Raw genomic sequence first — 121,896 nt, forward strand, 5'->3', positions numbered from 1 at the left:
TATGTTCTTCAACAGAAGAATTATCTACTTATGCACTATTGTGAAAAGACAAACTGGATATAAAAGCTGTTTCTCAACATCAGTAATATTTATCTAAATAGAAAAATTCCCCAAGTTCAAAATGGCACTAATAATTATATGCTTCTGTAAAGGAATTTCACACCAGATTAACATTTAAAATACATCAAGCTTTTAAATTCTGGACATGTTACTCAGTGAGAATTTGCAGATGAACTGAAAAAAAACCCCACCATGTTAAACACATTCTTGATTATTCATTATACTGTCTTAGTGCTCTTAATAAATATGATGGCCTAGTTTGATTCAATTTTTTCACAGGCCTCATATCTAATCTCCCTTTATTTATGAGCAGTTTTTCCTCTGAAGTTTTTCAGGAAATTAAATGCTGGGATTGGAGATCTCCAGAAGTGGATAGAAAAAAAAAAAAAAAAAAAAAAAAAAAAAAAAAAAAAAAGTGCTACAAAACATACCAGTTTTGTGTGCCTCTATGCCGAATCATTACATTGACTCCTCAGTCAAGATACATCTAATGGACTTGCAGGCCTGAGGATGGCTCTTTGTTGAAATTTAATTCCACCTTACATATGGGTTTTAAGAAGAAAAAGTGCAATCAAGGTAATTAATCAAGCCTCTGTGATGTAGTGTGTAAGGAAAATAGGCCAGTACCAGAACTGTATTTCACATGAAACTGGCCTGGTGTAAATGCTACCAGTATAATTACAGAGAGGCCAGAAGAACACCGAGGCAGTTCATCACTCAAAACTCACCATATCTGAATTCTGCAAGAAGATATTTTCTTGCTATACAGGGCAAGAATCTGTTTTCTCATTTTCTTGGTTTCGGAATATTTCAGACAAAACCCAAGAACCTCAAAGAGAACAAAATGAAACAAACAAACAACCTTCATCCCCTACAAATATAGCTCTAGAGGAGTGGAAATTCTTACTTTAAGATGCTGATCTTTTTCATTTAAGAAAATCTTACTTTTCACTGTAATTACATTTCAGAAGGAAAATATTTCTGAAATGAAAAAGCAGAGCACTTCTTTTTGAAGATACTGGAACAAGATATTAAACAAATGTCAAATTTTTTTGACTTGGAATAAAATACTGAAAGCAATTCTTTGTCATAAAAAAGTATGGTTTTGACAAATTGGCATTTTCAAACTAAAAAAAAAATATCTTTCTTGTAAATCATATTCAGCTCTACACACCTTCAGGATGCATTGCAATGTGCTGATTCTTGTGTGATTGTGTACATGCATTAGGAACAAAATCAGCCATGGGCTGACAACCAGATGGCCTCCTATGATTTTAGACTTCTAAATGTAAAAAATAAACAAAATGAAGACCATCAAAAAGATATCTCACACTGTAATATCCCCGTCAGGGAGTTTTGAAAATATTTTTCTTCTTGATTTTTTTTGGAATGCTACAAGATGACTACCAGAATATGTTCCATGTTAAACAGATTAATTTCCTGTGCTATCCCCATTACTTTTTTGATATATATTCAATTACACATCTATTACTAGGTCTATTTCAATTACGGAGGATGATACCACAATTTGAAGAATTATGAACCGAGAGCTTAATCAACCAACGAAGTACCTGTGAATACAATTTGTAAGTATAATGAGTTAATTTTTTCTCCATACTTACAGCTTCATGCCCTCAATAATTGCAGTGCTCAAGTGGAAATGGGAGCTGCACGTGGCCCTGTATCCCAACAGTAGCCAGCAGGTCACAGCAGATTGCACTAGTGCCTGGGTCGCTTATCTCAGAGGGAGTTGGCCCCTGCATCCTCGTGCTCCTTGGTAAAACATCGAACATCTGAGCCAAGTAGCAGCTGGATTTTTCTTGTAAAGGAAACGTGGGGCAAAAATTCTGCCAATTTTCTACCCTCCTGACCTCGGAACTCCAGGAAAGAGGTCAAAATATCCCAAACAAATTTTTTAAGGCAGTCCAAATGTAGTGTTGATGAGGTGGTTTCACAATGACTACTGGACTCTGGTGCACCCCAAGGCAGAATCTTGGTTTTGGCAGGGATGGAAAGGAGCTGACATAAGGCAAGCTGTGCCCAGGACACCCCGTCCTCCTTTGAGCCACAGAGTACTTGGCTCTTTGCCATTCTTTTTCTATACATGCAGTTTACAGAATCCAACTGCACAGTAAAGTTGGATGTCAATAGCCATTGTACTCCTTATTTTCCTCTTTCTGCTGATGGAAATTTCTTATCAGTCTGATGCACAAAATGGCAGGCAGGGCAGCAAGCTATCAGAGCTGGCAGGCTGGAGGAGTTGAGGATGTCTTGTCATATGTCACTTTGGACAAGGGAGAAATGGCACACACCAGCATGGTTAAAAGGCAATTTCGACATAGAGAACTCAGGAAAGGAAACCTGGCTGACAACAAATGGATTGGAGGTAGGAGGGAACACCAGTTAGTCACCACAGACACATATTATCTTCCATAGGAATACAGCTGAAGAGGAGGAGGGGATGGAGAATGAGAGTTTGCTGAGAGCAGAGAAGATGGCTCAGGCAGTGAGAGGGCAATGCCACCCTGTCATCAACAGGACGATTTGCAACATAATTGTAGACTATGTCTTCACATTTACTGGTCCCAGTTGTGATAAGAATAAACCTTCTTTATAATTGATGCTTTGTTGTCATTTATCTATTTGCTTATACAGCACAGCTGACATGGCTCCATAAACAATGTGCTGTGGCTAGTGATGAAGCTGAAAATATGTGCCAAAGCAAGAGGTGAATGACATCTTTAAAGCCACTAAATCTTTTCTGTTGAGTTTTAAATTGGAACAGATTTCTTGTCATTATCATTGTTATTATTACTTTATGTTGTACATTGTTATTGTATTTTCATGACTGTGAAGTATAGAGTTTGCCACAGAATAAAAGCTGTCCCTTTCCCCACAGAAGGTCACTATTTAAATTTAAGACAAAGATTATGAATAACATCAGAGAGATGAAGAGGCTCCTTCAAGGAAACAAGTTCTAATTGGCAAGATGGGAGGGAATTTCACATTACCAAAAAAAGAGAAGCTTTTCCACAGCTTTTTACAGATATTAGGTAAAGGAAAATTAGAAGAAGTGTTCTGAATGACAGCAAGATAAAGTAGATGTTTATGGCATTATCTCCACAGCATGGGAGAGAATGGAAGAAAGTTATCAGAAATGTGTTCGGAATTTAGCAAACAGGATATTGAAAACAGTAGAGCAATCAAAGATAGCAGTGGTCTTCAAAGAGCTGAATGACAAGTGACAGGCAGAGTAGGGCCTGGCCATGACAGGCTTTGATAATAGACACGTCACTTAAATTTAGTGAGATAAGAGAAACAAGATGCAAAGACATGGGAAATAATAGGTAAGTGGGAGCACTCTGAGCAGGTAACGGGAAAAATGTGTTTATCAATGCTGGAGGAAAAATATGTTGCAACGAGTAAGATAAGCTGATAATGAGAACTGTAAAAGAGATTTAGCCATGTGGATGGAGACTGCAAGCATGAAATTGATGCAATTGCTGCTCAGGGTGAAGTTCAGGATGCCAGGAGATGCAGAGAAGCTACAGATGAAGTGGATGATCAAGCCAGGGACCTAGAAATGGGTACTACCTGAAGGAATTAATAATAAAAGAAGGCAGTGAAAAATCACTCTGGTAAGCACAGGTGAAAGCTGCACATCCATGGGGAGGTGTCAGAGAAAGAGGTTGAGATCTTAGTGTGTACCAATAGAAAGCTAGTTAGAGACATGGGCTGCCTTGTTGGGGACTGAAGGAAGATCCAAGGGAAGACAGTCATTGCAACCGGAGGGTGACAGTGCTTTTTGAAGGAATAAGTCACGAAAAAAGATGACAACAAGTCAGGAAAGATACTCCTGTAGCATAAATGCCCGGCTCCTCTGTCAGGAGTAGCTGAGTAAGAGCTTAAGGAAATGGTGTAAAAGATGGAAACCATCTCCACAAAAAGATACAATCAAAATTTAGGAGTAAGGTTCTTTCCAGAAGGCAGGGCAAAGGGCAATAGTCATAGGAGGCAAGCAAATTTGAAAGAAATGTTTTAGGATGAATGAGATGGAAAGTTTTCTGCATGTTGAGGAAAGATGTCCAGGGAAGTGTGAGAAGAAAGAGTAAGTGTAAATGAAGGGATAAGAAAAGTTCTGGGGTCACCAGTAAGGACTTGCCAGGAGAAGTGAATTTTAGCATTGTCTTAGGTACTCTATTCTGCCTTAGTGACTTATTACTCATGGGTTTGCAAGCTGCTTAACTTGACTACTATCCAGTTTTCCCCCTGCAGAGCAGAAAGAATCATAAAAGTTTTTTAAAAAGTGAATGGAGGGTGTTGCTAAATCTCATTCTGATTCAAAATCAAAGGGCAGTCCAAGGAAAAAGATTGTAGAGGATGGTAGAACCAGTTTATTAGATTGCTTGTCACAATTTAAAGGTCAGTCATGATGCTGGATTGTCAGAAGATTAGATCCTATACAGGACAAACTGAAATGATAAAATGACATTTTAAACTCCACCCAATGGAAATAGTGTCTTCTGTGAGCTGAGTGCCATCATTTCATTGTTGGCTTCACAAAAATTTCTTTCTTGGAGAAAGAAGTTAGGAGGGCTTGGATCAATGACTATGGCTCGAAAATCATATAAAGGCATAGCTGGTTTGCCCTTGAAGACCCAGTGGTGCAATGATAAAGTCAGTGGGTGGTATACTACTGATTTCCAAAAAAAAATTATCCTCTATGGTCTAAGGCAATGTCTGCATTTTACCAGATGATCTTGTAGATAGAGAGATCCAAACAATACCGATTAATCTCTTTCAAGTTGGGGTGAGTTTCCACTCCATGCTGACCCCTGTATCACCTTGGTCCTTGACCATACGGAAGGCTGATGAAGCAGTACCTCACATCTTTTTAACTCCTTTGAAACCAGGAGAGAAACAGGAAGTTTCAACGGGAATTGGAAGAGAAAATACTAGATAAAGTCAAACTCTGAGATGTTTGAACTAAAGCATTTGTATCATACATTTTGGGTGTGAATCCCTTACCTAAACATGAGATGCCTTAAGTACAACCCTGTCACTTAGCTGTTGGTAGTGAGGGCATGGGCTTCCCTTAGGTATGGTGCCACATTTGCCAGTCCTGATAGAGGTTTCTGATGTTCTGTGAAACCTCAAAAGTCTCCAGGGCGTATGTGTGGACAACTGAGCAGAGCCCCTTAGGTCTGCAAAAGGAGGGGAATATGGATCTTTCAGTCTGGGGAAAAAAAAAGAAAACTAAAATGAAACTGCTTTTTGAAATCAGAATTATTTTTCTCTATTTATTTTCTCTGTCTTTTTCCAGAAAGAAATTGGAGATTTTTTCTTTCGGAGACAGCACAGTTTTACTCTGAAATAAAATGGTCATCAGGATTCAGAGTTAACAGCTAAACCAGAACATTTGTTTGTAATTTCAATGCATTTTTATTCTCAAATTTTAGACACCTAGCTGGCACTTCTGGAATGTGAGTTATCCTCACACTGGCTCATTCACTAGGTACCTCTCTAGTAGTGCCTTTTCCTATTGTTTGATCATAAGACATGTACATGGGTGTAGACACCCATCTTATGGATGATTATTTTGGAGCAGAAGAGTTAAATCTGTGGGTTGGATTCCTTTTTTCTCCAACCATAAATATCTAAGGCAGAGCTATTTACTTCTGAATTAGTTACATTAGACTCCATTTGTGCTCCCTGGGGAGAAATAAGGACACAATTCATTTGACCTATTTTGTTCTAATGTCATTTGAGTGAGATAAATTTTGTCCTAGGTGTGCCTATTAAGGGAGGGTATGGTGATAAGAGCAGATATAAATGTCCCTGCTCTGGATACCTTAAAGTGTCACACTTTCAATGTGTTAATAGGTCTGCCTGTAGCCAGATTTCAGAGAATCATCAGGTCATTGGTAAGACGTGATTAACTGATAGTCTGGATGGTCTAAAGGGCAAGGTGATCACACATCAGCACTCACCATGGGCTGGCATTGGGCACAGTTAACTTCTATCTTCCCTTTGTGCCTCCCTGTGGCACGTCTGGCTTGGCAGAGGGAACAAAGGTGGGCAGAGGGCAGTGTCCACAGCAATGGACAGCTGCTGGAGGAAGGTAAACCTGCAGGTGACTGTGTCCCTGATCACAAAGGGTTTGATTAACATGGGAAGGATTCTCACCATTCACTCTCCCAGTTCCTACTAGCCAAACGGGAAGTGCTGTCCCCTCATGGTTGGCAACGATGTGCCTGGGACAGTGAAGTAATGGAAGGCCTCTGGCTTGTGAGAGAGGAGAAAGGAAGCAGGCATTCCTAATGTAGATCTGATGGCTGTGAAAAACCCACTCCAGAAGACTCTTTAGTCTGTCCCCAGTTCCTTCCCCTTTCAGTAGCTGTGCTGGAGATACCTTTTCAGCTCTCCTGACTCTGCTGTTTGTGTAACTGCTGAAGATCAGAAACCTCCAACAGGGCAGCAGAAGTAATCATCCTTCACTGTTTTTTCCTTAATCAATTGCCATTTGTGCCTACAAGACTAAATTAACAACTCCAGCTGCCGGTGGATGCAAGCTGGAGAAAGTGCTGAGCACACGCAACTTTTTAGACCTAAGCTGGAAACAGAGAATTTTGCCAGACATAGAAGATCTCTGCCTCACATAGGATACAGATAGTATTGATTTGGGTCTCCTTTCTATGTCTTTGCTATATTTTTATTTGTGGGCCTTCTCACAAACAGAGCTCAAGAGAAAACTTTTATGAAAGTACTGGTCTGGAGCTTAAGGAAACACTTAGGGAAAAAATGAGGTTTTAGAGACCAGAATGGTAACACTTGTCATGGAATTGCCCAGGGAACAGCTCAATAAATGAAGTAAATTGACGTAAAGTGTACAGTCTCAGTGGTGTATCTGTATAGATACAGTAAGTGACCAGTACTTAATTACTTTGTGTGTTTAAAAGGGAGTCTCTAACTATGAGAAAACTCCCCCTTAATCAAAACTCTTTTCCACTTTGAGATAAGCCAGGCCAACAGAGAAAGGCTTTTGGTGTTTATCAGCATTCCTATATAATATTTTTGCACTCCATTACCTATATCTAGCAATCAGAGATTTCAGATTGATTTCCTCAAACTCAGAAGAGAGCCTGCTTTGTTTCCAGCTGGATCAGCCCCTTCCCCTCGGTCACTGTTGCTGCACAGGAGCAGGGCAAGAACAAGAGCTGGTTTTCTGCTGAGAAGGGGAGACATTTTCTTTTTGGCAATGTCTAATTGGCAGGGTTAATTAAACTGTTAATTTAGGGTAGGCTGCTCTCCCCGGCCCCTGCCATGATTTTTTAAGTATGCGTCCCTGAAACTGCTCACTGCACTATGATTGGCAGGAGTACCAGTTCTGGTGTGTGGGAATTGATTGGAACAGGGAGCAAAGGGAGAGCATGGCAAATGTGTGGACATTAGCCCAGAGCCATAGAATTACTTTGGCTGGAAAGGACCCTTAAGATCATTGAGTCCAGCCATTAAACATGGTGTTTGCATTGCTTTCAAAGAAATATTATTAGAGATCTAAAAAATCTGAAATTCCAAATGCAGTTAGTGTTGCCATTCCTTTTTATAATTTTCCATTTCTCTCATTATTTTAAAAATAATGGCCCATGTATTAACACAGTAAGCTGCCAAGCCTTTCATTGACTCCTAGTCCTGTTCCACTAATCTCTCTTTCTCTCCCAAATTGCTCAGTGTGTAAGCAGAAAAATGTGCACACGTTACTGTGAATGTTTCCTAGGCCACCCTGGGGGTTTACATGTACAGGGGGTTCTTGTGGGCTGCAGACCATCATGCTGTACTAGAGTTGGAAATTAAAATAAATTTACTTATAAAATATTAGAAATTGTATAGGTTAAAGTTTGATTGTAACTTGCTTCCATCTTAGCATGAGTGGGCCCTGATCAAAACCTAGCACAAATGAACTTTAAATGAATTCTCTTTGTTAGGAGGAACAGCTGAGCAGGAGCGCAAACACAGAAAGAAGGATATCTCCAGATAAGAGTTGAGACACTGGGGGGCCTCAAGGCTGGCCCAAGCTGGAAGATAAGAACAGTAAGTGGCCTGCCCATGTGGACATGAGAAAGAATCCACTGAGACCCCAGACCATAAATCTTCACTGGGCCAAGAGGCACATGCAGGGCATGAAAAGAGCATGTGAAGATTGGGAGAACAGACATTATAAAGGCCCAGAAGTTTCTTTGTTTGGGGTCCCTCTCCAAAGACAAACACCCTGAGCTGAATTGAACCAACTCACAGAACCTAGGGGCTGAACTCTTCCTTAACAAGCCAAGTATCCCTGAGTGGGAAGATGATTGGGGGTAAAATCAGAGAAAATTTTGGAAGTTATATTCATATTCTAGCAGAAGCTTTAAAAGTACAGAAATTATAGAATGAAATGCAGTTCCTACACCATGGCTGGAATGCATTTGGCATGCTCAAAACCTCTTCCACAATGACAGGCCCCCCACACACACATAGTCTGCAACCTTAAGCATATGTTAAGAAGGATGAAATGGGTGTGGAGTTGAATGGACTGGAGACACAGCTGCCAGGCTCTGTTGAAAATGTTGCAGGGATGGGAACTTGATGGTACCAAGCAGCTGATAAACCACATAGCAGCTGTCAGATAATAGAGATAGGAGATGCCTTGCTGCTGAACCAGCAGCTCTGGTGAAATCACTCTCCTTGGATGAACTTGGCTCATTATAAAATAATTGAAACACTAACATACAGCTCCATCCCAAAGTCACTCACCTTCAAGGTACGACCACCCCTCACTGGGCATGCACTCCATTATTTTATTGACTATATATTTAAGAGCAAAGTAAGAGAATTTTACACCAAGCAGCAACAAAGGCATGTGTGACTAGAGTCACTCAAGCTCCACCCAAATGTAAAGAAATAGTATAAAAGTAGGTTAAGAATAGGAAGAAGTTAGGAAAGACTCCACTGTAACTTCTGGGATCAGTCTAATGGACTGAACCTATGTCTCCCTCCATAGGGATGACTCTTGGGTGAGAACCCTATTCTGTGTGTGCTGAATGGTTATCTCGAGTTATTTTTTGTTGGTGATTAGAGCTTGTCTGTGTATTGCCTTGAATGTGTTTTTGCAGTCAGTTACTATCAATGGCAACCTTTGACCCTTAACCTGTCCCAGTTTCGGTGTGTACATTAATTAACAGTGTTACTCTGGAAACTATCAGGGTGAGTCCTTAAAGGGCGCTGCCAGTCACTGGCAGTGGATAAGGTACTCAGCTAAAAGTGTGGAGACCCAGGAGGGGGTTTGTCTTATGTTGTTGGTGTGTCCCAACCCTCCTCTCATGTGATGCCTCACTGACCTGGGTTAGTTAGCTCAGGTACTGTGCACTGCAGAGGACAAACTGCTCTCACTGGCCACATAACATCCACATTGTTGGAGTCTGCTGCTAAAAGTTCTATTTAATGGTACTAACTTTTATTAATCCTTCAAAGAGTTTTTTGGGAGTGAGGGGGAGGAAGGTTGCAGGAAGGGTCTGTAGGTACAGCTGGAAAAACTTTTGGAGATTGCCTGGAAGGAAAGGCTTGGTGGATTTTGCAACTGGCTCTCCTGAGCTCTTGGTTCATTGCATCAGAAGTAAACTCAGATAGAAAAGGGCTTTTCCAGTTCAATGGCTGCTGTGGAGAAGGCAAACATAACTTTTGGCTCTCGTTTTAGTTCCCAAAGAACACAAAAGAGAGAAAGAAGAGCCTAAGGATTACCATGGGAAGAGATGACAAGTGACTCCCCCGTCACCAGGGCAAGTACAAGGCCAAAGGAAAGAAAACTCAAAACAACCCACATAAATTATCCCTATACACTTGTCCCTCAGCAATACCATACCATTTTGGCAGATTTTTTTTGAAGCTTTCAATACCCATTAAATTTAGGATTCAAGTGGATCTTTTATAAAGAAGCTTATCTGAAAGCTGATTTGGTGCACAAGCAGTTGGTTGGGATTCTGGGAGCATGTAGGAAACCTAACAGGAAATCTCTGTGCTAGAGAAATTAATGACAATGAGAGTACTGCCCAAGCAGGTATACACAAGTCTTTTTGCTTTCTCTGATTCATAAGGAGCATTTCCCCTCTCCCTGGTGGAAAAATATTTGCCAGCATTTCAATAAAATGTTCTTGTAGGCTGCTTTCATTAGTGGAGATGTAAGCAAACAAGGCAGTGGGTACTTTTAGCACACTGCTGGTGTATTTCCTTGAGGCACAGAGTGCTTGGCTAAAGTTACAGTGTGGTCCAAGACCTTCCAGCATACCCCTGTCTTTGAAATGACTGTATCCCAATGTGCATTCATTGCAAATCTTACCACTCCTACACTGATACTGAATTACTGCACTATATAAGCCAAAAGGTTCTTGAGTCTGTATACCTGAATGGAAAAAAAGAGTTTGATTACTTAGATTATCTTTGCCATGTCTGGTCCTGAAGGAAAATTGCCAGAAAAACAGATTGTCATCACAGTTTTTTTAAGGGTTTATAATATCTGTTTCACTTAACCATTTGGGATTTAGTAAAGTCATCTAAAGAAGAAAGATTCCACACTGTAGCACTGCACCAGATGGCACACAGGGTATTGGTAAGTGACACCATAAGAATGGTGTAACTGCTCATTTATTAAGCTCCACCCATATTTTGGAGGGGGGTCTTCAAGAGAGGCAGAACCTGATTAATTCAGATTGTCATTGATTGCCAGTGATTTAGGTTATTTATGTGCATTTACATTTAAAAAATAAAGAGATTGCAACAGGGTAACCATACAGCTTCCAAATTCAAGTTGAAAGGGTTTTATGGAGAGGCAATGTCATATATTGCACCAGCTTCTTCTGGGAAGAACAGTCTCACAGGTGTATGGGCTTTTATTCAAGCAAACTGCAAAACTCATACCCAAAAGCCTTTCTGGGTGTCACAACTGGTGTTGATGGGTCTGAGATATTATCACACCTTACCAACCAAGGAACAAAAGAACAGGCAGCTTTTCTGGAAGGCATGCAGGTGTACAAGTACTTACAGTCTTTTCCTTCAGGAGCAAATCTGATAATTTGGCCACTAAAACATAACCTTCAAATAGTCCCGTTAAAAAACTTTCTTATCAAGGTGAGAAGGTTAATATAAGTGCCAGGGAGAGGGCTTGAGAGCACTAGAAATACTCTTGAGGAGATAGAGCTCATCTTTGCCTCCACCTTGCCCTTAAAAGCTTTCAGCTTTGATGGATAATCAACATCCCACAAGATCCCAAGATACACAGTGCTTTGTGGCAGCTGCAGGACAAACCAAGTTTATTTTTTCTCATTCAAGCTGGAAGAGTATGACTTCCTCTTGTAAGAACAAGAAGCTTACAGAGGGGATGGCAGCAAAAGTCAATGGGAAATGGGGAAGTTAAGGAAAGGCCAAAACTCAGGAGAGTCACAGGAAGTTCAATGTAGAGCTCTGCTGATGAAAAGAACAGTACAAATAACTGGATATTTGGAAAGTTTCAGACAAAACAAGCATTGTTTTCAACAAAATTAGACTGTTTTTCAACTTGATAATTTTTATGAGCAGGTAGTCATTTTCTCCCTTTGAAACTCAGCAAACTCAAAAAAATAAAACTCTGGGACAACAAATTCAGTACAACTGTGTTATATATAATATTCCTAATCACCCACAATCCTCTGGAAATATTGCTATCATGGACTGCCAAAGACTATGTTAAGAGCATTTGATGATGAGGCATGGAAGCATTGGGATGCAAATTTAGCAAGCCCAAGGCTGCTTAACACTAGAGGATCAGCCAACAGGCCTGGTCCTGTCCGAACAAAACCTTACATTTTGTGGGGGTCGCTGTACTATACATAGGGAAGTGGATGGGGAAACTGATGTGGATTTCTCCTCCCATGGGAGAAGGCAAACCCATTCATAGGATTGTCTTTGCTCGAGCAAAGTTGTGGGTGTACTCGGTGGGTAATGTGGAAGGCTGGGGAGACCCAGTGTATACCTCAAGGAGATTTAAACTTGGGGGAAAAATAACTTGTGGTGCTAAGTTGCAAAAGAGTGTGACAGTGACCTGGGCTGGGCTGGTGTCGGTGCCCAATGAGCAAGTGTGCTGCTCCTCCTGTCCTGGGTACCCATCCTGATGGAATGGGCCCCAAGTCATGGCCTGTTTCTGAACATCTGAAGGGGTGGAGGAAGCCCATGAAATGGGAGAATAATATCTATCCATGGAAGGATGGGGGATAGTAGTTAATGAATATGTATTAATATGCATATTGGGTATAAAGATAGTTTAAGAATGTAGTTTTAATTCTGTCTGGGTAAAAAGGGATTTCAGTAATGAGAAAATAAAAACAATGGAATATTTAGAAAAGACATAAAACTCTATGGGGTCTGAGTATGATGCAAATGGTAAGGGTGAAGTTTGTGTCGGGTCTGGCTGAGATGGAGTTTATTTTCCCTTAGCAGCCCTTGTGGTGCTGTGCTTTGCTTTGGTAGCTGGAAGGGTGTTGATAACACACCAGTGCTTTGGCTGCTGCTGAACAGGGCTGGCACAGCATCAGCACTGTGACCCCAACATCCCCTCAGCATTAGACTGGGGGTGGGCAAGATCCTGGGAGGGGACACATCTGGGCCAACTGACCCAAATTAACCGAAAGAATATTCCATACTATATGACGTCAGATCAGATATAAAAGCTAAGAAAAGGAGGAGGAAGCAAGTGAAGGCATTTGTCATTTACAATGTTTATATTCCAGAACAACCATCACACATGCTTCATGGGAAGTAGCCAGATATTGCTTGCTGATGGGAAGCTGAGAATAAAATTACTGGCTTTTTCTTTGCTGGTGCATGTGTAAACTTTCACTTTTGCTTTAATAAACTGCCTTATTTCAACCTACAAATTGTTTTCCATCTTATTTTCTCTCCCCCGTCCAGCTGGGAAGGGGGAGTGATAGAGAGGCTTTGTGGGTACCTGGCAGCCAGCCAAGGTCAACCCACCACACTTGCTGATGAATGTGTAAACAAAATGATAAGACCATGAAAAAAAAGAAGCACAAACTTTAAATTTGTTCCTTCATAATTTTCTTGTCTTTGGAGAAAGCAGCAACTTTTAAAGAATACTGGAAGAGAAAGACATGGATGATGAACTCCTACGGTATGTTAATCTCTCCTGACTCCCCAGCAGGTACAGTGATTTAAGTACAGATCTAGTCATTGTGATCACTGAAACTGTGGGTGGGAAAAGGGACAGCTATAAACTGACAGAAATGTTGTTCTTATCCTTGAAGTTATGGCTTTAGTAGGTTTGCTCAACGAGGAAGCCATCGCACAATGGTCTTTTGCAGTGTTCATTCAAAGCCGCACAGGTACTGCTGCAGCTGCAGAGCACCGGCCTCCTCGCCTTGCACGGCTGCTTTCCTACACGCCCACCTCTGCTCCCTGGGCTTATACATGCCCTGCTCATTTCTGTTAACACTGTTGAAGCACCATTTGCTTCCTGTCACGCCTGGACCACTTTGCTGCTTCTGGATTGTCTGCAAGCACATGACATGGCACCCTAATAGCACCTGGTTCGCTCCCTGCTGCTCCTTGTCCCTGTCCAGAGATACATGCACCTCATCCCCCTGAGGTCTGTCAATATGAAGTTCCAAAAGTTAAAGCTTTCTAGCAGCTCGCAACACTCACCCTCACCACTGTCACTGTCAGCATTGGGTGTGTGTGGTTCCTACTCACATGACGTATTTCCGGTCTGGAGACTGAGCAAAATAAAGAGCAGGCCCCTACTCCTCTGCAGATGAAGGGCAGATAGGTAAAGAAAGGAAGAAGCTGAGGGAAGTGAGATAAGGCCTGTGCAGCTAGAGCAAAATACACAGTCCTGTGAGCGGTAGAACAAATTAAAACTGAGCTCGTTGAGGATTTACATTTTGAGGAAAGTATTCCTATGCGAATGCTCTGGTTTCTAATCAGAGCTGAACTAACCCACCAGTCCTTTTTTTTCCTGAAATACCTAAAAGTACTTCTTCACTTAGGTGCCTATTTTCATGAGATATGGGGGAAATAAATATCCTTAGGAATTTCACTTCTCTTTCCCACGTGGCTGAAATCAGCCAATTCCTTCAAAACGTTACCAGGAAAAGGTAGAAATATATTGAGAACATCATTATGTACACCACATTTTCCATGGAAATTGGGCTAAAAAAAAGTGGATCTTTGCTGCATTTGGATATTTTTCTGTACGGAATCTGGCCCATGATATTTCAGAGTTCTCCTCTTGCCCAAAGACAAGGCTGTGCAAAGGAATGTGTAATTTTTCAAAGGCTTAATAAAACAGCATTGGAGGGTGTGGTGTGGGGGGTGTCCTACAGAGTAAGTGCTCACAGAGGGACCACACCACCTATCCGAGCTTCTTTTCCACCTCACAGATCTGTGCCACTACTCACATCTACCCTCTTTTTATTGCCCATGGAGAACACACGCTTATCCTGCAGTTGTGAAACCTGAACACTCACCTTCCTCCCACATAACTGTGGTTAGTACAGCTCATCTGGTATTTACCTGCATGGTTTTATGCTCCCATGGCCCATCTCACTAGGATAGTGATGCAGAAATGGAAGAACTGGCATATGCTTACTTTACAGAAACATAAATCACAGAATCGGTTAGGTTGGAAAAGACCCCTGAGATCATCGAGTCCAACCTGTGACTGACTGTAGGTACAAAAATGCTGTTAGTGAGGATTTTCTTGTTATTTTCTAAGTCCGTGAGAGACTTTTCTCTCTCACAGAAGAGGTAGCAGGGAATGTAAACAACCAGGCCACCTGCAACCTTGAAAAGTCTTCTTTATGGTATAGTAGAAAATATTTTGACAATGGATGTTTTAGGATTTTAGCCAATCACCCCCAAGGGGTGGCTGGTCCTTTGTCCAATTAGACTATGAAGAAAAAAGTCTATAAAAGAGTTTGTAAAATAATTAAATAAATCAATCTTGCTGCACAATTCCTGCCTGCTGGATCTTCTCTCCTCCTCCTCCCTATGGCTGCGGGACATGGTGATATACCGTAGGAACCAGGCCTGCAGTAATAACCGACCACCTTGTCAACAAGACCATGGCACTGAGTGCCACGTCCAGTCTTTCCTTAAACACCTCCAGGGATGTTGTCTCCACCACCTCCCTGGGCAGCCCATTCTAATGTTTAGTCATTCTTTCTGAGAAGAAATTCTATCTAATGTCCAAGGTAAACCTCCCCTGGCACAGACTGAGGCTTTGTCCTCTTGTCCTGTCACCAGTGGCATAGGAGAAGGGACCAACCTCGACCTGGCTCCACCCTCCCTTCAGGGAGTTGCAGAGAGCAATAAGGTCCCCCTGAGCCTTCTCTTTGGCAGGCTAAACTATCCCAGCTCCCTCAGCTTCTCCCCATAGGACTTGTGCTCCAAACCCTTCCCCAGCTCTGTAACCCTTCTCTGGACATGCTCCAGCACCTCAGTGCCTCTGAAGTGAGGGGCCTGGAACTGAACACAGCACTCGAGATGTGGCCTCACCAGTGCTGAGTGCAGGGGGACAATCACTTTCCTAGTCCTGCTATCTACAGTTTTTCTGATACTTTTAAGCACTGGTAGCAACTCTTTCTGTGTGGAACAATTCTCATAGTAAAAAGCCCGACAGCATGCTGGAGCATACTTAGTTTCATGAATTCTGGGGACCCAAGATATGATTGGGGTAATTTGAGAAATTCTTTCTTCTAAGGACTGGCTGAAAACTTATTCCAAGAATAAAGGCTCCCAAGATTTTATTCCAGGAATAAACTTCTCAGTCATATCCAGTAACAGGAAGCTGACTCCTCTTAGAAACTTACATTACACTATTGGGCAGAGAAAGCCAGTAAGGCTTTTGTGTCCACCCTAAAGTCCTCTCTGGGGTTAAGCAACAGTATTTTGGTTTCTGACAAGTCACATCTTTTGGGACGTTTCCTTTGTTGTTGAAGTCACAAATTAGAGTTTCCAAAAAACTTCAAGGAATACCTGGAGCAAAGTTGAAATCTGCTTTATAATGTTTCAGTGAGGATGCCATTCCCTACTAGTAATGTGAATCATACTCTGTGTGCAGTTGTGTGCATAGCCTGGACTGTGATCTTGCTGGTATGTGCCAACCTCAGAGTTACTGGCAAGAGACAAAATTATTGGGAGAGGGAGAATACGTGGGCAGCGAGTGGTGGGAAAAGGGAGTGAGAAAGATCTTTGAGCATGTTTCCCTTCATTCTTCATGTGGGAAATATGCCGTTTCCACATCCCATCTGCTTTTGCCAGGAATACATAAACTGTGTTTGATAGCAACAAGTACCTAGTTGTGTTTTCATTTCACGCCCACATAAATGCCCATCAATAATAGGCATTTCTAAACATTTCACTGTACAGAGCTGGCATTGCAGAAAATGGTTACTAACATCAGTCAAGCATGTTTACATTCATTCACATGTCATAGGAAATCACAGTGGATGTGTCTGCACTGCAGGCAACTGCTCTGGAGCATGGAGGTACTACAGCTCAAGTCAAGTCCAGCTGAGACAGCAGTCCAGTGCCACTGCAAAGAGCTCAGTGCAAACAAGAAGTCATTAATAACACAGCTTGTCACTCTGAAGGGTGAACTGAGCTCAAAGTAGTGAAATAGAGTCACTGTGGTCTCTCCACAAGGCATTGCAGTGGAATCAATATGGGTTCTTGACAGATAGAAACCACAGGGCTTGACACATTGGCCACTCCCGAAGTGGAGGCAGGGGAATTTTAGGGTTGGCTTTGCCTTGTTTAACCTTGAATCATTAACAGTGCAGTGTTTAGGCTCAGGTAATCGTCTGAGGCATGATTCACTTGCCTACATATAGTCATAAATGCTATGTTAAAAATCCTAAGGTATCCTCCTGCAGCCACTTTTAGGGAGTGTGAATCATTTGAGCAGATATGGTGCATCCCTCCAGTCAGTGAAGGCAGAAAGACATCTCTGATGTGGGAGTAATCCCTTGGTCGAATGGGTGTCTGAGGCACAAGTCAGGGATGTGAACACAGACATCCAGTGCTACCTGAGATGCTCCAAAGTAAACCTGAATTCTCACATAATTACGTGCTCTAGGAAATCTCCAGTTTCCTAGAGAATTGAATTGTGTCCAGAGAGGAATGGGAGGAGTTTCTGCTTGCAGGTGCCTATTCTCTCACCAGCTGGAAAGGGAGACTAAACAACTGGTTTAGATGGGTTTTGGCCATCTGAAGTGGGTTGAGGTGAACCCCCAAGCATACGATAATGCAGAGTTCGAGAGCAGAGTAGTGTGAGTGCCAGAAACTGCATACTGTGTGTGCCACCATGGCAAACCACATCCTCAGCTCCACAGCTTCCTTTAGCCTTTTATCCCTTTGTTTAGCACCAGATACAGATGGCCAAAGAAGGCTCCTCACCCAGTGACTTCAATATCAGGGACAGCACTCTTGCCTTCAGTTACACACAAACACAAGGACAACTCGCCAAGATCAAAGTATAAAGAAAGGGAGAACTGTGTTGGAAAAAATCCAGACATTTCACTAACGAGGCTATTCCTCCATTAATTGCATTAAGTTCTCTCAGGATTCATCTGTCAGGAGCAGAATTGGAGCTGAAGGACTGTGTGTGACACAGAAGTTGCCAGCAAGTGAAATTACAGTTGGACCCATCCAGGCTCTGAAACTCTTCCCCATCAAACCATGCCATCAGCTGACCCATGGGGGACAACTTCACACCCAAGTAGGAGAGAGTAATGAGTCCTATAGCTCCTCTGCTACAGTTCTCAGGAGTACATGCACAATAGTTACTCATTTTTTATAATAATTCTGTTTATTTTATTGCTACCATACTAACACCTAACCGTTTGCCTGATGTCTACAATATACTCCTTCCTCCTGAAATCAGGTTATTAGTGCAGACCTGAGTGAAGTCTAAGGGTGAGATCCCAGCACTGTGCAACACAAAACTCCTTTTTTGTTGCCCTGTCAATGAATTTGGGACACATTTGATGGTGGAGGGACCAGTATCTGGTCTGATGGAAGAAAATACCAACGGCTCAGATTTCCCATGTTACCAGGAGAGTCAAGAGGAAAGGAAATAAAGGAGAAGAAAGGAAGCTTGGCAATAACAAAATGTATATTTCTCTATGAACTTGGATTGGACTGATTGTCATGTTGAATATCAGGAAAACACTGATGGTAGTGTCAAAACATAGTGATAATGGTAGTTTTGTTCAAGTGAAATAAGAAGGTCCCATCCTGAGTGTTTTGTGTCATTTCTACTCTTTGGAGGCTGTCTGCCAAAAGTTCCAATGCCCTACGGTAAATTTTTATCACAGCAATGACATCTTGCCCAGTGTAAAGTAGATACAGTATTTGCATAAATTCCTAGCCTAAGCATCTTTTTTGTATTTCAGTGTACCACTCACCACCATAGCATTCCTCATTCAGAAATAGGGAAGACCCCTGCCTTTGTCTCTCCATGCCTAGAGCACATTAAAGCTCCTTTGGGATAAAGATCCTGCTGAAAGTCACTATGTTTTCACTATTTCATTATATATTCATCATGCCTAGTTATCCACAGTGCTTTGATGTATGTCAGGAGGCTGCATGGTATGTCCCTGTGATGGTACCTGTCAGAAACATCCGTTTCACAGCTGTCATATGGTATATGCCATCTGCTTAGACAGCTGGGCACTGAGCTTAACAAGGGCAAAGAAAAGGACCAGAAAAAGTCAGCAAGTTTTGGAGGAGAGACTGAGCTTAAAAGAATTTTCCCTTCTACACATAAGCATGATACAGGAATACAAAAATACAATTTTAGTCTCTCCACAAAAACTGCAGGTTATTCTTTCCTGCCTTAAAACATTCAATGTGTGCTTGTATCCACATCTCTTCAGTACATTGAAGATTACTGCAAGCAGTTAATCTACTCTTTATAAGTAGATCCAGTCAAGGAACTACTTCAATTTGCTGTTCAGTGGTAGGACTAAAGCAGTGGCACCAAAAAACACCTTAGAGAAAAGATATTGGTTGAAAGCGAGTAAATTCTGGGAAGAGCTAAGCATAAAATGCCAATTTCTTATGTCTCGGGTTACATAATGGCCCTTGGAAGGGGCTCAGCAAGTGTCAGGCGTATATGGAAATGACAGGGCAGAGCACTCAGGCTGCTTTCCATGACAACCAACAACAGCAGACTCCACTAGGATCAGCAGCAGGGCAGCAACGAGGCAGTTCAGGATCCACACAGAGTGTTGCATGTTGTTCATCCAAAATGCTTCTCACTTGTTGTACACGCTTAAGGGAAGGGCACTTGAGGAGGTTTTTAAATTAAGATTTTATTTTAGAAGCAGCATTGGGTTGGAAGTGTTTTCTCCCTTCTGCTAGAAATCAATTAAAATGAAGTCAACATAAAGAAAAAGAGCCCTGACAAAAATTTGAGAGTTCAAGACATAAATTTTAATTTTTAAGTTGGCTTAATTATTTTTACTTATACCATAGTGCAATTTGTTGAACTTCTGACAAAAAAAGTCTTTGTGATTTTTTTTTTTAATGCCAGAAATGTGACATTGGAACTACAGAAAATCTTCCTGAACAATGAGGCTTTTGCCAAATCTGAATTTTCTGAAACAAAAAGAAAATTTTTTAACTAGCTTTACAAGGATCTTTTAAAGAAATACCAGCTCCTTATAGAAAAGAGGCCTCCAGTTTAGCCAGATCATAAATGACATCTGGCAGAGAGAACTGTCAAAATGTAGTTCACCTTAGGGGAAAACTGTCCAGATGCAGCGATATGTTTAATGACATCTGTTGTGCAAACCAGGATTACGAACTTAGATCTGTATCTGTTAATGGGTAAGACAAAAATTAAACTGAACTAAATGATAAGGAACAACTTAAGATTACAAGTTTAATTAAACAGGAGATAAATGGTTTTCTTCCTGAACAGTTGATTGAAAAGTGGGATCTGATCAGAACAAAAAAGAAATGTAAGCACATCAATATAAAGTATTTAGGAAAAATGTGCATTTGCAGCCCAAAAGCCATCTGTGTCTTGGGCTGCATCAAATGCAGTGTGGCCAGCAGGGCAAGGGAGGGGATTTTGCCCCTCTGCTCTGTCTTTGTGAGACCCCACCTGCAGAGCTGCATCCAGTTCTGGAGTCCCCAGCAGAGGAAGGACATGGACCTGATGGAGTGAATCCAGAGGACAGTAACAAATATGGTCAGAGGGCTCGAACACTTCTCCTACAAAAACAGGCTGAGAGAGTTGGGGTTGCTCAGCCCGGAGAAGAGAAGGCTCCAGGGAGACCTTAGAGCACTTTCTAGTACCTAAAGGGGGCTACAGAAGAGGCTTAAATTGAAAGAGGCTAGATTTATATTAGATATTAATAAGAAATTCTTCACTGTGAGAGTGGTGAGGCATCGGAACTGGTTGCCCAGAGAAGCTGTGGATGCCCCATCCCTGGAAGCATTCAAGGCCAGGTCAGATGGGGCTTTGAGCAACCTGGTCTATTAGAAAGTGGGGGGTTGGAATAAGATGATTAAGGTCCTTTCCAACAAAAACCGTTCTATAATCCTGTGATCCTATGATTCTGTGAAACATTAAGTGACTCGAGAGAAAGGCATTACTGGTGCATTGTAAGGTGGATCAGTATGGATGTACCCTGATAGACCTCATTGGCACTATGATATTTGCCTAAAGCTTTGTGGACTGGCTCATACAAATGAAGGCCATAAGCACTACATGAAATTTTTGCCAGAGGCTGAGATAAATAACTACATTTTTTATGGTTTTAAGTTAAAAATCTTAGCAATAAAAATCTGCTAGATCAGTCTATGAAAAAAGGAAAACACTGAAGCTGAGAGGACCCACATAGAAAGTGCAAAATTGAGAAAGAAGACAACTAGGCTTATTTATATGGCTTATTTACCCTTGTCTTTAATAATGGGTCAGATGAGAAGATGCATCATAGGAATGAATATTCAAAAAGAAAAATTCCAACAGACAAGGATTAAAAAAAGCATTGAAGTTCAGTGTCTGAAACTTTTGGAGCAGATTAATCGTCAGCCATGAAGTATTAGATTGTGAAATTACAAGTCCTGCAGCAAAGCTTTTCTAAATGATCCTATTCATCTCTGGCTAGTGCATTAGCATTAGAAATTAGAAAATACAGAACTTGTATTTTGAAAAGAGAAGAAGTACCCATGAAGTTACAGGACTATTAGCCATGTTTCCTATGTATGCAAGGTATTGGAACAAATTTCAAAAGAAAGACCACCTAATAAATTGGAGATAAGCAGAAAATGTGATACAATACAATCTGAATTGACAGCAATAGATTTTGGCAGATAAACTTGGTATCTTTCTGTGATATATTGGACTATGTTCAAATGAAGGAATGTGATAAATACAACCCAGCTGACCTTCTGCTAAGGCTCACACACATTCCAAGGACGAATTACTAATGCTTAAGGCAAAGACATGGGAAATTATTACATTTAGTTTTAGAAAAACATCTGGCTCCAGGATAGGTAAAAACAACTAACACTGAAGGAAGATGAAGCCAGCAAAATACAATGTGATCATGATCAGCCATTATGTCAATTGTTCACAATAACAGGGCACAAAAATAAATAATAATAATAATAATAATTAATGACACAAATCTGGGAGATGATGTTAACAGAGACGAAGGTTAGAATACCATATAGGAGAGACCTGATAATCTTGAGCAATGAAGCAATAAAAATCAGATTAAATTTAACATCCCGAGGTGCTAGGTCAGGCACACAGACACTAATAAAAGGATTTGCTGTAAGCTGGAGGCTGAACTGTGCCAGTGTGAGGAAAGGAGAAAGCCCAGACTGGAAATAATCATTCACAGTATGGCCATGAGTCATCAACATGATTCAGCCACACAAAGGTTGATGCAATTGTGTGACATATCAGGAATGATGTTTCCAGTACAGAGACAGATGAGAACAGTAAATCAATAAGGATTATACCTGGAGCATGACACAAACCCAGCCACTTACACTCTATATGGTCAGCCACCATAAATATCGATGGGGTAAGAGGATCTAAACAGACCTTGTTAGCCAAAGAAGAAAGAGGCAAAAAGGAGACCTGGAAATGCAGGCTGGAAATGAGTAATGCTCAAAGACGGTAAGGTACTGAAGAGACTTTCAAAAATCTGTCTGCTGCCCTTGGCAAAAAGGCTGTAAGGCACTGCCTGCAAGGGAAACTCCTAGAGGCAGAGTGCCAGGTAACAAACACAGGCAGAGTAAGATGTGCTTATTTTTGTTTAAAAGTGGATAGGATCTAGATTTTGAAGCTCTAATTCTCATCTCAGACACTTTTCTATGAGCTTCCTCAGGGAGGGATCATTAGCCAGTCATTCAGTCTTTTCAACTCCACTAGAAGTGAGTGGTTCAAGGATCATAGCTCAAAGTGGCTTTATGACATATGAGGGAGTTTGAAAGTTTTCCATTCTTACTCCAGGAAAGCCAAGTATCTCCCTTCTTGTTTATGCTTTGAGGATTAAACACTTCTCTTCTATGACCTGGCTCAATCTAACCAAATAATCTTGCTTCAGCCAGAGGCAGGGACAAACTGGACTTTGGAGCACTTGGAGTAGATTTTCCCTAGCTTGAGGAAGGTTTTTGCTTGCAAAGTTTTCCTACAGATGCCATGCCCCTCCTCCTAGCTTCTCAGCAGAAAGTTTGACACGAAGTTGCCATTAAATTGCCAATAATTAATTTTATGTTGTGTTCCCTGGAATCATTTTTACTGATTTTGCTTTGCAAGGAGTACATTCTGAGGCTCATGAGTGACAATTCTTGTCACAAGGAGCAGATTTTTGATTAATTCTTTCTGCTCTAGATTAATTTGCGTGACAATCATTTGTGACAAAGATTAATCTTTCAAACAATTACTGTGACAATTTTCTACACAGAGACAAGCCATCACACTTCTGCTGCTTTACTCTGACCTTGTTTTGTGACTTTGGGAAAGTTATTGTTCTCTTAAGATTCATTTTATCTATCTAGACATCTATATAAGTCATCTGCAGAGTGTTTACTACTTGTCTCAGGACATGGGAACTTAATAAACTGTGAAATGATCGAATGGAAAAAGATGATTGGAAAACAATCTGGAATCTTCAATAAAAAAGGTAATAGCTGTAACTTCACAAATATTATCAGGAAAAGCAAAACAAAACATAAAAGAAAAAAAATTGACTGTATTTTTTCTGGAAGTTTTTTATTTGTTTGTTTCTAAGAACTGAGAGTGTTTTCAGCAATTTTACAAATTTTAATGAAATCCACATTCAAAATTTCATAAAAAGAGTTAGTGAAGTGATCAAAGCTCTGCCTCTAGCAAATAAACAGTATTAATTACACTGAGCAAAGTTAATCTGCTTTTTTTTTTTGGCAAAACTGCAATGCTGACTATGTAAACAACATTTTGAAAAAAATTTTCATTTAATTTTTTTTAACATCTCATAACCATTGGTCCGCATAGTCACTTTCGAAGCCTGCAGATTCTCTTCTTTACATAAAAAACCCCAAAATAACCCCACTATGTAGAGAGACGGGGTTATTCTTAGAAAGACACAGAAAGGGTGTGAGCAGCACGATGGAGAAGGCAATGTTTTCTGTTAACAGACTCTTGCTCTGTCCTCTGTTGATCATATTTGAATAAAAACCTGCTGTGCAGTTACCTTTCCTGTTCACATGCTGGTGGCCAGAGGGGCATCCAATTGCCTGCAACAGACACTGGCTCCACAGTACATTTCACAGAACAGCAAAGTGTTTGGGATTCTTCTCTAAAAACTACATCCACAGTGTTAAGGACTCTCCAGTGAGGACTGTCTCTTGCAGGCAAGGAACTTCCCACAGATTGTCTACATCTGAGTTTGTGAAGTATTTTCTAAGAGGCAGATTTCATTAAACTGCAGGGTAGAGACTGAAGCTCAGACTAAAACAAGTTGAGAAGAACCTGAAGCAATCTTGCCCAACCCCAAGCCTCTCTTTAGGATGATCTTTGCCTCTCTCACTGAAGAGTTGCATCCAAAGGCTTGAAGGGGTGATGCCACGCCCTGGCTTTCAGGATGCCCCCACTGGTGTGTGCATCCTGAGCATGCAGGGATAAGCCACATTTTCTTCAGGGAATAAACTCCCATGCAAGAGCCTCATGATCAGGTTGTTTTTACCCCTAGGGAGGACCCAGATCCAGACATCCTGCATGAGCAGGTAGGGCTGATGACACCTCGACTGCAGACTACTGCTGGAAGGCTTGAACTGCAGGTCCCGTCCTAAGGAGTTCAGGGCTTCCAGTCTGGATAGGGAGAGAAGGGTCCTAAATCAAACCAGGATCCATCCAACTGGTAGAGAGGCACCTGAATGCAGATGTTGAACTCGCCTCTCTGTGAATCTCAGTAGCTTCAGAGCTTACCTGAAATCTTTTATGGGGATGAGAGTCTTCTCTGGGAAGCCAGAGTTAGGGATAAATGTTCCATCCTCACAGGGACTTGTTAGCACTGCTTTCCTGCAGATTTTTACTGGAATAAGGCTATTACTCTCAGTAGTACAGTGTCACAAAGCTGGACAGGTACACCAGTGGACCACACTCTGAACAGCTCCAAAATATATGGTCAGTTTTGTGTTACCTGGTTGCACAGTCTCTTCCTGGCTTAAATATGCTCCTGCAGCTAATGGGACTGTGAGGAAGTCAGAAAAATCATGCCCAGTTACAAAACATGCAAATTTGGTAATAATAACAGAAAATATTGTGATTTGTGTGATAGATCTGACACAAAAAAAGCCCACATTTTCAACAAATCAGAGGTTACAAGCTGAAGGAAGCTATTTCTGTATCTCTACTGAAAGTTAATGAGGCTCATGCAAAGTGTGAGCAAAGAAATGTGGTGGGAAATTAAAATCTTTCAAGAATCATTGTGTAGACATCTGGGTTTTCCAAAGTTCATTTACACTAAAGCTAATTTTCCAATGTAAAACCTTGGCAACTTTAAGCAGTAAAACATTTGATGCTGCTGATGTAACCAAGGCACTTAAAATTAAAGCTTTTCCTGTGAAATATTGTCTTAGTCCTTAATTCAGTTTAAAAAAACCAAGCAATGTATCTCACACATTTGAAATTCTGTAAAGCATTGTAAACTGCAGTTAAGCAGGAGACTGCAGATTAAATTATGGTTTGACAGGAAGCAGGTATGTGGGACATGATGGGAAGGAAGGAGGAATTTACTTCATGGAGAAATTTTGATGGGATGGGGTTACTGATGGAGTTCAAAAACCAGCCAGAAATAGCAGTGATCAGGGCACTGTGTCCATGGTGACTTTCAGACTCTTTGTGAGGCAGTCAGTGAAAGACAACTTCAAAGCTAAGCTGGATTGAAGTGAAATGATACCAGAAAAGGAGAGAGGATTATCACTTCCACACTTTTAAGTAACAGTGACACACCTCTCGAATCTTGTATATGATCAGAACTTACATGCTTAAGACAACCAAAGCAGAACAGATAATGGAAATAGTCCGCTTAAAAGCTTTTCAGGGAAGCTGCTAGAGGTTACTTCACAATTAAAACATTTGTATGACCATGTCCTCACACATGCAGTGTTTATATGAGCAGTAGTTCATGTAGGATGGGTGCTGAATTAAGACTTTGGTCACACTGTACTACTTAACATAGACTCAGTGCCCTCACCTGCAGAAGAGACTGGTCGGTCATGCCATGGCTGACATCACTACTTGGGTTCTTGGGCTGCTTCCCAGGAGGTGCTGTTCTCAATTGCCAAGGAGTGTTAGAGTTTATATATGAAGCTGAGCTACATACACCCTGTATTGTCACAGTGAGGATACAAAGCCTGGGGCAAGGAACGCACTTTGCCTTAGCTGTACTTCGAGCAGTATTGCTAAAGTCTGGCAGGTTTAGTTTTTCAAAACAAAGGCTATTTTCCTTTATAAAGGAGAATACTTAAAATATAAAGAGAAAGCTGAGATTGGCCAGACGTTTTAGCCTACTAATAAATCTTAGAGGATCTTCAGAGACCAGAAAAGAGAAATTTGACTTAACTGTCATCTAGAATATAGGCAGAGCAAAAGTCACGCCTTTGTCATGCCACGCAGTCCTTCTTGCAGCTTGTCTGCTTTCACTTTGCAGTTGTTAAAATATCCTTGTGTAGTTGTCAGCAATTGTACAGAGAAATAACTCCAGTCCCGTTCCAGTCCCTCAACACTAGACTATGACTTAGAAAACCAATTACTTCAAGGAAAAAGCTGTGGCTGTCCTAAGAGACACAAAACAAAGACCATGCTATGTCAGCCAGGCAGAATTTGCACAGCCCTGGTTTTCCTTGTTCAGCTGCTGGATGGGCAGTTTCTTAGGCTGCCCTTTGATTCCTTGACATTCTGAGGCTTTGAAAAGATATATGCCGAATTCAGAAGGAATTCATGAGAATAAGTCAAGATCACTGTCTATTAGGCCAGGTAATATCCCTGTGAAGAAGACCACTGTGGGAGACAGTACCCCCAGTGGATTTGTCCCATGGCAAATGCAGTTCCATTTTGGCAGGACTTAGGACACGTTTAAGGTTGCCCCTAAGGCAGTGCCTAACCATTTGCTCTCCAAAGTGGCTCAGCTGTGCTTGATTTCTGCTTGCAGGGCTTGGAGCTAATATGTGCTTGGTAGATCCTGGGCAGCAAATCCACCAGCATCAGGCCCCATATTAGCTGTTCCTGGCCCTCTGACCTTTCCTTTCTTTTCTCTAGCATTCATAAATAAATAAAGACAAGCCCAAGGGAAAAGAGAACCAAGACAGAAACTGCTGAGCAGAATGACTCTACTTCAAGGGTAGTAAGGGAAAGCAGAATAGTCCTTTGTGACCTTAAAAGACACCATCATTCCTTCTCACGCTTCTCTTTCCTGTCTCCTCCATTGTCCATACTGATTCTCTGAGGATCCAAATGCTCTAGATCAAACCAAGGCAATATTCTGGCAAATAGAGAGATTAAAATAGAAGAAATCCGGTGGTTTTATTGTTGGTAGTGGTTTTTAGGCTTTTTGTGATTTGGCTCATTCTGTTGATCCAGTCTGTGGCACAGCCTCCATACAATGCTACTGTGAAGAGGTTGGGGTTGATCTATATCCAATAAATTTGCCAGCAGGCAAATATTCATGCAACTGTACCTTAAAGTTGTCTAAGCAATTAACATAATTAAGATAAATTCAGACCAGTACTTCCTTACCTGCAAAAAGTTAGACTTAATTTTTCCTTTTGGAATCCTAGAACAGAAACACGCTGAAGAAAATCTTCTAGATTTTTTTCCCCAGTTACATTATTTAGTCTAAAAAAACCCAAAAAAACCAAAAAAAAACCACAAAAAAACCTACAAAACCATCCCAGGAATCCTCATATTCAGAACATCTTAATGCTCATTTCAGACCTTTGTACTCATATTACTCTGTGGCCTTTGTAAGAAACGACTGTAACTAAATTCTGTAAGAGATCTTATGAAAATAAAAGTGATTTTGCAAAACTAAAATCCCTAGGTAAGTTACTTTTACCCATTCCTTCTCAATCTCTCATAGGTTTCATTCACACACTTTCCTCTGTACTCATGAGTACCAAGACACCTGTGGCCAAGCAGTTTTGGACCATTTGTATGCAACAGGGAGGACAAAGATCATCAACAACTGTGGCCTCAACATGTATCTTGGGCTTTTGAATTGTCTTTTCTATCTTCTAGGAGTGGATGCTGTTTTGGATTTCTTGCCTTGTGATTTTGACTCACCCTTTGTAAATGTTAGGCAAAAATTCCTGAATTTCACAACTTTTATTTTCTTAGCTTGATAAGCTGTAGTCCTGTTCTTTATCCACTTGTCAGCTTTAACTTTAGTTCAGTTTGTTCACATGAAACCACAGATACTGAGCTCAAGGGTGATTAACACATTCCTCTCCTTTTAAACTTTGCTCTGCTGTTTCTTCTGGTGCCTTTGCACACACGTTTCCATTCTTACCATTCTTCTTATTTTATTACAAATTTCTACAGTGCTAATGGAGTCACTCCTAACTTGGGACATTAGAATGGACAATTAATTACAGGCCCCCAGGATGACCAAATTAATGTGGTGATAACTGGGCAGAAGCCCACTGCTTTTTTTTTGTTCAAGAGCTATTAAAGAATGTATTGAACACGATGAAATACAAAGATGAATCTCATGCCTCACTTAGCACATTATCTTTTTTAACATGCATACAACTATTCAGATAATTTGCCCTTGGTTAATGCTGTGAGTGCTGTTGTAGTCTCTTGAAAATGCATCCACACCTTCTGTACAGTATTTTCTAGTCCAGGCACACCACAGTCCTGCTCAGTTCTAGTGGAGGCAGATCCCTGCTGAAGCACTTGTGCACTCTGTTGTTCAGCCCTTTTCTGCATGATGTACAAGCAGGAGTCTCAAACAGCTCTTCTTAATCTCTGACAAAAATGCTTTCTCCTAACAGCAGGCTCATAAGCAAACAACAAAATGTCATTGTCAAAACGATTATAGTGGGATGACAGAATGCATCTCCATAGTAACGAGTGGGGTTAATGCCACCCCTTGCAGCATCACAGGCAGCCACATGAAAGTTTCTTTTCCTTTCTCAAAGAAGCACTCATGAAGATCTCAGTGGCTGCTCAACCCTGGGAGGTGGAGAGGCATCAAATGCCTCTTATGGCTCCTTAATGCCTGCCTGGAGTGGGTAGTCAGATGTAGTCACAGCTATGAGCAGCACCTGACGCTCCTTAAAATTGCTTTAAAGGAAGTAGCAGGACATAATAGTTCCCTCCATGAGCCCTCCTCTGTTCATCCTCAACAGAGCAAACACAGTCACATCCCCTGCAAAGTACACTTTGTATTTGCAGTCAGTTAATTTTAAATAATTCTGTGTTTCATTTTGGAAGTGAAATGTATTGAGTGGCCAGATGAGGATGTGGACAAGGACCTTTCCCTATCTCCCTAACCACATGTTTTATAACTAGCAATATTTTGACAGTTGCAGATCTGCTATGCTTCAGTAGCGTTGAAAACTACTAATTCCTTGAAATTCATGCAACATGAAGAGGCTAAAGTTTCAAGCCTTAGTTTAGCTGAGGTTAGAATTTTGCTCTTTAGGTGCTGTTTAAATCTGTTGTTGATCCCTCAGTTAGACTTTCAGCTAGTATAAAGCAGAGTAGCTTTAATGATTCCAGTACATCTGTGCCATTTTCTTCCCTCAGTACCTTGTCCTACTGTCTGCCTTGTTAGCTTTCTCTCAAGGCTCCTACGTCTACAAATGCTCCTTGCAGTTCCCATGACAAAGCTGGGAAATACATGCATTTAGGAGGAAACATATCCCCAGCATGCACAAGCCTCCCCTCTGAACAGCACTACCAGCCTCCAGGTGGATATTCTGATCCCAAGACATACAAACAATTTCCATAAATGTCACTGCTGGGTACCTGACTCATTCCCCCAGGAACAAAGCAGACTTTCCAAAGTAAAGCCAGGATGATGCTGAAGACTGGGACAAATTTTCTGCTAAGTACTTTTCTTTGTGCTTTTCTGTCATTATATGTTGTAACTGCTGGAAAGAAAGTTGCTGCCTTGAGACTTGATTCTCCCTCACTTTGGTAGGTACCTGCTGGGGCTAATTTGTGTGAAGCCATGGCATTATGTACCTTGAAAAGATGGTATGCTCAGGTCTCCTTAGGCTCCCAGCTTTTCTGGAGAGTGTGTGAAGTAAAAGGATTAATGGGAGTCTGAGCTCTTAATATAACTCACATTCACAGTTTATGGCTTCTCCCCTGCAATACATTATTTCCTCCCTTTCCATGCAGTTTTTCAGGCAGAGAAGCCATGTGAAGAAGATTTACTTTTCTTTCAACATGAACTTTGCAGAAGTAGAAGCAGATCGTCTGTTCTGCATTTGCAGAAATGTTTTTTGATCCATGTCAGACATAGCTGTAAAAAATAATAGAATATATCTGAACAATAAAATGTACAAGCAACACCACATAGACACTTAACTCAGTGACGATACTACTAACAAATGTCTGATATTCCTAATCTGTATTTTAAGCAATGATATTATAAGAAGACAGTAAAATATCTATACAGAGAGATTTATATTTTTAAATATGGTCTATATTGATAACAGGCAGGTTTATTTTCTAGGCAGTGATTTTCACCTTAATAGTTGTCTCATTTACTTTATGGCCATTTTATGACTGATAGTTTTGTGACTCCTATTACGGCACTGCTTCTGGATGTTAAACAATCTGATGTTCATGCCTTCACACCACTGTGAGTGCAGCTCATCATTTTCATTAGGAAAGCAGTAGTCTTAGAGATGGACCCTTTTACATTACTTCTACCCCAATTTCCTGATGGTAAAATTATATATGCTTATCTTGATTCTCTGCTTCTGTTTCTGCCCATTCACACTTACTGAACGTTACTGAACTCACTTAACCTTGACTTAACCCCACTTATTGAACTGACCAATTTCTACCTAATTTGACAGCACGTTTGACATGTACAAGTATTAAGTTTTTCATATCTTCACGGACGTTGACAGCTGGATACGCGAGAATCATCACTTAGTAACGTCTCAGGGTACAAGATGAAGAATTCACATGTGACCCCTTCTGCCTGGAACCAGCCAACCAACCCACAAGTGCATGGTACCTCCAGCAGCATCACTGCAGTCATTGATTTTATACTCACCTCTCCATAAATCCAGAAACAGGCAAACTTGAAGAAATGTTTGGGGTAAATGAAGTGGGAACTGGAGGAAATAAAGGTGGGTCCGGGACGGCTGAAAAGGGAGACAAAGGAAAACAGAAAGGACATGAAAATGAAGGGAAGAGTGAGAATATGGAAGCATTGTAGGGGCTGGCTGGAAGTTGGAAAGATGGGAAAGATGAGAAAGATGAGATCTATTGTTCTGGGTCTGATTAAGGATTTGGGGGAGACAGGATATTCCTGGGGAAAGGCGCTTATAAAATGAAGCTGGAAACCTTATTGCAACCTTATTCATGTTATTAATCAGATTCTTCCCTTGAGTCTGCCTTTCCAGGAGGCAAAGTTTGAGGCTATGTGGAACAGATCCTGAGATCTTCCTTTCACAAAAAACCTATTCTATTTGAAGCATTGTATTTCCTTTTTAAAGCTGTGATAGAACTGAACACTCAGGCTGGCTCCCATGGCTGGTCCAAGAATGCTGACTTTTCACATAATCTTGGTATTGTAGTGCTTTGTTGGATTTTGTGCTTGTGAGTCAATGAAACAGTAATTTATCATCTGTTTTTGTTAACATATATTAGTATACAAAGAAGAAAGAACAGAAATATTTTCAAGAGAAGGGAGAAAGCATATTGTGAAAGTAAAATGTAAAATTGCAGCCAGGCTAACCCTTGTTTGTGAGATTCTCCAAGGAAGCATTTTGTGCAAGCATGAAGTGTTCCCAGAGCAACACATCAGAAGCTTTTTAGGTGTTCTGAGTGATGGAGTTGCAGTGACATTTAAAAAACAGATGCATGGCAGATCATCTTTATACTGTTGACTTAGGAACTAAAAAACTTCCCAGAAAAGGTTCTGAACCAGAAGGGCTCAGAAAATTATTCGAAAAATTTAGTAGCAATAGATATGGTCTGAAAAAACATAATGAGTAAACACAGAAGACAGAAACATTAATTTAGACTAACTGTAATCTGTCACACCAATTATTAGTGCCTATACTCCCATTTTAGTAATATAATCACAATTCCTGAATAAATTTTTTTCTCCTAAACAAACAATTCATGTGGATCCACATAATTGTGTCATCTAATTATAAGTTTAGCTTCTCCAGGACCTCTTATTTGGTACTCTGTTCAATGGTAGAAGTGGGACACAACTTACAGAAACATATTGGAAGAGGAGAAGTAAAGGAAAGGCACAGAAAGAGATATCTTGCCTCAGTGGTATCAAAAAAATGAATTGACAGGAAGTGCTAGCAGACAACAACATAGGCCTGGCTTCTTATACATAGACCTTTATTCTCATCCAAAATTGCTTCAAGTAAATAAAATTTGAAGGACATGCTCTCAAGAAGTACACCTTTTACTTTTCAGCCATCTCTGTGTGATGTTTATTGGCCAATGTCCTCAGGGAGTTTTGAGGCAAGGCTGGAATGATACCAGCTCATTCCAGTCAGCCAGGCATAACACTGCTCGAGAACTGTCTCCCCCAATTCTGAAAGAAGGATTTGGCTATCTGTGAACTTAACCCAATTTTCCTGACAGGCTGAGAAAACAGAGAGGGCTTGGAGCCCTATGTTGCTGCACTTGGGAGCAGAACAAAGTGCACTGGTTTGGGTTTAGTTCAGGTTTGGCTACTTTTTGTGTGCTTTTCCACTGTTCCTTGATCTCCCTTCACCACTCCTAGGAGTTTTCTGTATCTCAGAGCCCCCAGATCTGACTGAACCTGACCTTAGGGGACCTATGAGCCTAGTATCAGCTAGAATTTTAATCTGATGCACCCCACTGACACTGACAGTTTTGCTGGGGTTTTTTTTTGTTTGTTTGGTTTGATTTTTGTTTGTGTTTTGTTTCTGTTTTGTTTTGGTTTGGGGGTTTTTGGTTTTTTTTTGTTTGGTTTGGTTTGGTTTGAGGATTTTTTTGTTTGTTTGTTTGTTTGGGAGTTTTTTATTTGGGTTTTTTTGTTAAAATTTTTGTCTTTATTCTCAACTGAAGAGAAAAGAGCTGGATACGCAAGCAGGTACTGAAGCACAGAAGAGAGGAAAAAAAGCATTAATTTCAGATTGTTCTTGAGCACTCTGTAAGTCCTATTTTGCATGTTAATGTGGGACTTTGGTGAAAAAAAAGCTTTGTGCTGCTCCTCAGCACTAGGAAAGTTCACCCATGTCTCTGTCACCTGCATGAACATCTCAAAGTGTCTTGAGAGTGGTCAGAAATATCTGGGTGAAAGGAAAAATTGTTGTTTCATGGCATTAGCAAAATAATCTCCCCATTTGTACAGTGTGTGTTTTGTACATAAATCAAAATGACCCTGTGCTGTGACAAATCTGGAACAGAAAGTTAAAGATGTCTGATAGTACTGCTGCACCTAATTCCCCTCCAGATTTTGCAACTGTGGAAAGCTGGCTTCTGCTCTGTTCAGCTTGAGGATCATAGACTTCTGAGCTACCTCTTCCACTTCTTTCTCACCTTGTCTGACTTTCCATCAAGAAAAAACTTCCCTTATTACACCAGGGATATTCTGTGTAAACAACTCCTAATATTCACCTTATGTGTGTCCAGCAGTAAGTGCTTAGCAAGCTGTACTTAAACCCCTACAATGGCGTGTATTATTAACCCTGTATTTTTTCAGAATTTTGATATGCAGGTTTTCCCTCTACTTCTTCCTAATTTGCCTCTGAATGTGATCCAAAAAGGCTCAGAAACAGCTGAGCCACTTGGCTTCAGAATTTACTTTTTATCATGAGACCCTTCAGACCATGCAAAAAGAGGATTTATCACGAATCTACCTTACAAGTTTTTCAGAGCTCTGAAAATCATTTTTGAGGCATGTCTTTCTCACTTAGACAGAAAGAAGAAAATGTGGATGTTCTTCTAAACTAGAATTCACATTCAACGTGATAAATGCACTTTGTGCTGGCATTATGCCATTTTAACATGTGGGATGCAAGTACTTTGCGGCTTAGGCAGACCACTGTGAAGAGGCTGATTCCCAGCCAGGGACACAGGAAAGCTGGTCTCAAAGGCTCCGTGCCTATACTTAGTGATGAATAGGAAATGAGATTCTCTAATCCATCCATCTCTGATTTGGGTTACTTTCCATATTTCTAGTCACCTTGGGCATGTTTGAAGAGTGTTCATTATAATGAAATGTCCCACTTGCACTCACATGTATTACTTTGCAATAGAATTACAACAGTTAAGGACACCTGGTTATGCTCCTTAACAAGTCTTCTCAGCTCATCTGAATTTCTGCAAGCTGATCAACTGGTCTGAAGGTCATGTACATCAGTCTGTGACACAACTTGTAAAGGGACAGCAGCAACTGCTGTCAAATACTGAGATTATAGAAGTTTGTGGAACATTAGGGGATTTTTTTCTTCTCAAGGAGAGAAGGAAAAAAGCCTCTTAATCTCCTATTTCTAATGTAGGCTGGTGCTGGCACTCACTATTGAAATAAGCTAGAGACCCTCAGCAAATGCCTCATGTGAGTGAAATCAGGCTTCCTTCTGGCCCCATAGCCTGCCCAAAGACACCCTTGCTAGAAGTGACCTAAAGAGCTGCTGGAAGAAAGGGATCAGATATCTCTAACAGGGAAGTCTGTTGAGTTAGTAAACACCTCTGGTTAGGATAAAACTGTGAGCCCTTTATTATTGTTCTCTTGAAGATTCATGAGGAGACCTTCCATACATAATAAATGTGAATATTTTTACTAAAGATATAGTAAATATTAAATATATTTGCACAGTAAAAGAAATAATGTCAAGCCACCAATACATATCATCTATTAATCTTGATTGCTTACATATCTGAAGTGCTTGCTTTTCCTTCTCCTGCCTTTGGTGCTAACATGTCTTTGTGCATTATTTCAGGTGACAGAGAATTACTGTAATTCTAAAAGTAATTTATTATCTCCCAAGAGCAACGGTCATTTTAATTTGGAACAAATAAATGTCAAATAGTGGATGATGTACAGGATAATAATTCATGGGCAGCCAGCCAGAGGAGATAGCTGTAATTACATTCAAGTTCAGGATGACACAGACACCCAAAAGATGAAAATCTGAACGTTCTGAGGCAAGTTATCAGAGTTCATTTTGCTGCAGGATGTGCTGTTATCTGATCCCCTAATCCTGCCTGTGCCCTGAGCTCATCTCATGAAAGAAGAAAACCCACAGGAAGAGGGGTCCTACAGAAGTCCCTCTTATCTGAGAGCCCAGCAGCCACCAGGCTAGCTTTGTGGAAGGGACATGATTCATGCCCAGTGGAGCTGAAGCAGGTTCCAGCAGAAGAGAAGCTTCTTGGTGTCTATGGAAGCAAATCCATTAAGGAGAGAAGCATGAAATGCTCAGGAGAACCAGAGCTCTTCCCAGGACAAAACTTGCTGGATAGTGTGGGACACATAAACACACCCTGTACTTCCACTGGTCTGCTTGTTTTTTAATCTGCAGCTTCACTCAGTTCACTAAGACACCCAACTGCAGCTTTGATAGACAGGTATTCAAGAGTCAGTGGAAAGCAAGGCTTCCTTGCAGCTGACAATCTTTGATTAAGCCAAATAATTCTCTTGGATTTGTTGACTGTATGTGGATTCATTGACTGTGTGCTCAGTGCAGGGGTCTAAACCCAGGCATTTTCAGTGCCACTTGGGATACACCCAGGTGTCTGAGACACCCCACTGGATCTGCCTCCTTATGACAGATATGGTAGAAGACCTTCATACCTTTGAATTTACCTTTGTAAAGCACGAATAATGTCAGGAAATAAGCTCTTGGTACCCAGGGCATAAAAAGCATTCTTAAAAAACATTAATTTTCTCTGATGTGCTATTCTCTTTTGCTCCTCCTTCTGCACAAGTATCTAATGCTTGTCAGTGCCACAGACCGTCTCCAGAACGAGACAGTTGATTTGCCTAATTCAAAAAGGTGAATGTTATGTCATATAGCCATGTTACTACAGCTGTAATAGATGCCTACGTCCTATTATTAGAGCTATGGAAGGGGATGAACTGGAAAATGCAGGCTAAGATAGGGCTTGCTCAGACATTTGGAGGCTTTTGGATTTGGGAAAAAATGAGCAGTTGTTTATTATATTACCTCACTATACAGAGAAATGCTATTTGTGAGGCTTATCTGAACATCCAAGATTTCTCACTATTTAAGGATGTTCTGGTCTAGATTTTCATTTGGCCCCATTCATAGCCACAACTTGAGCAACCTATTAATTTTAATGAGTAATTAACAGAAAAAAACCAGTAAAAAATAATCATCTGTACACATGTAATAACAGGAGATAATTCTTTAGGCGCAGAAGAAGCTTTTCAGTAAACCTGACGAAAAACTCACTTTCATATTGTGGAGGAAAATTAAGAATTTCTGGCTTAAGTGAAGCAAAATCCAACTTTCACAGATTTTTTTCCTTTTATTAGAAGTATGTATATTACATGTTTGACCTATTGACAGGACAACAGAACTCTGCACATGAATAAGTAGAAAACTAGTAGAAAACTGCGAAGTACTAAGCAGATGTTCTGCTGACCTCTTCCCACTGGAATCTGCTAGCTGAGCTGCTTGGCTTATTCTCTCTTTCAGCCATCAATAAATCAGTATATCAAATAGGTGGCAACAGAGGAAGCTTTTAACTAAGCAGTCAGAAATTTAATTGCAGAAGTTGGGATAGTTAAATGGAACCACATGTATTGCAGAAGGACTTAAACTTAATCCCGAACAAGTTTTTATAATGTTCATCATTATTTACTTGGCATTCAGCACTTGATAATATGACACTAGGAAAAAAGGATTTGGGATAAACAGGGAATGAATATCTTAATGCTGAAGTTCATTAGGCTAAGGAGTAATGTTCTAAAGAAATAGTATAAGTTTTATATTTTAATGACACAGAAAATGCCTAGACAGAACACCAGAAAAATGGAGACAAAAATTGAAGTTCCTTACCCGGGCACACCAAAAGAAAAGGAAACTTTCCACATGTGTGAACATGATAATCTAGTAAATTATTTTAATCCCTAAATCCTATGATACTCTTGTCAATAAAATAGTTGTCAATTAACCACGTGGCTAAAAGTTGTACTGGATATGTGCCTATCTGATGCCATGAATATTCACTATGTAGCCCTAGAAAGTATCACAATCTATCCTGCTTCTCTTCACCAATACTAAATAATCCCTGTAGTATTGTAAATGTGGAGGGGTTTTTACTACTTTGAGTTTCATGCTAATTTGTGTCATGCTCTTGATTCAGACCATATTAGCAGGAAATCTTTTAAATGTGCCCTGAGGGAACTAATCTGCTTTCGCATTGTGCGCTAGGTCGTACAGCCCCAAAAGCGTTCAAACCACAAAACCACCACATTAAGATTCAGTGCTGCATAAAATTGATTTTGTAGTCTGAAGCAAAGCTGGCCAAGGCTTCTAATCATGAAGGCATTTCTGAGGCTCTATCACCTGGCACACAAGCAATCCTAAGACGGTATATTTAACAGGTATCATATTTGCATACTTGTCAGTTGTTGCCCTTCTGCTTTGCTCATTGAGCTTCAGCTGACTTGGCACATCTGCTTTTCCTCTTACTGCAAGCATTTTATCCAAGAGAGTGTCAAAGCTTGTGTTACTGAGGAAGACTCAGTGGGAATATTTTCGAGGTGCTGAGACCTAATAAAACATTTTTGAGAGTACCATCAGTTGGTTGCTAATTCAGGAAACTTTTATTATGAGTAAACAGATTACAACTTGAAGTTTGCTCTTTCAGTGTTAGACATTCCAGATTGAGACTGTGTGCTGGAGGACTGTGAAGACTATCAGACCACCATATTCAAAATGGTTTTCTTTCTCAGAGGAAGGATATCTTTGTTTGTTTCAAGGGGGCAAACCTTGCCTATGACTCATCTGTGTCTCCTCTCCCTCTATCCTATGAATTCAGGCACCTCATTAAGTGGAGAGGAGGAATTCTCATGCTGAGCGGAAAGGGATTTCAGGGCTAGGAAAGTTACTCTAAAAGTTGTTTTCTTGTCAGTCTTTTATCTTCTTCAACAATTACAGGGTATGGAAATAGCTCAGGACAGCACAAGAGATGGATTTTAAATCCTGATGTTGCTATAGCTGCACAGAAGCCATCACTTTATGCAAACATTCCCTTTCAGTTGATTGAACTATGTACAGAGGCAAGTACATGGAATGTTGGTAAAAAAGTCAGAACTTGACCTAAAAAACTCTTATATTATTGGCCATGAGATAATATAAAGAGCTCCAGAATTCTCTTGCAATGAATTGCTAGATAACTGTCACAACACAATTAACATCTTACTTTTATTCATGCCAATTTTTCAAACCTGAATGTTTTTATTACTGACTTCAGGCTTGCAAAGCCTGTGTCCTGAGGTATAAGGAAATGAAAAAACTGTTAATAAAAAGGCAATAAATCCTCCTTGCTGAAGGAACACTCCCTTTCTGTATTTCCCTGAGCTGCAGCAGCAAGTCTCTTTCTCCCCTTTTGTACCAAGCCCAGTATTTAACTAGCAGCCTGCTACAGATCTTTCTGTGGTGTGGCATGAATTGGGGAGCCCTGAAAAATGGTCAAACCCCTGTCATGTCCTGTCTGCTTGTGCTCCTCTTTCCCCAGGAGGAACACAAGGTGAATTGTTCCTCCATTCTTCCTCTGCATCACCCCTCTGGTGATGAGGGGTGATGAGAATGAACCTCATCATGGTTTATAGAGAAAAGCATACAAGGTTTAAGCATAGGGTTGGACTCAGTACTAGAAGATGTACTCCTGAGATTTACAGTGATGAAGGTTGGAAGAGACCACCTGATCTAATGTGATCTATTTCCTGAGCCAGGAGCTTTGATACTGTTACCTCCATTCTAAGCTGGATCCCTTGGGACTGATTAAACACAGTCTTTGAGAAGGCCATCTCTCCTTGGCTGCAAAAAATGAAGCGACAGAGAATTTATCATCTCCTTTTTACCCTGTGGCTTATCAGCCTCCCTGCTAGAAGTTTGTGTCTAATTTCTGCTTTGAATTTGGCTTCACTTCCAGCCACTAGCTCTTGATGTGCCTTTCTCTGCTACATTAAAGAGCCATTCAGTAACTGGTATTTACTCCCCATGAAGGTTCTTACATGCTATAATCAAGCTGTCTTCTAATCTGTTTGATAAGATAAACAGATTGAGCTCTCACTGTTCTCTCTTTTTATTTCCCCTTCCCGACATCAAAACATATCTGTGGCTTATTTCTATATCCTTTGTAGTATTTCAACATCCCTTTTAAAATGTTGACATCAGGACTGTATACATTATTCCACATCAGTCCCAATAATGTCACACAGAAAGAAAAGGCAATTTCCTCCTCCTACTCACTATTCTGTTGTTTATACTGACAAGAATTGAATTAGCACTTTTTGCCTCTGTATCATACAGGAGCTCCTGCTACTCCATTTCCTCTTAGAAGACAATGCTATTTTCAGTCAGTGCTTTCCAGGGTACAGAAGACCTTTCTGCAAGAGTGGTTTGCACTGCCTGCTTTGAAATGAACAATTCTGTTTGTCTGGGATTTACCCAACCATACCAGTAGATGAACCTCTTTGTGGTTTTAGCAGTCCTGTTACTCTTGCCAGTATTTAGTGTTGCATCACTAGGGATTTTGTATTAGATTCCTAAAAAAGTGAGACTATTAAACACCATGAAATTTCTCACCGAACTCTACAGAAGCTCCTAGAAATAGTCCTGTCTGATAAAGACCCCCAATGACAATTTTTTCAAGGTCTTTGAGACAGACAAATATTAAGTTACTCATTATTTACTTTACTGATGCCCTAGAGAGCTCCTTTGCTTCTTCACCCTGTTGTGTGATACTAAACTGAACAATTTGTGGAGGTCTGAATAATACCACACCTGTTCAATTGCCACTGCCAGCAGAACTTGTAATCTCATAAAATAATGAGGACAGGGTTGTCTGAAAATAGCTAGATCCTTAAGGTATATTGACTGTCATTAATTACTTACATTCACTGTGTACTTATTCTTAGGTCAGCTGGTCTGCTACTTTGCCTGTAGCACATGTACTTAAATGGCTGTACAACTTTAAGGTCATTCCACTGAACATTTGAATATTGGCACAGGAGAAGCACTTTCAGGGTCTTGCACACTTCAACTGATATTGCAAGGTTTAGTGGGAAATTGCTCTGCTTACAAATGAAAAATATATTTATCATCTCTTGATTGCAAGTAGTGTAGGACTGACAGTTACAGGAATATATGTAATCTACATTCATTAATGTCCCAGTTTCAGATGGGATAGAATTTTCTTCCCAATACCTGTGTTTTGGATTTAACATGAGGACAACATTGATAACACACTGATGCTTTAGTTGTCACTAAGTACTGCTTACCCTAAGTCAAGAACTTTTTCAGTGTCTCATGCCCTGCCAGTCAGCAGGGGCACAAGAAGCTGTGCAGAAACATGGCCAGGACAGCTGACCCAAACTGGTCAAAGGGATATTGCATTCCATAGAACACCATGCCCAGTATATAAATTGGGGGCAGTCTGTCCACAGGGGCTGAACACTGCTGCAGGATGGGCTCAGCATTGGTCAGTGGGAGGTGAGCAATTGTATTGTGCATCCCTTGTTTCTCTTGGGTTTTAGTCTTTCTCTTTTTCCTTTCCATTAGTGGTGGTGTTGTTATTAATAACATTAATGTATTTCAATTAATAAACTGTTCTTATCTCAATGCACAGGTTTCAACTTTTTCTGTTTCTCCTCCTCATCCCACTGGGCAGGGAGGGAGAGTGAGTGAGCAGCTGTGTGACACTTAATTGCTGGCTGGGGTTAAATCTCAACAATTAAACAAGTCAATGCAACATCCTTCAGCAACACACAATTCATAATTCTAAGACCTCACTCTGCTCTTTCTGAACAGGGTCTGTAACACCTTTTTTAGCATCTTTGCATTTTCAGCACCATTATTAAAATTCCCATCTAGTATGTAATCTATACCAGTGCTAGGGCTTCTTTTGTTCCAAAAATATCAATTCCTTGATACTGTCCTCTAACTCAGAGAGATATAGACATTTCCTGATGCCTACCACTTTTTATTGGTTGCATATTCTTGTGAGGTATTTCCTGGTTTAGCAGCGACATTCATGAAAACAAATTTCAGGACCCCACAGAACCTCATGATTGGACCTATTCTTTGAAGAAGGTGATGAATGATAGCACGTCACCTTTAAATATATACTAAAATTATCAGACAAGCACTAAAATCTGATGCCTCTGCATGTTTTGTGCAAGGAGCCACAGCAAATGCTGGGTAACTTAGCCATCTTGTGACAGAGACTTTAGCTAATCTGCAACATGTTGCCACACAGAGTTTTTAGCATACGACAGGAGCTTAGACAACTGACTTAGGCATAGACATCTGAATTAAGGTGTTTTGGACATGGACAGCTAAATTAATGTGTCTTGATTTTGAAGTGAATCCCACGCTTCTGGTTCCTTCATGACAACCTGGAACTGAGCCTTTTCATTTTCTTCTTTCTTTCATTATATTCATTTTAGAATGTTGTCATCTCGTACTGAGTTAATTGCCAAGATAGGCTAATCCTCTGAGGCAAAAGTGATCTCTGTAGGCCCTTAAAACTTTTCAGTCTCATAGTGATGGTATGGTTTTTTTGCTTTCAGTTAAACCACTCATTCTCAACATGTTTTGAAGCATTTTAATACCTTACTTTTACCCTCAAGAGTAAAGAAGTCTTAATTTTACCCTTTTTTGTCTCTACTCAGCCATGCAGTAGCACTGCAGATGTTGAGGCAAAGTCCCATCCTTTAAAAATTCCATTCTGCCTTTGTACCACAGCATCAGATGTAGCTCAGAAAAAGACATCTATCATTAAAAGAGAAGTCTGGGCTTCAGTCCATAAGGCCACTGATTTAGTAAAGCTTTCTTTGACACAGTCTGACAATTCTTCAATTGTCAAACCATAATTTTCAAATTATATCATATAACAACACGACTGAAGAAGGGTTAAATCTATATCCATTTGATCTTCTTGACGCTGAAAACATCTTTTCAGTTTCTCATACCAGGCCTCAATCTTGTGAGTGAGAATCTACTAATAACCCATTAGACAGTGCACTTTTTCTCTCATTAAACCTCCTTTTTTGGTGCTTTTTGTTCCCATTAGCAAGACAAGAACAAAGAGTTGAGCTTTGTACTTGATATGCCGTGAAGTGTCCTGTGCAGCCACTCGTATTTCCTGCAGATTTTGATCCCTGTGCCTTGAGACTGCCTTCATCCTCTTAACTCTCAAACAAGCTATGTCTTCTGTATGATGAGATATCTTGACCTAGACACCTATGCTGAGCTACAAGAGTGGAGATACCTATTTGAATTTTTTGTGCTTGGGTCCCCTCAACTCAGGACTGAGCTCTTGGAAGGTCGGGATATGAAGCTGAAAATAAAGTGGGACAAAGAATAAGGATAAGTTGGGAATATGATAACACAGATTGTGAGCAAGACCTGGTTTTGCAATTAGTATCCCTATTGCTATTGAGGGCTGAAAGTTTTGTGATCAACCAAAATATGTTGCAATACTGGGATCACATGCAATACAGCTGCGTGTAAAAGTGGGCTGTCACCACCCAGATGAAATGTATACCCTGTTGTCTTACTGCATTTTCATAAAACAAGGTATAACCCTAACTTTTCATTTACAAGCAGATTGACTGGTCATGTACATTGAATATGCCATGTGCATAGGAAAGAAATTTCAGCACAAGGCCCTGTAAGATGGCACCTGTTTCCAGCTCTTTCACATAAACTTTCTACCTCTGGAAAATACACTTTGGCAATATAACTTCTACCTTGGCCTTGAGTAAAACTGCACTCATTTGTTATTCCCTAATCCTGCATTCCTCAGAATCAGTGGGACTAATGATTGGCGGAGTTTAATCCATAACTTTGTGTTCATACTTCAGTTATGCAGTTCTGAAATTATATTTTAATTCTATGCCATATCCATCAAGTAATTCTGCAGTAAACTACAGGTAAATCTCAACTGAGGGCTATTTCCAGTGAATCTCCCTAACAAAAATATTTATCCAGCAAGTTCCTCTTGACTCTAATGGAGAAGTCTCTGTTTCTCTGTCCCTAGGAGGCAAAGTACAAGTCAGAAAATGCATTTGAGGAAAAAAAAAAAAAAAAAGAGATCATAATCACTAAATGATTGGTTAAATAGATATATTTGACTATCTGTTCTTCATTTCTGTTTTATTATCTCCATAGTCATAAAAGAAAAGTTGTCAGTGTAGTCATCTAACCTTCCTTGCTACATTGACAAAAATGGTGATTCTGAGGCTTCAGCTGAGTCCACACTTGAATTTTGCTTCAAATGGCAAATTTACTTCATAATTAGAAGTGCTTCAAAATCCCCTTACCTTTATGATTGCGAAATAGGTTCTACATTCCCTATAGAAATGGATGGTAATTAGGAGAACTCTAAACCTCCCAATTACACAGAATCAAAGTTTACACTCTTGCTGGAGGAAACATGCCCACATGCAAGGACACTGATTAACATAAAATCTCTGTCAAGTGTTTTTAATCTTTTATTCATTATTTGCAGGAGTCTGGTAAGTCAGACCTTAGAATTTTCATTTTCCATTCCAGGGGAAAAGGCAGACTTACTCTCTGCATTTCTTACCGAGATTGAGAATAGTTCTGATTTTTTCTCACTTGAGTCATAACAATCTTTGAGGATTAAAAATTAATGAAATTCTGATTGATAGTGTTTATACATGCCTACAAGTGAGCCTCATCACAACTATTTTTCACAGATTTAAGGCTAATAATGAATGATTCAAAGGTAACAATCATGACTTCTTACACCTCAGCCATGGTGCCTGGGAGAAGGAAGGGACTCATCCTTGTGTTCTGCCCATTCTTCACCTTTCCTTCTTTTCTTCTATGCTGGAAAAACTGCTGTTTCTCTTTAATTCACCCCCTGCTAATTTTTTGTTATTTGCACTTACTTGTCTTTTCTACCCTTCATCCAGACCTGCTGCTGTAACGCTTCTCAGGCAACACGAAATTGTGAAAAATGGATTCATGCTGCTTCACACCTTTCAGCACAGTTTTTAAACAAGAGAGAAATCAAAACAAAAGCTCTTTTTCAAGTGAAAAAAATCTGGGTAAACTATTTACATTTCTTTCTTATCTTTTTATTGTTCATGCAGGTTCTTTCTCCTCTCTTAACTCCCTCTCTTGAATTTCTCCTTTCTATCCATAATAACTTATATTTAAAACTTAGGAAGATAAATTGCCCAAACTGTTGGGCTTGTTCATGGGAATGACTTTGCCAAAATAAACTATTTTTCAGCCATTTCAGAATACAAATTATTCAAGCCACATTTCAAGGCCTGGCCAAAATCCAGCAGGATGTTTGTAAGAAAGTAGTCAGACAGATCCTCTGCTCTAAGCAAATTCCAGTAAAAGAGAAAAAGAGAAGTAAAAGAGTTGTTTGAAAAAAGGTACCTCCAGCAGCATCTCTATCATCCTTCCTGAGATCATTTCCTTATGCCATTTCCTCCCCAGAGACTCATGGAGCGAAGACCTTCCCTCTCCAAACTCTTGAAGGTGGAAATACTGAAAAATCCACTCTTACTCCACGATGATGTATTGGGTTAATCATGTTGCAGTGATAAACTGTGACAGACATAAGCTCTTTGTCATAGTCCATTGCTATGTTGTAATATTTTCAACCTATTCTTAGGCTTCCTTGTGCTACTGATGCATTTTAATGTAAACTCTTCCTGTTTTAAAATTTATACTGCAGTTCTGGCCTGTATCATGGTGAGTGACACATGGTTCCAGGCTCTAACCTGAGAGAGTTTATAGTCTATGTATGAAAGAATTTATACTTCAGGTTAAATATTTCAGCTGTAAATTCTGTCTCAGCGTCCTTCAGGCACCACATCGACACACAATTGTGTTCTCACCACCACTGTTCTCTAATTTCTTTGTGCTGTAACTTTTTGAACAGAGTAGAGAGATGTGACAAACCACATCTTCTTATAAATAAATATAGCTGATGCTGTTGGATGGAATGAAACCTGTGCACCATGCTGTCTTTTTTAAGGGTTTTCTCCTGCAAAATTAAATTTCCTTATAAATTGCACAAATTTGGCATCAAGAAAAAAAGTCTAGAAATTTGGCTCTCCTGCTGCTTCCCTGAAGTGCTGAACGATTAGCTTTTCCTGTGGTGGCGAAAATAGTGTGTGAAAACTGGCTTAACTTTGTCAGGGAAACCCCTGAGCTGTTGAAAGAATCAAAGGAACCCTCCACAATCAAGGGAGTAAGCCATGGGCTCTGCAAGCAAGGACATCTCTTTCCAAAGGTAAAAGGAAAGCACCATAGTGCTCACCAGAGAAAGGAAGTTGCTGTGAGGATGCTCAGTAACTGTAACCAACTTCATTGCAGTCAGTGAACAAATCACACTGAAACCTTTTGTTGGGGCTGACAAGAAAGGGCTGAGGAATGAGTAACCAGGATCTGCTCTAACAGATAGCACAGACATTAGGCAGGGTCCCTGTCCCATCTCTCAGCATCTGAGAAGATGAAGCCCATTATCTCTGAGCACCCTTAGCAGACAGAGTTCCTCCACTCAAGCGTTTGAAGCTTTCTGCAAACATGTGAAAGATGACACAGACAAAACTAAGGAAAGTGCAACAGAATGTGCTGTGTAAACAGCAATTGTATCCTGATCCTTTGAGAAGGCTTAGCAGAAGTCCATCTCATGCCTTTCACCTCTATCTTAATGATGTCTGTGAGGCAAAGGTCCATGAGTGGTTTTGTGTTTTCTCTTCACTCATAGTTTTGATCAATTGTAGCAGCTATCCACATCCCTCTAAAGAGGACCTGGACCCTAAGAATCCTCTTCCCTGCTCCAGCATGAAAACACCACCTTCAAAACACTTCAGTATTTCACAGTTTTTGATTTAAAGTTTATCTAGCTCTTCTCCAGTGGTCTGCATCCTCCTCAATATCTCTCAGATCACAGAGAAGGCCTCAAACCACGAAATTTTGCCACAGAATAAAAAATCTTCTCTCAGTCCTTCTGGGCATCTGTCATGTGTCTGAAATATAACAGTGACTAGGGAAATTCTGAGTACAGAGCCTAAGCTGAAAAATCTCTCTATAGGAGTTCTTTTCCCTTTCGATCATGTGGGGAAGTACCACAGTGATCGTAAAGCAAATATTCAATTTGCATTGCCATCTACAATGCCAGTAATTAACTCAGTGGCTAATTTGTTGTTAGCTGCAACTGATGGATTCAAGATGAAACTTGTGCTTGTTTTGCAATGAGCTGGTCTTTGGTATACTTCCTTCTTGCACAGAATCTGAATAATTTTACACAAATGCCCATGTATATAAATTCCTTAAAGGGCAAAAATGAAATTTTGCATGCAGAGATATTCCCACATTTCATGAAATCTGACATGTTTCTATTGCAGCTTAAATTTCAAGTTATAATTATTACTGAATGCCATGGATCCTCTTTTCCTATTCCAGTAGAAAATTCTGAATGGCTTTGAAACACAGAAAGCAATGGAAGGGAACTCAGTTGCCATGAACAACCCAGAATTTGTCTCCTCTTATTAAAGAGCAAAAGTGGGTAGCAATAGGAATTTTAGAGGTCAGTAATACTCAGGGTCAGGAAGGGGCAAGACCTTCTAAACTTACAGGAGGAGGCTCTTGATCCAACTTTTCACAGTATGACATTTACTGGAGCATTGGTTTCCTCCTCTTTCCTATATACCCCTAAGATAATTTTATAAACAGCCACATAATTTGAGCTGTACCAGCAACCTCCCCTCTGCCCGAGGTCAGAAGGAATCCAAGAGAGGGCTGAGTGGGTTCAACCAGAATTATTCCCAACAGCTTGTGGATCCAGCGGTTCAGATGTGCTGAGAAAACACAGAGAACAATTACATTTGTGCCAGAGTCTTGCATCCCATTGCAAGAGCGGGTCATGAGATGTTTTCTCTTTAAATGCCACTTGTGCCTTACAAATTAATTAATAGAGGAATTTGCTTGCACTCCAGTTGTTCTCTTCTTTACGTAAGTGACCTTAGAGGGTTGCATAACCCAGCACAACACTGTGATTCACTGCAATGCTCTACCATATTTAGTCTTATTAGCAGCTATTTGAGAAATGCTGCTGCTCACTCTGGAGAGACATCATTTATAGTGCTATATAAAGGTCTCTATATTTTTCCCTCATGAAAAGGATTACGGCAGCATTCTTATCTGTAATGCAATCCAGAATAGGAAAGACTCATTGATTTTTGAGGAGGCGTTTCCAATATGGTGACCTGTTCCGTACTTTCATTTGAAGTGTAATTATAGAACAAAATACTAGGATTGGAAGTGCATGTTGTAGAGGAAAAAATCAAATGCACATTTTTTCTTGACATTTACTGAGAAAGAATCCTTGCCTGTTTTCTAAATGTTAATGAACAGCACACACAAGAAGAATCAGGGCATTTCTTCACAGAGTTAAGTACCTACCACGCTTACACCAACTGCAATAACAGTATTCTGAAAAATAGGGCGAGGGCTGAATTTTTGCTCCTAATGTTAGCTCTTTTACTGGAGAGGAACAACCAGAAGACAGATCTGTACTGCATGAGCATTTTAACATCAAAGTCAAGGAATAAATCCCTTGTCACTTTGTCTTCCTGCACTATGACTGTCATTTTCTGGATTTTGACAGAGCTAGTTCTAGTCTTGTCAGTGCAAGCGGAAGAGGAAAAGAAACCTTGGTGCTAGTGTTAGTATGTATGCCAGAAACCCCATAATTTTTGGTGCTTTATCCTGTGCATTTGGGAGACCTTCTGTCTCCCAAAACTTGAGACAACTCATCAGATTTGACACGCTGCCAATTTTAACAGGAAATTAATTTTCTTGGAAAAAAAACCCCTTTGATTCTGGTTAATCTTGATTTTTTATTTATGGGTAATGCCCATTTCCTGCCCCATCAGAGCAAATCTCAACCAGGCTCTACAGATTTTATCAGAAGCAATATAATTTTCATGCTGTGAGACATTAGGAAAATCCTGAGAAGTGAAGAACAAATTTCATATAAGGCACCTTCTACCAAAAGTAATATTCAAGGGCATTCCCAGGAAGAAGCCAGCATCTTTGGATATTTGGATCTTTTAAACTTTTTTCTTTTCCTGGAGAAAATGAAAAAAGGAGGTGCTTATATTGCATATGTATCTATATTGGATTCTTTTAAAATAAGTATTTTTATTCTTTATTATAAAGTTATGCCTTTTCTTCTGCAATATATCATGTACATAAAACCTAAAAGGCCACAGGAATTGCTTGGTAGTTTTATGAAGCTTTTAGAATGCAATACTTATATTTCACAATTATTAAATTTTTTGCATTTTTTCCAGTGTCACTGTTGTTTTTCTGAGACTTGTGGAAGAAAGAAGCTAAAAGAAAGGGGATTTCTTTTTTATGGGGTAGAGGATAAAAAAGGTGGATCAACTCCTAGCCATTTAAACTCAGGATTCATGTGCAGTAAAAGATTATGACAACTCTAGAGTAAAGACTTCAACAATACTGTCAATACCACGAAGATCAATGATGCCACTGCGTGAAATGACAGAGAGATACCAAATACTGCTGGAGGACACACATACAAATACGTCTTGCCTTTTTTGGCCCCTCCATCTTTAAGGGCAATTTGCTTCTCAAAAGCAGATATTCTCAAATCAGCAGGACAACAGGGTTGTCACTGTCCCGATCACAGCTTTACAACCACCTCCACTGCAGCTATCACTCAGGAGATGTTGCCATGTGTTTCCACCCATCAGACAACTACCAGATCTCATCTTCAGAGTGTCATGAGCTTCCTGCAGTCAGAAGATTACAGTGTGATAGTAGGTCTAGATGAGTCAGCCCGGGGGCTATAGAGATGACAGATAGGATGGAACAGTGCTCAATCACGACCTTTCAGATCAGAGTCCTATGAAGCAACTTGCACTTGTTTTAACAGTTGTCATCTGTGAACATGTTGATTCTGTTCAGAGTCCAACACCCTCCTCCATCACAGTCTCCTGGTGCTGTCTGTCCAAAGTGGAGACAGAAACACCAAGGGATCGAGCAAACAGGACTGGACATAAGGAAGTACTTTATTACTAGGAAGATATCACAGAGCTGGAACAGATGCCTGAAGCAGTTGTACAAACTACACCCTTGGAGGTTTTTGGGATTTGTCTGGATGAAGCCAGCAGTGCTAATTCTGAATTGGTGTCCATCCTTTTTTTGAGTGGAAGGCACGGCTATATTACCTCCTGAGGTCGTTTTCATTTCTAAGCTTTTGTGAAATGTATCTTAGGTGTCCTGGAGGTAGCCAACACTTCTTTTCACACTCTCTAGTCTATAATGGAATTGAAGCTACTCCAAGAACTGATCACATGTTGCCCGTCCAAACCTCGCAATTGGCCTAATGCTTTCAGGTAAAGAACAGGGATCACATCAGACTGCTGTGTGATTTTGGTGATGGACTTTTCTTTGCCCAGTGCTGTGACTACTTTATTTCAGCAAGGATTTACAACTGCTTTCTTCTTGCTGCAGGTCTGCTGGTTTAGCAAAAACTTCTGTTGAATTTCACTGTTAATTCAGTCCCTTTTCCCACCTCCCTTAGACCTTCATATCAGATGGAGCAATTTACAAAGAGAATGGAAAAGAAAATGACTGTGGGGTAGTAAAGAAAAGGCAGCTACAACAGCAAGTTGTAAACATACAGATTTAAACTGAGCTGAAAGAGTAGTTACCAGTGTCTTTTTGTCACACTGAAAAGGATGGAGCCCTGTAGAAACCTACCCCACTGATTATGTATTTTTTGTGGACTGTTAATTAACTGAAAATATATATAAATTTGCAGATAACATGAAGGAGAAAAGCGTATAAGAACTCTGGAGGACAGGTTCAAAATTAAAATTAATCTGGATAAACTGAAAAACAAAACAACCTAAAGCATGACATCTGAAGGGTAGAATTCTGCAAAGAGAAGAGCAAAGTGGTCCACTAAGGAAGACACTAAATGAATGAGTCCAAAATGGGAAATTATGTAGCAGGGAGAAGTACTACAGAGCATAATGGATAAGTAAGAAAAGAAGAGTCAACTGTGTGAACCTGCAGGGTAGAAAAGACAGCTCTATTTCTCTATTGACAGGGGAGATACACATGAGACACAGGAACTAATTATTCTGCTCTATTTGTAATGGAGTAAGCCACAGCTGGAATAGTAGGTCCAGCTGTGATCCTTGTACACTGAAGAAATGTAAAATTATTGGAGCCTATGAGAGGGATAAGACACTTAGAAAATACGATTTAGGAGGAAAGAATTGGGTTTATTGTAGGAATTTTTGATTATGCTAAAGATTGCTGTAGGGATGGTGATGACTCACTTTACTGTTTGCAATGTCTCCACCAAACAGCTACTGAAAAAGATTTAAGATCTGGTTCCTCCCCAAAACAGATGGATGGACTGCATGACATCTTTGATTTCCCTCCTCTACTCTTCCAGGACACAGTGAGTTGGACACAACTGCATTATCTTATAAGGAGTTATCTTGCTAATCCTCTTGGAAATCTCTTAGCCAGTTTTGTGGATAATTGTGTGAGAGCAGTGTGAATGAAGCAATTAAAACTGAGGACCAGAGGGCAAAGAAATACTGCCAGAAACTCCTGCTCAGATCAATTCTACTGTCTCTATTTAAATCCTTCTTCATCTGACACCTTGCACCAATATCCTGCTTCATCCCCAGGACACATATGTACTTCTGGGAACTGCTTCATTCAGGCTCTCCAACTCCCTTCTTCTCACATGCGCAGCACATCCTGCCACGCACGTTCTGATATCTCCCCCAAAGAATTCTTTTGCAGAACCTAAAGTGGCCTCAGAAAAGTGGCATGTTCTTGGCAAAAGGTTTTCACCTTTTTGAATAAGACTTTATTGCTGGGTAGCCATGGGAACGTGGCTTCCTTCAACTCCAAGTCTGTATAAATGTGCATCTCATTGTTCTAGTTCATGAGCAATGAGTTATGATTTGAGAGGTAGCACAGAGGGAGAGAAACCTCTGGAAAAAGCTCTTACAGAAAAGATGTAATCTTAATACTTGCTCGAACCTCATTGCTGTGTTCTTTCAGCAGAGATTTTATTATATTTTATATTTTCAGTACTTGTCTTAAAATTTCCCCACCCCATGAGGAAGAAAAGCATTATATCTTTCTGCAGATTGGGATTTGGATTGGAAAACTGAGAAATATCCATGACTCAGAAAAGGATGGCAAGTCTCTCCAGCTGCAACACTCTGCCAGCATGTCCTACCCTGCCAGGGCCTACTGGTGATGTACATCCCTTCCACTGCATTGTGTAATTCTGATCCCATGTTAAATGTATTTCTTGATGTATTCTGTACAGTCTGCAAAGCCAAAAACTGGTCTGTGAGAAAGCATCATTGTCTAATGACTGTACCAGTGAAAAATAGAAAATAGCATCATCTATTGGCTGCTCCAGGTGTTGGAATCCTACACCCCTTTATATCCATCCCTGTGATTTAATTCTGACTTGCTACTACCCAAAATGGAGCCCTTTTTCTCTGAGTATTCCCCCTGCATGAACTTTTTTATGAGATTTCCTGAATAAGTTGGACCTTCACTGGGGGAACCTAACTGACTCCAAACATTGTGATGTGGATAAGTTTTGAAGTGTGACTTTGTCTCATTGATTTTGAGGTTTTACTTCTCCAAAGAGTTTGGTGTGTGCTGTACTGGTAATAGGCAGGCATATAGCTAATAAATAATGGCTATATTTGCTGCTTACAAGCTACAATTTCCTGGTAGCCTGTAATATTTAAATATAAACTAGCTTCTACTATTAATTACTGCTACTGTTGGTGTATATCTATACATACACACATACTTACTTTTCTGGCACAAGCTTTGAATAACTTTAGATATACATTTTCCTTATTAGTAGTAGCTATAATTGCTTTAATAATAATAATTTACAGCAATCTGTGATAAAGATATTTTAGAAAATGAATCTTACATTTCCTTGTATGTTATGAAATCATGCAAACCCAGTGTCACAGCAACCCCTTAAGTCATGACTGTTGCCAAAAAGCAGGTTTACAGAAATTAATATCAATACCAACAGGCTTATAATTTTGACCTTTCTTGCTTTATTTTCTAACATGCATCAGAAAACGATGAATGACAACAGTGGAAAAAGTAAAGCATCATAAGAACACAGAGTACAGCCTGGTTACTGTCCCTACCAGTGGCTGTGACTCTCCTGATGAGTGTGACCATTTGATGCAGCATAGCCATTACAGAACTGGTTCCCAAGGCAGAATCTGAGGGGAAAATAAGTAGAAGAAATGTAAGTTGAGAGGTGGAGAGAACTTTTCTGAAAAGACAAGCAGATCTGGTAAAAAGCACCAAAATGCTGTAGTTTCAAAACAGGCAGCAGCAGAGGAGAGGAAACTGAGGCAAATGAGAGACAGGAGAAAGCAGAAATTAAATAACTTTTCAAGGGCACATGAGTGGGGAGAACAAGGACCTTCAGACTAAAGTACCAAAAAGTAGGGTGGGCTGTTGTGATCATCGGCAGGAGGAACATTGCTGGTAGGGGACTGGGAAAATGCTGTCCTTCAGCCCTCCTCTTGTTCCCATCCTCATCCTAGCCTGGAAACAACAGAAAAGTCTGAACCCCTGGGCCAGTGACTCATTTCATTGCACATAGCAATGCTGGTCAGTTACTGGAAAGACCTGTCCTCCTGAATCTCCACACCTACCTGGAGATTTGCATCAATATTACAGAACATGACGCACAAAGAACTTGTACATCTCTACAGCTGATGTCAAATAGCTGATTTCATCACTGTTAGATACACACCAAAACTAGCTGTTCCGTCAATAGGGAGCAGCTTTTCTTCCTGGCCACTTTGGCTTCTTTCCCTGTCTATAGTGACATATTTGCACATGCTGGAGCTCATTATACTGTTCATGGGTTTTGATGGAGTTTGGCAAATAGATAATTGCAACTTAGCATTTGTGCCCATTTGTTCAGAATCACTGTCTCACCAACAATGCAGTTTAAGGGCTTGCAAAAAATAAGGAAGTTGGTAAAACAGGCTTTGATTTCCAAGTTCTTCTGTCTGGATGAGAGGAGTCGAACTCTACTCATTCATGCATTCTGGTCTCAGTTGCACCATAGCCCTGTCTGCTGGGACATGTCCCAGGCTTTCCTCTTTTTCAGTGCAGTGTGGCTTATCCCACCGTACCACCAAGGTGAACCAGAGACTTGACAATGACATGCAGAAACCCACTCTTCTTACTATCAGAAAGGTAGCGATATACTTTTCAATCACACAAATCTCCTTTGATAAGTGCTCATTTTAATTCCCACTGATCTGATGCATAACCTAAGCACTTCCTGCAGTCCAGGCTAGTCCAGACAGAATAATATTTCCCCATGCTTTAAATGAGTTCGCCTGGAAGAGCTCATAATAAGGAAAAATACCCTGAGTTGCATTCACTGAGTGCCTTCAGCTGCTCTTTCTTCAAATTATGTCATCAAAACTAATGAAAAGTTGATCCAATTTCCCCTAGCTTCATCTCACTTCACTTCATCCCTGAATAGCACTAAATCATCAGCAGAAATTGGTTTAAGTATTAATGTTGCTGGAGGGAAAAACTGTTTTGCAGTGTTGTCGCACTGTATTTGTGGGGATAGGCATGACTGATGTGTGCGTGCCTGTCACAGGACAGCATTCCTGGCTCCTCCTCCAGGTCTGTGAGGTCCTGTCCCCTCATCCTCATTCACCCACTACAGGACTTCACAGTCACCACATAGCCCAGAATGTTAATCCAAGAAAAATCTTCAGAGCTCTTTCCGTCCACAATCCTGTCTCTCTATACACTCAGTGAGGGAGGGTTGTTGGGGCCCAAAACAAGGCACAAAACCCCAAAGATTTGAACATAACAACATCAACTTCTCTCCAGTCTTGCACTGTCAGAGTTTCCAGTTCTGCAGCCCTGGGGAAAACAAAAGTCTTAATATGTCTCTTGGGCTTAGATTTGGGAGTAGGCAGCTGTGTTTGGTGTTGTCACTACAGCAGTGGTTGTCAAAGCAGTCACAAAATGGTTGTTTCTAAAAGGTAAGAGCAAACGTTCCAAGGTAAGCCTTATGATATAAAATTGTCTGGTTAAATTTTTCTCTATGCACAGGGGAAGTTGATGGGGGGCACTAGCAGAAAATTGTTTTAAGGATGCCATATTGAAATGCTAGCAGCACACATATTTGCAAAAAACCACAAGTGTGTAACTAGATTTTGTGGACAAATTATGTAACTGTCTGCATTCTTGCTCAAACAGAGATTTCAATCATATACCTAAGCCCTGCTTTAAATTATTTGCATATGTATTTGTCTTTAGAGGCAGCCATACTACTGTGATAGGGAATATAAATTATGTTTTTAATTTTTATGGATTCCAGTTTCATTCAAATTGGACTTAGCTGCCTGCTCACATCTCAACAGATATAAATTTTGCTGGCAGGAATACACGCAGCTTAAAACTGTGTGATGTGAATTTGGCTTCTGCTTCTTTTTGCTCCTTGATTTTTAAAAAAACAATGACAACTCACAGGGTGATTATTAGACACATATCTGCATTAGTTATTAAGGTCAGCTTTGAAGGTATCTACAAGGACTCTCAGGTACATAACAAGCCTTTTATCCACATTACAGCTATCTACACAATATTCCTTATCAAAGTGGAGCAGTAATACAGCTTTATCGAGGATGCCTTTTCCCTCCTTCTGGACAGGAGAGGAACTGAAAGAGGGGTGGGAAGGTAATTGCTGCTGGTAGTCTCCTTGTGCTAAATATTCCCACAGGGAGGTAAATTCAAAAGGCCTACCAGAGGACAGCAAGGGAGACAAGGATAACCTACGTTCTGTCCCTCAGTGCACGGACTTTATGAGACTGGTCTGGATGGGTGAGGATAACCATGAGCCCACCAACAGGTGTCTGAGCCTGATCCTATTCTAGCCATAGGAAGGAAGAAGGAGTTTCCTTCCCTAGACAGAATGGGATTGCTGGTGAGGGGAGGACATCTGATCTGACTTTGTGAGCACAAAAGAGACAGAAGCTTTTGTCCATGTAAGGACATTTCCTTTCAGCCCTTGCAAAGGGTGAATGCCCAATAATAGGAGAAAATAAATGATGGCGGGAGAGTAGAGCAAAGATCCAATCCTTAATGTGATTCTTGTTTTTCCTTCCCTGGAAAGCTCAGGCAGCTCCTACAGCTGGGGCATGAGTCATATACTGCACTTGCATTTACACTGTCATGTCTCTTCTAAGGGTGCTTTGCACCACTACTGTTCAGTAGTGGAACCTTAATCTCTCTGTTAAACCCAAGCCCGTGTGTTTCTGGCTCATAACCAAGATTTCTAAAAGCTGAAGAACTGACACTCATTAAGATGACTAGTCCCCCCAAAAAAGTTGTGAAAACAGGTTTACCCCTCAGCTCTCGGTATACTAGCTCAAGGAACTACTAGCATTTATTTACTGTTGCTGAATCCCTCTGAGAAAATTAGGTTATCACTTCATACAGATTAATTGGTTACTTTGCTTTGACCTACATGTCAGATTTCATACATTCTCATATACTTTACATCAGTGATTGTTTGAAGGAGGAAAGTACCAAAGATAACAGAGAAAGAAGAAGTGTATGTTCAACCTGACACACCTCAGTGCTGCTAGGATCCATAAATAGGCTGCTGATTTAAACAGAGCACTCAGCCAAGCTGAGCAGGACTTGGGCTACAGTCAAGTCAAACACAAAACCAAACTGCAAACCTATTCACTACCAGAGTCATAGTTACTTACCTTAGTATTAGACCCAAACCCCTTGCATGTGTCTTGTTAGGTAAATTTAAAACCACTTGTGATGTGACAGAAATTATAATTAATCAAATTATTTACTTTTTTTTTAAATTCAAACAACCATTCTTGCCTCTTGAAAGAAATAGGAAGTAGGGATTTAAATAAAGTACCACAATGCTGAATAACACCAGTTTGAGACATCATCACAGAAATTAGACTGCAATTTGGCAAAAGATCTTCCCATATTTTTCTTTGCAACATTTTGATTACAAGTGTTTTACAAGGCCAGTAGTGTTGCTCTCAAGGTGGAGAAGCCAAGTCACAGGTGAGTGAGATTCTAAAGGTACAGATAGGACACCTGCTTGTGGAGTCAGCAGAGTGGACCAGTGATACTTGTTTGGAGCTCAGACTCGCCTGCTGTCTCTGGGACAGCTAGCAAATATGTCTGGCCCTTGAGCAGGATATGCAGGTGACGATGTATGAGAAATCCTCTGAAATTCCTGAAAGCCCCCCCGAAATTTTGCGCAGGTTTCAGATAGGATCAGCTGCAAACGCTCAGTTATCCAGTGGTGCGTGCCTTTGGGGCACCTCCGTAACCGCGGGTCAGTGCAGGGGGTGGAAAGCCCCAGCTACGCACACAGACAGCTCAGTGTGGCAGAGTTTGACAGACAAGCCTGTCTTGCACTGGGGAGCAGGGCACCGCACCCAGCGCTCCAGATGTGTCTCACCAGGGCTGAGTAGAGGGGATCACATATGTGGTAAGTTGCAGAACTGTCTTAAAAATCAGGTTCATCAAAAAAATCTCTGCAGTTCACAAAAATAGGAGGCATTTAAATAAATTCTGAACCCCGTATTTATAATTATACATGATTCAATTCATTTTTGCAGCACTGTATGTTTGGAATAAATACTTACAGGTTATTTATTTCAGAATGAAATTTTATACTGAATACCACAATATTATTATCATGAAACTGAAAGATCAATATTGCATTTCCTTCCTTTTTTGCACAAACAGAAATTCAAATGTAAATCCACTTAAAATTTAGTATGAAAGGTGACCACTGGGAAAGAAAAGCAGAAAAAAAAGAAAGCAAAACTTCTACATGATTTTCTTAATGTTTCTAAATCTCTAAATGATATTTGTCTGAATCATGGTCAGTCAATCTCACAGCAGATGGTGCCTGACAGTTTCAATCCTGTTCTGAACAGTATCTCCAAAAACATTCAGTCTTCTGTATTGTACAAAATCTAGAACACAGGGATATTTACTCCCAAATGCTTAGTTATCGTCTCACTTTCGGCACATATAATATTTTTGAGACCACAGGGCAGAAATTAACAACCAAAGTTCATGGTCTTTCTGCACTATGAAACAAAGTAATTTTATTGAGTGTTTGTCTGCAGTAAAGGACCATAATGATTCTGAAAGCAACACCATAAATAACAGAGAGGTGGTAAACTAGTGTCAAGAGGGCTTCATTTTAGCCAAAAGTAGATCAATGTACTTAGAACTTTAATATTGATAAAAAGAAAAAATGAGACATCCGATTTTACTGGTTTTTAGCAGGTCAGAAGAGTAGAGTGTTCAAATTATTAGCTAGATAAAAGAGGTACACTTTGTAACATTGCAAACCACAGGAAAATAGATACTGATCTTCACATTAGCAGTGAACATAGTTTTCCTGAGCCACCATGTGAGCAAGCAGCTCACATCTCCAAGGAATGCTGTCAGCTGACGCAGCCGAGGAAGAGTCAGGCATATTCCCAGTTAGCTTATTCCTAACAAGAGGTTAAAGAGATCCTGCTAACATTGTACGTCATGGCAGATCTTAAAACTGGACGTAGATAATTAGCAGCTGATAATTTAATAGAGAGATTCCTGGGCAGTGCCTGGAAGTTCTCTAGGAGAGAGGCTCAGCTTACAGGTCATCCTATCAATCATTTTTACCCTAAAATAAAGGAGCAACAAGACTAAATAACCATGTGGAATGGGCATAATGGTGTTGATTTAACAAACTGCAATATGCCAGAAAGAAGCTGCTAATTATATCTATGGAATCCTATGAGATGGGAGATATTATAACACATTCTTAGTACCCAAAATCCTTTCATACACACTTGTTCAGAAATGGACATTCAAAGGTACATGAAGGCTCCCTAAGAAAAGCAGTCTTGGAAATCTAGTGTCATAAATATGCTCTAAGCAAACAAAATGAGAAATTATTAAACCTTCAATTAAGCCCTGTCAGATATATTATAATTACATGAAAGCAACAGCATGCAAGATGAATTGTTAAACAGCTAAGAGAAACAGTGGATAAAGAAAAATTATTTAATATAGAGTATTATGAAATTACTAATGTTTCAGTCAACAGTAATATGCCATGTATGAGATGGTCAGATGCTTTCCTGTCACTGGTAAGTGCTGTTTTTACTTTCATATTCCATACCCAGGGTTGCATAGTAATGCCAACAGACCACAGGAGGCCCTTAAAATGACCACAGACCTCTTTTCAAGAGGGTTGGTAGCCCTCACAAGACAGGATGACACATCCCATTCCTGTTAGGTTCTTTTTGCTTTTTAAAGCTGTTCCAATTTATCTCTGCAGTTTGCAGGAAGCTGTCAAAATTCAGCAGACAGAAAGCCCCCAGGCTAAAGAAATAATTTCTCCCATCAAACTCCATTTAACTTTGCTTGAGTTATAAAATGTTAAAAACCATAGGCTCCCCATTAAAGCTTGAAAACCTCAAGAAAAAATACTTCTGGCAAAGTGACAAGTTAAAAAAGAGGGAGGGAAGAGGATTTGTGCATTGGTTTATTGCACTGCCAAGCAGCAGCAGTGGCTTCTGGCGGACACCAGACCATGGGAGCCTGTGCCAGGTCTGGCTGCTCTGGCCAAACCTCTCCTTACACCTACACATAGTCCCTTTGTATTGTGGCACATAAAGCAAAATCTGCTCAGTCCATCCAGCAGGGTCAGGAACATTTAACCAGCCTCTGAAGATATGGCATCGAGCACCAGCCTGGTGTCTGGGATGACAGTCTCCTCTGGCCAACAGCTGGCACAGCAGCTGGAACACTGGACCACTGTGCTAGCAAGGCTGAGTTCCACAAGACAACCTGCTCCTGAGGAGGTGAAGGTTAAGGTTACAAAGATTTCTTTCAAGTTTTTTCTTTAAAAAAAAAAAAAGTTAAATTTATAACCACCTGAATAATCTTGGTTCTCTAATTAATTCTCCACATCCATCATGATATAGTCTACTTTTATTCCTCTGTGCTATTTTTTCCCTTGTTGTGATCCAATTCATCCCACGTAGTGTAATGATATTCCTTGCAGAGGGGAAAGAATAGTGATAGCACATGCAGCCATGATATGATTTTCCCTTCATTTATTGTGGCTTTATAATGTGATGCTGATCATATCTTTTTCTCCCCACTACAACATACAAGAAATATTGGTGAACTGTTATGCATTTGATGAATTTCATTTTATCATTTCTGACCATTTTTTCCCTAACTTCTTCTTTGTGATGTGTCACAGTGTTATTTTGTTTAATTTAGTCTATAAACTTCCTTACAGTCAGAAAAACTATTGTGTCATTTAATCAATGCCCCTAGCACCATAAAAAATTTATTATTACATTTTTCTCACTACTGACATATTTAAAAATGTTGCAGCTATCTTAAGTGATGAGCTAACAGAATTTTTATTGTGAGATTAGTCCCCTCTTTGAGGTTTTACTGATGGAAATTTTTGCTTCACAAAAATAATTTCTTTAAAAAAAATCTTAAAATTCACATTTCTGCCTTATAATTTCATGCCTTTGTTTCTATGTCTTTTTTAAGCACCTTCACCAGACTCACTACTTATAATACACAAAACTTGGCAGGCAGTAAATCTTTCAGTTAATTAGCATGTACACAAGTCAAAGCTTTAATTGAAGTTTAAAGCTTTTAATTTAGCTCCTCAAATATTTTCTCCCAAGTACCAGGCGTTTTGACAGTGATGTTGCAGGGGCTCAGACACTGCTAAGTTCTAATGAACCATTAATCTGAGCTGTATAATTTAGCTTCAGAGCATAAAAAATCAGAATTCATCTACCACTGAGTACCACTGCAACCTGCAACAATGTTAAAAATGTAAAGGCAGATAGAAGATTTTTACAGGCAATTGCAAGACAGCTGCTGAGCCCTTATTTGAAGAGATTTTCTTACCCTTTCCTTTCTTGTATCAGTGAAAGGAAGATTGTATCGATCATCCATGAAACCTGGCCATAAGGACAGAGTCATGTAACTATTGAATTTATTGAAATTAGTGAATTATTCGTGAAAGTATTGAAAATAGTGGTTTCAGAATAGGACTCAGCATCATAAAATGTAGCTTTTAAATGAAAATTTAATAAAAGGTTGCAGAATCCCACTCAGTGGAGATATTCAAGAACAGTTTGTATGCAATCCTGTGTAATGACCACTAGGATAAACAGGCAGGTTGGGCCAGAGGACTCACTGTGGTCCCTTCCCACCTGACCCATTCTGTGATTCTGTGAACACAACCACAGGACCCTCAAAAAGGAAATCTGTGTTGCTCTAATATGGCTCTGAAATGCACACTTGAAATCAAGAAATCATAGATAAGGCTTCATGTTTGAGAACGTTTAGAACATTGCATGGCATTTATATGCAAAACATTCCTTCACTTAACAGCTCAGGCAGTTTGCACAAAAGTGCAAAACCCCTAAAAAGACTAATGAAGAGCAACAGCTGCCCTACATGGATTTCAGATATTTTACTGCAAAGGTTTAGTGCACAGTGTGTACACAGCAGAGCTTTGAACCTGGGAATAGGCCCTTTTACTTGTAGAAGTGAAAGGTCCTCAGTAGATGTCTTACCAGAAACTGGGTATTTTTATCCAATTTCTTCAGCTTATGAGGACAGAAGGACTCCAGCCCCATTGAGCTCAGTACACTGAGTGTCAGCCTGCCCTTGGTTGATGAGGAAGCTGAAGCCAGGAAAAGTGATGGGCTCCCTTCACACTGAACCTCCAGGCAAAGCATTTTAGAGAAAACTGAGGTGGAAGATGACATAAAGAAGAAAAGTTTTAAAAGTGCCTCACAATTTTGCTGTCAAATCAAGAAACCCATTAAAAAGTTAGGAAGAGCTGAGGGAATTATTATTCCACGGGGACTTTGTACAACTGGAGTGGAACTGTCTGTTCCTGAAGATGGCTCTCATTCCTCCAAACCACACAGGTGTCTGAGGGGAGGGCCTGTGGGCAAGATCTCAAACATCAGTTTACATCTACAGAGCACACTTAAAGCCAAAGGATGTAGCACTTATAAATTGTTTAAAAAAATGATTCCACCTGCCATAGGAGTGCAAAAAGCAAAGAACTGCAGCTGAATTTACAGCAAACATGTAACTTTTCATATCTGAAGAGGTCTTTATGCGCAATGTTCATCAAAAGCAGAGTTAACTACTGTCTGTATCACAAAAGGTGTTTATTATCCTAACATACAGTGGACTGGAGTGACTGATTATATCCAAGCAGGAATCTGCACATTGATTGCTCATTGATTTAGAAGTAGTCGATGACACTGCTTTGTCATGTGGATGATGACACAGTAGAGATTGTGATACAGCATTTTATCAATTAATCAAGATCCAGTTCTTAAGCTGAATCAGAGGAACAAGCATTCCTGGAATTAGTATAGAAGTGATTTTGCATAGTTCAGCAGAGAAAGCAATAGCTCCCATAAGACTTACTGTACTTTACAGAGACACATTTTCTTAATTGCTTGTAGGCATATAAATTATCATAATAAATTCCTAACATGAGACAAAAGAAAACTTTTGAAACATTTGATGCCATGATGGTTTTTTGCCTTTTCTTTTATACCCCTTTTATACATTTTTATAATTTCTGTATTCTTAGTGGGGGTTTTTGCCTACATTCTTGGACTTGTTTGTCAAGCTGAGAGACTCAACATTTTAGAAGCTTCATAGCTAGGGATCAGTGTGCCCCAGACCCCAAGGAGCTCTCCAGAACACATTCTGTAAACTAAGATAGAACCATCCAGGGGAAGGTTCCTTGGGGAGGGGGGCTCACTTGAGCCTCTCATTGGGGAATCTTTGATAGATATGCTAATTAGTAAGACCTATAATGTTATACCAGATCTTTTGGGGGTGTGCATTGAGGTGTGCATTGAGGTGCATTCCACTTGGACGTGGTGCACCTAAGGATCCTTAAAATAAATACAAAGGTAAAATCCCTTTTTCCCTTCCAACCATGTTTGACTCTTGATTTTAAGACTAGGAAAAGGCATTACATTCAGCCAAAGAAAAGAGAACAGCCACCACAGCTCTCTACCATATATTGCATACCATTTTTTTAAGCAGGTCCCTCTAATTTGACAACAAAATTAATATTATTCCAAGTTTTCCATAAAATGATTTATTTTCATAAGACAACAACTTCAGGCATTCTTCACAAAATATTAACTTGCCATTCAATTGAGAAAGATTTTAAAGCCAATGTAGGAAATGACACACCTTTTTCTATGGCCACTGATGATGCAAACCATGGATATACAAAAATGTTTATGATAAACTGTTCGTTACTGCACAATCAACATGGAATATTCCATGATGTTCAAGACACCAATAAAACTGCAAGAAATACTTATAAATGTGAAGTATGTACTACAGTCAGCTAGCTTGAATTTGGTCATGCATCAGCTGTGACAACATTATGACTTTACTGATAATGATGACTTTGGGATACACATTTCTGCCCACAGATAAGTGGAGAAGGATAACAAATGGCTTCTTGCCAATTGCCTTCATCTATACAATACAGCAAAGCATTCAAAAGATAAATCAACAGATAAACGTGTGGACTCTAAAGCAATAATTTTGACTTTTTTTTCTGGAATTCCAAATTTCAAAACTACTGAAGATCCTAAATTTGGTCAGTTTGAAGCAGCAAGGTAGGGTAACCTGCACCATGGCTCTTTCTGTGTCTTGTGATTGACAAAATATTAAAGTGGTTTTCTGTTAAGAGGAGCTCCTATCGAATGGTGGGAATTTCCACCTTGAAACTTTTAAGTTATTTAAAAATAATACATTTTGGGAAGAAGCAGACATATTTTTGGTGGCTTTTATTTCTCTCAAAAACTGACTACATCTTACAACCCTTCCAAAATTAGAATACTACGTATGTGCTGAAGTTTATGAACTCACTGAGAAGTAAAATGTAATAGAAACGCCATCAAGTTTGTTGGTCAAGAATGCCATTCCTATTTAAAAGCATGACGTGACAAAACAGGTAAAAGCGGAAGTGAAACATTATTTAGACACATAAAATCCATAAAAATTTCTGTTTGAATTCATGAACAACAATATATTTTCTTAATCTATTCACTTGTTTAAAAAAATACAATTACTTTTTAAGGAAATCATAAGGATTCCTGAAAGGCTGAAACCTGACAAAAAGATCATAAAAAATATGTATGAAAAAAAATCGTGTACTGAACAATTCAGTAAGAGATTTATACATATTTCAAGAGTTTTATATTAGGAAATAGGTAATATTCTACCTTAAAATTCTGTTGTTTCAGTTTATTAAACCATATGGGTTAAAAACCACTTTATTATGTTCAGCTGAAGTATAGCCAGATTAGTTCTTCCAGTTTTGAGGGTGATTGTTTCAGTGAGCTCGTTTCTTTCTAGTTCTTAGATATCCATTTCATAAAGCTGTCTACTCTACTCTGTTCTTCCTTTTTACGTTCAGTAAACGTTTCATTAAAATATTTTCTGCATCAGAAACATTGCCTCTAGAGTCAACAACTTTTTAAAGAAACTCTATTTATTTACTTCCTCTCTGTAATGTATCCATGTTAGCTTTTCATTGCATATGGGGAAAAAGAGGAACTTTTGTGTTGACAGATTCCATACAATGTACTGACGGTTAGTGGAATGTGAAACATGCAGGCATAAAAGCAAACTAAATGAAAATGGCTCTTAACATCTGTGTTTATTTTGTAGCACATGGTTTGAGAAAATGTGCATTCATTTCAAATAGCTGTACAAAAAAATTATCTGGTTTTGTGCAACGTTTTAATCCACATTTACATGTATTGAGCTTTACATTTGCCAGTAACACTACAGTATAGTTACTGTTGACACTGTAATGGACACACAGCTGCAGCAAGGAGAGCATAAAGGAGTGGCATTTGTTGTAGAAAATAGGATAAAACCAGAAAATAGGATCATTTTCATTTTCTCCACTCCCCCTGCTCATCTTTCCTTTCATACATGTTAGCATACTTCTTGTCTATAAGCATAAAGACAACTGTGTGTATTTCTTGGAAATAAAAATAAATAAATAAATAAAAGAACCTGAACTTGGACTTCAAATATTAGTTCCCCCAAAGGTGTTTGCAAACTCCACTAATGTAAAAACTCCATCTCTGACTGCTTGGGACAGAGCCCAGTGCTGTGTGTCACGCACAAGGAGCATGGTCAGTTTGGTGTTGGGTGGCTTTTCTGCCTACCTCTCTGCAGATGCCACAGGATTCTAGCAAAAGTGGCAGGAAGAGCAAGCCATCCTTTATGAGGGACTTAACTTGATGGCAGACTCATGGCAACAGATTTTCCATAATGCCTTTCATGCAGCAAAACAGTTCTGGCACTACACCTCTTCTTTCAGCTGGGCTTTATTTTGTGAGATCCCTGACAGGGAGCAACATTATCCTCCTTGACAGAGCAAGATCCCCAAGGAGAACTCGAGTATATGCATGGAGGGAAGCCATTAGAACCCATATTTCAAAGCTCTCTACCTAAAGAGTGAGGGATTCTCTATTTGCAGTTGTATGCTTTTTTTCCCTCCCTGCAGAAAATGCGAAATACATTCCCAAAATCTGACAGCAGCTACAGCTGGAATTTACTCAGGTTTTCAGAGAGGCAGGTAGCAGATCTGTGACTTCACTTTAAGCTGAAGCCAAGTTCTGTCTCACATTTTCCTGTGCAGCTGTGATTTGGAAAAATAATACCTCCCAGCCTTGCAATGCAGGTTGTTGTTCTCCCTGCAGGTTTACAGAGATTGAACAGAGATAGTTGTTTCATTTAAAGGTTTCCAGCTAGTTGTACCCCAGACTAACCCCATTATAACTTAGGAAGTGCTGCTCAGCTGAAGAGTAATTAATAGGTAGGATGAAGGATGACGAACAGTCAAGGAAGTGATGGTGTAGATTAAGAGCTTGTAGCAGGTGTGAGAAGCCCAGTTAGTATCCAACAATAGAAAAACAACTATTAGCCTCACACTCAAAAGGAAAATGAAGACTACTTGCAACAGTGTGACTTACCATTCCCCAACCAAGACAAAAGAAGAGAAAAAGGGAATATAAACTTTGGCAGAGGAAAAGCAGCTGCTGAGGTAAGCACTCCCAGTCTCAAATGAAAAATTGGAAAAATTGTAAAAGTGGTCAGAACAAAGAACCTAAATCTGAATGCACACAGAGCCTGTGGCTTGGTACTCATGTACTCCTTGGCACTCCATATACCCCAAGTATCCACTGCTGGACAACAGAGTAGTCAGGTGATATTAGAAAGGAGTACTTACCACTGCTTAGTTTTGTACAATTTTGTTTGTTCCCAGTAAGTTTCTCCATTAGATTTGTACTGTCTCTACCTTCCCTGCCAACTGTTTGATTACTTGCTGCCTGGGTTTATGCCTTCAACCACAGCCGCAGCAGCGAAGCAGAGAAAAAGGGGTGAAGGACAAAAAGAGGAACAGCTTAGGTGAGGGCAGAGTTTCTTTCTAAAAGGAAAAGTTGTAGGTGAGAAAACAGTAATTGTAGAACAGTGTTCAGTCAGTGGAGTGTAGTTTTAAGTGCAAATTAAAGCTCAGAGGAAAGTGTAACTCTGAAAGTGGGCTTGATGCCAATTAAATAGAAATGCAGCCTGAAACTCTCTGCAGAAGAAACAACGATTCCACAGCTCTGTCACTAAAGTCTGTTTCCTTCACTAGGAGATGCCTTTCCCATTAAAAAAGACACATTGCCTTGTTCTCGTCTCACAATAACTCAAAAATTTCTTCCTTTGGTTATGACTGTTCAGTTCCTTGTCATGGCAGGAAACCAAGTTAAACTGATGAGTTGCTGTTGTAATTTTCTGGAGTCAATTTGAGGCTCATGCAAGCTCATCAGGGAGAAAGATATAGAGTTCCATGGGGTATTAGCACTGACTCGGTGTGTATTATCCCCTCTTCTCCACACCTATCCCAAAATAGTGCCAGAAACAAGCCAAGAACACTGCCAGTATCTACTACTATTGAACTTACTACTTCGATTTCTCAAGCAATTTACAAATGATTGAAATGTTGTTAACAGCTTCAAAATCCAGCCTCCAAAATTATTGCTGCCACTTTTGACCAAAAGTGTCCTAAATATAACTTGTTTTCTTCTATGAAAACTATGATTAGGAGACTCAGTGAGCCCTATAATTTTAAAATTACTCCACAATTATTTCTCTCTGTTTGCTACTTTGCAGCTTTTACTGTTTCCTGTGGCATGAATCTCCATTCCCTGAACAGGGACTTTGTTACGGCTTTGTCTTTTAAGACCCTGACTGGAGACTGCACCAGGGTATACAGCCAGGTAGAACCAGGGAGCAGCTTGTAAAGAGAACATTTGTTGGTACCTCTGTCACTGTCTCTGTTAACAAAGGAAGAACATTACGGGAAAAAAAATAGAATCAGGAGGTTACAGCAGGTTAGAAACGGACTAGCACATGGTACTGCAAGAAACTTCAACTGTGTGATGTACAAACAGGGGCTTCATAAGTGGCAAAGGATGAAATTTTTCTGTCCTGCACAGCTCTGCTGAGAACCTGTCTGCAGTACAAATTTGCAAAAATATCATGAAGATCACAGAAAAGAGTAACACTGTTTCTGAGAGCTTTAGAAAACAGACTGATGAGAAATGATTTTCAAGAATTTTGTTGCTTCTATCTAGAATAGAGAGACTTAAAGAAAAAGAGAAACAGAGGTCAAATGTTTTCTACATCTTCCAAAATAAACAGTTTTCATAAAGGACTGCAATCAATGGTTTCATTTTGCACCGGGCATGGAAGGGAAGGTTCTTTGCCACAGAAGATAAATAATCAAATATAAGAGAAAAACACCAGCTGAAACACAGATACCAGGAATATATGGCACTTTCAAAGCAGTGCCAAGGACATGCACTTAATCTTCCCCAGAGAAGGGAGGTGACTAAAAGGACTTCTTCAAGACCCTTACAGCATTAGTATTTACTTTAGTTCACATACTCACATGTGCACAACATAAATTCTACACTCTCAACTTCCAGAGTATCTCACCAAGTTGCCCCCACAGCCAATTGAAAAATGTTACTGTCATCACCAGAAGCTCCTAGAGAGATTTCATTCATCAAATATCTGTTGGTATTAGCTGCCAAGTAGACAGCTGTCCTAGTAGTGAAGTCCTCCCTTTCATGGCTCCTCTTCTTTTGCTGGTAATGTTTCGTGCTAGTCTAGTACAGATTGCATATAATCACTTCTCTCTCCTCATTTCTGCTTATAGCAATTTGCTGTCTTCATAGAACTCAAGCACCTTTTGTTTTATTTTATACTGTATATAATATAAGTATGTTATTTCTATAAACCATATGTTAAGCTGATTCTTACAATGGAACAGCTGCCTTGGATTTGGTGGGCTGGTCCAAAGAGCTCTCAAGAGCACTTACTCTAAAATCACTGGAGCAGGTTTGTATTCTTCTGACAGAGGACCCAGTGAATGTTCAGCAAGCACATACCTACTCATGGTGTGATATGAACCAGGTGTTAAGAGGAAAACAGGATGGACATCTGAATGGGGAGGTGTTGTTTCAGTGACTGAGATTTTACTGAAAATAAATGATTTTTAAGCAGGAGGTATTGATTGCTGCTTCACTCCCAGCCTAGATTTTAACAAAATTTTGTCACATGCACAGTATTTTCTGCCTTAGCCTTCTGACTAAAAATAAGATTAAATGAAAAAATAATGTGTAATGTGCTCCTAATGATTTATCCTGTAAAACTGTGGTACCCAAACTTGGCTGCAATCTATAGTCATCATCTGAAACCCCTTATCACCTATAGTGTTCACACACAAGTTATAGTCCTTCTAATCTCATAAATCTTAATTAGCTTTAGCTCTGATGCCTTAGAGTCTCTGATTAAGGAGATCATAGTATCTCACTTTGCTGCAGGATCCCTCAAGAAGGGAAGTAGAGCATTTGGAGGATAGTCTGATATAAAGTTAATAACCTACAAGCATTATGTTCAGACCTGATATCCTTGATTAAGAAAATTACTGTTGTCCCATTTGGAAGTTCCTAAGGAAATAATAGGACAGATAAAAGTAAAACATTTAAAAAATGAAAGCGGTCATTTAGCAATGTAGTTCTGGATGACTACCTTTAAGAAAAAATCATATCACAAATGTATTTTATATTGGTGTAGTTCACCATAGAGAAATTTGGGTGCTGGTACCTGAACTATACACTTACTGGTTTTAACTGGAAGAGTGCTGAAGGGTTTACTGCATTGCTGGTGTGACTTGTTGTGTGCAACCTGGGGAACCCACTTTTCCTTGGTCTTCCTTTATCTAATACTGCTTTTAAAGATACAAAAGACAGTTGCTTCTCACATTTTACAATTTGTGCCATTAAAGACAATGATCTGCCATACTCTATGCTTTCTTCTCTTCTGTTCTAGGCTTGCCCTTTTTTAACCCCAATCTTTATGGCACAGCTACCAATTTGCTTTGTATTTCCTGCTGGCAAAACCTTGTGCTTTTTTTTCACCTATGCAGACTTACTTTGCTCCTTAGATAGGACTTAAAGCTTAACTTAACTTAAAGGTAGACTGCTTGCCACGTCTTTCTGCACTGAGGCAAACCCTCCAGAATGATTTAGTGTTCTTGCAGACACGTAGGGGGCCATATACACAAATAATGATATGCAACACATTGAGCTGGTTTTAAAAGTACCCTTTCCATAGGAAGTGTTCACCAAAGATTCAAGAACCAATGTAGTTTGCCTCATATAAAGCAAAACTACAATGCATGGATTCTTTGCCATCACCTTCCTCACTTACTTGTTTTTCCTCACTCCCTCTCCCTTTCTTTCTGCTGGAAAGAAGTAGGAAAAAGAATGAATAGGAAGCAGTGGAGTGAATGGGGCAATTTGTCAAATTTTCCTCCTTCTAAAGGGTCTCATTCTCTGTTTTCTTGCTCTTCCTTCCTCTGTCTATAACAAGCACTGTTTTAAAATAGAAAGGAAGAAAGTAAAAGAAGTCCTGAATTTTTTCTTTCTAATCTTCCCTCTCCCTTACCACTAGGAAGAGGAAAAAACTAATGAGATGCACATAAGAAAAAAGGGATTTTCCATATTTTCAAGACAATCTACTCCAAAATCCTCCCAAATTATATTGGTTTATTCAATTCTGATCATGGATATCTGGAAGGTGACAAGATACAGTGGTTTTCTTTAAAGTAAAGTGAGCAACTTGAGATGTTATTTTATGCCTGAAGTTTGACTTTGATATTCATTAAAGGTATTCACCTTCCAAAGGTGACAGAGAAACAGCAGCTGTGGACAGGTTAGTCACAGCTGAATCTGCAGTAATGCCTTCTGCAGGAATCCCCCTATCTTACATATTCATGGAGTTTTTACCCTCTGCCTGTCTCTCTTCTCAAATTCAATTTGCCTTCAGCCCTTTGAAGCCTGACACATCTCCCCAGGGAGTTTGCCTCTGTGTTTCAGAGGGATATTTGGCTTCCCTACATGCAGAGACATTGCGTCTTGTCTGCTGAATCAGTAGATGCTCAGATCTGTGTGTGTGGATTTGTTGTGCATTCAGTGGTTGCTCTGTGAAAGCTTCCAAAGCCATGGAAGAGTAAGGATCAACAAAGTTGATCTTCAACTCATTCAACTCAGTCCATCTTCAGGAGAGCAGGGCAGAAATTCAACCTCATTGCTCTCGGGATGGGCGGCTAACACAGACACCTGCTTGTGGCCACATCACAAAGCAGGAAATATTCTGTCAATGGGGCCCCACACAGCTCCTGCCATCCTTTTCCCCATGAAACCTGCATCTGTGCCAAACACCCATGGTACCAGACAAGCACATGATGGAGACCTGCAGCTCAAAACCACGGAGCTCTGAGCTCTGGGTATTTATGGCCCCCACTGATGCAGCATCTCCAGTGTTGGGCAGTGCAGGTGTCAGGCACAACGCACAGCTCGGTGGGTGATAGAGGAAGGTTTGTGCTGCCGGCCTAAAGGCATTTTGAGGTGACATCTGTACTTTCCCCCAGGACTTCCCACGGGATGGCATCTGCTCTCTCCCTGCCAAAACACAGGCATATGTTATGTTAGCCAGTGTCAGCAAACTGCATGGTGATGGCCACATTTATCCTTACACAAGCAGAGGACTTTATCACAGTGAATTACTACAGTACTAAACCAAATGTAATTAATTGGTTAAACCCCTCTTAAGAATTAGATCTTAGTTTCTATTTGTCTTCTTTCTTGGAGAAAAAATTAGAAAATTAATGCTATTTCTTTAGCTGTGACAGAAAACAGAACTGAGAAAATTATTCTGGAAGTTGAGAGGTTTTCCTTTCTTATAATGTTATAGCATACTTTCTCAAACTGAAAATGTTACAGTGAAAATGCAATGTACTTCTGCTTGCTCTCCTATAAAGAACAGTAATTCCTCCCCAGAGAGAACATCAGCACTCCAAGAACTTTTGCTGTCCTAGATACAAGATTTCAGCTATCACCTGGCAGCAGTGATATATTCAGGAATATATTCAGGAATCTTTGCTAGAAGGGAGAGAAAAGAGCAAACACCTACAACTCCCATGAGATGGTCTTAACATATGTTGCAAGGAATTAATAAGTGATTTGATCCCTCAGCTTCTATGCTCCAGGTGAGTTGGCTGTGGTTTCCAAGAACTAGTGGGACTGCATGTCTGGAGGGATGGTTTTTCTATTTACATTTATTTTCAAGTTTATTAGTCTCAGGTATTTTTCCAACAACCTACCTTAGACCAATACCAAGGGGAATATCTTCTGCTCAGTAAATACCACCTGGTTCCAGCCACTAGGACATAAGACTGGGGTCTAAGGCTTAGCAGGTCAGAGAGGAACAGCCACCCACTAACCCCACCACTAGTGCAGCATTTCTTGGGAGTGGAGCAGCAGCAGGCAAGTCTGAGGTCCTTTTGGGCCTGGTGACAGTCAGAGAAATGGCTGCAGTTACCTGCCAGCTCTTCCAAGCTGCGTCTAGCACAGCTTTGAACATCACCTGGACCTGTGATCTGACCATTCAGTGAGTGAATTCATTTCTTTATGAGTCAGAATTGATCAACTGCCCTACAGGTACAAAAGCTGGTATAATTATCTTTCAGCTGAGCTCTAGAGTAAAACTTCAATCATAGAAATAGAGATTTCATAGTGTCTTCATAAGTGTCCTGGTATTGATCAGTGTCTGTGCCTCCGGTAGCTTCCTTTTGTATGCATGAATTTCTAACTTAAGTTTCTCATAGAATGCAAGATTGGGGTCTTATTCTTTTATGGTCTCTTAGGACAGAAGATTACTTCAGTTCCAAAGGCAAAGGAAGAAATCCTTTACAAAGAAAGGGTAGAAAGTCCCCCAAGCCACTTATTCCAAGTTTGGCACTGAGAAATGTTTTTCATATATATATATGAAATATATATATATATTTATGCAGTATGTGCAAACGTACTACACACAGGATGCAGTAAGAAGTAGGGTACTAATTTGGTATGCAACTAGGAAATGCCAAATTAAGTTTGCAAAACTTCATCAAGTTCAATGTTTGAAAAGACTTGACTTACTTATTCATTAAATTCTAGTCCAGCCTGTTGGTCAGACTTTAGTTACCTGTTTTCTTTAAGCAAAATGTACTCAGTGATTAGACAAGGAATTGTTATTTTGTTTTCACTGCAATTTCCCAACTTTACCAAAACTGTCTTCTCTCAGATACTATTCTCAGTCATATTCTACATACTTATGCATGTTATTTTGTAAAACTTATTCAACAAGGAAGGGTTACCTCTATAAGAGTATAAAATAAAAAATAAAAACCCCAAGCCAAACCAACTCAGCCTCTCTTATACCCTTTGATTTCACCAGTACCTTGGTTATGACCTTTGCGCTGACTCTGTGTATGATTCAAAGAGTATCCATAACAGCCCAGCTGGTGTGTAAACAACTGCTAAAAGTTAGTGTAGCAAAAAACTATGGAAGGATCAGGTGCTGCACAGTAAGTGTGCTCTTAACTTCAAGGGGCATTAGAATTGCTCAGGATTATGCAAAGGGTGAATCAGCACAAAGTAGGTAAGATTATTTTTGTTTTCACCAACACTTGAAGCTCTAAATTACGTTGAGTACAGCTAATTATAGGATAGTTCTTGAAATAAGGAACAACATACTGTTGCACAGGGGTGCCCATATTTATTATCACCTCCTGACAGAGGTTTAAAAGGTCTGCTTATAAAATGTTTTCTAGTTCTCAGTAAAAAAAAAAAAATTCATTGTTTCTTATCAGTCTATTCAATTTATCTCTGGCAAAAAATTCTATTTATTTTCCCCAACTTGTGTCTGTTTTACCCATCACAGTAATTGGTAAGCAATTTCCCTGTCTTTATCCTGATCTATGAGATTTTCCAAACAATTTTCTCTCCCTGTCCTGGTCAGGAGGGGGAAAAATTGCACAGCTGGACTTGGGGAACTTGACATGTAGCCAACAGAATGTCCGCTGGAATGATGCTGTCTCATCTCAGAAGTGTGTGAGGTGATTATCAACCATACACCTGCTCAGAAGCAATTAATCCCTGCAGGTGATGACCAAGGTGATCATGCAAGTACTTGCAAGAATAGATGAACCTGTCAAGGAACTACATGGAAATAGTAAAGTTATCATTTATTCTGAACTGAGCACTCAATTCCCAGCTTACCTCAAAGGCAGAAACTCTGTTTCAGTTCACCCTTTATTCAATAAAAGTTATTTTGCTTTTCTGTCAAGTGCAGCAAATTATTTAAACCTCAACTTTAGTGGAAGGGCAATTTAATTAATTCACAGAGTTATTCTTTTAATTGGATTTGGGTGAATCAACTTTTCTGAAACTCAGAAAAGGGGGTTATTGGCTTGACTTCACAGATGCTATTCTTACATTTCAGCTAGCACCAGAAGCAAGGTTATTTCTCTCTGAGGATGTCATTCTGAGGCAGTGGCATCCACTGCATTTTTATTATCTTGCTAATATAAAAATTCAAGAAAATTGAATGTTAGAATCAAACTCTCTCCTTCCAGATGCATTTTTAAATGATGGAAATATTAATTAGACTGACACCAAATTGATCATCAGGCTATATCCTTAACTGTCAAGAAAAGAAGTCAATTAAAGCAGTAAACATTCACATTTTGGTGATGAAATATTCTTATCAACTTCATCGTGCAACTGTGGTGATTGATCCACCTGAGCTCAGGCTGGTAGTTGACACTGAAGTAATGTCCACACAAGTGTTGTCAGTTCCCCTTTGCTGTATTAAGTAAAGTAAATTCAGTAAAACAGTGAATAACAATCAGACTAGTCTACACTAAAATAACAGTAAGTTCTTCCTGTATTCTAGCAGGACTAGGTGGTTGAGGACGTATTACAAAACTAGGACTGAAGCAAATAAAAAACTCTCAATAACAACCTTCTAACCTAAACCCACCATGTCTTGAGATGCAAGACATGCAAGAGATGCATTCTATCAACAAGATATGCCAAGGGAAGGATTTTTCTTTATCTTTTTTAGTAGCAGTGAATTCTTGAGCCATTAGGAAGCACGGATTTATTACAGTCTCAGTTCCAAATAATAGGAGCTTCTGGATGGGGCCGTAATGTAAAAAATGCTCCTGCTTTCACTCCCCTTTCCTTCCCAGTGCACAGACAGGAATAGGCAGGGTGTTTGTGTTTATCTATCATGTGTAAGCCTCATCTGAGTCTGAAACTGAGCACATGGTCCCCGATGGCCCCAGGGATGGTGTGAAACAAGAATAAGACACAGTTCTTTCCTCCAGAAGTTTCTAAGACCAATAAGACAATAAACACTGTAAAAGGAAACAGAATGTAGAGAGGTGAAATAATGCCACCCTGCCTACCCACTGCCAGAGCTGAAACTCTGCTTCTTGAAACCATTCAAGACATTTTTGCACCTGCTTCTACAGGATCAGCAGTGAACAGTGTCAGAGAAAGTCCCTCACAAGTGGGACATTCAGTGTTACCAAAGAGACAGCATATCTTAACTTCTTTAAAAAATGTAAAAAACCCAACCCCACAATAACATAAAGATTCTCTAACAGCAATATAAGACAAAGCTGGAATTCAGGTAAGGCAATGAATTCGCATTCTATGGCTGCACTTGTAAACACCAAGGTAGGTGTTGACATTTAATTTTCTCACATTTATATTCCTAAGAGAAATTGTACATTCAGTTTACACAGATTTATTGCCTTAAATTGCTTAGCAGCTCTTTGTATAATATTTAAAAGGTCAAAAAAAGTTCTGAATACATATTGTGAGGTCCTGAGTCCCTGTGAATTACAATTACAAAGCTTTTCCTCTAAAACAAAGAGCAGTCTAGATGTGAATGTGCACAAAAGAAATGGCTTCAGAGGTGGGAAGAAGAGGTAAGGGCTGTTTTAAGACATGTGCACAAAAGCACATTTATGGAGGTAAATGCTGTTTTCTCTGGGGGTAGAAATATGGGTGCACAATTGCATCTGAGTTCTTCAGGTGTGAGTTTCTCATTGCCATTCCTAAGCAAAGACCCCGTACGGGAAGGGAGCTTGTGCTTCTGTTCCTAGGGAAGTCTGATAAAATCATCTACTCCCAAACACTGGGACTTAAGGAATGTTTTCCATTCATACTTTGTATTAGTGGGAAAATTAAGGGCCTTATTAAACAAAACTTTTCAGCAGAAAGGTTTGCTCTCTTTCAAATGCTTTCAAATTCTGAAGAAGAAACCCTTTCTTTTTCTTAATCAGACAGATATTCCTTTTTTCCAATGAAACATCAGTATTTTTTAAAGAACACTTCTTTTCCAAAGAGTTCTAGTAGATATCTTGTGCCAGTGACTAATTATGTAACTGATGATCATTTAGAGGTCAATATACGATCTTGTGTAGTATAGGTTAGCTCTGCTGAAGTCCAACAAGCCATGGTCAGGCAGCAAATTTTCCAAGATACTGTGAAGCCTGTACCACTGCACCACACCATCCTCTCTCTGTTCATGCCAGCCTCTTAACCTGCAATGATTAATCTACTGAGCCTTATACATCTCCTTCCCCATTCAGATCAGGGCTGCATGCACCACTGGCCATGTGAGCACGGGCAGGAATGTATTCCTTCTTCTAAATTCCTTTGCACATTTCCCACTTGCAAAAGGCCTGAACAGCTTATGAGCTGCCCACTGTGGCTAGATAGGAAATTGCTTCAATCAAACAATTTCCCACTCTGCGATGATGATGTGTGCTGCGACTTCAGTGCAGGACTCCCACTGCTAATTTAGCTTAATATGAACGTGCAACACCACAAAATCATTTGGCAACAGCAGTGTTAGGATTCCAACCAGAGCTGTTGCCATGACATGAAGGGGAGTTTAATCTTCTAAACAAGGGAATGATGTTTTAGCTGGAAATGCTATAGACTGTGAAGAATATAATCTGAAAATAAGGATATGGAATTTTTCAAACTACAGCAAGGACGTTACCAAACCAGTATGAAATTACACTGATCATACTGTAGTTTTTATAAATCCTACCTCAATACTTAATTCAGTACCTTTATTTTGAATTCAGCTTTTCATCTGATTTTGATGGAAAAAGAAATGTCAGAAAACGGCATTCTCTGTGCTTCCTCAGACCTCTGAACAAAATTCACTGGGACTGTACAGGCAGAAAATACAGCAGCACTTAAGGTTTTGTTGCCATCTTCTAGACTACCATATTAAAGCTGGATGCTAGAAATTAGAAAAAAACTTCTCCAGACATTGAATCTAATTCAACACAAATCACTTACTGTCATCTGCTTGTTTTCTAAAATCCTTATTCACGAGGTTCCCTGAAAGGGAAGGAGGTAAGATGATGAAAGAAAATTGTCTCTTTGCTCCAATCTGTTTTTAGTCTACCATTTTCCTTGCTTAGACTTTGCTACTTTCATTTATTCTGTGTAGAGTTCTACAAATGCTTCATGTCTCTGTTGTCCCTTGTTGTACACCTCCACTAACAATCCAATAAATTGAATCTCTCCTGTTGAGTTAAGCCCCTACACTTGTTGGGGTTTGTTTGAGACCTGACATGTTCTGTTTCCATTGTATAATAACACTAAATCGTGTATGTCTGCAGAGAGATAACCCATCTTCAATCCACAGAGCTTCACCAGGTGGGAATGAAAACCAAACAGGACACTCCAACCAAACCTGGGTGAAAAAACTCTACCAGCCCTCAAATCTACATATGATTCCAACCTGCTTTCATTTTTACTAAAGGGCATCTTTGGGGCACCAGCCTTTTACACAGATGAAATGTAAAGATCTATCTAGAAATTTCATTCCCAACTACACTATGCTGGATCTGCTTAGCAAAAAAAAAAAAAAAAAAAAAAAAAAAAAAAAAAAAAAATCTCACTGTACATTTGCATCAAATATTCAGTAATGATAAGCTAGGCAGCACCTCTCCACTCACAGTAAGTCCTCATCAGATTTCATCCACTCAACCTGTCCTCTCTCAGGGCATGTTTGCTGCTTTATCACTGCTATTTCTCAATGCCTCATGTTCTCCACAACAGGTCTTCAACAGCAGCACTGCCATCCCCACATGGCTTCCAGAGTGGGCCACTGCTTGGCCAATACCACTGTGGGGAGAGGAAGAGATGGTATCTCTCTTTGCAACAATGCTGTAGCCAAAGCAGGTCACAGCTGAAGGTCTTGCCTTTTCCTAGCCTGGCTTCTGTTTGCTGTTCTGCCATCCTTCAGATCAGGCTAGCTAGAGTGAAGAGACTGGGAATTCTAAATTCTTCAGCAGACCACCTAAAGTGATTACCTTCCCTTTAAGCAAGAAAGTGTTCTGTTTAATTATCAGAGCTCTGTAGCTTGACCAGCTGCTTCTGCAGACAGAAGATTTATTCATCTTAAGTGATAAAAGAGACTTGCTTTTCAAACCAAAAGAGGATTTTTAAAATTTTATTTAAGACAAAGCCTAAACTATTAAGCCGTTCCAGTGTGGGTGTAAAATATAGTACCAGATCTAGTACAATATTTCACAAATAAATCTGAGAAGCTGAGACATGGGACTCCTTGCAATTTCAGATCAGTTTTTGAAAGCAATTTCTCAAGGCTCTTCTGTGGCAGGGAGTACACGTACTCAGAAAAGCAGCATGATGAGTGAACAAAGGAGTTGAACAAAAGCTAGGGTAGCCAAATATACAGACTTCTGCAATGAAAACACATCCAGTAACCTATAAAACATACTGATAGGGCTGAAATCAGCAGGTGCAACAAATATAGATAACAACCTACCACAGACCAGGCACCCCATGGGCATAATCTGCCCTGTAAGTCTGCCCAAGCATAGGTTCTTTTTTTTTTTCCCCCTCCCCCCAGAAGTCAACAATAATTCAACATTTCTTGAGGTTCTGGGAAATAAACAAGCTGTCAGAATTACACTTGGGGGCAGTCCTACTTTGTTTTGCTCATTTATTTTTATGTGTAGGACTGGGTAAGCACCTACAAATATTGTCTGGCCCGGAGCAGGAAGGTGGGTAGTTGCTGGTTCAGCAGCTTGGCTGCTGAATTGCTTCACACAAAGGAGCTGCCCTTGCTCCTGTGCTCAAGCAGGCACGCAGTTAACCCTTATGCAAATGCCTGTCCATATACCATGGAGCCTGCAGCTGGACTCTGTGCAAAATAAGATTCCTTGCAGTGTCTGAAACCCTGCCCAAGCACACACAGCTGGAACAAGGGATGGTGGCACCACTATGGCTAATGAATGCAGGCTACCAAATATGCAAGGAGCTTCTGACCTCAAACACATTTGGGAAATCCTACCACTGTGCTTTGGGAAATTATATTCACTTTTTGCCCTGGATGCTTATGGGTGTGGCAGTGTCAACGACTTAAAATGGGAAGGGTCAAGTTTGCTTAACCCTTGAATACTCGTTTGTTGGAGACTGTTTCCGGCAGGAAAATCTGGATTGCACATTTAAAGGAAGAAAACCAGAAATGTGGCTAAAATCCTATGAGTAATAGGGCAGCTTTAGAAATATGTAAAAACTGCTTCAAAACAGAACAAAACAAAGCAATCATTATTTTTGCACTCCAGTCTGTTCCTAGTGGGTTGTTTACAAAACCCAGTAGGTTTCTTGATGCTTCTCTGGCTGTAACCTGCTGGGATATTCCTGTGACCCCCTTCAGCACCACAGAGCTAAACCCAAAACCAAATGGCATATAAGGCTTCCTCCTGCTAACTGCATCAGTGAGTATTTTTTAGAATATCTGTCATCCACCAGGAGGAACAGGCAGGATTCATGAAGATGAGGTGGTTTGCACAATTTATCCAAATATTGTAGATCCAACTTCATTCCATGCACACTCCTGGGCTTCTCCTCCAGAGGCTTAATATAACAAAATTGCCCAATCAAAATTTATAAAGAAATGACATTTATTATGTGACCGAAATATCGGTTTCAAAAGCCACGATCAAGAAAAGCAGCACCGAGCCCGGGGTCAGAGCTGGGTGAACACTCATAGATCTGATCTCTATCACATCAGACCTCCCAAGTTCACGAGTGCTGCTTTGGCTGGTCCCTTCTTATACAGTTTTTGGGTAGAGTCCAAATTAATTCTATTCTTCTCATATTCATGAAGTTTTCTTGTCCCGGAGTTGGGCTGCACAAAGCCTTTCCTGGGTCTGATGAATTGTCCATCCTGGGTGATGAGTGGGCTATTTCTGCTGATGGATGGGCCATCTCTGGTTCCTGGAATAGTTATTCTTAGTTCCCGGAATGTCCGATTCCTTATCAGATGCGATGTAGATATCAGAGTGTGGTGATCAAGTCGTCATGGTGCAAATGTCCCGGTGATAAGATCCAACCCCACCTATGGAATCCTCACTTATTGTGAAAGAAATACTTTTAGTGTTGTGAAATTTTTCTCTCAGCCAGGCTGGTGCAGGGATTTAGAAACTCGGTCTCTGTAGGGTCTAATTACATTCCAGTTTTATATATAATAGCACGAATTACATACTTTATTTATAACAGGCTTGTTTCTGTAATAGCACAATACTCCCCTTCCAGTGCTATAAACTAAAAGAGGAGTTCTTAAATAGAGATTTCCCTTAGGGTTCAGAGTCCTCTAGCTCCCCTGAGGGGAGTTTTATCAAACTCATTAAAGCTCATACCTCTGGCAATCTTCTTTGTAACAGTGCCACATCAAGTTATGCCAAGCATATGCTGGAAGACTTTTCTATCTTAACATCTGTTCACTCTGCTCCATCTTACCATGCCACATTATCCTATATCAAGCCCTAGTCTCAGTACAGAAGAATTTCCCAGATCATTAACTGTCTTTCAAGTTAAAAATCCAGCTTTCCCATGTTCTTTGCTGCATCAGGAGGATTCCTTTCTCACCCTTCACACCCAGCAGGTGATTAAGTCAGCTGACAGTGACACATGAGCACTTCTTTTTCCCCCCACCATCCCATAGCTGCCACTAATGCATCACTTCCTGCTACCTGCTTCGCCTCTTCAGTTCAGCCTTCCAATGTAATCATTGCTCTTCCTTCTTCAGCTGCCCTGCTCAAAACCACCTATTTTCCACTAATCCCCAGTCCTCCAAAGCATTTGTCTTGCTTTATCCCCCTCACCTGTCACACAATCTCCTCCCATGCCTTACTTTTCCCAAACCTTTTTAACAGAGATGGGGTTAATGATGAAATGAAACAGCTGAGAAATGGGAAGGGCAAAAGCTTGTCATTCACTTCCTCTTTTTTTTTTCTTCCCTTCTTTTTAAGGGAAAAAATCCAAACACAATTTAAAGGACTGAATATGGCTGAAATTACTCTGGAGGGGACAATCTGTTCCAGTTCAGAAGGTGGTGGGATGAGAGTCCAAGCAAAAGCAAATTGTCTATCTCCTATTGTAAAATGGAAGAAGGACAGTATTAATTGTCTCCCATTCTGTATGCAAGGGTTTGGCAAACTTGTCCTGGCTGCTGTATTACCATCAAAGCTGAAATGCAGACATATGCCCAGTGAGAAACTGTAAAAGCAGAGCAGCAAAAAGGATGCGGGGGCTGCAGGAGGAAAGATTTAAAAGGGTAACTATGAATACAACTGGGCTTAAACGCATCTGCAAAAGAAAAGGGACAGCGATTTTCTTATCAATATTTGAAGGGCCTGCACACCAAGGGGAGTTACCTCCTCCAGAAGAAAGGATGCAATTAGGAACAGTGGATGAACTCACAAGGTGAATTTAAACTGCCCATTGTGAGGGGGAGAAAACAAAACCTTTTTACAAAGAAAGATATTTTAGGAAGCAGGCATCCCATTGCCTGGAGTGTGGAGAACTGATCCAACAGAAGCACATTGCTTGCCTCAGTCCTACACTGCCAGGGGCACACAGTAGCTGACCTAACGGGCTTTTTACATCTCTTCACTCCATGTTCTGGATTAAATGACCACAAACTCAGTATTTGTATGTATTTATTAAAACAGTTTACGACTGTACTCTCAAGACAGAGAGAGCTGAGGTTGTTCAGCCTGGAGAGGAGACCTTATAGCACATTTCAGTACCTAAAGGGGGCTACAGGAGAGCTGGAGAGGGACTTTTTACAATGATATGTAGCAATAGGACAAAGGCTTGGAACTGAAAGAGGGTAGGTTTGGGTTAGATATTAGGAAGAAATTCTTTCCTGTGAGTGTTATGAGGCACTGACACAGGTTGCCCAGGGAAATTGTGGATGTCCCATCCCTGGCAGTGCTCAAGGCCAGGCTGGATGAGGCTTTGAGCAACCTGGTTTAACAGAAGGTGTCCCTGCCCATGATTGTCAGTACATGATCTTAAAGGCCCCTTCCAACCTAAACCGTTCTATGGTTCTATGGCTGATTCTCTGCTCTGTGTCCCAGAGCCTGGCATCACTTCACTTTCCTCTGTTGCCAGCACAAGTGCTGCTTCAATTATTAACGAAGGAGTGGGTTTTTTAAAGCTTTTCTTATCCCAATATATTAAATCTGTCTTGGAGTTGTACTACTGTGTAATTAAATTTAATGCATTTGAGTTGGAGACACAAATAAGATGGATGCTGTAGTAGCAGTGTAATGATGGGATTTTTCTCCAGCTGATGACACACACCGGAGCGTTTCCAATTTTCAAATTTTGACTCTAATGGTTCATTCCTGTTCTTTAGCAGAGGGGAATGTGTGAGACAGAGACACAGGGTGCAAGCACTGAGCTGCTTGTTTTGTTCAGTGTATGTGAACCCAGATCAATAGCTCACAGCAGAAGCTGGGTGGGGGGGACATTCAGAAAGCAGATTTTAGGTGGTAATTTGCTATTTGGTTTGGACAGAGTTTACAGATCTCCCTTGCCAGCACACATGGATGTTACAGGAACTTGGAAAAACATATCTAAACATATAAAGAGCAGCAGTAGGATGGGGAAATTAGGAGTCCTGTCCCAGACAGCTGCAGGCAGAAGGTTCACCATTCTTCAGCTTCATGTTTGCGTTTTTCTGGAGCTCAGGAAATTTCCAGTCTGGACAGTAAGGTGGGTAGCACTGACTTACTTATTTTGGAGAACCACCTACAAGTCCCAGTAAATAATGTGCCCCCAAGCCAGGAAGAGTGCAGCCCATAAAATAGGATCTGGATGACATCTTTTTAGATTCACTGAGATAGTTCATGCATTTTGACTCAGGAACATCTGCCCCACATTTTCCAGATTATGTTTTGTGGGAGCTCAGTTTTCCCACACTTCACATAAATGAAAAATCAGTGAATTCACAGTGAGGAGAAAGAAGTTCTTGCTCTTACAGAGTCTTCCTTTATTTGTCTTGGATCAGGCCATTTTCTTTGTTCACATATCACCAGCACAGGATAAGTCAAGCCGGATGCACCAGTTCAGCAGCCTGATATTTAAGCACATATTTACAGGAAAAAGGTATTCCCTGAGCAGCTTTTGACTCAGGACTCAGACTCTGCCAGGCTGGCAGGGCCCAGGGGTTTCAGCCATTATACAGGGCCACAATACAAGGCTCGTCTCCTGTCAGCCATTTGGGTGGATGCCCGATTTATTTTCAGAGGCAAATTTCTGGCTTGAATCTTGCATTTTAATGCCATGTATTAAATTAAACACTACACAGAGAGCATCAAGGAAGCAATTCAGCTCTCTTGTGATGTACTGATTCCACTTACCATGTGCCAGGTATGTCTCATTTCCTTGAAATTTTCAAACACCACCGAACATTTTGATTTCTGTTCCCCTCTTGGTGGGCTTCTTGGGCACAAGGTATAAAGCACAAATGGCAGAAGTATCCTCCTTACAGCAGAAGTGCCTCTTCAAAGTCAACGTGTTTTAGGCAATTCTGTCATTTTCACTCCTAAAATGCCCTTCACACAACTCCTGACTTCAGTAAACAGTGTGTTGCTAAGAAGTGAGTTGTGCTCATAATAACTCTATGAGACAACCAGGAAAGGAGATGCATTTTTCCCACCGTCTTTTCTCCCTTGGATTGTGCAATCCCTAAATGCCCTATAAATAAAACCAGACATGTATAAACATGCAGGCTCCAACCTCTGCCAAGCAGTCCGTGATGAGACTTCCAGCGGCACCCACAGCCGGCCTCTGCAACCCCGAGATCACAAATCCATGTTCTGAATTTGCTCCTCATTATAACCTGTGCAACTAATCATGACTTCTTGCCCACACACAGTTTCTACTGAAAGCACACCTGTCCATTCCAAGCCTTCCTCTACAAAGACAGGTTCTTCAGTTTTCTCTCAGACTGTCATGGGATTTCCATTGTTCCAGGTATTAAAAGTCAGTCTCAGTCAGGAGAGTACAACGGCACATTGCCTCGGGAAATGGCAGTAAGAAGATCACTAAGGACCAGATTCTAGACCTGGCAAAGATAAGCAGTTTTCCTCCTGGAAACACGCTGGAGTGAAAACAGGAGATTTTCCATTTACATTGATTTACCAGTGGTTTGAAGTGACACTATACTCCCTTGCCAAGCCCTCCTTTCCTTAGCACAAACAGGGACATGGGTCTAAGTTACTTGGAGCACTTTTTCTTCTACAGCATGCCTGACAAATATATGGAAACAAAACAGTCTAAGAAATACTGAAGAATAAATGGGCATTTAAATTAGTACTTGATAGTGTATGAAAGCCAAGAACACATTAAAATTTTAAAGAGAGCCCTACAGGACCATGAAGGCTTTTTTGGAGGTTTTTTTTTTTGCAAGTTTTTGCATTTGAAGTAACAAACTTCAGACCATGGATGTGGGAAAGAGTCATTCCTGGGCTTATGAGGGAGATTTTGTCAAAGATTCGTCTGACTCTGCATGCCTGATACCTGACTCATGAATCTGCACATCAGACCATGAGAGATCTTCCTTCCCTCACCTTTCTTTCCTTCATTAATCAAACACCAAATCCTTCTCTATCTTCCTAGACACCCTTCACTTTATGTTCTGCAGGTCCTTCCACTTTGCAGCAGTCCTTGCTCCTGGTATCTCTTCACCTTATCAAATTGCATGTCCACTTTCACATCTGCATTTTGAAGCGCCTTCCTTTTTGCCCCTGACTCTCTTGCCATGTGAGAGCTGTGGCACAGGTCCCAGTTAGTCACTGCCTGCATGTCCCAGCAATTGCTGTCCGGGCTTTCCAGGATGCCTCCCACCCTTCCTGTGGGCAGCCCAAGGGTGGTCATGAGTCCTCCCTGCCCTTGCAGCCATAGAACTGGCAATCTTGAAGAAGCCTTTCCTTGATGGTATCTCACAAGGGACAGCTGCCAGGGCGCCACAATGTTCTAGCAGCCATCCTCATGAGGAAAATGTACGCTTTGGAAAGTACTCTGATCCACATTAATCCTAGTGCTGTGCCTAGACACACATATCTTCTTTGCTCTGGGTCATGCCAGCACATCTCTCAGGACTTTCTCACAGATGACCAGGGCAGAGCAGCAGCTAACTGGGATTTATTGGTGTGCACTAACTCAGAGATCCTGCATGTATTACAGAAGGCTGCAGTGCCCTATAATGTATTAACAGACACTATAAAAACTTGTGGCTGGAAGAAAGGGGATAACTTTCACCATTCAGCACTTTCATACTCTTAATGGTAATGACTGTTCCCTCATTCCTGCCTCTCACCAGGAGCTCTCAAGGAAGCATCATTAAGAAGCCACATTCCAGTACAAGAAAGACATCAGGCTCAGTTCATTTAAAAGACATATTTCAATAAAGCTAATTTAACATTCAGATCAGAGATGCCCTCAGAGATTCTTGTGCCTGTCCTCCATGGCTCTAACACATAGCTGTAGCCCATGTTTGCACAATATGAGTGTGTAAGATCTGGACATGTCCAGTGAGTGTGGATTTTCCTAAAAGACTTTTAATATAAGTCAGCCTTTTATTGCACTCCACAATACAGTGGTGTTCTGACATATGTTAGAATGATATAAATTACATTACATAAAGCAATCAGTTTTTCACTTGCAGTCCAATTTACAGTACTTGCTTTCCTGGTGGAAATTGATAGTAAACTTGATACTTGGATCCTCAGTGGACTCAAAAATGAGTTGGAAGAAAATTAAATTCAAAATGTTTACAGAGATATCAAACCTCACCGGAAAAATATTTTATATTTTAGCAGTATTCCACTTGTTTCTTTAAGTGATTCAGTGCTTTAAGTAAATATTTTTGATTGCCTTAATTGTTCTAAAGAAAAACATTTGGATTGCAGTGATGTTTAGGAGCTAGAATACAGATAAAACAGTGTCTATTAAACTAGGTAAATAATAACAGCTCCTTTTACCAATCAAGTTGGTGGGTTTTGTGACCTCTCTAGGACCTTCACAGCAGTATTTTGCAGGCTCTGAAGAGAGTACCTGTTCACATGTTGTGTCTAAAAAAGAAGGTGGGAATTAGCTGCATCACTAAGCAAAAAGGACACTACCTTTCCTCCAGGACATTTTAATTATAGGAAAATCATTCTGTGAGAAACACGGTATTTAAAATACTGGAAGTTACAGCAAAATATCAGCACATTCTCTTGAGTCAACTAGTTCAGACAGCACAGTGTCTAGATGTAAAAGACAATTTACATATCTGGAGGCAACATAATTCTTATACTGTATTTTGTACATCTGTCTTGGCTTCCACTGTTTTAAGAACCAGACACTACTATGAAGATACAATCAATAGCAGGACATGTGAATTGCCACCTTACATGAAATGAGTAGAGGGTGGGATCCAGCTCAGCAGCCCAATGAATGACAGGCCCCAATTCCACTGCCACAGAATCAGTGGAAGCAATCACCTTTCCATGGAGGGAACTGTTTCTCTATGCACCTGCAATTTAGGTGCACATCTCTCTTACACAGGAAAACTGGATCCCAGCACGTAATGCCAACCAACACTCCTGGCAAGCCACAGTCACAATATCATGACTGATATTTAAGGGTTCCATCACCCATTGTGTCTGTGTTACTTGTTTGCACCTCCTTGCCAGCCCACATTGCCCAAACAACCTTGATTTAATGCTGGACTGTTATGCATAAAGACAACGACTTTGCTTATCTCACACAAAATTAGACCTACTGGGGACTGTCCTTTACAGAACTCTTGCTTACACCCCTTAAAGCTTTTCTAATGGGGTAAATATAACTAAACAAAACCTGATAGCAAAAATCTTAAGTTTGCCAATGAGGAATAATTGCATATTTCTAGAAAGATAGCACATATTCAATAATAGTCATTCATGCACTGCATAATGTTTTCAACTTGGATGGTTATAAATTACATACTGTAACTTAATAACTCTGAAAAATATGCTATCCTGGGAATAACAGAGGAAAAACATAAAAGCAGTCACCTGCCAGATGTAATAGAGAGTTGTAACAAATATCAGCTATATTAATTTGTATATATATTTTTTTTTTTAATAAGCTACACTCCAGGGCTGGAGTGTTTGATTCTGACAAATGTATAGAAAGCAAACATTTCTTAATCATCACTTTTGTGGTGCTCACTTATTTCACAGCTCTGTGGTACTGTCTGCCATACACTGGTGAACCCATGAGCCTCTGGGAAGTATAAATATATATGAGTTAATCCCTGCCACCACGAATGCTGCAAATCCAGAAGAGATGACCCACATCTTTGGATTCAAAATTGATTTATTTTCTATTAAATGCTTCCCCATCCATCAATGTTGAAGTGTAAATATAGGAAGGTCCTTATGGATTCATTTTATTCTTGTGTTTCTGCTTATATGCTACTAGAGAAATAAGAGTAAAAAAGTAGCCCAGAGAAATATGGCCAAATCATTGTCTGGAACACAAAAAAAATTGAAATTTCTTTTGTCTTCCTTTTGTTTTTCCTTTTCTTTGTACTAATAATCAATGTGATGGAAGTTTTCTGAGTAGGGGAAAGGAAGAAAGGGTGAAGTGCCCCCACCATCTTCTGCAGTGTCAATCACCCAATAAAAGGCTTTTAAGCTGTAAGATTCCCCAGAGATGATGCTGTCTTGGCGGAAAGTTCCCACAAAGTCACCTTTGCAGTATGGTGTATGGTTTGGGTCACCCCGTTAAGAAGATGCTATTTCACTGGGTAACAGGAGGTGAGACAGGCTTTGCATGATGACCAGTGTTAATTGTGGGCAGCAAGTGCATCTTTAAGCAGTAGCTGAAGCAAATCAAGCGGAAAATGCTCACTACTGCTTAGAAATGTAAACTGAGGGGAAAAAAAATAGTGGAAGAGAATCAGGTATTAATGCACGGAATATAGAGCTTTATATCATGGGCTTTGCAGTGATGTGTGTCAGGATGCAATAAAACTTTACCTATGGAAAAACTGGCCAAATTGTAACTCAGGTGACCAGAACACAACATAATATTGTCTCAGAGCAAGCCAACCTATCAGCTTACTCCTAGCAGATCTGAAATGAAAATATTCAAAGCCAAAGAAGTTTTAATAAATCAAAAGTCTGCAGATGCCTCTGGTGGTATGAAACGTCATTGTTAGGTACATAAATAGTTAATGTTTACAGCTGAGAGCAAGACATGGAGAAGAACCTTTCCCTTCAGGTTTCACTAAAACAAAGCATAGATTTTTAGAGAGGCTTCTTTAATAAGGATGCAGAGTTCCTCCTTAAAGCATCAGAGGCCATTCATTGTTACAGCACAAAAGCTTAGGGACACTCCCCAACAGTTCAGCCTCTGGTGGGAAATTAAGTTTCCACAAAATCAACTTTCTATTCAAGGAAAAAATCAATTTTGCCCAAAGCATTCAGGTTTCCTTTGGGAAAATCCAAACAAAATATTTTCTTTGCTACATGGGCTTGACCCAAACCAAATGTTTCAGTTTATTTTTCAGCTGAACAAGAATATTTTATTACAACCCAGTTCAACTTGAAACCACCTCTGGGTGTGCTGTCATGGTGGATACAAATTGCCCAGGAGAATCTGGGAATAAGACAATTTGCATCCCAGCCAGTTAGCTGGCTCATATGAAAATATTATTAATTCAACAATATTAAAATACCATATTTAGAACAACAAGACTGAAGCAAAATATTTGGACACTTCCAAACAGAAGTCCTTTGTAACTTTTCCTCCCATTAAAAAATGTTGATATGGAGAACTAAATGTTTAAACAGTTAAAATCGCACATGAGAAAAATCATGAATTCTGACTCTAATTTCCAGCCAACTAATCAGTCCATCAGTTTATCCCACAGTAATTCCATTGAGCTCCACTGGAATGGCACAACCTAAAGGGGTTGAAGTTACAGTGTTACCTATCTGACCTCAGTACATGCGTTTAGGCAAATAAAAGATGTGTCTTAAGGTGCTGTGGGCTCTTTCTCACATTTAACTTCCCCTTGGCACTGTAAGTATGCAGAGGAACTTGTAGATCCTGAAATAATAACATGGTTAGAAAGGATAACACCCTATAAATCCTCAGGAATATGGCACATCTTTCCAAAATTCATCGATGAATGAGACAATCAGGTTTTTAAAATTAAGATATTAATTCAGCTTCACCTGGGATCGAACAGAGATTGAAACTAGCATTGGTGTGTGGGATAGACATGAAAATGTAGAGAGCTTCAGTTACATATCTATAGGTATATTTTCTTGCAGCTTAGGAATTACAGTTAAACTGAGTTTTTCCAGCTTTCCCTTCAGCCTCAACTTCGAGTATTCAGTTGTCATTCGAAAGCAATCCAGAGTAAAGCAATACAGACAGCCAGTTTCACAGCAAAGACCCTACAACACCACACCAGTTACTCACCTCAGGTTTACAGTGATCAGGACACAGGGCTCTGGTGCTGCAACACCCAGCTTGCTCCGGATCATCACCTGTGAACAGCAAGGTTGAGGGATACTGCTCCAGCACGGTTTTGAGAAGGCTCATGTCGAGCTGTTCTCACCTCACTGCAATGGCATGGGTCTAGAAGGCCAAGAGGTCTGGAATGAGCTCAACTGCATCAAAAAGAGAGCAGGGATTTTTAGTTATTAGTTCTGGTTTGTAATTGCTAGCCTCTGATTCACGTCCAACAGCCCTGATGAATGCAAACAGAGACACCAAACTGTAGTAGTCTTGACCACAACACAAATTATTCACATTCCACTTGCCTTACTTTTAGATATCAAAGTGATTGATTAACATCTGCAGTTACTAATACATTTACTGATTACAAAATGCATTCAGAGCACCAGAGAGCAATGGCACACTGAGAAATCGGGGATTTTTACACCTGAAACAATCCTGAGAGCACCAAATTTGAATTATGTAAACTAGGTTCTTAACATCTCTTCTTTCAGATAAAAACTGTTGAAAAGCAGCATTTCTAGGAAGTGTTTATGAGCACCATGCCAAGCATAAAAACCCTTCCCAACTTCCCAAGAGAACAGAATAATGTCCTACAAAAAAATTCCAAGCATAGCTAAGGAACAGGAGAGGGGCTGTCATGAATTTGATATGTTGGTGCCTTCCATAAATTAAAAACCAATATATAGTCTGTTCCTATGCCAGCTGTGTTTCTAGAGGCTGTTTTCTGTCTACCACAGACCACGTTATTGCCACTTTAAGCTAAGATTTCACTTAATTTACATAGGCTGGGACAGACCACAGCTGTCTGCTTTCAGCCTGGGATTGCAGCTCTGCTGCTACTGACTTGCAAGCTCATTTGTTTAAAATGGAAGATCAGGGGACCTACAGTTTTCCAGAGCTTCCCACGTTTAGGAAAAGCAATGGTCAAGGCTGGTTTAGACATGACTGATCGCCACACTGAAGTCTCAAGGTAGAGCTCATGCTTCGTTTTGCAAAGGGATGAGAGTCCTGGTACCTTCCTTTTGCTGGGCTCTGCAAATGAAGATTGAACACTTTTTTTGCTTGATACTTGCAATGATACTATGTGGAAGGAAAACAATTTTCAGGTTTTTGGGAGGAGGTGGGACAAGTGACTTTTGCAGTCAAAATAAAATAAAAATCCTGAGATAAATAATAATAAACTCGTCATTATTTGCACATCCAACACACTTTGCTAGAAGATAAAAGATCATGGATTTATTTCTGATATATCAACCTACACAAAAGTGGTTTCTGATTTATCTATGCTTCATGTGCAAACCTTAAAAAGCTTTTCATACACCTGTGCGTCAACTTTACATATGCCAAATTGCTTTCTGGGAGGACAGTTTATTTTTCAGAAGGCACTCAGATCTTGGGGTAGACACTCATGTGTCTACAGCTACACTGGAGTAAACAGTGCAGTCCTTATATGAAGAGCTTATGACTGTAGCTGCAAATGCCTTAGGCAAGGCAACATTCAGCTGGCTTGCAATTCACTTTTATGTTCCTGATGTCCAGAGTAGAGATGCAGTTTTAAATGAGTCATGGTACACCCCCAACCATAGTGTTTGTCAAAGTCCAACACAGCCAAGTTTGGAAGAAATTAACTTCTGTAGCTGGTATGCAAATATGACTGTAAGTCAATTATCTTACTTCATAAATAGTGAACAGCCAGCATTCACTGATCTCTCCTGCAGGGCAGTGGACTCTTTGCCAGGGTCTTCACTTTGAGTAGTAGCTCTCAAGGTTACTCCTCAAAGTTGAGAAATTCCTTGACTCAACAGATTCTCAGTAAGTGCTTATTATAATTTTAAACTCTGATAGCTAAGTGACACAAAGGATTGATTGTGCACATATAATCCTTGAGACATAAACCGTTGACTAAGTCTGGGACTAAGTTTGGAATTAGGCACACGTACACTCCCTTCTGAGAAGGAGCTTAGAACACAAGGAGGTCTTTTCTGGACTTCATGACTCAACTGGAGAGTCTCCTTCCCTGCCTGTTTTGTCTGACCGTGTCCTCTATGCCATAAATAATCAAGTGCACCTTGTCATCGGATCTTATTAAACCTGTCACATTTGCCATCAAACTTTCCAAAACCACTGGGTTATATCAATAAACATATTGCTACTTCTTTCTTAGGAGTGACATCCATGACACACCCTTGACTACTACATTATAGCTGTCAGAGCCCAGAGCCAGCCTTCCAGGAGAACAACAGGACATCTGGGTTCCTCACAAAGGTTGTATGTAGCCCTAGCCAAGGGGTCTTGTGCCCTGTTTTGCACAGTAGCTGCATTCAGCAGGAATGGAGCCCACCCCCCGCATCAGATATGCACTCTCATGTTCATGGGGATGGCTCCCAAACCCTCTGGAACATGGATGCCAAATTCACTTGGTGAACACAGTAACAAATTTGGATATCGTATGAAAGGAGAGGGGAAAGAGCCTCTTCTGGCCCCTCAATGAGACTGCCAGGGCTGAAACATTTCTTGCTAAACTCAGCATTATCACCTTTTTTTTGCCATCAGTTTTCTGATGGTCTTCTGGCCTCACCTACGGGATTGCAAAACTTTAGTTCTAGGATGACATACTTCCAGGTCCCACATGGGCATGAGTGGGAGCTACTGCCTTGTCTGCCTGGTCTTGCTGGGTTCATCTGGGAGTAAAACTGGCTCCAAAGAACTTTACTGTGAAAGACTTTCTGTAACTGTGCCCCACTGATTTGAATGGGCTTCAGTGTGTGCTCTGAGACTCACTTTGGTAAGGTTTTTGTCCATGAAGAGATCAGCACACGTCAGCTCAGCTGTAGTAACGCTCCATGTGTTTGAAGCTCCCTGGGATCTGCAACAGGGTTGACAGTGCTGCACACAGAGCTGAGCTATGGGAGCAGCCTGCAGCTCTCAAGGGCCTGCCAGGACCCACAGGTGCATGGCGACACTGGCACCTCTCTGAGCTCTTACTGTAAACTGCCTGAGCCTGCCTGTATAAAGCCATTGCCCTCGGCATGGGGGAAATCTGCAATATATTTCAGGATGCTCAGGGGAGCAGCAGATCCACTCAGCTGAAATTTTGACAGCTGTAAGTCTCAGAAAATCTGGGAGCAGGTTTTGTGTTAGGTGGCAAGTTGAAGAGTTGGCTATTTCTTCATGCGTGTCCTGGCAGCAGAAGTATAAGGCAGAAGCAGTGTCAGGCTGTTTTGTTTCCCCTTTGCTGTGTACACACTTTGCTTTACTGAACTGCTTCATGTGGGACACCTGCTTGGGACAGGCTGCTGGATTTAGCTGATACATTCAGTCCCCGACAAATGAGTATGACATCAGAGTGACTTCAATTTTTTATAAATATCTATTGCCAATTTGATTCACATGTCAGCACAGACCTGGAGTTAAAACTGAACGGGACTGAATATTATGCCTGCCTTTTAAGGCTGGTGGAATTTCCCCTCTATACAGAAAAAACTTCTCACGTATTTCACTAATATCTACCATCACAAGCCTTAGATTTTGTCTCTCTCAAGCCTGTGTCCTTTAAATCCCTGTAATTGCGTGCAGCTGTTTGTGAGCCGTCCGCTGCAAATTGAAAGCGTGCATTGAAAAAGCCCCCAAGCAGAGAACCTCTGAAATACGCGCTGAAAAAGCTGCTGGTTTACCAAAAAGACCCTCTCTGCTCTGCCCTACCCTCTCCTGCCCTCCTCTGCTGTCGCTACCTCGCAGTTTATGACATCCAGATAGTGGGAGGTCTGACAATCCGAACAAGGCAGCAAGCAAGAAATTCCATTCCTGTTGCAACCAGTAATTCCTGCGCGGAGCCTGCTTTTTCGTGAGTGTGCGCGCGTGCTTTCTTTTGTGTCCCTTCAAGAAGGGCTCTGAGATTATTACTACTTTAAATATAGCTTGCCCTGGGGCGGGGAAATGCACAAGGAAAGAGCCGGCAAGCAGCCTATCTCTCAGAAGAAAAGAGCAAGCCTCGCAGCACAGGAACTAGCGTCACTCAAGTGTGCAGTTTAGAAGTCAAAAAACTATTTCAAATACCACCATTCTGGAGGAGACTGAAGAAAAAGGATACAAAACTGGCGAAACACAGTGAAGAATATGGTAAACCAGGGTGCAAAGTGCATCTAATTGCAGTTTGAAAGTGGGCTCTGAAGTGCAATGTAAGTCTTCCTTAAATTGTATTCTTTTATAATAGTATCTAGCTGTTTAATTTCCATTCTGAAGCCATGCTGGGCCAAAAGGTACAATTAACTACAAAAATCAGCATGGAGCAGAATTTGTAATCTCTGATATGAGGCTGAAAATGATGCTGAAATACAACAGAAGACAGAGACTATCAGCCATATTATGGAAGATGCACTATAAATAAGAGCATATCTAATTATTTCAAAAGAAAGATGCTGGATGGAGTCATTAATCAACTTTCTTTATAGAGACACGAGAGCTCTGCTGTTTAATACAGCAAGCTCTTTTAATACTGCTGTGTTTAAAATTGTGTGATTACAGTTACCAATAGCAATAAGATGTAGCTCCAGAGGGGAGTCCTAGTGGTTGCAAAAGTTTTATCGCTTTTATTTCTCCAACATTTTTGCTCTCTGAAGCCTCAAGTCCACATTCTGTATCCTACAGACTGGTTTTACTTTTCAGCTGGATTTTCAATATATGCCAACACTGGACTGCCTATGGAACTGAAAACAAAACACTTCAGCTTTCGGAGTAATTCTGGTATGTTTTCCTACATCACACTAGTGGCAAAAATACAGTTGACAAAAGATTGTGCTCCCTCAACTTCTGGCATGAAGAGCTGAGGAATATAATGCCCAATGGTGACAAAGGGTGATAATTTCCTGCTTTTCACGATTCATCTCTGTGGTTTTGGACTTAGCAATGGATATTCTTTGTGATGGAGAGAGCTCTGTGAACCCAACTGCAAACTCCTTCATACAAATAAATCATGAGAGAAGACTCTACAGAAATGCTTATGATGCTGGAGAAATTAATATATCACATCTCTGCAACTTGACTGTGAACTCTGACAACCTAACCAATCTTTCAGGTGAAAGTAACATGAGCTCACTGTGCTGCCCTTCACAGAAAAACTGGCCGGCTTTGCTGACAATGATAGTGATTATTTTAACCATTGCTGGAAATATTCTTGTCATCATGGCTGTTTCACTGGAGAAAAAACTACAGAATGCCACTAACTATTTTCTAATGTCACTTGCAATAGCTGATATGCTGCTGGGTTTCCTTGTCATGCCTGTGTCGATGTTAACCATACTGTATGGTGAGTATTAGCTGTATAACCTACTGTATGTATTGACAAGCCTTAAACATTGCATGCAATAACATCCTGTTGTTATTATGATTTCATTCTCTTACCACAGAAAATTGTTATCTCTCCATATAAGTAGAAATATATGTTACTGGTTAAGGGATGGAACAGGTGAAGTACTTGAATCTTTTCCTACTGTATATTTCCAGCTGCAGGCATTTTAAACACAGTCCAGAACATTAGTTTATTACTCAGTTGTCAGATGAATTGTCTCAAAGTATATGAAGATGCTTTGTTCTTTCTGTTGCTTTCAGTTTTTTTCCCTGGCTCATAATTTTCATATTCCTAATGAGAATATAGGGTTCTGCCAGTTACTTTGCTCTGCAAATATGCACTGAAGCACTAATGACTACTTTTAGATTCAAAGTAGGCAGCCCCCTTAATTATTTTTAATGAAGTAATACAAATGTAAACAATTTTCTTATCACCAATACCCTGCTTAGACATCGACTTAGTAGCAAATGCTGGAATAAATATTGCAGGAGTTAAGAAATGGATGGGCATTAATTCTGCCTGTTTAGTAACATCTACAAATGCAAAACTATCATTTCTTAAGAGAAGTTATTTAAGTTAATAATGACTCACAGTTCATGCCCTTGCAGGTGATTACTAGCAGATCTTTCTTCTCATTTTCACCAAAATCATTTGCAGTCCAGCTCACTTAGGAAAAAGCAGCACCCTATGTGTTCAGCACCAATTTTGTCAGGCTGTTAGTATCCCTAAACTTCAGAAATGAGTCTTCCAGTGACGTAACTGAATTGCTACAGTTCAAAGAGAAGCTAGACACAGTCAGGAGGAAAGTGAGATTCTTTGGAGAGATTTCTATTACTTCACTATTTTGGGACTTGAGGTCCAAACATGAGCCTGTGACTTAAGGGAGATTTAATCGAGAAAGCTGGAAGTTTATTTTCCGTTTTCAGTATCTCTACACAGAGATCTCTACTGATCGCCCTCAGTAGCATTTGCAAACTGCGTTTGGCATCAGTGATGGTGCAATACTGTGATTTACCGCATCAGTGTGCGATTACCTTTGGCGGGAGAAACAGAGTGAAAACAGAAATTGTCCGATGGGTGAGATTTAAGTCGTGCGTGATTCCCTGAGACAAGCAACAGGGACTCCTGCTGGCCAGGCTCCGCTGCCGAGGGAAGAGACGCCCGAAATGCGCGTCTCGGGAGGGATTTGGGGGCTGGGGCGCTGAATGCCTTTCCCGCACGGAGGGAAGCCGGAGCCCTCGTCCCGGGAAAAGGCTGCGCCGCCCGCCTTGGCGACGGCCGAAGCACAGGAGCCGCAGGACACCTGAAGGCATAGGGGAGGGGCTGTGTCGGCTTTGCCTTCTCTCTCCCTGCTTTTCCTCTTGCAAGACCAGGAATGGAAGCAGCACAGCTTGGGGTGAAAAATCACCTGGTGGCACACACAGGTACCAGGAGAACCATCGTGGTGTGGTGCACCATCAATCTCCAGGATGATCAGCGACGGCATGGAGGGAAACCTTCCCTTCCACAGAAGCATTTTCATGGCCTCAGCTGCTCAACTTCAGCCATATCACCTGTGTTGACAGTCTTGAGCCCAAACTGGAGGCCTTTGCACACACGTGCTCTGCTGGGACATCTCCAGTGCTGTGGAACAAGTGTGCTCCGCCACCCCTTCTGCAGCCCCTTGAAGGGGGTATGGTGATTATTTTGCTCAAATGAGAGATGATTTTCTTGGGAGCTTTACAGCTACTGTGGGCAATTCTGGTTCAGGTGTCCAGCCATGCCAGCCATGTGCCTGTCCCAGTCTTCATCTTTTGGGATGGGCAGGGTTCTCCATCAACCCAGCAGCTCCAGACTCTGCTGGAAAAGGCAGCACCCAGTAAGGCCTGCCAAGGTGGACATGTCTACAGAGCAGAAAACTTCCTGGAAGATGTTGTCTACACGCTTCCTAAGGGTGCACCTTATTGCATCTAGAGTTTTCTCCTCTCACGTACTTCCCCCTTTCTTGAATCTCTAGTCTCTAAGGAAGTTTATCTGGCAGATGCTGTTTTATCCCTGCCCCATCCTGGTTTATAGCAAAGACAAAAAGTCCAGAAGGATATGACAAATGTGTTTCCAAAGGTCACTGAAGCAAGAGAACAGATGTATATTGTCAAGTGTAAAAACACTTTAACAGTTTTTCCTGTGTAAACTGGCCTGGCCTGACAGAGAGATGCTACTGGGAAGTCATGCCCCTGAAAGCCAGCCATCACATAAGACACTCCAGGGACCAGATTTTCCAGTAGAAGACCAGAAAACGTGATAAAATACATCCAGAAATGCTGTATGGCTTGTCAGGATCCGTTCATATTACAGCAACCCAAGAACACCAAGAAATAGGTCTCCTCAAGGCTCACTGAGACTAAATTTAATTAGGCACAGACCTACCTCCTCTGCCTCTCCCTCCATTCCTGCTGTTGCAAATCTTGTATTGTATCTCCAAAGGAGACAGGCACTCCCCAAACTACTAGCATATTCTCACAATACGAGCTTTGGCATTGGCCCATGCCACACCATCATGGGCAGCTTGGGTAATATGCTCTAAATTAAATCACTACAAAATAAGGACCCTGATAATGGCAAAACTTGCTCCAAGGGAGCTATTAGTGGTTCCCTGAAGGAATAGAGGGGCTTTTGAATGGGGGTCCTGCAGGGCTCCGCTTAGCCTGGGTCTGCTGTGTACAACTTCTAACAACTTGTATAGTGTGTGGAGTGAGAGATTACACAGTTTTCCAAAAGCACCAAGCTGGGAGAGCACTCAGAGAGACAGGATGAGAATCATCAACAAGAATCTGGACCCCTGAAGAGAAAGTCTGAAACCAACAAATAACATTCAATGAGGATAAGTGCAAAGGGAAAGAAGCAAACCAACTTCTGCTGGGGAAATTTGTCCAGGCTTCAAGGATGCTGAACAAGATCTGGCTACCAAAACATGCTAAACGTGCTTCACTAGGATGATACTTTCACACAAAAGGCACTTACCATTCCAGGTTGCATAAGCAAAGACATTCCCCTTAAGATCCATGAAGAAATCTTGTATTTCACTTAGCAGTCAGGAGGCCTTTGCAAGAGTACCAAGTCCTGTTTTAGTCACTGAATGGTATACAAGATGCAGATAAATTAAACAGATTCCAGGGCAGAGAAAGAAGTTTTAAAAGTTTTAAAAACATGATCTGTAAGAAAAAGATAAAGTACTCGGATTCTCTTAGACTGGAAGCCAAAAAAATAAACACAAAATTTGGCAAGACATGATAGCCATCTCCCAACAGTTTCAAGAGAAAAAAGTACTCAATTAATCTTCATAGGTAGAGGGAAGAACAATGAATAAGTAAGGGCTTAATTTGCAAAGAAGCTGTAGGTTGGATATTGGTAAACACTAATGCATCTGCTTTGGATTGCATTCCCTGGAGGACCCTATCAATATTCGTTGACAGAGGGAATATCCTTATTTAGGTATGTGGTAGAGGCCTAAAGACAGGTGAGATAAATATCACTGGTATGCAACAAAATCTCTTTTTTCTTTAGCTGCCATTAAATCTAAACTTTTACTTTCAGAAATAAGGCAGCTTTGCATATCAGCAGGTGTTGATAATGCAGTAATTACGTGGATAAAAAGTCCTGAAAGAAAATTGAGAACTTGTAAGTTTACAATGACAAAATTGCTTCTTTCCATAGATTTGCTGCCAGAAATGTTTAATTATAGCATCAAGCATTAGCATTATACAAATAGAATTAAAAAGAAAAAACATATGCTGCCTGTAGCCTGGGAAAGAAGCAGAGTTAACCCCAAAAGCTACAGTTAGAAGGCTGCAAGCAAACAAAAATGTTTTCTAAAAACAGTGTCAGGCAGTTTCTAAATGTATCATTTAGAATGTATCACTACTCAGTACTTACTACTATCCTCCTAGAAAGATGTAGGGACTAAGACATGTGTCACAACAAAAGATATATGCCACATCTTTAACCGATGCCAACTTTCTCTTGTGCAGGATACGAATGGCCTCTACCTAGAAAGCTCTGCGCCATTTGGATCTACTTGGATGTGCTCTTCTCCACCGCGTCCATCATGCACCTCTGTGCCATCTCACTGGATCGCTACATCGCCATCCGAAACCCCATCCACCACAGCCGCTTTAACTCAAGAACTAAGGCTTTTGCCAAAATAATTGCTGTTTGGACCATATCAGTTGGTAAGTGAGGCAATATTTCAGCATGTAATTGCAGATTTCCAGCTTTTGAGAGGATTTGAAATGCATACTGCAGTCTAAAACTTTATTCTCTGCCTGCAGTATTTTGCTTTCCACACTCTTAAGAACTGCTGTAATGTAGTAATTATGCGATGGCAATGGGAAATGGAGGAGAACTGAGCAGCACTGAAAGAACATACATCAGTGATAGCATAACTGCATTCAAGTTTATTTTAAAGATATGATTTCCCATATTGATTATCCATCATTACCTAAATATCTGAAAAGAAAAAAAATTATCAACTGAAAAAAGCATTTCCCTGCTTTATGAAGTCAGTTGTTCCCAATATCTTATTAGGGTAGTTTGCTTAGAGGTTTTTCTCAGGGGCAGATCTTCTCTGCCTTTCTCAGTGTCTATGATGTGGAATTTATGCATTCTGTTTAGGAGATAGCAGATACTGTGTACAGTGTTAATTGAGGGGAGTCTCTCCAGAGGACAGTTCAGAGTTACAGTCTAAAATAGGTGTTCTGAATGACCCAGTACATGAATCTCTTTTTGCACTGGAAAAACCCAGAGCCTCAAAACTAGGCATGGAAACACTGATCGTTCATTCCCATGGTGGCAGCATGTCCAGAGCAGTCTTATGGCATGGGATTTGGAAGAGTTTGGTGTCTAATGCCATCACGGATTTCCTCACACACCTGGGGCGGGAGGTTCTCAAATGCTTTGAAAACACGGGTCCCTTTCAGCACTTACAGTTTTGTAGACCGTTGAGCATTGGCAATTCACTTATTCAGAGGCAGGAGAAATTCACTCTTTTGCCCTGGAAGAGATGTGAGCTGTCAGCAGTCAAAGGTAATTAGCTCCTTCCCTGGCTAATACAAATTATTGCAAGTGGTTACTGTGATACCTTACCACTCTTCCCAGAGGAGGGAAAGGAGATGATGCCTAACGGGCTGCCAGCCTGGCACTCTAAATTGTCTCCTGGCCTCCCTCTTGATCCCAGCCCAAAGTCTGAGAAAAAGCAGTCTAGGATTGCTAGGATTTAAAATAGCTGCATCTTCTGCTGCACAGGAAGAAATTGTGGGAGTCTTCACTCAACAGGAGGACAGTTCTGCATCCTCCATGACCTGATGAGGTTCAACAGCCTCTGGCTCTTGAGTGCATTCAGCTGATCAGATGTCTAGCACAGGCCAGGTGAATCCCACCCTAAAAATACCTAGCTCTCAACTATAAAGGAAGCCTATAGCAATTGAGATGTAGATGTCTTCATTTAGATTCGATTAATCATATCTTGTCTCTTCTACAGTCACATTTTTTTAATCCAGTAGAAAACATATTACCTACTCTGTCCAATTACCTACTCTTTTCCAATTTTTGACATTGCTAAGTGCAAGTATTTCCAGTGCATTTCTCTATATAACATAAATAAGTCAAACATTACTTTAAAATGTTCATACTGTATTTGTCTGCACTTGTGTGTGGTGCCTTGTGCTTAGTGTGTGTGAAATTACTGTCCTTTTCAAATACCAATTCACAGAATGATCAGAATGACCATTCCAGGGGCAAACCAGTAGTCCACCCTGCTCAGCATCTTTTCTCAGAGAGGGGCTTACTGACACAGTATCTGAATTAGCTCACTATTAAAAGGAATCCAGAAAAAAAAAAAGGTGTTATTTTAGCCCTATTACTTAGAACATGGTTTATGTCCTGTAGCAGGAGGGTTTATTTCTTCGATAGCTTAGTATTTTGTTTCAAAAGTTATGGCTTTTCTTTGCAGTAATAACTAACAACATATCCATTGTAAAGACACCTTTTCTTCTCTCTGGAGAAACTTTTTTCTAACAGTGATGAGTCACAGATGTTACTTGTTATTATTATGGCAAGTGATAGCAACGTGGTCCCTATTTATATAACACTGAAAAATACAACTCCTTATTTTATTGGAAACCACTCAAGTGTGGCATGAGTGAAGAGGACAGAGTCCTGCTTTACTGCAGCCAGATAAGGACATGTGTAAGGGAAGAGTGGATGTCAGGAAAACAGGAAGGGTTATAGGGTAAACTCCATCTCATTTACACATTACATGTCACCAAAACAGTGAGAAGGTTAAATAGGTATAGATGAACGTAGGCAAGCACACTTCAGTGGGCAGGAATGAAGTGGTGCTCAGCTGGTTCCTAGTCTCATGGAAGCAAGGGGCATGGGGAGACCAGCTGAAGGAAGACTGGTTGGTTTCCAGCCTGGCAACAAGCTATGGCAAATGAGATGTGCTCCAGAGGACAGATAAGAAAGCAATCACATAGGAAGCTATAGGAAACAGATGAGCCAGTCACTGCCAGGCTGGACTAAGTTTGCCCTGTGCCATATCACTGTATTAATAAAGAAAAATGCCACTATTATGAGAAATCTTGACAGGTCCCAGATCACCCATGCAACCTGCTGTCAGTCAGTCATCAACCCTTATCCTCTTGATCTGCCACCATCCAGCTAAGAATATGTAGGAAATGGGTTTCTGAAGGTGTTTTCTGTATCACTTACTAACAGGAAAAGCTTTCTGAACAAAGAGGTGCTCCATGTATCATTTAGCAGCCTCCAAGCTCTCAGTGCTACTTAGACTGACAGGGCTATAAATTATTTAACTCTTTGCATTTTCACATAACTATAGATGAGAACTCTCACTGGGATGAGTGAGGGAGGTGAGGATGGTGAGACACTGGCATAGGTTGCCCAGAAAAGCTGTGGATCCGCCATCTCTGGAAGTGCTCAAGGCCAGGCTGGATGGAGCTCTGAGCAACCTGGTCTAGTGGAAGGCGTCCCTACCTGTGTCAGGGGAGTTGGAATGAGATTATCTTGAAGGTCCTTTCCAATCCAATCCATTCCATGATATGTGGCACTGGCAGAGCTGGTGTTGGGTATAACACACCCTCCACAGCACATGGTGTGGCTACCCTCTCACTGACAGATTCAGATCCAAGGTTTTGCTCTCCAGCCTCAGATAGATATCCTTTGACTATCCCATGCTGGTGCCCTGTGAACTCTCCTGATGTATGAGATGGAGGGTAAAAAGCAAGAGAAAGAAATTAAAGTTGTTATGTTCCCCTGTGGAGAGGTTCATTTTAGCAGAGGAAGAGGGGAGAAACAGCCAAAAGTTGTGTGTTGGCGGCACATTTAATCAGTTGCACTGACCATGCAAAGAGCTCAGGCTGAACTGAGCAGCACTGATGAGCATACAGGGCTGTCGGATGCTGCCTTCTACCACCCTCAGTATGGAAACAAACCATTTAATCCTACCACTTGTCTTTCAACCGTCTGTCTTTCAACCCATTCTTTTTCTACTAGAGGATCCTTCTTCTATTGCCATTAGAATTTAATTTCACTAACAGCCTTTGACAAAACAGTAATTTCAGAACTTTCTGGAAATCCAGGAACATTATATCTGCTGGATTACCCTTATCCACCTGCTCACTGACTCCTGCAAATAGTTCTAGCTAATTTGTGGGGCCTGAAGAAGCTCATCTAGTGCTTCCCAACCCACCTAGATTATAGCTTCTAGTGTACCTAATTAATTACACTTTTGTTCACTAAATTTGTAATTTTCCTTTTATTCACTAAATACACAAATATATTCAGTGCATTTTAACCAAAGGCAGTCAGTGATCTTCCTTCCATTGGCTTCAGTGATAAATGAAGCATTTAAAAAACAGCAGAAGAAAAGCACAGATAGTTTAATTTACTTGACTTCTGAAATCTTGATTTTCTCAGTTAGAAAAAAAAAATTGTGCTAACATTTGTTTTTGCATTTAGTGGAAGAAGAGCATTTAGCCAGCAGCCTTTGTTTCACTAGACCATGTAATGCCACAGGCAATTGGTTTAAAATAGATTCTAATTACTGTAACAGATTCTAATCGTGTCTTTAATTCTTAAATCATCCAGTACGCACAGTGGCTAGATAATTAGATTACTTGTAGCTGTTGAAGGCAAAAGCTCATTAAACACTGAAAATTATTTCATTTGTTTTAAAGCACAGAGGTGATTATTGAGAACAGGTGTAAAAAGCCAAAGCATTTCCCCCTGCTAGAAAAAAAGTAGAATTTTGAATAGAACTGGAATCTATAGAAATGTAAATAGAGCCTATACTGAGAAATACATGTAAAATACCTTTGAGTCCTAAGTGGGCCTAATATCATTCCCTCCTTGAAAAGGTAACATAAAAGAATTACAGGCATGAATGTTAAGTCCTTACATATAACATCCCTCAGTTCTTATTTCTCTCTATTCCTCTGTTAATGGTCTAAGTAAGGTGAAATCTGATGATGCCCAAGCTGAGTTTTCTCTTATCATTTCTCAATCAGCCTACACATCTATTCACTGCCTTCAGGCAGTCTCTGCAGTCTCCAGTCACTAACAACTTAGATTTATTCAATACTTTTCATGCAGGAAAAAAACCCCAACATGGATCTGGATGAAGCTGGTAAAATACCTCTCACCACATAACTCTAAAATTTTGCCATTGATTTTGAGGCTTCAAAAATGAGAAATAACTGTAAGATATGAAGCAACACTCTCCAAAGTACAGGGTGAAGTTAGCTCCAGGTGTACAAATCAAACCCAGCGCAATTGAGCCCCCAGATAATTTGGCAGTGTGACATTTTATGCTGGCACAGAGGCTTACACCTCCTTCACAGGCAGCCTGCAATTTCTCTGCACGACTTCTTGCTGCCTCACAGCATATGAAGGGAAGCAGCAGGGATTGGGAGAGTTCAACCACTAGTACCTCTGGATTGTGTTTTGCTGACAGCTTTGGCCTCCTTAGGCTGAGTCTTCTTTCTGTAAAGGACAAATTTCATTCGAAAATCCCTTTGCAGTTTTCAAAAGGCATAAACAGCTAATCAACTGCAGGCTGGAAGTCCCTGTCCTAAATCTACTACATATCCATATCTTCCTGATATTTTGCCATTTCAATCAAGTCTAATTTAGGGATGCCTTCACATAGGAAAAGACAATTTGTTGTAACCTGGAATATACTGCCAAAATACATAAAATTGCAAATAATTATATGCTGAACTGTACTCTGACAATACAGATTTAAAGCTTAGCACCTATATTTGGAAGTGCTGGACTGGAGCTAAACTTGAAATATCTACTATACTACCCTCTTTCCCATCTACTTATTCACTCTGCTTCCATTTCTTCTTTTGAAGATTTGACTTTGCATTCTTAGCAGTTTTTATAATCATTTCCCCAGGGAACATTTTTTTAAATTTTTATCATACTCATGAAACCATCTCTCAGAGAGTGAACATACTGTTTGCTCACTCCAGCTGCAGGATCTCAGGAGCAAACATTATAGGTTTTGTGTTTGGGCAATCCTGGGACCTTTACCATTTGTGGATGTAGATGCCACCATAAAAATAAAATGAAGTTGTAAAAAATTGTTGCACAACATATTTTGGAGGAATTTGCATCAATTGTAATGAAGGGTGTTGGCATGAAATTTCATTAATAAAGTACTAGAGCTTCAGAAGCATCTCAGAAATAGAATCTTCATTGTATTTCTTCATAGAGACACAATGTATGAGGTTTAGTAGTCAGCAACAATTACGTCAGTAAAAAGTTCATTGCCGTACTAATGACTCCTACAGTAGTGACAATTAATGAGAAAGCAAGCCCTTCACGTACAGGTTGTCTGGGGGGAGGTAATGCTCAGTTCCATGGGAAAGAAACATTCAGCACTGTGATGCACATTTCTGAGTTGACTAGCACATGTATTCTGGTTATGAGCCATTACTTAAGATGGTTCTGAGAAAAAGATATAAATATCCTATTTACTTCGATGTAAATTATCCCCATATTTCCCATGTAACAGAACTCTTTGATTGACTTGTTCTTCCCAGAAGAGTGAACACATCTATCAGACCATCAGCTTACCACACATATCTCCCTCCCATAACTGTAAAGGTTCAAAAACCTTGCATTTTGAACTTGTATATGTTCTTTCATCTGACAAGGAGGTGTTACTAACATAATACTTTTCTTTATGGAAGAAGGTCCTTAAAGGAATGTTAATGATTGATCTGCTTTCTAAATTCTCCAAATTTGGAAACACAGAGATAAAGAAATGGGACACGGGCATGTGTCCACAGGGACATATTTGCAAACCAGAGACACTGAGCAACCCGACACTCATCTGGGTGGGGGAGAACACATTATACCAGTAAATAAGTATCATCAGAGGAAGAATAATTATTATGTATTATGTATTATGTTCTTTGGGTAATTACAACAGGATGAGATGAAGGGTTTTGCCTATGAAAAAGGCACACATCCATTTTGGGAGCACTTCTTTTGCAAGAAGCACTCTGCCTTACAGGTAAAAAAAGGAATGAGGAGTGGTCATAACATTAATGTGTGACATTTCTTTCTGCTTTGGCTTTCTTTTTAAAGGCAAATTATAAACAATAAAGCTGTATTTTTAATAGCACAGCAATGTGGAAAGAACCTGGTTAGTCAAGGTGCTGATGAAAGAAATTTCTGTCTTTCTTTTTAAACCTGTCTTTGTTTTGAAGACCATAAGGACCATGTCCTTCTTCCTCTTGAAGCTACCAGTGAAGAACCCTTAAGTTCATTTGAACCAGGCCTGTCGTGTTATCAGGTTTTTTTGAATGAATAGGTAACTGTTGGTCGGTGCCAATATGACATATAATCAGCCAATCTCTCTTCATAGGGTACATCAGAGTAAATGGAATATTTTAAGGAAAAAGGCAGTAACAGCACAGTGCCTATTGTAAGTTACTACCCCCTCTCTGAAAGGCTGTATTTTTAGCCATTCATGTTCCCAGCACAGAGTACAATACAGACAAGTACTCAGAATGGATTCCCCATGCAGAGGGGGAAGGACAAGCCTGGGTCCTGTCACAGGATACCCTTTTCTACAGAAAGTGCAATGTGAGGTGTTGCAAAGTGCAGAAAGGACTTGTTCACAAGCCTGCTCTAATCTTTCTCCAGTAGGTCTCTACAACAATGCATGCTCAAAAGAGGATCCCATATTCACCAAGAAATTACTTGAGCGTCTCTAGTCAGAGGAGCTGGATTTCAGCATGGAAAATGCCAAATGCAACACAAATGAGAACAAAAGAAGTGTACAAGGAATTATGTTGGGATTTATAAAGTGTACAACAGTCTGTACACTGTAACTGCATTTAATCACCTTCTAAATTAAAAATGGTGCTGTTAAAGTAGCACTGGGTTGCATAAAAGAAAAATGCCAAGAAAAGAGAAAATTTCTTCATTTTAAAATTATACAGAACAATAACACAAGTTCCTTTATTTATTAAATTTGACTTAAGCCAGATGTTGTGTTTTATGACATTAAGAAAGTTTCATGTACCACAGAATTCTTCAAAATTCAATCCTCATATTTATCTTTATCAGCAGAAACATTGCAAACTATTGAACACTCAGGCTGCAATTAACTTTCCCCACACATTATCTGGTCTGTGCCATTGGCATCCCTTCTAAGCAGAAGCTCAGCTAATAAAAGTCAGGGATTTTGTCAGAACTGCAAAAACATATTCCTAATTACCTGAAACAAACTTAGAAACACCTGTCAGGTGATTTTGCCTATGATGTTCTCCAGGGTCATTGATGGAAAATAGCTTGTTGAGCTCCTGTGATATCCTGAAAGCAGTCTGTGGCATCGTGATAAAGGCTCTCTTTTCTGCCTGATCAAAATTGGAATCTGTGTATTTCACAGTATTCAATCCTGCCTTTATGTTGGAAATAAATCACACCCCACAAGACTTATTTCCTTTTGGCAGAACACAGCCCTTGTTATGACTTTTTGTATTTGATCTGAGTTTTGAAATGTCAAATTGACTGCTATTGCCAGGACCATAGACTGAGCTGAACTGTGAGTATCCTGAGAGAAAAACTGTGTGATTTTAGGTCCCAGGTGCACTGAGTGAGCAGTGCAAATTTCTCCCTACAAGCACAGAAGTACTAGAAATTTTGGACTGAAAGTTCCCCAGTTAAATCCAGCCCTGCCTTGCATACCACTGCAGGACATGAAGAGGTCACCCCTGCATTTCCTGTTGCAAGGACAGTTCATGTATTTATTTTTCATTTTCAAGGCGCTTTGTGCCATTTAACAGAAAGATAAGCCTAGGGATTGTGCTGTAGCACCCACATAGACACCAGTAGATGGGAAATATGGGCAGATATGATCCCTTTTTATCTCTTCTTCAACTTTATTATCTTGTAAATGCGACCAGGACATTGACTGGTTTAACAGGGTTCAGTCAGGGTGAAGGGCATTAGCTGCAGGGTGGACAGTGAAAAATAAAACACAGGATCCTGACTCATCATCTTCAGACCTGTGCAGGTCTCCAAGATGCTTCTCATTCTGTTTTTCCTTCCAAATTATCCATCACATCCGGACATCTATCCCAATAGCTGTCCAGCCACTGCTGCAGTCTCCTTGTATAACTAGTAAGAAGCTGACCATTTGCTTATTAAGCAGCTTCTGCAAGCAACCACAAAAGGAAGCATGGACAAACAATTGGGATATGGTCTGAGGCCTAGAAAATCCAGAAGAATTACAGTTTTTGTTATCTGTGCCCTTCAGATGGAGTGTGAAATTATTGTAAAAAAAAAAAAAGTAATATTTAAAAAAATTATCTGATAGCTACATTCAGTCTCCTTTTAAACTACACAATGAGGCCAAGTAGCACTGCTGAAGAAATCTCAGAGATACTAACAGAAATCCCTATTCAGTTCAGTGAAGGATTGAGGCAGAGTTAAGTAAATTATCAGCATTCAACAAATCACACCACGTAATAATTAAAAGACAGAGATATAAAAACTGGGATATTAGGGGATCTTGTCACTTAGACTGCTCTAGGAGGCATCACATTGTTTTCTTATATGGTATGGAATATCTAAGATCTTTCCCCAATTTCTAGCTTATTGCTGCTATAAGTATTTTTTTAAGCATTACTGTGTATGTAGCATGTATAGCACATAATAAATTAGCTCTGAGGATGGTTTAGAAGCTTCATAGCTAAAAAGACAAACTGATAACATCTGATCTAGGAAGATCCTGTAAAAAAAGTATGGTATTCCCTTCTTCTCAAAGCACCATTATCACCAAATCTGCTCTGCTAGGGGCCTGAACAGCGAACATTGCGGGGCCATCTGACTTGGGATACAGAAAGGTCCTATGCTAAACGGAGGGGATATCACAGGTGGCTGAAGTTGATCCTACACAGAGGCTCTTTTCCTTTGCAAATTAACATACTCACCTAGGCCAGTGACAACACTAAATTTGTAACTTCTTTTGAGTAGAAATTAAACCATTGCTACTGGAAACTTAAAAACACCGATGCAATATAAACAACATTAATTGAGAACACAGAAAGAAAAAGGGCGTTTGACCTACTCTGCTGCATTTTGCTGAGCCACAGAAGTAGCAGCCTTAAATAGAATGAGGAGAACCTTTTCCTTTTGTGCAGAGATAGGCTGGAGACCTGTGGAACCCCTTGCAAATTTTCAGACTAAATATTAAGCTCTTTATTGTAAGGCCAGTCACTTTTCATCACCTCTAATCACCATGGATGAAGGGGTAGATACACAGCTGTCATCAGCCTATGTCCCCTGGAGGAGAACATCAAGCCCAGCTCCCTTCCAGTTCCCAGAATTGTAGCTGCTGTCCACCTTGGGCTCTGCTCAGCCAGCATCCTGGGGCCAAGCTGCTTCCTCAGCTTCCTGTCCACATTTAGCCAGACACCGCCTTACAGTTCACTCTTTCCAGGCTCGGGGACAGTCCTACGTCTCAATCTCACCAAAGACCAGAATGCAAGAGGAGTAATTTCATCTCAGATATGATGTGGCAATGTGGTGCCAAAACAACGCCAAATCACTCCCATAAATGTTTCTTCTTCCCATCTTTAAGGATGGGCTAAGTTTTTACATGGGAACACAGAGACGGTGTTTTCTCATGTGAACAAGTTGGCTCTACGTGGCATGATAGCACGCTCCTTACTGGACATCAGGTTGAGTGGGTTTCTCTGGAGAAAGAAAAGGAATTTTAGACTCTCTATTATTGACTTTTAACCTCCTAGACATTGCAGAGCTAAACAGCTTTGTCCAGCCTTCTGCTACAAAAGAAGACCCAGATATCTTCTTGTCTCCCTCTTCTTCCCTGTAGATGCATTTGGACTGACTTGTATTTACACACTAATCTACACAAGGCAAAGACATTTACTTTTTGTCTAAATGTTGGCACACTTACTGAGTCTAGGGTTGGGGTCTTCTGACATCTTTCTCCACGTTTAACATCATTAAAATACTCATAATCAGATCACAAGGTCTAACCAAGCACAGCAAAAAGGAGTTTCATCAAATCCATGGCAAAGAATATGGCATGTGGTACACATTATTTTGTTCTTTAGACATATTGTAAAAAATTTTATTTCCTGGGCAGTTTGGTATTTCCTACTTATTTAGGAAAAGTTGTGTGCCTTTAGTAGATATAAATGCTATAGTAAATTAGCAGCAGATTGACTGCAAGTACGTGCCATCTAAAATAATATTTCTGTATGAATTGATAAAGTCTTTCAATTTTCTGAGGTTTCCACATATTCCCTCTGTTTTCTGGCCCTAGAAGTGAAGGTTTTACCTGTGGGTGTCCTTTACAGAAAGTGTGCTAAGTCTAAGCAAGAACACTTTTACTCTACAAAGACAGAGTCACTTCAGAGCTTCAGCCAAAATGAGGCAATGTGCAGTCACAGGTCAAGGACATCATTACCTGGGAATAACTACAAGCATATTAAGAAATAAATTTTAAAAAATAATATTCAAATGAGATATAACTACTACCTTTGGGATGTGTGGCTGCCTCTCTGCTTATGAAAAACAGACCAGACAGCAGAGTTTTGTCCAGCAATTTCTTACCCCTTGGAGACCTCCCGCTTGGAGGCCACCCATTGCAGTCAGCAGACAGTGAAGGCAGCCTGTGCCAACCTGTGCTAGCACCAAATTTAGAGGGTTTGGTTGCAAAAGCAAAACTTCCTCTTTGAGCTCATTCAGTTGAAACCACCAGTGCCCAAAGCCATTGCTCCCTACTACACACATGAATGGCATCATCTGAAATCCCCAGTTCCTAAGTCCTTTTTCAAAATAAATTTCTTCAGGACATTTATAAACCTTTCTTTATTTTTTTCTAGCTGTTTGATAAGTGCAGACTTCTATATTCCTCTGCTACTCCCTTTAGTGACTGGGTAACCATCTTAGAAGGATAACAACTTCTCTCAATTGGAGATCTCTGTGAGAAGCCAATAAACATCTTGGAAGAAGCCTCTGCCCAAATCAAAAATAATGTCACTAGCTGGAAAGCAAAGACTGTATGGGGGAAGAGGCTCCACTGGAAATTGCTATGCAAAATTGTATCTTCCTCAAATACTCAGAAAGCCTGAAAAATCCAACAAAAAAATGAGAAGAACCAGAGCATAAACAAGTCTTGCAGCGTAACTAAGAGAATTTGAGGAGTGCATAGGCAGGAAAAACACTTAAAGCCAAAAGCAAAGAAACTGCTTCCTGCTGTTGGACTCTTGCTGCCTTTAGGAAATAGGGCTGTGTGCACATTTTGAGGAAAGCAGAAAGCAACTCCATCAGTGCCCTCTCATAACTCAGCTCACTCTGGAGCCCACGGTTTCTAATCAGTTGGGTCAAAAAGGGGCACCTGTCCTTCATTTCTTGCACTGTCCTCCCTGTAATTCTCCTCTAACCCTGTTAATATTTTATTATCACAGTTCTACAAATTAATTTGGAGAGACATATCTCTGTTCTTGTTGAGAAATAGGCTTCAGGACTGAGGACATAAATGAGAAACATATTAGGAAACACAGACTTCTCTGATTTTGTTTTTCTAAAGTGAAATAGATTATTTATGGTACAAATTATCATTTACCATACTTTTCTCACATAAAAAGAAGCAAATGTATCTCCTACTAGGCTAAAAGATATGTTTCCTTAGAGATTTTCTGAGCTGTCAAGAACAAAGCCATTTCAAAATTAATAGAATAATCTGTTATCTGGCACCCCCCTATGTGACATAAATTTAAATTAGTTTTCCTTTCAGTTGTATTAAATAGAACATGTGTGACCAAATAAAGTGTTCCAAGGGAAAGATACAGAAAACCAGCTCCATGTGTGCCCTTGAATAAAAAACCAAATATGGTCTATCAGCAGTTATAAGGAGAATACCTGGACCCACTCTGATTCCATTCCTGTGAGTACAGCCTCTTGGGATGCAGAAAGGAGACTATGCTCCTCCAGCACTGTGACTAACTTAGCTCTTGAGGAAATCCATTTGAAAACAAATCTTATGTGGGGATTTGTGACAGAAAGCTCCTCATCCACTTCTGCCTCCGCCAACACATGTACTTTCCACTAGGGAAGAATTCTGTGCTGGTCTCACTCGTGAGGAGAAATTCTAGAGCAGGACTTTGGGGACATTGCCACGCTAACTAAGGAAGGTGGAAGCTTTTTAACATTCATGCTAGCTAGATGCACCCTCAGATGGTGATTCCCAATCCACATGGAGGTTTTCAACATCCCCTCTTCCCAGATGGAAATTTCTGCTTCTGCACTGCCACCCATCAGCAACCTGCACATATTGGAAATATGGCTGGCACTACTCTGGCAGCAACAAAATTACAACAGTGAAAGGTTTGTCATGACTGGAAAGGAGTCGATGGGGGAATAACATTTTCAGGTGCACGCAGAGAGCAGCCAAGTGTTTGCAGGTCTTGGGAAATGATGATGTAATGACAAAACAATGAAATGTAGTGATGTAACAACCATAATGGTGAGTGTCAAATGCCAAGCAGAGACATGAAGTCAGACTGAGCAACTCCTCTGCAGATGTTTAAGTTGAAGTAACTGCTGCTAAACTCCAGCTCATCATATAAGATCCAGACACATTTTCATCCTTGATATTCAGAGGGGCACATGGTCCATGGTCCCCCTGCCACAAGTGGCTCACTGTGGCTTGTGTTCCTTGAGCAAACAAACACCTACACAGGGCACCATTCCCAAAGGAATAAATTTTCTTTATTAAGAAATTAAATTAGGTAAATTAAGTCAAAAATATTGAAAATAATGTGATCGCAGTGTGCAACAAGGAGATTTTTATACAACACGAAACTGAGAGTACACACTGTATGCTTTGGGATGTAGCAGGTGAGTATACATGGGCATCTGTTTGCTGTTTGAATGTGTAGATGTACCAAAAGAGGACATTTTCTGAGTACAAATAGGCACCAGATAACAGCATGGGCTTTTCTAAAGATATTAGACAATATGGCCACATTGCACTGCTTGAAGGATACACTTGCCTTCTCAAGCAGCAATCCTTTCAGAGGTCCGCAGTGTCACAGCACATCTTTGTGCAGTGGCCCATGAGCTGGCCCATGACCCGGTATGTTTGAATCCATGTGACTACTAAAACCTGAGATGGGGAGGGGTTTTTGTTTTCCATGAGAAGGTGATAAAAGGTGCCAAATTTTGTTGAGAAACTGTAATGACAGTTCTAAAAGGTAGCTCCTAACCCTTGGACATTTATTAAGGCACAGAGTAATGCTCACTTGTATTAAACACAACTGAAACGGATAGATGCGAGGCAAAAGCACGTGACTGAGTTTCTGCTTGAAGGAGACTTCACAGAAGAAATCCTGACCTTATCAATTCACTCCCCCCTTCTTGTCTTCACCCCAAGCAACCCAAGTGTACCACCCTGAACGCACATTGTAAATTATGGTTTTGATTTATTGATAGTCTCAGCAGCTCAAGGCAGCTGCAAACCCAGTTTACCTGTCCACTTAAAGTGGTTTTATAGCTGTTGTACACCTCTGAAGCCAGCAACGTGTACCACTATATCAACCCTTGTCAATTTCACCAGGCTTTCTGAGAGAACAAGAAGAAGGATGCCATTGTTTTACTTCTTAACCTTTGGTGTTTTCAAGAGCATTTTGTCATTCTGAAACTCTGCCCAAATGCTTGAGGTTTAATGCAGAATTTATTGTTCATCTTTATTGTTTGGGCTCTGTTGTGCGGTTTATTAAAATCCACAGTTTGAAACAGCCACGTGCGTATAAATCAAGCCATATAAATAAACCACCTTGTACCAGAGGAACATAATATTTAGGGCTTGTTCACAAGGGAAAACGTTCTAAGTGGGAATGTCAACTGGAAATGGAGTGGCTAATGTACCTTTAGTGCTCGAATGGATGCTCCTATTCTGTGCTGAATGCTTCCTTGTGCCTCAGTTTAGTTCTTTTAAAATCCAAGGAAGATAAACCATAAAAAAGCCCTCAGGAGATACCAAGATTTTTTCCAGACTGACCTTGAGCTAGTGGGAGCATGGAATGGGCAGGGTGTGGAATAGCTGTTCTGTTACAGCCCTTCCAGGTTGTTTCCTCCAGATCTACTGTTTGCACATGCTTCATTTCCCAAACACCTGTTTGTCCCTCCCTGGTAGCTCTGCATGATCCTTTCTTGTGAAGCTGATTTTCTTCTTATGATGTTTGAATGCACAGGCACCATCTGTGTCTTCTTAAACATCCAGTCACCAAGAGCAGGGAGCTGGAAAGCAAGGACAAGTAAACCAGCGAGGAATTATACATCTGAATCATCCAGGTGAAATAGATCATTCAGCTTCAACTTTTAAAGAATTAATTCAGTCAGCTGCAATAATGGTAATGCAACCATAGACCAGGACTTTTTGTTACAGGTTTACAGGACAAATGTGGTCTTGACCAAACGTGACATGTGGGTGATACTCTTGGCCATATGTGATGCTTCCTAAAAATCCCATCAAAATAGTGGATGTGAGTTGCACATGGAAGCTCCTTTACTTACAGTTTAAGCATGACTGCCTTTGAATTTGGTCCCTCTGCCTCATGGAATTTGCCATACTTATGCTGCAGAAGCCAACTGCTGAGGGGAGAAAAACCCCATTCCTTCCAGGAGGGGAGCAGTAAATTTAGCCCCTGTAGAGATAAGAAAAGAGAAAATTGGGCTGGACGTTAACTTATTCCATGCAAGAATGCCACAATATCATTTGTGGGATGCCCTGCATCAGCTGAACTGGGGTTACACAAAAAGCAGTTTACAGTTGTCAGTGTTCTCTGCCACCAAAGTGTGTTATCTCTGCTGTGTTCAAACTGTATACAGGCCACTTCCCTATGGCTGTAGGGGAAAGATGCCTTGAATGGTCACTCAGAAAAACTGACATGACTAGCAGTGCCTGCTACAGCTCTGCTGGGTATAGCACTTCTGTGCACGTTAAAGGAATGACAAAGAAATGTGGGAACTTCTGCTACATGCTGAAGCCCATTTCCATTTTTTAAAGCCAGAAATCTGGATTTGGATGCCAGTCTCCAGAAGCTGCTAAGAACAAAACAAAGCAGTTGGGGAATTGCTCCTCTTGTTTCAGGTGAGAAGCTGTAACAGACTTTGGCCCTTTACTTGAAAAAGCCTGCAGTTATGCTAAAATTTTCCTCTTTCTAGTGCTGCTGCCTTTACTCCCATGCCTCCTCAAGCAGCTGAACCATAAGCTAGTAATGAAAGGCATCTTTTTACTCCGTCAATACCATTGTTTATTTTATCTCTGCAGCTCACACTAGGTCTTTGAATGAAATGAAAAAACAGCCTTGCTGTTATCAGCACAGGGCAGAAGCAGACGGGAAACTTGTGGTATTGCTCTGACTAATGCTGTGTCTTTGTGCAGCTGAAGTATAACGCTGGGAGGTGCTGGATGCCCTCGGCACCCCTTCAACTCATCCAAAAAAAGAAAAGGAACTTCCAAGCATTCCTCATTTCCCTGGAGTTGTTCAGCACCCCAGATTACTCAGCCACAGCTGGACAGCCTGGTTTCTCATGGCGACCTCTTCCTCTCTGTTGTCAGTGAGACTGACTTGGACCTTTATAGCCAGCAGCTTTTCTGGAGTCACTGGAGGTTTCTGTTAGCTCAACTAAGGAGTTTCCACACACTGCATGAGTTTGCATCTCACTCACTGGCTTCTCTTAGCCCAAGCATTTAGAGCTTCTGCAGGAGAAACAGAAAGGGTAATACCACAGGCTCTCCACCAGCTTCTGCCCTGGGATGATAAGAACAGCACTTTTCTAAACCGGCTTGAGGCAATGCCATGGCTCAGTTCAAAGCTGCAAAGACAAAATAAGCTGCAGCGTTCTTAGAAAAAGATCTTTGTAGAAGCTCCAGAACAAAAAGAATGAAGCACTTGAACAGAATAATAATCTAATATTATTATTACCATGATTATTATTGTTTGGTATTGAGCCTGTACTCCACAGCCTTCCTCTGGGACTGGAGCTGTTATGCTGGGTACTGGATATGTGTGAAATGAACAGACAGGCGATGCTTTTAAAGGGCTCCCAGTTAAGGCAGCAGGCGGGAACAAGGGAAAGAAAGAGAGACAGAGGAAGGTACCATTGAAATGCTGATGTTTCAGGACTCATCTGTGAACCAGTAAGGACATTCTTGGGCATACACTGAACAAAGTAGGGCACAGCATCCTCCTCACATCATAAGAAATTCTTCTCTAGTCAATGTTTTTATTTCTCATAAGCCAAATACAGAAACTGGGATTTCTGTTCAAAAATGCAAATGGGACTGAAGCTCCCAGATTATGCTAACTTTCCACAGGAGTCAGACACCTTGCTGCTTTTATCCAAACAGAGCTGCATTATCACCCCCTGCTTCACTCCACTTTTGCTATCTTTGCAGCACATCATCTCTTTCATTGTCTGAATATTGCCTCTCTTGGAGAGACAGCATCCATTTGGAGGGGAAGAGACAAATGCTGAAAAAAAACCCAAAACCAACAACCAAAGAAATAGCAGCTGTTTGATTTTACCCAGACTGTAGCAGCATTTGCAGAAATCCCCGAGGAAATGGCTGAGTAGGGTTGAATCAGACATAGCAGTCCAAGGAGAATGGACTTTGTCACCTTGCCTTGCCATTCATGACAAGGCAAAGACGCAGCACATGCTCCAGGGGAAGACAAAGTTTGCATGGCTGTGCACAGAGAAGGCAACCTCTAGCAGCTGGAAATACAGTGAAAGGACCTTTGTGGTCCTGTAGGGTAAACCACATCTCAGGCTGCCTCATATCAGTGTCTCTCAGTGCTTAATTTTTTCCCATTGTTCATCTGGCCCTTCCCACATGGGAAGTTGGGTTTTGTTAGCATTTAGCCTGTGTTGATTATATGGAGATTACAGCAAGAAAAGACACAATGAAAGATTACTCTTAGGCCTCTGATAAAAAATTATCTTTCCTCCTAAAATTAGTATTTCCCAGTCTAATTGGAACCCAGAACACTTTAAATCCTCTAATGAAAAACAGTCCAAGATCACTCTTATGCCACTCCAGAAAAGAAATACATAGTGTCATCTTGGTCATAGTTCTTCATAGTTCTTTTGCCAAGGTGGCAGGGACCAAGGGGTGAGTCTGGAGATCATTACAAGGGGCCCAAGATCCAAGAACACATGATTTTGTGGCTATCAGGTGTCATAGGACAGTTGGAAGGAAGCAAATGGGTTCTAGCTGTGGCTGAGGTAATGTGTATAGCTATGATCACCTCAGCCACAGGTAGAACACAGGTGGATGTTTGTTTTTTTCTTGGAGGCTGGAAGTGTTTTTCATTATCGTGTTTAACCTCTTCTTTCTCTCACCCACCTTCAGGTATCTCCATGCCTATACCCGTCTTTGGACTACAAGATGACTCCAAAGTATTTAAGAAAGACATTTTTAAGAAAGACATCTGCTTACTTGCAGATGAAAATTTTGTTCTAGTAGGCTCCTTTGTGGCATTCTTCATCCCTCTAACCATCATGGTAGTCACTTACTTTTTAACTATCAAGTCGCTGCAGAAGGAAGCTATGCTATGCGTGAATGACGTTGGCCCTAAGACCAAGTTTGCTTCATTCAGCTTCCTTCCTCAGAGTTCCCTGTCCTCAGAGAAACTCTTTCAGCGCTCCTTGAACAGAGATGCAGGGACTTCGGGGAGGAGAACCATGCAATCCATCAGCAATGAGCAGAAGGCTTCCAAGGTTCTTGGCATTGTGTTCTTTCTGTTTGTTGTGATGTGGTGCCCGTTTTTCATCACCAATGTGATGGCCGTTATTTGCAAGGAGTCATGCAAAGAAGAGGTCATTGGAGGACTTCTTAACGTATTTGTTTGGATTGGCTACCTTTCTTCGGCTGTCAACCCACTCGTCTATACATTGTTCAACAAAACCTACCGCTCAGCTTTCTCTCGCTACATTCAGTGTCGCTACAAGGAGGAGAAGAAACCTTTCCAGCTGATTCTAGTGAACACTATCCCAGCACTTGCATATGATTCCAGCCAGCTCCAGCTAGCACAAATGAAGAGTTTGAAAAAAGAGGCCAAAATGATGGCTAAGGATTACTCGACAGTCACGATAGGAACACATCGTTTAGATGGTACCTCCAAGGGAAGTATCGGCCCAGGGAACGAAAAGGTTAGTGGTGTGTGATGGTCAGCAGCTGCCATGACAACCACTGTGCGTGTGCTGAAAATTTCACCTGCTGTGAGAAGCTCTGATAGCTTAGGAAAATCAGCTGTGTTCAAGAGACCTTCCAATAACATCATATACTACTCACATTATCCTGTGGATGAAAAGCAGGGTTCAAATGGTATCAAATGTGCAATTTTTTTCATACAGTACTTTGGCTGCTTTAAGCACAGGCTTTATTAAACTTATTTTTTTAATATTCTAAAGGATATATTTCTTAAAGAAAAAAATGCAATTTCTGGTATTACAATACGGGCTGTGAAGAAATCTACGCATTTCTTTTCCCTTTGCAAATGAAAGCTAAGCTGTCCTTTGATGTTCTTGCAGAGTAGGCTCCAGCTAGTTTGTCTTGCTACAATTGAGTTTTGTTATTAACTGAATGAGCACTTTATGGAATTGTAAATAAAATGATGGTTAATTTCCTAATATATATTTAAAATAAATCTTAAAGTATTAAACAAAATCTATTAAAACTGCTATAGATTAAATATATAGACATTTTGTTAACTGTTTTTATGCTACCTTTTCTTCCTCAGTAACCATTCTGAAATGTCCCTGGGCTTTTCTGCCATTTGTTCTGTATTTCAAATAAGCAATCTTCAAAGGTAAATTATACTTGAATAATCCTCTGTTTCCACCACCACTTGTAATCTTTATTTCAAGACTTGTAGTTTCTTTCCATTCAAAAATTTCATGTGTTCAGCTTCAAAATTGAAAGTAATGTTTTCAAAATTATTGGTCTTAATTCCCTGTTCCCTCCCACTGGTGCTGACAGGGAGGTGAAGCAAGAGAAAAGTGGAAAACCAGGCATAACATTGCTAAATAATTTCAGCACCAATTCCAAATCCATGACTCTGTTCAATTCCAATGAAGTCTGATTTAAGCAATGTCAGAGGAAGTATTGCATGAGTAAAGCCTTTAGTAAAGGGCTGAAGCAGATCCACTCTCATCATTTCTCTTTGGTTAAAAAAGGCCATTTTAGAAGAATGTTCTGGTTTTGTTTTAGGGCTTGTAAAGCCAGAATGATTAGAAAACTGTTAGTTGCTAAAAATTGTTTTCCCTGGTTTTGCTGTATTGCTGTTAAGGCAGATTGCTCAGGAATGGTCAGAAGATTGCACTACTAGGACTCAGCCTTAATGAAATATGTATGGGCAAATGGGGCTCACTTGAAAAATAACAGGACCTATAAACAACACTGCATTTCACATGCATAGATCCACGGGCAGAATACATTGCACAAAGAACACAAGATACATTGCTTGACAGACATGCCTAGTCATGAAACTCTTTTCTTTCAGGCATCATAGCCAATGTCATCAAGGCCAGTGGGACTTGGCTGAAGAGGAGAAATATGAATGTTGCATTCACCTGCAAGTCTTAAATCCAATCATTTGATTCATTCCATGAATTTTGCAGCCATAATCTCATCAGAACCAGGATGTATTCCAGTTTCTCTGGAAAAAACATGGCCCGTCCAGAAGCAAAACTCCAATGCCTTTATCAGTCCTTCTACTGAAGCTGTTCAGTTTTTACAGAGCAATTAAATTTCCACTAAGTCAAAGAAAGAGAGAGACAGAGAGAACCTGAATCTTATTCTAGCCTACCAGGTGGGACTCTTTGGAGGAAGAAGGCCTTTAGCTTAAGATACTGATCTATGGCAGACAGGACTTAAAAGTTGGCTGGGTATTCGACTGATTTCCAAAAAACTGATTTATTGTCATATATATGTTGTATAACTAAATCCGCTAGTTATATGAGTCCTTTCTTCTGACGGGATAGATAGGAGCCACCATGACACAGAAGCTCTGTGTGCACATGATGACACTGACTCACCCCACAGACCTCAGCCTCCATATCTGGGTCAAAGTGGCATGCTGTAGCCCTATCTGCAGTGATGATGCCATACATGTCATCTTTCACCTCGCAGACATTCACAGTTTTCCCCCCAACACTGATCATTTAAGATCAACTGATAAATCAAGTGGAATAAATGCTGTGCTCACCAGGTGCTTTATATGGCCTCTCTGGCACCAGGTACACTTGATCACCACAGCCAAACTGAACAGCTTCAGCAGAAAGAAAAATGAACTCGCTGCTCCTACCTCCCTATGCACACATCCTGCTCCCACACAGCACTGTGTGAGGGGTGCCACACTGGCAAAGAAGGGATTCCAGAGGGAATCAGCTAAATGCAGTTGAGCATGAGGACAACCACAGTAGTAGGTGGGAGCAGTGACTTTCCATTGTTTCCTGCAAAGTTTGATATAGACCCTAAATCTGGTACTTTGAACTAAGGACAATGTCCACCTTGTATCCCACAGGCCAGAAGTCCAGATGTCTCCACTCCACAACTGGGGTGATGGTTTTGAGGATTCACTCTTGGAAACATGTACCTCAGGGAATAAGTAGGCAGTAATAAAAGCACAGGTCTTTTGTGAGGAGAGGTCTGAGGCTCAAGATCTGCCACCAAACCAGATTGCCTTCATATGATGAATATTGACAGGGGACTGAAGGTCTCTAAACCTGCATGTGAGGGGAAAGGAAACAAAGAGGCTTTCACCAGTGGAGGGAATCGCCACATTTTTTGCCATTTATGCCTGACGATGCAAGTTTCTCTGGCCTTGCAAGAGAAAGAAGTAGGTGGGACAGACAGCTTGGGTCTTATCACCCATTTGTACCAGGGAGCAGAGCCCACCTGCATACTCCATGATGTATATAGCACCCTGCACTTCTCTGGAGCTCAATTCCTCCCAAATCTCCTGAGGGTCCGGTTGCTGCTCTGCACAGTCTCCTTCACCAGCTTGCAGCTGATAAACTGTTACTGAACATTTCACATTCAGTGCTTATGCTCTCCACTTACGGTCTGCATTTTGCCCACGTGGGAGAGCAGATCAGCCCTCTGTTTCTCTTCCATTTCACCTTCTGTTCCTCTTTCACAATCTCAAATTGCTCAGGTTGCAAATACTGACAGGGAATGTTTCACTACAATCACAGAGGGTTTCAATTACTGGTTTGAAGTTGCATTACAACATGACTCTGAACAATATTTTTTTCCCAGCTTATTAAAACAAAATCTATGTTTTGGACATAAGAGACTTGACAGCATTTTATTAACTGACAGCTGGAGAGAACATAACACTTAGTTTTTGCTTAGAACCAGGGAAAACTGATGCCTGACATTTTGATTCTGGAGCACTCAGATAGACGGTTTTATTGAGTGATCAGCAGCTTTTGCCTAAGAAGCGTCTCAAGGCCAAGAATGCACAGCAGATAAAGACCAATATCTCCAGCTCTTTATGGACATTTTTGACAGCTTAGCAAGGCCTGATTCTGCCACCTTGCATCAAAATATTAATAGATTTTTGTGCAGTTTGTCTTAGTGAGGATGACAGAGTCAGGATACGAATTTGTTCTAGTCACCATGCCAAATCTGCTAGAGGTTGTTCATCAGTAGATAGCAATTAGTGGACTCATTATACTGCAGACAGATGACAAAGTTCAGCTGTTTTAAACTAGGATTTACAGCACTTGGCCCATGCTTAGCATGAACACCATGGTTTAATATGACCGGCTTCAGAGCAACACTTCCATCTTCCAAAAAAATGTGTTTTCATTATGCATCAGACTGGAATGGAATTTTTTGTAATTTTTCAGGTTAAAAAAAGAAAAGAAGACATTCATACAGGCTGGTTCTGAGGTTAGGGCCTTCTCATACTTCACAGGAAAAGCATGCTGAGTCAGTCTGTCAAATCTACATCCAACAAAAACACTTCATTTGAAAAAACTTTTCAGCTTCAATTTTTCAAGTAGATTGACATTTTATTACTGTTAAGACTGCATCTGAAAAATGTCCAAAGACATGAGGCTCACCATGTATCTCCTAAGCTGGTGTGCATCCTTTATACAATTCAGGGTAAAAATTCCTATGTATCTATCCCATTCAGTCAACCAAGCACTGTACTTATGTAATTATTGCCAGACTGTGAGATGCATTCTATTTTGAATACCTATATGTTTGCTTATGTAAATACATAGAGAAAAAAAATTGCTGTATTTTGTAATGTTAATGTAAAATGGTGTTTCAATGCATTACTGTTTTGTCTGATCGCACTGCTAGTAAAGCAGATTAAAATATTCAAATGCCATCAGTTGTTTTATAAACTGAAGGTTTGTCTTAAGAAGCTAATTTGGTTTGGTTTTATTTCTCCCATAAATATTCAGTACAACGTCTGCTGAAGGCTAAAGTAATTTTAAATATTTTGCTGGACAAAAAGAAAGAGCATGTTGCAGAATTTAACTATCTCAGTAAACTGGTCCAAAATGAGCCATTGTAATTATTCTCTTTTTCTAAGGACAGCCATCTTTCTACTGAAGAAGTAGTCTTGGGTAAGTACATACAACTTAATACATTTCGGTCTCAGAAACAGTGTACTTGCAGTAGTAGAAAGCCAATTAAATAAATTTCACTAAGAAGTAGAACTATAAGATTAAAATGAATAAGCTGTATTGGTTTGCATGGCAAGGTTTTATTAGTGGGCAAGCCACAGGAATGGGATCTGTGAGAAGCCGCCAGAAGTTTTGCCCATATCTGACAGATCCGATGTCAGCCGGCTCCAGGATGGATGAACCTCTGGCCAAGGCCGAGCCCAGCAGCAGCCATGATGGTGCCAATGGGAGAACAGACTTAAGAAGTGGGGAAAAGCTGCACCATTGCAGCCAGAGAGAGGAGTGAGACTATGTGAGAGGAACAGCCCTGCAGACACCAAGGCCAGTGGAGAAGGAGGGGCAGGAGGTGCTCCAGGCACCAGAGCAGATTCCCCTACAGCCCCTGGTGCAGACCATGGAGAGTCAGCTGTGCCCCTGCAGCCCATGGGGATCCATGGGGGAGCACGTGTCCCCCTGCAGCCCGTGGAGAACTCCACACTGGAGCAGGTGAATGCCCAAGGAGGCTGTGAGCCCGTGGGAAGCCCGTGCTGGAGCAGGCTCCTGGCAGCATCTGTGGGAAGCCAGTGGAGAGAGCAGCCCCTCTGGAGCAGGTTTGCTGGCAGGACTCATGACCCACAATGGAGCAGTTCATGAAGAACTGCAGCCCGAGGGAAGGATGTATGCTGGAGAAGTTCACGAAGG

The 121,896-nt window shown here is 40.5% G+C and overlaps 1 protein-coding gene and 1 long non-coding RNA gene across 2 annotated transcripts; one reads left to right on the top strand and one right to left on the bottom strand.

The window, feature by feature from the left end:
* Positions 1-27,333: 27,333 nt before the first annotated feature.
* LOC116439777 lies at positions 27,334-95,062 on the bottom strand. Its single transcript, XR_004238270.1, has 5 exons — positions 94,537-95,062; positions 88,557-88,747; positions 52,284-52,361; positions 30,897-30,987; positions 27,334-30,131 (listed from the first exon to the last, which is right to left on the bottom strand). It is a non-coding gene; the product is annotated as an uncharacterized LOC116439777 (long non-coding RNA).
* Positions 92,139-120,914, top strand: HTR2A (5-hydroxytryptamine receptor 2A). Its single transcript, XM_032099763.1, has 3 exons — positions 92,139-93,903; positions 97,953-98,153; positions 115,916-120,914. The coding sequence occupies exons 1-3, from the start codon at positions 93,504-93,506 to the stop codon at positions 116,728-116,730; spliced, it is 1,416 nt and encodes a 471-aa protein (XP_031955654.1). The 5' UTR covers positions 92,139-93,503; the 3' UTR covers positions 116,731-120,914.
* Positions 120,915-121,896: the final 982 nt, after the last annotated feature.

The sequence above is a fragment of the Corvus moneduloides genome, chromosome 2, assembly GCF_009650955.1.
Source record: "Corvus moneduloides isolate bCorMon1 chromosome 2, bCorMon1.pri, whole genome shotgun sequence".
In the NCBI taxonomy this organism is placed as follows: domain Eukaryota; kingdom Metazoa; phylum Chordata; class Aves; order Passeriformes; family Corvidae; genus Corvus; species Corvus moneduloides.

Coding starts and splice junctions, on each gene's coding strand:
- HTR2A (XM_032099763.1), top strand. CDS start 93,504: ATGGATATTCTTTGTGATGGAGAGAGCTCTGTGAACCCAACTGCAAAC. Junction 93,904..97,952: donor GATGTTAACCATACTGTATG/GTGAGTATTAGC, acceptor TCTCTTGTGCAG/GATACGAATGGCCTCTACCT. Junction 98,154..115,915: donor TGTTTGGACCATATCAGTTG/GTAAGTGAGGCA, acceptor ACCCACCTTCAG/GTATCTCCATGCCTATACCC.